This window comes from Microtus oregoni, unplaced genomic scaffold (assembly GCF_018167655.1).
Source record: "Microtus oregoni isolate MIOR12 unplaced genomic scaffold, Mior012 000086F_ref0000336, whole genome shotgun sequence".
Taxonomy (NCBI): Eukaryota; Metazoa; Chordata; class Mammalia; order Rodentia; family Cricetidae; genus Microtus; species Microtus oregoni.
Window position 1 is genome coordinate 1,506,171 of NW_024544552.1, and position 144,179 is coordinate 1,650,349.

The 144,179-nt window shown below is 39.1% G+C and overlaps 3 protein-coding genes and 1 pseudogene across 4 annotated transcripts; all 4 read left to right on the top strand.

Annotated features, from left to right (window-relative positions):
- The first annotated feature begins 1,624 nt into the window (after positions 1-1,624).
- LOC121442004 (gamma-interferon-inducible protein 16-like) lies at positions 1,625-42,207 on the top strand. The gene is given in 11 exon segments (XM_041643443.1): positions 1,625-1,989; positions 3,993-4,096; positions 4,733-4,900; positions 6,288-6,704; positions 8,627-8,815; positions 30,015-30,201; positions 32,890-33,095; positions 35,172-36,341; positions 37,375-37,791; positions 39,753-39,941; positions 41,097-42,207. Coding segments are annotated over 11 exon segments (3,399 nt in total). The 5' UTR covers positions 1,625-1,673; the 3' UTR covers positions 41,133-42,207.
- A 29,122-nt stretch (positions 42,208-71,329) lies between these two features.
- On the top strand, positions 71,330-86,952 carry LOC121441981 (interferon-activable protein 203-like). Of its 2 annotated transcripts, none has more exons than XM_041643407.1 (8): positions 71,330-71,390; positions 74,730-75,011; positions 76,616-76,719; positions 77,748-77,906; positions 80,624-81,775; positions 82,811-83,227; positions 85,346-85,534; positions 86,523-86,952. In XM_041643407.1, the coding sequence occupies exons 2-8, from the start codon at positions 74,750-74,752 to the stop codon at positions 86,556-86,558; spliced, it is 2,319 nt and encodes a 772-aa protein (XP_041499341.1). In that variant the 5' UTR covers positions 71,330-71,390; positions 74,730-74,749; the 3' UTR covers positions 86,559-86,952. The 2 variants fall into 2 exon arrangements, with proteins under 2 accessions (XP_041499341.1, XP_041499342.1); XM_041643408.1 differs by having other exon boundaries at positions 81,665-81,775.
- A 28,637-nt stretch (positions 86,953-115,589) lies between these two features.
- LOC121442093 (pyrin and HIN domain-containing protein 1-like) lies at positions 115,590-123,802 on the top strand. Its single transcript, XM_041643568.1, has 5 exons — positions 115,590-115,854; positions 117,173-117,309; positions 118,488-118,646; positions 122,108-122,524; positions 123,488-123,802. The coding sequence occupies exons 1-5, from the start codon at positions 115,590-115,592 to the stop codon at positions 123,719-123,721; spliced, it is 1,212 nt and encodes a 403-aa protein (XP_041499502.1). The 3' UTR covers positions 123,722-123,802.
- Positions 123,803-137,175: 13,373 nt separating this feature from the next.
- LOC121442005 lies at positions 137,176-142,338 on the top strand (annotated as a pseudogene).
- The last annotated feature ends 1,841 nt before the right edge of the window (positions 142,339-144,179 follow it).

Genomic DNA, 144,179 nt, shown 5'->3' on the forward strand with positions numbered 1-144,179 from the left:
ACAAGGAAGGAACTATGAGTAGTCTTGTCATAGGTTTTCCATCTCAGAAATGGTGCCGGGTATTGGTTTCAACTTATACATGATAGAGATCAAATCAAAAAAAGGATGCTTAATCCTACAATGTTCATGCCACAGTTACACCAGTGACCATGTGTTGACAGACTGTTTGTTACCTCCAATAATCTACAACCGGGTAAGGTTAATGACTATTTTGCTCATATGAAAGGTATTGTGTAGAATACCTTCCGGAATATTAAAATCTATCCAGTAAGGATGAGGCTTCCAGGTGAGTATCAACTTGATTTGTTTGTGTTCTGTTACACATGAATTTGGTGTCTTCAGTAATACATTCTGAAATACAATCAAGAGCGTTGTCGACAAGCTATATGTTGGGGGTATATGAGAACTGACTGGCCAATAACTTTAACAGAGAAAATTCATTCCTAGAACTGGGCATTTTGTTAACCTATGGTGTTTATTAGAATCTTGTTGCTCATTATACAGTAACTACATGTAAATTCTTGATATATATTATATAAAACAAATGATGGATGGCAGATAGATGAACAGATAAATAGAGTGTATATTATATCATTTCACATACCATTTTATATTATATTATATTTTAGGAAACTTTATATCAGTAGGCTTCTATGTTAGCTTTTGTAAACATAGTGTTAGTTATTTTCTCTCTCTATTTCCTCTACTATCCTACCCTCCCACTAACGAACCCATTTAACTTTTGTTTTCAAAGGTTTTCCAAACAATGAAAAAGAAATTAGACATACCACAAACCTTGACAATAGGAGTGCATTTTGTATATTTTGCAGCAAATGACCTCAAGAATAAAAATAAACATAAATGGGATGAATGCAGATTATTCTAGAACTTCCTTTATATTTTAGGAGAAAGAAATATTTTTGACACATTAAGAAAGTTTTAAAAGATCTGGGGAGGATTTAAGCATGGCTTTTACGTAAAAATTCTGTCTATGTACAAATAGAAACACTTAGTCAAGCCTGAAAGGATAAAAATCAAGAAACTACTGATATAACTCCATTCAATAAAATCTAGGGTGCTACTCTGAAAAGTATGTAGACATTTGGGATATTGACAGCAATATGAACAAAAAAGGACCCAAAGTGCACAATCAGAGCCCAGGAGGGATAGTATGCTCATGAGGGGTGTTTGAGGGAAAGCCTAGCGGACAAGGGTCAGTGGCTCAGCATGGCCATGATACTTGAGTCATGGTTCATCCAGGTATACTGTAATAGGATGGAGTCCATTTGCTTATAGGTCACTTTACAATGGAAACAGTCAGGAACCCACAAGCAGATATCCAGAGATGAACTATAGCACCAAATAAGAAAGGAAGAAGGACACAGAATTTTGACACACATAGCACAAATCTAAACAAACACTGCAACAATTACTGATCCAACACTTTACTTCACCACAACTGCCTCTGGTCTAAGTGACCTAACATGTCTAGAAGGGGGAAGCTTCGTAGACTTGTTTATTAATACAGAAGTTCTTTATCAGTTTAGCACAGTGACACAGATTATATTTAACTCTATTTTTCTCTCACATGCAATTATAGATATTACCTTTTGGGGTCATTCACTCACACAGAAATATCTGACTTGGAATTGCCTGTATATGTGCATAATCCTATGTCTGCTTACATCTATTTTCATCTTTTAGGATTGTCCATAATTTTAGAGATAATGAGTGAATATAAGAAAATAATTCTTCTAAAGGGATTGGAGCGTATGGAAGACTACCACTTTAGGGTAATCAAGCCCATACTAAGAAGCAAACTAAATCTATCTAAAAAGATGCAAGATGATTATGACAGAATTCAGATTGCTGACTGGATGGAGGATACGTTCCCAAAAGATGCAGGACTGGACACACTGATGGATGTGTGCCAAAGCATCAAAGAACTGGAAGGCCTTGCCAAAACCCTTGAAGCAGAGAAGGCAAAAGGTAACAGGGACCAACGGGACACTCATCCCTTCTCCACCCTCCCCAAGAGGTCTAGTTCCCTGCAGGGTTCAGAGCTGATCTGTAGCTTTCCCAGGGCGTGCCTTAGAAACAGCAAGGGTGGAAACATTTCAGAGCAAATCAAGTTGGTGATTTCAAAAAACTCTTTCTTACAAAAAAAAAAATCTCGATATATTTCTCGTAGACATCTTTTGTTTTGTAGGTAAATAAAATAAAAACAGTTGTTGAGGTAGAGTAGAATACCTATCGTGGTAGAAAAACAAGAAAATGATAAAGGAAAACTTGAAAAAAAATCACTTAGAACATTTAAATAAATTTAATACTTTATTAACAATCTTACCCATTAATGGATATCTATTCTGGTAAAAAAAAAATGTGATCTAATATTTAAGTAGAAGCACAAATATAAGAGATGTGAATGAGTTTCTTCATATAAAGACACCAGATTTTAAAAATATTGTGACCCGTCCAGCAGGCCACATAATTCGTGAGCCTCGAGTTTGGGATCACCTGGGTAGGAGTGGGGGGGAAGAGAAAGAGAACCAAGCGCATATAAAGAATGACAGAGTCAGTCTGAGATGCGTCTAGGTTCCGTTTATTGCAGGCAGGGGTTTATTCTTATAGAGAGGTTTTGGTAGGGAGGGGTAGGGTTAGAGGGGAAACGAAACTATTGCGCCCTAGGCCAGGGAGGAAGCAATATGTCTCTTGAGACATCTTGTGGTTAGGCCATGTTTTGGAACACCTTGAGGTTAGGCCGTTCTGAGAACTGTATCACAGCTGTTTGTGCAGCAAGCTGTTTTTGCAGCAAGCTGTTTTTGCAGAGAGGATGAGGAAGATTGGCCAGTACTTTAGGTCGGGGGGCTTCTTGGTCCCCATCAATATTGAATGTACTGGTACACAATTCTGACCTGTGAATTTAGCATAAGGAGCCTCAGTCAAGAAAACCTGCAGACTGAGAATACCCTGAGTTACATAGAAAGATATATGGCCAATAGAGAAGTCAAAATCCAATGTTGCTGGTTTGTTACATCAAATATCGAAACATAATTCTTTATCATTATTTATGATTTGGAATTATCTTCTTTAGAAGGTGACCTATTAGTATTATGATAAAAGTTTCATGTTTTTAAAATAAGACTGTTGGATAAGAGTGACAAGCTTATACAAATATGAATATATGTTCCCAACATAGAGAAGCTAATTCCACTACAGCTGGGTTGAGCAGAAAATCCCCTGAGGTAATTCCTGTATCTGACTTGTTACCACTGAAATCCTCCTATCCAGGCAAAGCCTCTGCAGCAGAAGAAAATAAACACACAGACACAAGTAGAGACGAAATAGTTCTTGAAATAGTTGCTGGATACTTGATCACATTTTCCACCAGGAGATTGCGTTATTATTTGGGGGAAAAGCTCCCCCCCAAAAAAACTGTTGGTAGAATTTGGCCTGCCTCAGCCCTAGCACACACCTTTACTCCAAGAGTTTTCAGCTTAAATATTTTAATAGGATCTTAAAAAGTCAACCATAGATGAAGGGGCGGAGCAAAAAACCAATTGAAAGGAAGTAAACATAAGACTATTAGTTTAAGAAAAAAACATCAAGAGTAACAGAAAGTCAGCATGATGGATAGAGAGAAGCACAGGAAGTAGAGCGAAGGACATTGAGCTTGAAGGATTTTGGTTTGACGTGGTACTGGAAACAGGAAATTATGGAACACCAGTGGAAAAGGAAAATCAGATGGTTACTATCTCTGTCTCTGTGAGCTAGCAGGCTTTCATCCCAACATCTGTCTCTTAAGTTTTTACTCGTAAAATTAAATGATAGCGGTTTTGTTAAAGTCGACATGAAATTATTGTCTTTCTCTAAAATCATTAAGGAAAAGAAAATAAAATATCCATTTATAAAACTGAAAGAAAATAAATAATTCTGAGTGAGCTTCAACCATCTTAATCCCTGGATTTACTGTGTTTCCTTTATTCCAATAGTTCAGAAGCAAAAGAAAGGAAAAAATAAAACTGCATTGGGAAGAAGAAAGCAAGATGAACCCAGTAGTTCCCAATCTCTTTCCACCGGTAATGAATCAAACAAGGTAAAGTGGCTAATCTCCAGACAAAATGCTTCTACCCAGGTTCTTCCCCTTCTTAACTCTTTAGGAAGATTTAGCACTCTATCTATCTAGTCCAAGGCTCTATGAAAATGAAGTTCTAAGTCAACAAATTCATCGTGGCCTATAACTCATTTTGTGGCAGATATACTGGTGCAGTATAATCCCTCAAGGATGTAAACAAAAAATCACTATGTGGCTTTTTAAAAAACCATTTACTAAATTATCAGGCACTTTAGGATATGACTCTTAAAACAATTCAACCTGAATATGAACTTTGTTATTCCACAGCTATTTTCTTATGACACCACAGGAATAAGTAGGATGAGATAAATGTAAATTTTTAACCCCTTTATATGACAATTCTTCATGTCTTAGTTAGGGTTTCTATTTCTTTGAAGCAATGTCATGACTACTGCAAGTCTTATGAAAACCATTTAATGGAAGCTTTCTTATATTCAAAGGGTTAGTCCATTATTATCAATGTAGGAAGCATGACAGCATGCAGGCAGACATTGTGCTAGAGAAACTGTATAGAAAAGCACATCTTAGCATGGACAAAGCTGGGGTTCTATTTCCAACACACAGGAAAATCAATAAAGAAAGACATTGTTCTTTCAGAAAAAAAGAAAGATGCCCACAAAAACCGAAGGTAGCAAGAAAAGGAAACTTACACAGGAGCAGACTCAGCTTCCAGAACCTTCAGTAAGAAACACACAGAAAGATGAAGGTTGTCTCCAGACCTCTCATAAGCCTCCACCGACACCATTGTGCAGTTCCTCCAACAAGGTATCACTTTCCTATTCCCAGTGCTTGCCCCTTCCTGAAGTTTAACTGGGCTCACCACAGCCTTAGAAAAATATCTCATTGATCCCCTACTTCAGAGATTTTCCTCCTATTATTAAATATCTCATTAAGTTATTTATTCATTTATTACAGCCACCATGGTAGTGAAAAGGTAAATATTCATGAAATGATTTCTAAGGCTGTGAATGAACTTTCTGCTTAGGGTTCAGAAGGAAGTATAAAGGAGACAGATAGAGATGAACACTGGAATATATCAATCCCCATTGCCTATTTTCTTCTCAGTCCTTTTCCCTTTGCTAGTAGCCCAACTTCAGGGGATGTTTTCAACATTCTGTGTTCCTCTAAGCAGGTATTTTGACACATGCTGTTTACCTGCTTTGAAGTCTTTAGCCTGTTCATTCACTAACTAAATACTGTGTAATTGTAAGGGTTCTTTTGCTGGGAGTCAGATTCAGACCCCTTCTAGGCATACACTAAACTCTCCCAGACATTTATCATTGAAGGGTTCCTGTTCTTATTTTGATGCCTTCTGAACATAATTACAACCATACTAACCATGAAAATAGTTCTCATACAATCTCCTAATCTTGTACATTTTCTAATCTTCAAATTAATGCCCTCATCTAATCTACTGTTCCATTTATATTAGAAATATACTTTCTGATATAAAACACATAGTTGAGGAATCATGGTTAAACACTGCTACCAATAGGGTGACGTCTACATGTTTCCGAGTTGAATTTCAGGGAGGGCTACCTCTTACAGCTGCCTTCATGAAATGTATCCATGTTGGCCATGACTGCCAGCATGCTTCTACTTTGAGTTCTACCGTGTTGCCCTCATTTCAACGTGTTCTCCTGATGCTCAAAAATGGAGTAGGAAACCGAGAAGGCTGGTGATCAAAGTAAAATGGTTCGAAAACTTTTCCTGGTCCCGGGATTCTCCTCCATGCCTGCTATTATGCAAAAAGAAGAACTGCTTGTCTGAATCCTTTCTGATTAACAACATTTAAGGGGCTCTTCCCGGGGCTGCCTGTCTAACCCTTTTGCCAGAAAGTTTGACAAGTTAGCCAAGATTTTATAACTAAAATCTTAAGAATGTTCATACATAAAAATAGACTAGAGCATTGGGGGCTTTGTGTTCATACCCCATGACTGTAATAAGTATAATCCTTTTATTTACAAGGTAAAAATAGCATTAACTGGAAACTCTAGGTAGGGATTTAAGTAAATGTCCATTTCTCCCTTTATCTAGGTTATAGATTGCGATCATTGTTCCGACGTTCTCCGTGGTACTCAGTGAGATTATGGAGTTGTGCCCTATGATCTGTCTGAATTATGCATGTTTATCCTCTGTGTGTTTTATGTAGACACCAAGGACGGGAAACATACCAAAGGAACCTGTTAAGGAAGAAGGTTACCATCGAGAACCCAAAGAAGTGATGGTTTTGAAAGTAACAGAACCATTTACTTATGATTTGATTGATGACAAAAGGATGTTCCATGCCACAGTGGCGACTGAGAATGAATTCTTCAGAGTGAAGATTTTTGACCCAGTGCTAAGGAATAAGTTCATTCCAAATAAGATTATTGCCATATCAAATTATTTTGGCTTAAATGGCTTTCTGGAAATACACCAAGCTTCCTGTGTGTCTGATGTAGACAAGAAGAGAACGATGGCTATCTCAAATACACTGAGGCAAAGAGCCAATACGACTCCTAAAATTAGGGATCTTTTCTCACAGGCACAGGGGACATATGTGAATGGAGAGTTTGTGGTCTATAAGGTAAGCCATTGTGATACTTGGGAAATTCCTTTTGCAGTCTGGGATTTTAAGTTTTAACTTGTCACTGGAATTTGCTCAACTTATTTAACACAGTAAATAACTGCTCTTCATATCAGAAAGAGATGAGTACAGTTTCCTCATTTGGGGATTGGGAGAGTCTCTTATCATTCTTCTCCACAAGGTAAAACGATGAAAAATCTTTGAAATCGATTCATCAATAACCTTTGACATTTTTCTACCAGGAACAATCCATTATATCCATCTTTTTCACAGACACTATTCAATTTATAGCACACTTCCGGATTCTTATTCTTTGATAGCTTCAATACCCATATTATTAGCAACTGAGTTGCAAAAAGAGCCAAACTCAAAGCCTACATGCAGTTTGAGATGATGAGAATAAAAAACAAGAGACTACTCTGCTCCAGATTGAAGGCATGACCAATAAGCCAAGATTATTTCTTTAATAATCTTGTTCTCATTGTAATATTCTTTACATTGTATAAAGCACTTTTGATAGGGTGACTAATGTTTTAAATAATAAAAGGAAGAGGAGTTTTACAGTCTAGTTTAATTTCACAGTTAATAACAAGGCACAACAAAAGTGATGAAATTCAACAAATCTGTGACTTTCTGGGGTTTCTTTAAGGCCAATGTACCAATTCATTAATATGCTTATTAAGTGTATGATTTCATAATTCATTGTTTATGAATCAGCCATGGCTTTTAAATTTATCTATGCTGTTTTTGACTGTGCTGGTGCATTTGGTTACACAATTAATAAGTAAACTAAGTGGGACTCGAACTTAAACGCCAGGACTAAAAGCTGTAGATTTTACATTTGAGTGATTAGGAAGGAGTAGAGTGAACAATGTGTGCACTGAGCAAATGTGATCCATTTAAAACGGAGGTGAGTGTGTTTGTGTGTGTCTGTGATGAGTGAATGTAACAGTCCTTCTGTCTGTCTGTTAATATCTATTTGTATGTCCATGCATTTGTATCACATAGTATCTCTTATTTCTGTTAGTGTGTTCCTTTTGTTTCATTCTTGTTGGTTTTCTTCTTTATTCACCTGTTTGTTTTCTTAAGAGAGAGAAAAAGAAGCTGTGGAGTTGGAAAGGTAGGGAAGTGAGGATAAACTAGGAGGAGTAGAGAAGGGAAAATTATGATCAGATTAGGTTACATGAAAATGAGTTTATTTTCAATAAAAATTGAAATAAATTAAATTAAAAAAACTTAGAGTAGTGTTTCTCAGACTGACAACGAGTCACAAGTAGCCTTTCTTCTCAGGCATCCTGGAGACACCTAAGAAACCTGCAATGGTAACTAAACGGTTATTGCATTTTATTCTTGTTTTCATTTTTTTGTCCCTAAAGAAATCTCAGATATTCCTATATGTTACCATAGTACTTAGAAATATACTCATTTTTTCCCTAAAAACACCCAGCAGAAGAAATCCTCAAGTAGGTAACACATAAGAGTGGCTTCCAAGGGCTGCAGTGCTGACCCAATCATTAAGGCTAGGCCCACAAGGCTTCAAGAGGGATTTCAAACAAAACATTTGTTCACTAAAACATCTTAAACTCTCTTGTGCCTGAAAACTTTTTTTAGTTATTTATTTTGTCTGTGAGGGATGGGAAGAAACACAAAAACTTTTAAAGTAGTGTGGAAGTCATGAGAGAACACCACAAATGAGTTTTCTCTTTCTACCATGAGAGCTGCTCATTGAGACCAGGTAATCAGGCTTGCCAGCAAGCACCCTTCCCCACTGAACCATTTCACTGGCTCCTGTACCTCTGATTCTAAACCTAAGAGCGATCTTGCCTTGGCAGGGACAGGTTTATGCCGACACTCTTTATTCCTCATAGAGGTGACAAGCTTTGACACATTTCCTAAAAGATGAATGTTAACTTGCTTTTCAGAAAACTGAGAGGAATCCCTTCATTTACTATGGAATTGAAGATGATACAGGGAAAATGGAAGTGGTGGTCCATGGAAGACTGACCAATATAAAGTGTGAGCCAGGCCAAAAACTTTGACTCATCTGTTTTGAATTGTCCTCAAGCAAAGATACATGGCAGCTGAAGTCTGTAAGACACAGTAACATGCAGGTGTGTGCTCTGAAATTTAATATTATTAAGAATCATTCATATATATGATTTCATAAATACATATATATAGTGTACTTTTCTGTTGATATTACATATACAATCCAATAGAAATAAAAATTAAACTTTTCATGTTTAATAACAAAGTTCCTTCCACTACCTTTTGAGTAAATATTTTTAAATTATACTAAAGAATAAATTCAAAAAAATCTCAAAAGTTGTTATATGTTTAGCTAATGACAAAAAGTATTTCATTTATCAAAGCAGAGAGATAATTTGACAGGACTCAGGTAATTAAGATGTTTGTTTTAAATTATGACTCTTTGATTTTTCAAACTGAGCAAAGACTAAAGCACAAAGAATCTTGGAGCCTTCATGTATAATATTCAAATACTGTCTGTTGCAGAGCATGATGTACATAAATCATAAGTTCCAAAGGATGCCCTGGGCAAATCAGACCACAATGTGCTAATATCCACAATCCTTGTTATACTTACACATTGTGTGGGATTTATTTTACACTTTTAAAATGGCCACTATAACCACGTGAACTGAAAAATAGAAGGCATCACATGTTCATTCACAAAGAAACGCTCTTACAGCACCTTGGTTCTCAGACCACCAGCCAAAGGTTTAAAACTTCCCCCATGGCGGCTGCAACAACAAAGTCCTTTCTCCCTCCTCCCAGCCTGCCTGTTTAATGAGTCTCTAAACTCAGTCTCTCCATCAAGGATGGAAGCTCTTTTTCCTCCCCTCTGGAGCTCTGTGTCATACACAGCCCTTCCAACTGTGCTCAAGTCTGTAGGTATTACTACTTTCATAGTCCCAAGTAGGGAAGAAAGCTGACTCCAAAGCCAGAGAGGTATTAAAAAGATAGACCAGTGAAAAATGGGACGTGACCTATAGGGTCCCATCAGTATCAATGTAGAGTGTTTGGTGCCATTGAATTTCACTTGATCTGACATCATCATCTTCTTCTTTAAGGTTGTCAATGTCAGAAAGAAAGTCCCTCAAGCCTGATTCAGATCTGAAAACCTGGATGCCAAGGATACTGTTTATGGAGATAAGATCCAAGTCCAGAAAATAAATGTATATATGAACTGTTGCAATACTATATCAATGAAAGCCAGCTCCTTTTTATGGTTTTCCAAGATAGGATTTCTCTGTTTAGCCATTGTTGTCCTGAAAATCACTTTGTAGACCAGGCTGGCCTTGAACTCAGAGATCTACCTGCCTCAGCCTTCTGAGTGCTGGGATTAAAGGTCTGTGCCACCACCATCAGACCTGTTCTTAATTCTAGGAAATGGTACTTTCTTATATTCTTTATAAACTTTTGTATGATCTAAGTTCCATATTTTTATCAATAACTTTTATACTTGTTAATCTGTAAGTTTTACAAATAAAACTTAAATATAAACCACATTTACAATAAAGCAGTGCTTCCTTCGGGATATCTGTCAGCCATTTGAGAATTGCTGTCAAATCAAAAGTATAGAATACATGCTTCACGTGTGAAGTTAAGGACAAAGCATGTTAAAGAACAAGTAGACCACATATGCTCCAGAAAAACTAAGGCATTAATAGACACAGAAGATTGAATTCAGCCTTGAGTGCCATTTCTAAAGCTAGTCTGGTGAGGACAGGAGAAGTCTTCAGGTTCTTTTTGTTCAACAAATTTGAGTGTTTCATAGAGTTTAATTATTTGAGCAAAGAATCCACAAAAGTGAGATGTTTTATGAGTGGGGATTATTTTCAAGAGTATGGATTCTCAACTCCAATTCTATAATGAAATAATGTCACTGGAAACTTTGAGATAAAAATGAGTAGGCCCTGTGGTAAAGGAAGTAAGAAATTAGTCAGTCCCCATCTCCCATTACCCACAAGATTCGCTGAAAACGCATGGGATAAAACTGGACTCTCTGAACATGGCGAACAATGAGGGCTGATGAGACGCAAAGGACAATGGCACGGGGTTTTGATCCTGCTTAATGTGCTGTCTTGGTGGGAGCCTAGCCAGTTTGGATGTTCACCTTCCTAGATATGGACTGAGGGGGGAGGACCTAGGACTTACCACAGGGCAGAAAACCCTGACTGCTCTTTGGACTGGAGAGGGAGGGGGAAAGGAGTGTGGGAAGAGGGAGAAGGGTGGGAGGAGGGGGAGAAGGGTGGGAGCAGAGGGAAGGAAATGGCAGGCTGGGAGGAGGTGGAAACTTGTTTTTTTTTCTCCTTTTCTCAATAAAAAAATAAAAAATAAAAAAAACAAAGTAATTGAATACTGTATTTTTGGTTTTTTAACATGATCATCTTATTGACATTGACATTGATGTATATAATAATATGTAGCATAAACACAATGTGGTTTTAATAAAAAATTCATTTATAACAAGCCAACTTGCTGTTACATGACCATTGAGGACACACACTGTGGACTAGTAAGAGATCTTTTTATTTATACACAGATACCATGTACATCAGAGGCTGACATTAAATAAACAAACGTTTCAGATGAAAAAAAAAAAAGAAATTAGTCAGGATTCCCAAAGAGGCCTTTCTGGAGTATTGTTTATTTCTCTTACTGCTATAAAAATGGACTGACTGCTGCTGGAGCTCCTTCCACTCTTTTAAGATACCAGCCCACTTGGGAGTGGTCTTTTTTGTTTTAAAAAGCAGCAGTAGCCCTGCTCTTCCTCTCTTGCCTCTGACTCCTAGACTCAGTTCCTGATCGTGCAGAGGGCTGTTGTCTAGGACAGTGATCTATAATTTTTCACCTTAAATAAATAACCCTTTTATTAATCAGAATTCCAAACTGGTGTGTGATTGTTTTGTGACTTACTTCTATATTTGATGCTCACATGAATTTGGAAATCCATGTCTTATTTCCCAAACTAATATCATGGAAATTTGGGATGGGGACGGGGGGTTAGTTCATGGTCACTTCCCATCAATATATCAATGCAACTTGAAAATCATATGTGAAAGGAAATTCTATTGTTGGTTTTGCTATTTTCATCTTTCTTTTATTTTTTCCTTTATTTTCGGTTTATTCTCCTAGCACATGAGGATGAGATAGGCTAGCATGGCAAACAGCTTAGCCACTTGAGACCTCACTTTTCTTGTTTGATAACCACAGTTACACTTTCCAGCCTGAGACCATTATCTGCATCCCCTGTATACACACATTCTGCTGTCCATATTTCTAAAACCTATTTACCGCATGGACAACCACCATACATCAGGTCACAAATAAATATATAAATGTTGGAAATAATGAAAATGATTACTGTCCTTAGAAATACTTAAATATATTACTTATATTCAAGTATTTCACAAAATCTTTTTGATACCAAAAAAATACCGATGTAATACAGACTAGACTAGTTCAGGTATATGTACAACAAGACAAACTGTGTCCTCACAAGGAACATTTATGACTAATATCATGCTTCCACCTTCCTCCTATGTATAATTGTGTGTATATAGTCAAATGAAATACTGTGTTGAAAGGACATGCACAGGAAGTAAATGCCTACCTAATCTAAGCCTGTCAGTTGAAATGAAGATCCACCCATGTCACACCCCCACAGCACCCCAACACCTTCTCCTGAACTCCATGAAAGTGGCTCCAAACAAAAGCTGTGGCCCTTGAACACCTTTTTTCATGTGACCCCTTTTCTCTTCACACATATTCCTGTCTGCTCTTTACTGTCACTGTGCTTTGAGAAAAGTTTCAAGGCTTCTTTATAATCTGGATGAGCCTTTAAGTAAGTTTTTGAATTAACAGGTAAGATTTTAGAAACCTTTGGCTTGGATTCTGACCACCACCATATACTGCAACAAAGATACAAGAAGAAACCACACCAAATGCTGGAAGTTATTTCTTGAATTCCCAAACTTGCAGATCTGTATTTCATTTATCTTCCTTATATAACACTTTAGCAGTAGTTTCCTGACACACCAAAGAACAGAGAGAAGAAAATGATGATTTTCCATAAAAGAAAGAGACAGGGAATTGTATCTTATACAGACCGAATGTTTCAATTTGTGTAGTGCACAAATGCATTGCAACAAAGATAAGGGTAACAGTGAAAAATCCACTTACACAAAGTAGACTGCAACCATTCTTTGACTGTTTTGTATGAAAATTTTCCTCAGGAGGTGTAAACAAGTATCTACTCACCCCAGACCAAGATCAGATCCAAATTTTTATTGTGTTTCTTATAGGAATATTGAAAAAATATTACTTATAGAAGCAGAAATGACTCAAAGAGAGCTATGTCACCAGTTCATCCCACAATGAGCATCAGCTCACAATAGAAAGAAATCTGGAGCACCCTTGACAGACTGTAGACAATACAATGCTTTGGAGAGTGTATGCTTCAGGTAGTTCAGGTGGTCAGAGCCCATTCTGCACAAACTGATTGGTGTCTACTTTTTCCAGGCATATTAGCTTGTCTGAGAGTGCCTAGCATCATCCTGGATATTCTCGAGGAAGGAGGACAGAATTATATCTGGTTTCTGGGACTTCTAAATCGTCAAAGTTGTTTAATTCTTGACCTTGATTTTACTTGCAGGATGCGAGTGTCCACCCATTATTGAAATATCCTGCTATTCTGCATCCTTTTGTCAACTCCCTGTATTTTTATCAATCTTTCCTCTACAGTGAAAGATTTTGATTTCTTTTTACCGGGAGATGCTATTAATTCCTGAGGTACAGATGTAGAAACTGCAGGGGCCACAGTGACTCCATTTCTCTCTAGACGCATAGACAGAAAGTTAATGTTTTTCAAGGCCAAATAACAGGTTGTTTGATTAAGGTTGTGCTTACTAGATGTGTTGAGTATTAAGGAGGTTATTATGATTGTTTGTTCCTTGTATCATTGATTTTTTGCATTCTCCTTTTGCTTAGGGTATTAAGAACTATGATTTATAAACTTGGGCTTTTTCAGTATTCACTGAAAAGCCTTCCAATTCTATCTTCTGTCTTTTGTCTCTTTCTCAATCCTCAATCTACTTTCATGCATAATAGAACAAGTCAGCTCAACTAGACAAGGAACAAGCTTGGTGACTGCGCAATTGGTAACTTCTTACCAAGTTTTGGGCTCTCCTATACAAATGTGACTTCCTTGGGCAAAAAAAAAAAAGTGTCAGTCACACATCCAGCCAGATGACCCTGAGATCAACTCTGACTGTATAGAACAATGTACAGATACTCTTAGTAAACTGCAATTTTAGCCCCTGTCTTTCCTCTCAAAGATACAGTTTCAGTGATGCTATTTCAAATGCTTTCTATCCGTCTTTACTTTTTGTGCAATAAAACTTGAGGAATCCACATGATCTGGGAATCTTTTCTATCTAGGCTAGAACCAGAGCACTTCCTCAACACTTAAGAGAAATACTAATATAATTAGAGCAAATATGATATTTCCCTTGTGTGTGATGCACTTCTATCTCGTCTACAGAAATCCTTCTCTGCTATCAGCAAACAGCTCAACATACTGTGTGAAAATTGAAAAACAGTCCTCTCAAGATTAGTCCTAATATAGGACGCCTGTGCCGTTATTATTATTATTTTGGCAGTGAAGGACAAGCTGGTAGCATGAAAAAATGATCACCCATTCAGTCATTTCCCTGGTCTTGCTTCATCCCTTTGTGATTCTCTAAAATGCAAGGTATCCACCTCTCTCCTTACAAGGGACTCAGAGCCATCATACTTGACAGGAACCCATGTTGCCCACCTGCTTACCTGTACCCTTCTTTGTCTCCTCCATTCTGCTCTCTTCAGAGTACTCTTAGAGCATTTGCTGCCTTCTTACTTCAGCCCCTGCACATAGGCTATCTCCATTCATATAAGACTCACTGATTTCCATGGCCATAGCCAAGGTAACTCTGGTTATTTCTCTACTCTTCTTCCTAGAGCTGGAATCTAAGACCTGTTTATCAGAACTATGGAGCCAGCCCTTCCCTTTACACCTCCAAGTGTTTTTGAACCTGTGGGTTACATTCCTTTCATAGGGTCATGTAAGATCATCTGCATTATGTCATAACTGTCATTGCAGTTATGGAGTAGCAATGAAAATCATTATGTGGGCAGGGTCACCACAACATGAGAAACTGTACTAAAAGGCCAGCTTGACTGGGACTGAACGAGCATGTGATCAAACTGGACTCACTGAATGTGGCTGACAATGAGGGCTGACTGAGAAGCCAATGATAATGACACCGGGTTTTGATTCTACTGCATATAGTGGCTTTTGGGAGCCTAGTCTGTTCGAATGCATACCTTCCTAGACCTGGATGGAGGGGGGAGGGCCTTGGCCTTCCCACAGGGCAGGGCACCCTGAATTCTCTTATGACTGAAGAGGGAGGGGGAGAAGAATGGGGGCAGTGGTAGGTAAATAGGTGGATGGGAGGAGGTGGAAATTTTTAATAAATAAAAAAATTGATACAGTGTTAGCAAGGTTGAGAACCACTGTGCTAACCTGACATCAAAAATCTGTACCAGTAAGAATGACCAAGATCAAAATTACTGATGACAACTTATGCTGGAAAGATTGTGGGGAAAAGGGAACACTCCTGCATTGCTGGTGGAAATGCAAGATGGTACAGCCCCTTTGAATGTCAGTGTGATGATTTCTCAGAAAATTAGGAAACAACATTCCTCAAGACCCAGTAGTACCACTTTTGGGTCTATATCCAAAGGATGCTCAATCATGCCACAAGGACATGTGCTCAACTATGTTCACAGCAGCTTTGTTTGTCTTACCCAGAACTTGGAAACAACCTAAAATGCCATTCAACCAAAAATGAATAAGGAAGATTTGGTACATTGACACAATGGAGTACTACACAGCAAAAAAACAAAATAAAACAAAACAAAAAAACCGACATCTGGAATTTTGCAAGAAAATGGATAAAGCTAGAAAATATCATTTGAGTGATGTAACCGAGACCCAGAAAGACAATTATCACATATACTCACTCTTAGGTGGTTTTGAAACATAAAGCAAAGAAAACCAGAACACAAATCACAATCTCAGAGAACATAGACAACAATGAGGACCCTAAGAGAAACATATAGATCTAATCTACATGGGTAGTAGAAAAAGACAAGATCTCCTGAGTAAATTGGAAGCATGGAGACCTTGGAACAGGTTTGAAGGGGACGGGATATGTAGGGAGGCAAGTAGAGAAAAATGTAGAGCTCAACAAAAATCAGTAAAAAAAAAAAAACTGCACCAATCTGGGACTATTTGGAATCTGAACCCAGAATTTCAACTAGAATTTAAAAGCTGGGACTAACTGCAGTCTAAAAATTAATGCCACAGTGAACCCAAGTCTGAAATCTAGGCATTATTTTTCTCATCTAATTGTCAGATGGGGATAATAGTGACCAAAAAACCTGAACATCCACCCAGAATGATTTTTGCAGATATCCACACCAAAAATAACCTTGCATTTTCATTACCAGATAATCTTAATTGCTAATACCAAAACCAAAACAAGTAATTAAGACAATATACCTCATCTCTAAATAATCCAGGAACCCAGGATGGGAGGCCTGCATAGTGAATGCTCCCTTCCAGATCCTGGATTAAGATAAAAATCACACCGAAATGCACGTTTACACAGAAAGATCCTTTATTAAGTAGGGAAGACACATCAATTAGGTGAGCCAAAGTGGTCTTCTGATTGGTGGACTTTGGTAGTCAGCCTCAAAATAAAAAAGTGTCCAAGCAAGAATAGACCTTGGAGGCTAGCTTTATAATTTAATATTGTTTTTAACAAGTCAGAGGAAATGGAAAAGAATGACAAGGCTTGCCATAGATACATGCTCTAATGGGCTAGTTTCCCTTTAAATGCTATTGTAATAAGCCCTGAGAAAAGCAGTTTAGTAGCAATACATGACAAATACTTCAAAATAGCAACAATGAACATGCTTAAGGGCAATAAAGATTATATTAATAAGTTCCTCATTAAAAACCATGTATACACAAATAGTTGGTGTTGTGGTGCATTAGTTGAATATGTTTTACATTTAATTATGCTGTGGAACATTTCTTTGACAATGCAATGGTGTGTTGCATTCTTTATGTTGTATTTGTTTACTCTGAGTAGTGATCTCATTTTGTCAATCAAAATCACCGGATAAATCTAATAAAGAGCTGAATGTCCAATAACTATCACGAGAAAGGTTAGGTGGGACTTGCAGGCAGAGAGAATAAACAGAAGGAGAATTCTGGGGGTGTATGAGGATCAAGAAAGTGACCAAGAAAAGAAGGAAAGAGGACACCATGGGCCAGCCACCCAGCTACACAGCAAGCCACAGAGTAAGAAATAAAGAAAGGAATATAGAATAAGGAAAGATAAAAGACCAAAAGGTAGATGGGATAATGAAAAACTGGCTAGGAACAGGCCAAGTTAAGGATGGGAATTCATAACGAAGAATAACTCTCCATGAGATTTAAATGGGAACTGAGTGGTGCGCCCTGAAAAAGCAAAGAGTAAAACCAACCAAATGTAAGTTGAGTTACATAAGGAAGACAATTGAAGACGTGAAAGAAGAATTTACCAAAGAAATAAAATCATTTAAAAAATCAAGCTGAAGTAAAACTCTAAATGAAATGTTTGGGAAGCCAGAGTCAAAGAGAAAGTCTTACCAACAGATTAAAAACTATGGAAGAAGGAATTTTGGTCTTGAAGGTAGAAGCAATGGATATCTCTGTCAAAGTAAATGTTAAATCTCAAGGCATGCAGGCACCAAACATCTAGGAAAACTTGGATATTATGACCAGAAAAAAAAAAGGTACATGAATAATAGATATAGAGGAAGGAGAAGAAACTGGTTTAAAGGCGTAGAAAATAATGTAGCACAATCATAGATAAATTGCTGGTGTAAAATAAGAGATGCCTATCAAGGTGCAAGAAGCATAGAGAACATCAAATTGATATGATCAGAAAAGGAAATCTCTGTGAGATACAGTAATTCAAGCATGAGAAGTAAAGAATATAGAAAGGTTATTAAAAGACGGGAGATAAAAAGACCACATCACTTATAAAGGTAGACTTACTAGAATAACACTGACTTTCCAATGATTACTCTGAAAATAAGGATTTGGTCAAATGTTCTCTGCATTCTGAAGACCACAGATGTCATTCTAGACTACTACAAGCAACAAAAGTATCTATCACAGTCTACAGAGAAAGCAAATATCTCATGATGGAAAAACACACATTTTAACAATTTTTCTGTACTAATCCGGCTCTACAAAAGACACTAGAATAAAAAATGCAATATGAAGGTCAATATACAGAAACAGGAAAAATTACAATATGAAGGGTCAAAAAATGATACAAGAAATTAATAATACTAAAACAGTTAATCAAAAGAAGGGGAAAATCCACAATAATAAAATAAGAGGAATTGATGAATAATTAATGGTCTCTATTTTTCTAATAAAATGAAGCAACGTAACAGACTAGATTAGAAATCAGGATCTATCTTTCTGCTTTGTTCAATAAACATTCTAAAACTATCAAAGACAAACATCAATTTAGGGTAGAAAACGGAGAAATGTATTTTAAGTAAATAGAAGTAAGAAGTAAGCAAGGAAGAGTAGGTATTTTAATATTTGATAAAACAGAGTTTGTGCCAAAACTAACCACAAGTAAAAAGGAAGGACACTGAATAATCATTAAAGGAAAACAATACAGCAAGAAAATATTACAAGTTTTAACATTTATGCACCGGGCATGATGGTATTCAATTTCACAAAAGAAACACTAGTTCAGCTAAAATCATATATTAAGTTTAGCACAGTGAAAGTAGGTGACTTCAGTATGCCACTCTCACTAATGGACAGGTCATCAAGAAAACAAAACAGCAGAGAAAATTTGGAGTAAAATAACCTTCTAAAGCTAATGAACCTGACAGACATCCTTAAAACATTGCACCCAAACACAAAAGAATATAATACTTGTTCAGAAGTCCATGGAACTTTCTCCTAAGTTTACCACATACTGGATACATAGAAAGTCTTATCAGAAATAGGAAAACTGAAGTAATACCCTGCATCCAATCTGACTACTGTTAATTAAAACCAAAAGCAATCTATAGATTCAATGCAATCTCCATCAAAATCCCAACGCAATTCATGACAGACCTTGAAAGAACAATACTTAGCCTCATTGGAAAAACAAAAAACCCAGGATATCCAAAAGAATCCTGTACAAAAAAAAGGAACTTCCAGAAGCATCACCATCCCTGACATGAAGCTTTATTATAAAGCTACATTAATGAAAACAGCTTGGTATTGGCATAAAAGCAGACAAGTTGACCAAGTGAATCAAATCAAAGACATGGATACTAATCCACACCCCTACAAATACCTGATTTTTAGCAAAGAAGCTAAAACTACAAAATGGAATAAAGAAAGTATCTTCAACAAATGGTGTGGGCATAATTGGATGTCAACATGTAGAAGAACACCTATTGATCCATATTAATCCCCATACATGAAATTGAAGTCCAAATGAATTAAAGATCTCAATATAAATATGACCACACTGAACCTGATAGAAGAAAATGTGAGAAGTAGCCTACAATGCATGGGCACAGGAGATCACTTTCTAAATATAACCCCAGTAACACAGACATTGAGAGCAACAATAAATAAATAGGACCTCCTGAAACTGAGAAACTACTGTAAAGCAAAGGACACAGTCAATAAGACAAAAAGGAAACCTCCTGAATGGGAAAAGATCCTCACCAACCGCATATCAGACAGAGGATAGATATCCAAAACACACAAAGAACTCAAGAAATTAGACATCAAAACTGCAAATGATCCAATTAAAAAATGCAGAAATAAGCTGCTGTGGGACAATGCCTTGTACACTGTCACTTGTATTGTTTTAACAAAACACCTATTGGCCAATAGCCAGGCAGGAAGTATAGGTGGGACAACGAGGCAGGAAGTAGAGGTTGAACAACAAGAATAAGAGAATTCTGGGAAGAGGAAACACTCAATCTGTAGTTCATCCAGACACAAAGGAAGCAAGGTGGGAATGCTTTGCTAATAAAAGGTACCAAGCCATGTGATTAACACAGACAACATTATGGGCTAATTTAAGATGTAAGAATTAGTTAACAAGAAAGCCTGAGCTACTAGGCCAACCACTTAATAATTAATGTAGGGCTCTGTGTGTTTCTTTGGGACTGAATGGCTGTGGGACCTGGCTGGAAGGAAACCTTCAACAACACTAAACAGAGAATTCTCATTAGAAGAATCTCAAATTGCCGAAAGATGCTTAAGAAAATGTTCAGCATTCTTAATCATCAGGGAAATGCAAATCGAAATTACTTTGAGATACCATATCACAGCAGTCAGAATGGCTGAGATCAAATACACCAATGATAGATTATGCTGGAAAGAATGTGGAATAAGGGAAACATTCCTCCATCTAGTAGGAATGCAAACTTGTACAACCACTCTGGAAATCAGTATAGCAGTTTCTCAGAAAATGGGGAATCAATCTATCTCAGGATCCATCAATACCACTCTTGGGCATATACCCAAAGGATGTTCAATCATACTACAAGGGCATTTCTTTAACTATGTTCATAGCAGCATTATTTATAATAGCCAGAACCTGGTAACAACCTAGATGTCCCTTAACCAAAGAATGAATGAGGAAATATAGTAAATTTACACAATGGAGAACTACTCAGAGGTAAAAAACAATGACATCTTAAAATTTGCACACAAACAGATGGAACTAGGAAGAAAAAAACATCATGAGTGAGGTAATTCAGACCCAGAAAGATATACATGCTATGTACTCACTCATAAGTGGGTACTAGCTGTTAAGAAAAGCAAACGATAACAAGCCAATAGTCTATGATTCTAGAGAAGCTCAGTAACAACGTTAATCCTAAGAAAAACATACACAGATCCACGTGGAAAGAAGAAATAGGTAAGATTGCCTGACAAAATTGGGAGTACAGGGGATGGAGAGAGAAGGGAGGGCAGAAGGAAAAGAGGAGGGAGAAGGGGAGCAGCGAGGAGAACTTGAGAGAATGGGATAGACGAGATGGAGGAAGGACAGAAAAGAGAGCAAGGAAAAAATTTTGTTATTGAGTGAGCCATCATGGGGTTAGCAAGAAAACCGGATGCTTGAGAAATGCCTATGAATCCACAAGGTTGATCTCCACTAAGGCCCTAAGCAAAAGAGGAGAGGGTGCCTGAACTGGACTTGTCCTGTAGTGAGATTGATGAATATCTTATATGGGAGCAGGGAAGTATATATCTTAATTAAGGGAGCCATTTTAGGGTTGGTAAGAGCCTTGACTCTAGACAGGTTCCAAGGGATCCAGAGAGATGTACCCAACTAGATCCTTGGGCAGCTGAGGAGAGAGAGCCTGAAATGGCCCGATCCTATAACCATACTAATGAATATCTTGCATAGCACCATAGAACCTTCATCTGGCGATGGATGGAGATAGAGACAGAGACCCACATTGCAGCAAGGGACTGAGCTCCCATGGTCCAAATGAGGAACAGAAGGAGGGAGAACATGAGCAAGGACGTCAAGACCACGAAGGGGGCACCCGCCCACTGAGACGGTGGGGCTGATCTATTGCGAGCTCACCAAGGCCAGCTAGACTGGGACTGAATAAGCATGGGATAAAACCGGACTCTCTGAATATGGTGGACAATGAGGGCTGCTGAAAAGCCAAGGACAATGACACTGCGTTTTCACCCTACTGCATGTACTGGCTTTGTGGGAGCCTAGCCGGTTTGGATGCTCACCTTCCTAGACCTGGATCGGGGGGGGGGGGGGGACCTTGGACTGCCCACAGGGCAGGGAAACCTGACTGCTCTTTGGACTGGAGAGGGAGGGGGAAGGGAGTAGGGCGTGGGAAGTAGGGAGAGGGGGAGGGAAAATGGAGGCAGGGAGGAGGCAGCAATTTTTAATAAAAAAAAATTTTGTTGTTTATTTTTTTGTTGTTGTTGAAAAAAATTTCTGCCTCCTCCCTGTTTCCCATTTCCTTCCTCCTACTCCCACTCATTGCCCCCTCCTCCCACTGCCCTTCCCGTATCCCCACTTCTCTCCCCCTCCCCCCAATCCATTCCCCCTCCCTCTTCAGACTGAAGAGCAGTCCAGATTCCCTGCCCTGCAGGAAGTCCAAGGTCCTCCCACTTCTATCCAGGTCCAGGAAGGTCAGCAAACAAACAGGCTAGGCTCCCAAAAGCCAGTTCATGCATTAGGATCGAAACCTACTGCCATTGTCCTTGGCTTGTTATCAGCCTTCATTGTCCGCCATGTTCAGAGAGTCTGGTTTCATTGCATGCTTCTTCAGTCCCAGTCCAGGTGGCCTTGGTGAACTCCCAATAGATCAGTTCCACTGTCACAGGGGGTTAGATCAGTTCCACTGTCACAGTGGATGGGTGCACCCATCACGGTCCTGACTTCCTTGCTCATGTTCTCCCTCTTTCTGCTCCTCATTTGGACCTTGGGAGCTCAGTCCAGTACTCCAATTTGGGTCTCTGTCTCTATCTCGATCCATCGGCAGATGAAGGTTCTAAGGTGATATGCAAGATATTCATCAGTATGGCTATAGGATAGGGTCATTTCAGGTTCCCTCTCCTCAGTTGCCCAAGGTACTAGCTGGGGACATCTCCCTGGACACCTGCGAGCCCCTCTAGATTCAAGTCTCTTGCCAACCCTAAGATGGCTCCCTTAATTAGGATATATATTTCTCTGTTCCCGTATCCACTCTTCCTTTATCCCAACCATCCTATTCCCCCAAGATGTCCCCATCCTCCCCTTCTCATGTTTCTCACCCCATTTCCCCTGAGCCCCATGCCACCTCACCACCAAGTTCCTAGTTTTTGCTTGGCAATCTTGTCTACTTTCCATATCCAGGCGGATGACTTTGGGTTCACCTTCTTATTTAGCTTCTCTAGGATCACAAATTATATGGTCAATGTCCTTTATTTATGGCTAGAAACCAATTATGAGTGAGTACATCCCATGTTCATCTTTTTGGGTTTGAGATACTTCACTCAGGATAGTGTTTTCTATTTCCATCAATTTGCATGCTAAATTCATGATGTCATTGTTTTTTACCGCTGAGTAGTACTCTAATATGTATATAATCCACACTTTCTTCATCCATTCTTCCATTAAAGGGAGGAGCTGGCAATTTTTAATAAAAAAAATCACCATAGAACATTCATCCATCTACTGATGGAAACAGAGGCAGAGACCCACAGTGAAGCACTGTGCTGAGTTCCCATAGTCCAGTTGAAGATTGGGGGAGTAAGAATATGAACAAATAGGTCAAGATCATGATGGGGACAACAACTGAAGCAGTTTACCTGAGCTAATAGGAGCTCACCAACTCCAGTTGTACAGGGAAGCAACTAGCATAGGACCAAACTAGACCCTCTGAATGTGGGTGACAATTGTATAGCTGGAACAGTCTGCAAGACCTCTGGCTGCAGCACCAAGGTTTATCCCTATTGCTTGTACTGGCTTTTTGGAAACCCATATTCTTTGGATGGATACCTTGTTAAGTCTAGATATAGTAAGGAGGGAGGGCCTTTGTCCTTCCTCAAAGCAATTTGGCCTTACCCTCTCTGAGGAGTGGATGGGGGTATAGGTAAAGGGAATAGGATGAGGGGAGGGATAGGAAACTGGGATTGGTATGTAAAATGTAAAAAGGTAGTCTGCTTTCTTTTTAAAAAAATATTTTCATAATAATTAAAAAAGAGAATTGAGTCATTTACAAAACTTATACAAGACCCAAAGGAAGCCTTCACAGATTTCTCACAATAACTGACATCAGCAGTTAACAGAATGATGCAAAGTTTAGAAACCAAAAAATAATAATTGAATCTCTGGCTTTGAAAATTCTGTCTCAATGCAAAAGGATATTTAGGCCTTTAAAAGCAAGGACAGGACCCTTGGAAGAATGGATCTGAGATACAGTTAACACTGAATCTCAAGATCATGATGATGCTTAGATAGGAAGTGATATCCAAAGCTTTGAAGAAAATTCAAAATGGCATTGGCTTCTGAGAAGCCAAGGACAATGGCACGGGGTTTTGAACCTACTTAATGTGCTGGCTTTGTGGGAGCTTAGCCAGTTTGGATGTTCACCTTCCTAGGAATGGACGGAGAGGTGAGGACCTAGGACTTACCACAGGACAGGGAACCCAGACTGCTCTTTGGACTGGAGAGGGAGGGGAAGAGGAGTGGGGGAGGGGGAGAAGGGTAGGAGGAGGGGGAGAAGGGTGGGAGGACGGGGAGAAGGATGGTAGGAGGGGGACAAGGGTGGGAGGAGGGGGACAAGGGTGGGAGGAGGGGGAGAAGGGTCGGAGGAGGGGGAGGGAAATGGGAGTCTGGGAGGAGGTAGAAACTTGTTTTTTTTTCTCCTTTTCTCAATAAAAAAAAATGGAAAAACAAGGTCAAGAATTATAATTGTGGCAAACATGGTCACCTAAAAAGGGATTGTAAACAGGGTGTTCCTAGAAACAATGTGTTTTTCTAATCATAATCCAAACATAATGCCCCTCATTTCTGTATATGCAGAGGGTGTGGCAGAGGCAATTACAGTGACCATAGAAGAAAGTCCTTCCCAGGGCAAATTAGAAAAAAACTTAATGCCTATGGTAAGAAACAATACTATCTGGATAATAAAAGAGCTATAAAAGAGAGAACAAAAATCCGGGAGAAACCATACAGTGGGTGTTTTGGCAAGCCTGTATAAATGAACAAAGATCAAAATTAAAAAGTAGAAAAAATTATGTTGTCGTTGAAGGTCTGGTGCAGATGTAAAAATAATTTATGAATTGGGACTTTATCTCAAGGAAAACTGAACATGAGATAGGTTGAATGTATAGGGCCAGAAGGACAGAAGAGAAAATGAAAGACATATGTTGCTAACATAGCAATGAATTTGCAGTGATGTGATTGTTATAGCAATGGAATACTCAGATTAACATTTCCCCAATCTTAGAAACAAACCACAAATTAACATATGTTTTTGGGAAAAAACTTAAAATATAATATAAATAACACTCACCAATCATTCAGGTAGGAGAGCACTTCAGAATATCATGCTTCACAGAAAAGTCTGACAGACATGAGACTGGTAGGCTGAAGGTGGGTGCTCCAGAATTCCAGAGGAACCTTGATGACTGTCCAGGCATCCAGTTGCTTCTTTCATTTCTCACAGTTTTTGGAAGTTGTTTCATTGCACTTCCTGCTTACTCAGGTAATATGATCTCCTTCTCAGGTCTCTGATGGAGTTGAAAACTTTATAGTTACACTTTTGCTTGATACCAGATTCAGGGCCTTTGTCCTGGTTAAAAGGGATGTGTCAGATTTGTTGACTCTCCATGGGAAGTCTTACTCTCTCTGAGAAATGGATGGGGTGTGGAATGCAGGTAAGTTGGCGGAGTAGAAAGAGGGGAGGAATGGGACCAGGGATAGGTATGTAAAATGAGAAAACATTATTAAAAAAATAGATTTTAAAAAGAGTACAATTTTTTAAAGAGGATAAGTTTTAGAGACATTAAAATGTAGTGTTGGTAATGCGAGTTAGAATAGTGAACTCTGTACAACATTTGTCCTCACCAAAATAGAGATGTCGAGTATTTTCTCTGAATGTGTCAGTTGTTCATTGACTACACATTAGTGATGTATTATTGACTGGATATATTGTATAAAGTTATTATACTTACAATATATATATTTTTTCTTATATTACTTACATCATTCTTTTTACTTTAGACAAAAAACCCAGGAAATGTAGTGATATTATATTGTGCTTTAACAAGTACAACTTGCCTGGAGATCAGAGTGTGGAGCTAGCCACTAGCTAATCATAGAGGTCAGGCAGTAGTGGCACACACCTTTAATCTCAGCTCTAGGGAGGAGGAAATAGGAAGTGATGTGGCTGGACAGAAAGAGGAATGGAAAGCTAGTGGAGACAGGAGCTAACCCATTTCAGGCTGAAGAGTTGGAGAGTTAAGCAGTGGCTGTGGCTAGCTCCTTTGTCTCTACTCTTTCAGCAATTACGCCTATGTGTGATACGGCTTTTTTATTATTATTAAGATCATTTAGAATTCACCCTACACTACACTGCCTACCTTCTTCTGTACAGGAAACACATTCAGTTCTTGGTGGCAGTAGACATCTGCTGAATTCACCTCTTGCCACTTCCTGCCTGATGGAGAAGAGGGAGAAGTGTCTGAGTGACTCACCCTTTCCTTTTCAGATGTTAAATTTATTCAGAAGAATGTGTTTCTTAGTGACCCATGGGTAAGGCTGTTGGACATGAAATGCTAAGTTTAGAACATCCATTTATGAAGAAAATCAACTGAGCACAGGAGACCTTTGCTTGTTTTGGTAAGTAAAGTGTATCCTTTAGAAGACAATCTAGTCTTACTAGACAGGGAAATCGAAACCTAAGAACATTGGGTGGCCTCACTTCTGTAATCCTCCTCTTCCGGGAATAGCAGAGCTCAAGACATTCAATTTGCTATTCTTGAAGTGAAGTGAAATGACTCAGACCATTGTCATACTTCGCATCTTTAAAAATACTTCATGTTCTTGGCACTTGGGGAATGCAACATCCCAACCCAATCTCTGAGAGTTTTGTCTTCTTAATCAAGTAAAACTAGCCTTCATCTTGCCTGGGAGACAAGCTAGGATCTGGACACTGCTGAAGAAATTTCTGAGAAGGTGAGTCCTGCACTTGTTATGTAAAGCTCTATAGAACCCACAAGGGCAGGGTGGAAATCAGTGCTGCTTTCTTCAGAGGAGAATGGAGGGAGCAGGGCTGTTGAGAGCTGCCTTCAAGGCCATGAACCCACAGCAGCTAGGATCTGATGCTTCACTAGGAAAGATGGTAAGCATCTTTTTTATTCCACCCATACTGGGGCCTGAGCCAGCACAAAGGCATTTTGATTAGGGCAGATAATAAAATAACTTTCTAAGTATAAGTATGAGAAAATGGAAAATAAGAGAAAGACTTTAGATATCTTGCTGGAGAGTAAGAGTAACTTGATGGCTGTGGTGACTGACTAGAGAAACAATAAGCTAGCGACACCAAAGAATTGCTATGAAATAATGCTTAATGAAAATATATCAGGAAATGGAGCTGCACTCTAGTATTCTGTTAATGCATGACATGGAAGACTACAAAGGTGTATATTATTAAGTTCTACAGATTCATTGTTATTCAAGTACTCTGATTTTTATTGAGCTCTACATTTTTCTCTACTACCCTCCCTGCCTCTCCGGTCCCCCTCAACCCTGTTTTTAATAATCCACCAAAATACTTGTTATTTTTTACATCAGCAGTGTCTCAATCAGTGCGTTAGTTTCTGTCATCTTGAACATTATTTGTTATCTTCAGTTTTAAATAATTTGAATTTGCTGTTTAATTGTCTGGTAGAAAATAAAGATGATTGAGAGAAATTTATCTAGAAATACATCTCTATTGCCTATTTTTAGATCTTTTAAATGCTTTCCATTTACCCTTTGGAGTACTTAACATGTACCTGAACAGGGCATTTTAGAAATTGATTTCAGACATGTGTATATGTAAAGTTATCTCTCTTGGTGAGTCACTTATATTTCTCAAGAATTCTAAATAATTTTTCAAATGTTTATACCTTATTAATTAGCAATTGAGAAATATATTGCTGTATCTATCAAAGTAATTTTGTTTTTTCAAACTCACAGATTAGTAGGCTCTTTCACATGCACACGAAGAGGATATGTGTGCATCTTGTCATTTGGATAAAAGATATTCAGTGTGGCTACTTATTGTGGTCCTATCAAGAGACATAAAGTGCTTAGAAATACTGGACATTATTGTTGGTATATAAATCAAAAATTTAAGGTATTATCTCTTTCTAAGGGCATGTTTCGGTTGATTTCTGTCAACCTGACACAAGACAAAATTATCTGGAAAAAGATACCTGAGTTCAGAAAGTTCTTCCTTTAAAATTGTTTGTAAGAAGGTATGGAAGTCATATTCTTGATTAGTGATTGATGTGAGTGTTTAACCCTTTGGAAGCATTGCCCCTTCTCTGCAGGCTGTCCTGAGTGCTCAGTAAACCATGAGGATCAAGCAAGGAATCAGTGTTCCTCAGGGCTTCTGCTTTGGTTCTTACTTCTGGGTTCTAGCCTTGAATTAATGCTCTGACTTCTTTCAATAAATGACTGTGATGTATAAATATAAAATAACATAAACCCTTTTTTAACCCAAGTTGACTTTGATCATGGTGTTTTATCGAAGCAATAGAACAAGTAACTAAGAGAGAAACTGGTACTGGTCATGTGGAATACTATTGTGACACACCTGACTGTGTTTTAGGAAGGATTATGAATGAACTTAGTAACTCTGGGATATAAAACTATTGAGTGTTTAGAAATTAATGGACAACAGTGGGAACTTATAAGGTAATGCAGAGGGCAGTGCAGATGCTGGAGGCCTGGCTTGGGAACATCAGAAGGAAGGATAAGTGTCCTACAAAGAAACTACTAAGGCGACTCAATATTTTTGAATTACGAATCTGTGATTCTTGTCAGCTGATACTGAAGAATTGGCTGTGATTAAAAAGAGATCAGCATTATTGAGGAATAATGTGGGAAGTGTCTTCTCACTCTCAGTACACAGAACTGAAGTTGTGGTCTGGAGCAGGAAAAGGTTGTCCCTTTTGCTGACAAACTTTGTAGTGTGAAAAACTCACCCAGGTGGTACTGGTTTTGGAGGCTTGCTGGAGTCATAGGGAATAGCTGAGGCTTGCTTCTGTGAAAGGCCATGAAGAGCCCTTTATGAAGATATAACCCAGGTACAATGGGGACCCCAGTATTTTGAGCTGACAGTACTGTTCGATGACCAACAGGAATAGCAACAGGTGTGGAGAGATATGACCTAAGTGTAGGAGAATCACTGTGTGTGTTTGGATGAAAGAGCAAAAGAAATGGAGCTGCCAAGGCCATTTGGAGATCAGAACATCTTTTTATACTGTAGAATTTTAATTTTTTTTGATTTTAATGTAATTATGACATGGTTTTCCCCTCTTGGAATGACAAGGTAGGTAACTAATTATTTATTTATTTTTTTTTGTAAGAGCGTACATTTGAGATCCTTTGATATTTCATTGAGACATTGGGTATTTTAGAGAGGCTTTGATATTTGGAAGAGATTTTAGGTGTTTGACAGAGACTGAACATTTCAAGTATTTAGCCTTTTAGCAGTGAGGCTGAACACATTGATACAGGATCTAGTGAGCATAGATTCACAGTGACACAGATATATGGTATTGTGTAATATTGAAATTCTTTTGATGTTTGGATTAGTCCAAATTCAAAAGCAATAACACTTCAATATCAGAATGAATGTTGTCATGTAAGTGGGATCCATAAAAATTACACATAATCTTTGCCATCATTTATCTGGTTGTGTTGGAAACAGTTGTGTTTTCACAAGTACCAACCCCCCAAAAAGCCTTTCTAATGTAATTTTCTCTGGGGTCTGGAGATCAGTACTGTGTAAAAATTAGAATGCTGATGAAGGAAGCTTTACTGTTGAGATCAGTTTTCATCTTCTCCTTGAATATGTAGATGATCGATTTTTAATACCCTGCAGCAATTTTTATTAATCCACTACATTAGTGCTTACAGAGTATGTCTTTTCTTCATACTCATCATTTTTTCCTCTCATGTGTCCTTGTGTGGACACCAAAGAAGAATGGAAACAGAAAACAGGATTTTAACACTCATAGCGCAAACTCTAAACACTGCAGCAATTATTGTGTCCAACCCTTTTATTCCCCCACAACTGTCATTGGCCTAAGTCACCTAACATGGCTACTGGAGAAGGATTTTCTAAAGTTGTTTCTTAATACAGAAGTTCTATCTCCATTTTTGCACAGTGGTACAGCTTGTATTTAACTCTGTTTTTCTCGCACAAGAAATTATGGACATTATCAATTTTGGTCATTCGCTCACACAGGAATAATACTGTTTTGAAATTGTCTGGATATGTATGTAATTCTTTGTCCATTTTTATGTTTTTGTAGTGTCCATAATATTAGGAATAATGAGTGAATACAAAAAAATTGTTCTTCAAAACGGATTAGACTGTATGGGATACTACCACTTTAAAATATTTAAGTACTTACTAAGATGTGATCTACACCTGTCTGAAAGCATTCAGAATGATTATGACAGAATTCAGATTGCTGACCTGATGGAGGATACATTCCCAAAAGATGCTGGACTCGGCAAACTGATAGGATTTTGTCAAGAAAATAGAGATCTTCAATACCTTGTTGAAGCTCTCAAAGCAGAGAAAGCAAAAGGTAACAAGGGGAAGCTCCCTGGACACTCATCCTTCCGCCAACCTTCCCAAATGTCTAGCTCCCTGCAGTGATCAGAGTTGATATGTCCCTTTCCCATTGTGTGCCTTAGAAAATACAGGGGTAGAATCTGTTCTGAAGTCAGCAAGTTAATGATTTTGAAAAATGCTTTCATACCAAGAATTTTGATATATTTCTGGGTAGACATCTTTTGCTTTGGAGGAAACTGAACCAAAAAGCAGTTGTTGAGATAAATTAGTGTACCCAACATGATAGAAAAAAAAAGAAAATGACAGATAAATTGAAAAAAAACTCATTTAAAGCATTTAAATAGAGAAAATTTAATACTTGATAAACAATGCATACCCTCTAATTTATTCCTATTCTGTAAGAAATGTGATTTCATAATTAAGTATATGCCCACATTTTAAAGGTGTTAAATAGTTTTTCTTTATAAAGTCTATAGGTTTAAAAAAATATTGGAAATAATGATACATAACTCTGACCCAAGAATTTAGCATAAGGAATCTGAGTCAAAAGACCTGCAGATTGACTTACATAGAAAATGTACTCTGAGTTACATCGAAAGATATATCCCCAACATGGAAGTCAAAATCCAATATTACTACTTTGTTATATCAAATATTAAATCATAATTCTTTCTCTTTTTCTATGATTTGTAATTATATTCTTTAGAACATAACCTATTGGTATTATCATAAAAGTTTCATGCTTTTAAAATCAATCTGTGGGATAAGAGGGTTGGCAGACGGTTATAGTGATATCAACAGAAGTTCCCAAGATGGAAGAGCTGATTTCACTACACCTGGGATGCAGAAAAATCCAGTGAAGTGTGAATATATCTGACTTGGTACCACTGGTGGCCTTCTGTCGAGGTAGAGTCTCTGCAGCAGAAGAAAGAAAAAGTATAGACACAAATAGAGATGAAATAGTTCTTGTTATTATGAAATGATATTTGATCACACTTTCTACCTGGAAATTGTGTTATTTACTGTTTTTTTTTCTTTAAACAAAACAAAACTATTTCCAAGTTTGTTGTGGGCTCAGCCCTAGCAACACTTTTAATCCAAAGGCTTTCTACTTGAATATTGTAAACAGAATTAAATAAAGTCAACCAGAGGTCAAGAGTCAGAACAAGCAACCAGTTGACAGGAAGCATACATAGATTTTTTAAGAAAAAAAACAATTCAAGAGTAAGAGAGAGTTATCATGATGGTTAGAGAGAAGCACGGGCTTTAGAAGTGAGGGAAATTGAGGTTGAGAGGTTTTAGTTTGAGTTGATACAGGAAAAGGGGGACCATGGGATGCCAGTGGACTAGGAAGGCCAGCTGGTCCTTTCTCTGTTTCTAGGAGCTAGCAGGCTTTCTCCCCAACATCTGGCTCCTGACTCTTTATTGGTATAACTGAATGGTTGAGGTTTTGTTAAAAACAACATGAATTCGTTGTCTTTCTGTAAAACCATTAATAAAAGTAGAATAAACTATCCATTTCAGTTTTGAAAACTGAAAGGAAAATAAATAATTCTTAATGAGCTTCAGCCATTTTCACCCATTTCCATGGATTTACTGTGATTTCTTTATTCGTATAGTTGTAAAACAAATGAAAGGAAAGAACAAAACTGCAGTGGAAGGAAAGCAAGGGGAGCCCAGCAGTGCCCATGGTCTTTGCTCCAGTAATGCACCCTCTTCAGAGGTAAGGTGGCTGATTGCCCAAAAATGTTTCCACTCAGGAGCCACCCCTTTTGAAATCTTTGGGAATATGTAGGACTGTACCTATCTTGTCCAAGGCTCTGTGAGAACGAGATTTGAAGTCGACAAATTTATCACGACTTCTTACTCACTGTATGTCGTATTTACCACATGATCTAACTTGTGCAGTGTGACCCCCAACACATACCCAAGTATGCAAACAAAAAATCACTATCTGGCTTTTTAAAGACCATTTGCTGAAATAGCATTTGCTTTGGGATGTAGCTCTTGAAAAGATTCATCCTAAATATGGGCTTTGTATTTCTGCACCCAATCCTCTTCTGATACCACAAGGATAAATGGGGTGAGGTTAATGAAATTTTTCTACTCCTCTATGAGACACCATTATATGTCTTAGCTAGGGTTCCCATTACTCTGAAGAGATGTCATGACTATAGAAATTCTTATTTTTTTAAAAAACACATTTATTTGGGGCTTGCTTACATTCAGAACGTTAGTCCATTAATATCATAGTGGGAAGCATGGCAGTATGCAGGTAGATATTGTGCAGGAGAGTTAGCTGAGAGTTCTACATCTTCATAGGTAGCAGCAACAGAGAGTGACATTGGGCCTGGCTTTATCATCTGAAAGCTCAGTGACACACTTTCTCCAACAAAGTACACCTACCACAACAAGGCCATACTTCCTAGTACTGACACTCCCTGGTGATGAAGCATTCAAATCTGTGAGTCTATGGGGCCATTCTTACACAGTCCACCACAATATACATACAGTCCATCTTTTAAGAATAAGGTATGCACAATGACAAAATATATTTAGAACTCCATGACAAGCAAAAGATTTTTGTGGTTCTAAGAATATTATGTGTTAGCTTATACTAAAGCCATTACTACAGACTGGGGATAAAACTGTATAGAAAAGCACAATTTAGCATGTACAAAGCTTGGCGTTCAATTTTCAGTGCATGGGAAAATCAATGAAGAAAAAACATTTTTCTTTCTGAAAAAGGAAGAACAAACTGCGGGAACTGAAAGTGGCAAAAAAAGGAAGCTTAACCAAGAGCAGACTCAGCCTCTAAAACCTTCAGGAAGCAACAAACAGAAAGATGAAGATTGTCTCCAGACTCCTGAGAAGCCTGCAACACCATCCAGCAATTCCTCCAACAAGGTACCACTTTCCTCTTCCCAGTGCTTGCTCCTTCCCGAAGCTTATCACTGGACTCACCACAGCCTTGGAAAAATGTCTCACCTTACTACAAAGATTTCCCTCATGTTAGTAAATAGCTCATTATCTAATTATGTATCAGAGCCTCTGTGGTATTGAAAAGGTAAGTACTTATGAAATGATTTCTATGGCTGTCAACCAACTTTCTGCTTAGGATTCAGATGGCAGTATAGAGGAGACAGATAGAGATGAACACTGGAATATTTCAATCCCCAGTGCCTACTTTCTTCTCAGCCCTTTTCCCTTTGCTGGTGATCCAATTTCAGGGGTTATTCTTGTCATTCTGTGTTCCTCTTAGCATTTTTGTTGATGCATGTTGTTTCCCTGCCTTGAAGTCTTTATCCCTGTCCATCACTAACCAGTAGAACTGAAGCGGTCATTTTTGCTACTAGTCAGATTCAGACCCCTCCAGGCATACACTAAAGTCTCCCAGATATTCCTCATCAAAGGGAATGGAATCTTGTTCCCAGTAAGATGCCTTCTTAATATAATTGCAACAACCATAGCCTTGGAAGAAGAAACCTCTTAATCATATACTTTATTGTATATGTCACCTATTATTCATCATGCATGTATTTTGAGGTCATGACTGCAATTTACAGAAATGTCCTTATTTTCTTGCATGGTACAATTGTACTGAACCTCTGAGAAGACCAACATTTGATTTTTTTAAATGATAGAGTCCTGGTACTTAGCATGGGAACTTCTTAGGCACATCTAATTTACTGTGTTTGTAGATGATGACAGAAATACAATTGATATGTACACAAGTCTAGAAAATAGGCTACAGCTAGTAAACATTTTGGCTAGAATGGCATCAGCTTCACAGCAATTGTTGAATTTTAGAAGACTTTTATCTTGGATGATCAAAACTACAAAGAGAAACAAGTAAAAAGTGACCTGTACAGTTATACAAAAGTATTTGCATACGAACTTCCCTTCGCTTTTGAAGAAAAATTTATAGTCTTTAAATTTTTTGTACTGATATTTCATTGTATTTTAATAAATAAAGTTGCCTGAACTTCAGAGAGTAAAACAGCCACACTGATTAGTGTTAAAGACCAGGCAGTGATGACACATATTTTTAATCCCAGTAGCCACACTAGTGTGGGCAGTAGTGGTGCATGCCTTTTTTAATACCAGCACTGGAGAAGACTATAAAACACGAGGAGACAGCTCTCTGACAGTCTCATTCTGAGATTCCCGGAGGCAGGATCACCATTTCTGCTTAGGTAGTGGTAAGAGTCGGTGACTGGCCATTTTGTTTTTCTGGCCTTCATGTTGAACCCCAGTTTCTGTCTCTGGGTTTTTATTAATCATGCTGCAGTTTTATACCGCTAAGATTATGAAAGTGTAGTGAATGCTCTAACCAGATCTGTTGCCTGAACTACAAGTAGTTCTCACATATGTAGAAGTTGTATTTAACTGGAGTCATGCTCATTTTAAAGACCTACACAGAGGTTTCAATGAGTCCAGATGGTCTTCAGGCATCTTAGTTACTCTGTCAACTGAGCTTCATCATCATTCAATAAATCCATCTAAGTGGATCAATTTTTAGCATACTTGTCACACAATATCCATCACATCATCTCAAGGTATGTGGGGGTTGGCTCCCTGTGTGCACAATAAGGATCAAATATTTGATGGATTGGAAAGTCTACATGAAGAAAAATACAGAAACAACCAATTTTACTACATGCTTAGTTTCCCATGAAATGATTCTGAGAAATGAACCAAACCAAGAAATATTTGGCCAGTTTTGTAAGATACTTTGAGCTAGTATTCCATCCCAGACCAGAGAAAATTCAATACCGGACTTTTAAGAGAAGCTGTAATATCTAATAGTAAGAGTGAAGGCTAGGTGTTAGAAGTATGTTCTAAACAATTCCGTCAGCCCAGGAGCAAGCTGGCAGGGTAAAAGTTCTCGTTACAGAAGGGAAAGTGAATAAAAGCACTTGGTCTCATTTGCAAAAAACCAGTAAACAGTATTAAAAGTATCTCAATCCTATTTTTCTTTAGAAACAGAAAACCACAAACATTAAAAAACAGAGTACTCTAAAGACAGACGATTCCCAGAAAAAACACCAGCTTCTGACATTGTCAGCAACCAGCAATGCCTCAGCTGCAAGGGAAGGCCAGACTCTTCAGGGGCTCGCGGCAACAGATTCTAGCAGCCTCAACACTACACAGACATCTCCAGAAACATGTGACTCTTTAAAAACGGCTCAAGGCTCCCCAGAACCACCCTCACAAAGTTTTCTAATATCTCCAGTATCAGACTCTAGCATCCATCTGAACTCTCCCATGAATCTAACACTATCCAATCTTGTCCAAACTCCTTTCGTCCCTTCATCAACAGCATCCAGTAATGTCTGGGTCCCTAGTGTGTCTTCAGAAACGGTGTCCAATTCTCTCAGTGCTCCTCAGATGTCTCCAGTATCAGGGTCCATCCGAGCCCAGAACCTTTACCTACCTACAACAGCAGCATTCAGTAGCATACAGACTCTTCACAATCCTCAAACAGGATCTGGAAGTGCCCAAAGCCCTAGAGTACCTGCAACATTAAAAAGCAAAGCCCAAGTCATAATGACGCCTCCAGCAACAGGATCCAGCAGTTTTCAGGTGCCCCACACTCTTCCAGGAGCAGTGCCCGGAAATGTCAGCACCACTCAGGTGCCTCAAAGAACAACAGGAAATAGCATTCAGACTCTTAACCCTGCTAGGGTAAATGTACCCAGGATCGTTCAGGTCCCAAGTCCCTTAGCAACAGTACCTCCTTATTTCCTGACTTCTTTGCCATCTCCAGCAAGAGCATCTCGTTTTCTCCAGATATTTCCACTAAGAACATCCAACAGTCTTCCGGATCCTTGGGTGCCTAGACCAATAGCGACAAGTAGAGTCCACACCACTCAAATGCATCCAGCAGCAACATCCAGCTTCAACCAGGCTCCTCATGCTCCTCCACAAACAATGCCCAGAAGTGTGTGCCCCACTCAAGATCATCGAGGAGTAGCCTCTGGGACTGGTCAGGCTCTTCCCTGTCCTAAAGTAGAAGCACCTAGGTGTGCTCTGGCTCCCCAGATGCTTTCAGCAACAACATCTGAAAGTCTCCTAGCTCCACAAACAACATCCAAAAGTCTCCTGGCTCCAATGGTGTCTCCAGCAACTACCAGCAGCAGTTCATGTGAGGTAATGGCTTCCTACTCTCACAGTATAATGACAAAGATTAGCACACTCTTGCAAGAATTTTTCATTAATCTATATGGACACATAATCTTTTACTTAAATAATCACTATTTTATTGTGTATAGTAACTGATCCTTCCCTACATTCAATTTTAGAAAACTTTGTATGTTGTACTCCATTAAGAAAATGTCTGACTCAGCGATCACCTGATCACGCCTACTCTGTAAAGAGTATGCTGAGTCACGTGCGTATTTAATTTTGCACATTATACTTTTTATTCAAGGTGTTGTTTTCAGATTGTGAATCGCTGCAGCAATTATATTGGAAATGTACTTCCTGATGTTAGAATACATCAGTTGGTAATCACAGTTAAACTCCATCACCCACAGAGTGAAATCTGCATGTTTCCAAGTCAAGGGTCAGAGAGTACTTCAGTTATAGCTGCCTCCCTGCACTGGTACCCAGGTCGGCCGTGACTGTCCTCGTGCTTCCTCTTCCAGTTCAACTCTGTCACCTCCATTTCAAAGTGCTCCTCTGATGCTCAAAAATGCAGTAGGATACTGAGAAGACAGGTGGTCAAAGTAAAATGACCTCATGAACATTTTCTGGTTCCAGGATTTTCCCCCAAACTGTTATATAAGAAAAATAAGAGCTACTAGCCTGAACCCTTTCTGAGTAGAAATATTTCAGGGTATCTTCCTAGACTGCCTGCCTATCTCTATTACAAGAAAGCTCTAATATTTAGTCCAGGTTTTGTAATCAAACATTTCCAAATGTTCCTAGAATAATAAGTTAACTAGAGCTTGGAGCCTTTGGGTTCAGTCCCCACAAATATAAGTATAAACTCTTTACCTACCAAGTAACGTTTATATTAACTAGAATAACTAGATAATAATTCAGGTAAATATCCATTTTTCACTTTATCTAGATTATAGTATGGCAATCATTGTTTAGACGTTCTCCACTGTACTCAGTGGAATTGTGCCTTATGATCTGTCTGAATTATGCATGTTTATCCTCTGTGTGTTTTATGTAGACACCAAGGAGGGGAAACATACCAAAGGAACCTGCTAAGGAAGAAGGTTATCATCGAGAACCCAAGGAAGTGATGGTTTTGAAAGTAACAAAACCATTTACTTATGATTTGATTCTTGACAAAAGGATGTTCCATGCCACAGTGGCGACTGAGAATGAATTCTACAGAGTGAAGATTTTTGACCCAGTTTTAAAGAACAAGTTCATTCCAAATAAGATTATTGCCATATCAAATTATTTTGGCTCAAATGGATTTCTGGAAATACACGAAAGTTCCTGTGTGTCTGATGTAGACAAGAACAGAACCATGGATATCTCAAAAACACTGAGGCAAAGAGCCAATGCGACTCCTAAAATTAGGGATCTTTTCTCACAGGCACAGGGGACATATGTCAGTGGAAAGTTTATGGTATATAAGGTAAGCCATTGTGATACTTGGGAAATTCCTTTTGCAGTCTGGCATTTTAAGTTTTAACTTGTCACTGGAATTTGCTCAACTTATTTAACACAGGAAGTAATTGCTCTTTATGTCAGAAAGAGATGAGTATGGTTTCCTCTTTTGGGGATTGGGAGTCTCTTATTCTACTCCACAAGGTAAAACCAAGAAAAATCTTTAGAAATCGATTCATCAATAACTTTGGCATTTTCCTGGCTATGACAATCAATTATGTCCATCTTATTCCTAGACAACGTTCAGTTTATAGCAAACTTTCCTTTTAGATTCTATTTCTTTGATAGGTTCCATACCCATATTATTGGCAACTCAGTTGCCAGAACAGCCAAACTCAAAGCCTACATACAGTTTGAGATGATGAGAATAAAAAACAAGAGACTACTCTGCTCCAGATTGAAGCCATGACCAACTAGCCAAGATTATTTCTTTAATGTGTCCTCATTATAATATTCTTTACATTGTATCAAGCTTTTTTGATAGGGTGACTAATGTTTTAAATAGTGAAAGGAAGAGGAGTTTAACAGTCTAGTTTAATTTCACAGTTAATAACTGGGCACAATGGAAGTGAGGAAACTCTAGGAAATCTAAGACTTTCTGGTGTTTCTTTGAGTGGCGATGCACCAATTCATTAGTATTCTTGTTAAGAGTATGATTTCATAATTCATTGTTTATGAATCTGCCATGGCTTTTTAATTTATCTATACTGTTATTGACTGTGCTGGTGCATTCAGTTACACAATTAAAAAGTAAACTAAGTGGGAACCAAACTTAAATGCCAGAACTAAAAGCTGTAGATTCAACCTATGAGGGGTTAGGAAGGGGTAGAGTGAACAATGTGTGCACTGAGCAAATGTGATCAATTTACAAAGGAGATATGTGTGTGTGTTTGTGTGTGTGTGTGTGTTTGTGTGTGTGTGTGTTTGTGTGTGTGTTTGTGTGTTTTAACTGAGTATATCAGTCTTTCTCTCTCTCTGAATGTTAGTCCCTATTGGTATGTCTGTGTATTTGTTTCTCATACTATTTCTTATGTCTTGTGTGTGTCTTTTTGTTTCATTCTTGTTGATTTTCTTCTTTATTCACATGTTTGTTTCCTTAAGAGAGAGAGAAAGAAGCTGTGGAGTTGGAAAGGTAGGGAAGTGAGGATAATCCAGGAGGAGTAGGAAAGGAAAAATTATGATCAGATTATGTTTCATGTAAATAAATTTATTCTCCATAAAAATTAAAATACATTAAATAAAAAAGACTTGTAGTAGTGTTTCTCAGACTGACAATGAGTCACAAGTAGCCTTTTTTCTCAAGCCTCCTGGAGATACCTAAGAAACCTGCAATGGTAACTAAACGGTTATTGCTGTATAATTCTTGTTTTCATTTATTGTCCCTTAAGAAATCTCAGATACTCTTATATGTAACCATAGTACTTAGAAATATACTCATTTTTTCCTAAAAACACCACGCAGAAAAAAAATCAAGTAGATAAACATAAGAGTGGCTTCCAAGGGCTGCAGTGGTGACCCAATCATTAAGGCTAGGCCCACAAGGCTTCAAGATTTCAAACAAAAGATTTGTTCACTAAAACATCTTAAACTCTCTTGTGCCTGAAAACCATCTTTTAGTTATTTATTTTGTCTGTGAGGGATGGGAAGAAACACAAAAACTTTTAAAGTAGTGTGGAATTCAGGAGAGAAGCTCCACAAATGAGTTCTCTCTTTCTACCATGAGTCCTGCTCATTGAGCCCAGGTAATCAGGCTTGTCAGCAAGCACCCTTCCCCACTGAACCATCTCACTGGCCCTTGTGCCTGTGATTCTAAACCCAAGAGCCATCTTGCCTTGGCAGGGACAGGTTTATGCCGACACTCTTTATTCCTCATAGAGGTGACAAGCTTTGACACATTTCCTAAAAGATGAATGTTAACTTGCTTTTCAGAAAACTGAGAGGAATTCCTGCATTTACTATGTAATTGAAGATGATACAGGGAAAATGGAAGTGGTGGTCCATGGAAGACTGACCAATATAAAGTGTGAGCCAGGCCAAAAACTTCGACTCGTCTGTTTTGAATTGTCCTCAAGCAAAGATACATGGCAGCTGAAGTCTGTAAGACACAGTAACATGCAGGTGTGTGCTCTGAAATTTAATATTCTTAAGAATCATTCATATATGTGATTTCATAAATACATATATATCGTGTACTTTTCTGTTGGTATTACATATACAATCCAATAGAAATAAAAATTAAACTTTTCACGTTTAATAATAAAGTTCCTTCCACTAACTTTTAAGTAAATATTTTTAAATTATACTAAAGAAAAAATTCAAAAATCTCAAAAGTTGTTATATGTTTAGCTAATGACAAAAAGTATCTCCTTTATCAAAGCAGAGAGATAATTTGACAGGACTCAGGTAATTAAGATGTTTGTTTTAAATTATGACTTTTCAATTTTTCAAAATGAGCAAAGACTAAAGCACAAAGAATCTTGGAGCCTTCATGTATAATATTCAAATACTGTCTGTTGCAGAGCATGACGTACATAAATCATAAGTTCCAAAGGATGCCCTGGGCAAATCAGACCACAATGTGCTAAAATCCGCAATCCTTGTTATACTTACACATTGTGTGGGATTTATTTTACACTTTTAAAAAGGTCACTAAACCATGTGAACAGAAGAAATAGAAGGGATCACATGTTCGTTCACAAAGAAACGCTCTTACAGCACCTTGGTTCTCAGACCACCAGCCAAAGGTTTAAAACTTCCCCCATGGCAGCTGCAACAGCAAAGTCCTTTCTCCCTCCTCCCAGCCTGCCTGTTCAATGAGTCTCTAAACTCAGTCGCCCCATCAAGGATGGCAGCTCTTTCCTCCCCTCTGGAGCTCTGTGTCATACACAGCCCTTCCAACTGTGCTCAAGTCTGTAGGTGTGACTACTTTCATAGTCCCAAGTAGGGAAGAAAGCTGACTCCAAAGCCGGAGAGGCATTAAAAAGATAGTCCAGTGAAAAATGGGCAGCGGTGGCACACACCTAGAATCCCAGCACTCGGGAGGCAGAGGCAGGCAGATTTCTGGGAGTTCGAGGCCAGCCTGGTCTACAAGAGCTAGTTCCAGGACAGGAACCAAAAGCTACGGAGAAACCCTGTCTCGAAAAATAAAAAAAAAATAAAAAAAAAAGAAAAAGAAAAATGGGACGTGACCTATAGGGTCGCATCAGTATCAATGTAGAGTGTTTGGTGTCATTGAATTTCACTTGATCTGACATCATCATCTTCTTCTTTAAGGTTGTCAATGTCAGAAAGAAAGTCCCTCAAGCCTGATTCAGATCTGAAAACCCGGATGCCAAGGATACTGTTTATGGAGATAAGAACCAAGTCCAGAAAATAAATGTATATATGAACTGTTGCAATACTATATCTATGAAAGCCAGCTCTTTTTTGTGGTTTTCCAAGATAGGATTTCTCTGTTTAGTCATTGTTGTCCTGAAAATCACTTTGTAGACCAGGCTGGCCTTGAACTCAAGATCTACCTGCCTCAGCCTTCTGAGTGCTGGGATTAAAGGTCTGTGCCACCACCATCAGACCTGTTCTAAATTCTAGGAAATGGTACTTTCTTATATTCTTTATAAACTTTTGATGATCTAAGTTCCATATTTTTATCAATAACTTTTATACTTGTTAATCTATAAGTTTTACAAATAAAACTTAAATATAAACCACATTTTCAATAAAGCAGTGCTTTCTTGGGAATATCTCTCAGCCATTTGAGAATTGCTGTCAAATCAAAAGTATAGAATACATGCTTCACGTGTGAAGTTAAGGACAAAGCATGTTAAAGAACAAGTAGACCACATATGCTCCAGAAAAACCAAGGCATTAATAGACACAGAAGATTGAATTCAGCCTTGAGTGCCATTTCCAAAGCTAGTCTGCTGAGGACAGGAGAAGTCTTCAGGTCCTTTTTGTTCAATGAATTTGAGTGTTTCATAGAGTTTAATTATTTGAGCAAAGAATCCACAAAAGTGAGATGTTTTATGTGTGGGGATTATTTGCAACAGGACGGAATCTCAACTCAAATTCTAGAATGAAATAATGTCACTGGAAACCTTGAGATAAAAATGATGACGCTCTGTGATAAAGGAATTAAGAAATTAGTCAGGAGTCCCAAAGAGGCCTTTCTGGAGTATTGTTTACTTCTCTTACTGCTGTAAAAATGGACTGACTGCTGCAGGAGCTCCTTCCACTCTTTTAAGATACCAGCCCACTTGGGAGTGGTCTTTTTTGTTTTAAAAAGCAGCAGTAGCCCTGCTCTTCCTCTCTTGCCTCTGACTCCTAGACTCAGTTCCTGATCGTGCAGAGGGCTGTTGTCTAGGAGAGTGATCTCTAAGTTTTCACCTTAAATAAATAACCCTTTTATTAATCAGAATTCCAAACTGGTGTATGATTGTTTTGTGACTTACTTCTACATCTGATGCCCACGTGAATTTGGAAATCCATGTCTTATTTCCCAATCTAATATCATGGAAATTTGGGTTTAATGGGGACGGGGGGGTTAGTTCATGGTCACTCCCCATCAATAGATCAATGCAACTTGAAAATCATATGTGGAAGGAAATTCTATTGTTAGTTTTGTTATTTTCATCTTTCTTTTATTTTTTCCTTTATTTTCGGTTTATTCTGCCAGCACATGAGGATGAGACAGGCTAGCATGGCAAACAGCTTAGCCACTTGAGACCTCACTTTTCTTGTTTGATAACCACAGTTGCACTTTCCAGCCTGAGACCATTATCTGCATCCCCTGTATACACACATTCTGCTGTCAATATTTCTAAAACCTATTTACCCCATGGACAACCACCATACATCAGGTCACAAATAAATATATAAATGTTGGAAATAATGAAAATGATTACTGTCCTTAGAAATAGTTAAATATATTACTTATATTCAAGTATTTCACAAAATCTTTTTGATACCAAAAAGAGAACGATGTAATCCAGACTAGACTAGTTCAGGTACATGTACAACAAGAGAAACTGTGTCCTCAGAAGGAACTTTTATGATGAATATCATGCTTACCACCTTCCTCCTATGTATAATTGTGTGTATATAATCAAATGAAATACTGTGTTGAAAGGACATGCACAGGAAGTAGATGCCTACCTAATCTAAGCCTGTCAGTTGAAATGAAGATCCACCCATGTCACACCCCCACAGCACCCCAACACCTTCTCCTGAACTCCATGGAAGTGGCTCCAAACAAAAGCTGTGGCCCTTGAACACCTTTTTTCATGTGACCCCTTTTGCTCTTCACACATATTCCTGTCTGCTCTTTACTGTCACTGTGCTTTGAGAAAAGATTCAAGGCTTCTTTATAATCTGGATGAGCCTTTAACTAAGTTTTTGTATTAAAAGGTAAGATTTTAGAAACATTTGGCTTGAATTCTGACCATCACCATATACTGCAACAGAGGTACAAGAAGAAACCACACCAAATGCTGGAAATTATTTCTTGAATTCCCAAACTTGCGGATCTGTATTTCATTTATCTTCCTTATATAACACTTTAGCAGTAGTTTCCTGGCACACCAAAGAACAGAGAGAAGAAAATGATGACTTTCCATAAAAGAAAGAGACAGGGAATTGTATGTTATACAGACCGAAAGTTTCAATTTGTGTAATCCACAAATGCATTGCAACAAAGATAAGGGTAACAGTAAAAAAAAAAATCCACCTACACAAAGTAGACTGCAACCATTCTTTGACTATTTTGTATGAAAATTTTCCTCAGGAGGTGTAAACAAGTACCTACTCACCCCAGACTGAAGATCAGATCCAAATTTTTATTGTGTTTCTTATAGGAATATTGGTAAAGTATTACTTACAGAAGCAGATATCACTCAAAGATAGCTATGTCACCAGTTCATCCCACAATGAGCATCATCTCACAATAGGAAGAAATCTGGAGCACCCTTGACAGACTGTAGACAATACAATGCTTTGGAGAGGGTACGCTTCAGGTAGTTCAGGTGGTCAGAGCCCATTCTACACAAACTGGTTTGTCTCTACTTTTTCCAGGCATAGTAGCTTGCCTGAGAGTGCCTAGAATCATCCTGGATATTCTTGAGGAAGGAGGACAGAATTATATCTGGTTTCTGGGACTTCTAAATCGTCTAAATTGTTTATTTCTTGATCTTGATTTTACTTGCAGATGCGAGTGGCCAACCATTATTGAAATATCCTTCTATTCTGCATCCTTTTGTCAATTCCCTGTATTTTTATCAATCTTTCCTCTACAGTGAAAGATTTTGATTTCTTTTTACCAGGAGATGCTATTAATTCCTGAGGTACAGATGTAAAATCTGCAGGGGCCACAGTGACTCCATTTCTCTCTAGACTCATGGACAGAAAGTTAATGTTTGGGCAGTTGGACAGACGGCGCAGTTGGATGTTGCAGGTGGACGGATGATGGCCTCTGCAGCTGGCGGAGACCAGCGGCGACCAGCGCAGCAGCAGAGGATGCAGGCTGCAGGCGATGGGGACCGTCATGGCAGCAGACGCAGGCTGCAGGGACCAGCGCGCAGCACCATGAGCAGATCGACCCACTACAATTAAATAAAAGAGGTAGGCCTTTGGTTGGTGAGGTCCCTGGCAAAGCAGGAGGTGGGTCCTATTCCTGAACACCCTTCTGAGGGGTGAGAGAGATCTTGGTCCCCGGCAGAAGCCAGGAAAAAGAGCGAGGGCACTTTGTAAGAGGAGCTCCTGGCTAGCAGGGAAATCTGATCCGGTTTTATAAGATCCATTAGATAGCATTGATAGGAGGAGATGGGCAGGCGCCAAGGCAAGAATTCACCCAATAATCTGAAAAACAACATGAAAACACGAGAACCCAATGATCTTACCACAGAAGGACTTTAACACCCTAACACAGAAGAAGTGGAAAAAATTGACTCTATGAAAGCAATAGAGTCCCTTAAACAACATGTGAAAAATGCCCTTATGGAAATGGATGAGAAGTATAATCAAAAGTTTTAAGAAATGAGTAAATACGTACATGATACCCTGGGAAACCAATAAAGAACGATCAAACAGGTAATGGAAACAGTTCAAGAACTGAAAACTGAAATGGAAGCAAGGAAGAAAACACAAACTGAGGACCAGCTGGATATGGAAAATCTAGGTCAACGAGCAGAGCCTACAGAAACAAGCATAATCAATAGAATACAAGAAACAGAAGAAATAATCTCAGATTCTGAGGACACCATAGAGAAAATAAATTCACTGATCAAAGAAAACTGCAAAGCCAACAAATTCTCATCACGAAACATTCAGGAAATATGGGACACAATAAAAAGACCAAACCTAAGAATAATAGGAATAGAAGAAGGAGAAGAGTCACAGCTCAAAGGCCCAGAAAATATTTTGAACAAAATGATGGAAGAAAACTTTCCCAACATAAAGAAAGATATTCCTTTGAATATTCAAGAAGCATACAGAACACCAAACAGACTGGATCAAAGAAAAACATCCCCTCGCCATATAATAATCAAAACACAAAATATACAGGTTAAAGAAAGAATATTAAGAGCTGCAAAGGAAAAAGGCCAAGTAACTTATAAAGGTAAACCGATCAGACTTACACCTGACTTCTCTATGGAAACCATGAAAGCCAGAAGGTCCTGGATAGAAGTACTGCAGAAGCTCAGAGACCATGGATGCAAACCCATACTACTATACGCAGCCAAGCTATTGTTCACTATCAATGGAGAAAACAAGACATTCCAGGAAAAGAACAAATTTAAACAATATGTAGCCACAAATCCAGCCCTACAGAAAGTAATAGAAGGAAACCCGGAACTCAAGGAATCCAACATTGCCAACACTGCTTACAATAACTCAGGCATCTAGTGAACCTTCACCAGCACAACTCAAAGAAGGGAGAAACACAAACTCTATAACAAAAAAAAACAATAAGAATAACCAGAGTAAACAACCACTGGTCATTAATATCGCTTAATATTAATGGTCTCAATTCACCTATAAAAAGGCACAGGCTAAGAGATTGGATACCAAAACAGGATCCAACATTCTGTTGTTTGCAAGAAACACATCTCAACCACTAAGGCAGGCATCTACTCAGAGTAAAGGGTTGGGAAGAGGTCTTTCAAGCAAATGGTCCTAAGAAAAAAGCAGGTGTGGCCATATTAATTTCTAACAAAACTGACTTCAAACTAAAATCAATCAGAAGAGATCGAGATGGACACTTTATACTCATAACAGGAGCAATTCATCAGGATGACGTCTCAATCCTGAATATCTACACCCCTAATATAAAAGGACCCACTTATGTAAAAGAAATATTACTAAAACTCAAGGCAGACATCAAACCACACACACTAGTAGTAGGAGACTTCAACACACCTCTCTCAGCAATGGACAGGTCAATCAGTCAGAAACCTAATAGAGAATTAAGAGAACTATTGGAGGTAATGAAGCAAATGGACTTAACATACATCTATAGAACATTCCACCCAAATAGGAAAGAATATACCTTCTTCTCTGCAGCTCATGGAACCTTCTCGAAAATTGACCACATACTCGGAAACAAAGGAAACCTCCACAGATAGAAAAAGTATCAGTGCCCACCTGTGTTTTATTAGATCACCACGGATTAAAGTTAGAAGGCAACAACAATGCTACCCCCAGAAAACCGACAAACTCATGGAAACTGAACAGTCAACTACTGAACCACACGTGGGTCAAGGAAGAAATCAAGAATGAAATTAAAGTCTTCCTTGAATTTAATGAAAATAAAGAGACAACATACTCAAACCTATGGGACACTATGAAAGCAGTGCTAAGAAGAAAGCACTAAGTGCCCACTTAAAGAAAGCATACATCAGGGACTTAACAGCACACCTGAAAGCGTTAGAAAAAAAAGAAGCAGACGCGCCAAGGAGAAGTAGAAGACTGGAAATAATCAAACTGAGGGCGGAAATTAACAAAATAGAAACACAGAAAACAGTCCAAAGAATCAATGAAACAAAAAGTTGGTTCTTGGAGAAAATCAACAAGATCAACAAACCCCTATCCAAACTAATTAAATGACAGAGAGAGAACACGCAAATAAATAAGATCAGAAATGAAAAGAGGGACATAACCACAGACACAGAAGAAATTCAGATACTCATTAGATCTTCCTACAAAAGCCTGTATGCCACAAAACTAGAAAATGCAAAAGAAATGGACATTTTTTTAGATAAGTACCATATACCAAAGCTAAACCAAGAACAGGTGAACGGTCTAAATAGACCTGTTAGTCGCGAAGAATTAGAAACTGTTATCAAAAATCTCCCTTCCAAAAAAAGCCCAGTACCAGATGGTTTCAATGCAGAATTCTACCAGAACTTTCAAGAAGAGCTAATACCTATACTCCATAATGTATTTCACAGTATAGAAACAGAAGAGTCATTGCCAAATTCCTTTTATGAAGCTACAGTTACCCTGATACCAAAACCACACAAAGACCCAACCAAGAAAGAGAATTACAGGCCTATCTCACTTATGAATATTGACGCAAAAATTCTCAATAAAATACTGGCAAACCGAATCCAAGAACACATTAGAAAAATTGTCCATCATCATCAAGTAGGCTTCATCCCAGAGATGCAGGGCTGGTTCAACATACGCAAATCTATCAATGTAATCCACCATATAAATAAACTGAAAGAAAAAAAACATATGATCATTTCATTAGATGCTGAAAAAGCATTTGACAAAATTCAACACCCCTTTATGATAAAAGTCTTGGAGAGATTAGTGATACAAGGGTCATACCTAAATATAATAAAAGCGATTTACAGCAAGCCAACAGCTAACATTAAATTAAATGGAGAAAAACTCGAAGCCATCCCACAAAAATCAGGAACATGACAAGGATGTCCACTCTTTCCATAACTCTTCAATATAGTGCTTAAAGTTCTAGCAATAGCAATAAAACAACATAAAGGGATCAAGGGGATTCGTATCGGAAAAGAAGAAGTTAAGGTCTCGTTATTTGCAGATGATATGATAGTATACATAAGCAACCCCAAAAACTCTACCAAAGAACTACAGCTGATAAACACCTTTAATAATGTGGCAAGATACAAGATCAACTCCAAAAAATCAGTGGCCTTCCTATACACTAAGTATAAGAAAACAGAGAGGGAAATTAGAGAAGCATCACCTTTCACGATAGCCACAAACAGCATAAAATATCTTAGGGTAACTCTGATAAAGGAAGTAAAAGATCTATTTGACAAGAACTTTAAGTCTTTGAAGAAAGAAATTGAAGAGGACACCAGAAAATGGAAGGACCTCCCTTGCTCCTGGATTGGGAGGATCAACATAGTAATAATGGCAATTCTACCAAAAGCATTCTATAGACTCAATGCAATCCCCATCAAAATCCCATCAAAATTCTTCACAGATCTGGAGAAGACAATAATCAACTTTATATGGAAAAACAAAAAACCCAGGATAGCCAAAACAATCTTATACAATAAAGGATCGTCTGGAGGCATTACCATCCCTGACTTCAAACTCTTCTACAGAGCTACAGTATTGAAAACAGCTTGGTATAGGCATAAAAACAAAGAAGTCGGCCAATGGAATCGAATAGAAGACCCTGACATTAACCCACAAACCTATGAACACCTGATTTTCGATAAAGGAGCTAAAAGTATACAATGGAAAAAAGAGAGCATCTTCAACAAATTGTGCTGGCAAAACTGGATGTCAACCTGTAGAAGAATGAAAGTAGATCCATATCTATCACCATGCACAAAACTCAAGTCCAAATGGATTAAAGACCTTAATATCACTCCAAACACACTGAACCTGATAGAAGAGAAAGTGGGAAGTACTCTACAACACATGGGCACAGGAGATTACTTCCTACGTATAACCCCAGCAACACAGACATTAAGGACCTCATTGAATAAATGGGACCTCCTGAGACTGAGAAGCTTCTGTAAAGCAAAGGACACTGTTGCTAAGACAAAAAGGCAACCCACTGACTGGGAGAAGATCTTCACCAAACCCGCAACTGACAAAGGTCTGATCTCCAAAATATATAAAGAACTCAAAAAACTAGACTGTAAAAGGCTAATCAACCCAATTATAAAATGGAGCACTGAGCTGAACAGAGAATTCTCAACAGAAGTTCAAATGGCCAAAAGACACTTAAGGTCATGCTCAACTTCCTTAGCGATCAGGGAAATGCTAATCAAGACAACTTTAAGATACCATCTTACACCTGTCAGAATGGCTAAAATAAAAAACACCAATGATAGCCTTTGCTGGAGAGGTTGTGGAGAAAGGGGTACACTCATCCATTGCTGGTGGGAATGCAAACTTGTGCAACCACTTTGGAAAGCAGTGTGGCTGTTTCTCAGGAAATTCAGGATCAACTTACCCATGGACCCAGCAATACCACTCCTGGGAATATACCCAAGAGATGCCTTATCATACAACAAAAGTATATGCTCTACTATGTTCATAGCAGCATTGTTTGTAATAGCCAGAACCTGGAAACAACCTAGATGCCCTTCAATGGAAGAATGGATGAAGAAAGTATGGAATATATACATATTAGAGTACTACTCAGCAGTAAAAAACAAGGACATCTTGAATTTTGCATGCAAACGGATGGAAATAGAAAACACTATCCTGAATGAGGTAAGCCAGACCCAAAAAGAGGAGTATGGGATGTACTCACTCATATTTGGTTTCTAGCCATAAACAAAGGACATTGAGCCTATAATTAGTGATCCTAGAGAAACTAAATAAGGAGAACCCAAAGAAAAACATATAGGCATCCTCCTGAATATTAACCTTCACCAGGCGATGAAAGGAGACAGAGACAGAGACCCACATTGGAGCACAGGACAGAAATATCAAGGTCCAAATCAGGAGCAGATGGAGAGAGCAGGAGCAAGGACTCAGGACCGCGAGGGGTGCACCCACACACTGAGACAATGGGGATGTTCTATTGGGAACTTACCAAGGCCAGCTGGCCTGGGTCTGAAAAAGCCTGGAATAAAACCGGACTCGCTGAACATAGCTGACAATGAGGACTACTGAGAACTCAAGAGCAATGGCAATGGGTTTTTGATCCTATTGCACGTACTGGCTTTGTGGGAGCCTAGGCAGTTTGGATGCTCATCTTACTAGACCTGGATGGAGGTGGGTGGTCATTGGACTTCCCACAGGGCAGGGAACCCTGATTGCTCTTTGGGCTGGTGAGGGAGGGGGACTTGATTGGGAGAAGGGGAGGGAAATGGGAGGCGGTGGCGGGGAAGAGACAGAAATCTTTAATAAATAAATTTATATAAAAAAAGTTAATGTTTGTCAAGGCCAAATAACAGGTTGGTTGATTAAGGTTGAGCTTACTAGATGTGTTGAATATTAAGGAGGTTATTATGATTGTTTGTTCCTTGTATCATTGATAAAAAAGTCTTTTGCATTCTCCTTTTTTTTTATTAAGAAAAGAAGAAAAAAAAACATAAACAAAAAACAAGTTTCCACCTCCTCCCAGCCTCCCATTTCCCTCCCCCTCCTCCCACCCTTCTCCCCCTCCCCCCACTCCTCTCCCCCTCCCTCTCCAGTCCACAGAGCAGTCCAGGTTCCCTGCCCTGTGGTAAGTCCTAGGTCCTCCCCCCTCCATCCATATCTAGGAAGGTGAACATCCAAACTGGCTAGGCTTCCACAAAGCCAGCACATTAAGTAGGATCAAAACCCCGTGCCATTGTCCTTGGCGTCTCATCAGCCCTCATTGTTCGCCATGTTCAGAGAGTCCGGTTTTATCCCATGCTTTTTCGGTCACAGTCCAGCTGGCCTTGGTGAGCTCCCAGTAGATCAGCTCCACTGTCTCAGTGGGTGGGTGCACGCCTCGTGGTCCCGACTTCTTTGCTCATGTTCCACTCTCGCCATACCTCTTCAATATAGTGCTTGAAGTTCTAGCAATAGCAATAAGACAACATAATGGAATCAAGGGGATTCGAATTGGAAAGGAAGAAGTTAAACTTTCGTTATTTGCAGATGATATGATAGTGTACATAAGCGACCCCAAAAACTCCACCAAAGAACTTTTACAGCTGATAAACAGCTTTAGTAATGTGGCAGGATACAAGATCAACTCCAAAAAAATCAGTCGCCCTCTTATACACAAAGGATATGGAAGCAGAGAGGGAAATCAGAGAAGCTTCACCATTCACGATAGCCAAAAACAGCATAAAATATCTTGGGGTACATCTAACCAAGGAAGTGAAAGATCTATTTGACAAGAACTTTAAGGCATTGAAGAAAGAAATTGAAGAGGATACCAAAAAATGGATGGACCTCCCTTGCTCTTGGATTGGGAGGATCAACATATTAAAAATGGCAATTCTACCAAAGGCAATTTATAGATTCAATGCAATCCCCATCAAGATCCCATCAAAATTCTTCACAGATCTTGAGAGGACAATAATCAACTTTATATGGAAAAACAAAAAACCCAGGATAGCCAAAACAATCCTATACAATAAAGGATCTTCTGGAGGCATTACCATCCCTGACTTCAAACTCTATTACAGAGCTACAGTAATGAAAACAGTGTGGTACTGGCATAAAAAATGAGAAGTCGACCAATGCAATCGTATAGAAGACCCGGATTTTATCCCACAAACCTATGAACACCTCATTTTTGATAAAGGAGCTAAAAGTATACAATGGAAGAAAGAAAACATCTTCAACAAATGGTGCTGGCACAACTGGATGTCATCCTGTAGAAGAATGAAAATAGACCCTTATCTTTCACCGTGCACAAAACTCAAGTCCAAATGGATTAAAGACCTCAATATCAGCCCGAACACACTGAACCTGATAGAAGAGAAATTGGGAAGTACCCTACAGGAGATGGGCACAGGAGATCGCTTCCTATGTATAACCTATGTATAACCCCAGAAGCACAGACATTAAGGGCAACATTGGGACATACTTAAACTGAGAAGCTTCTGTAAAGCAAAGGACATAGTCACTAAGACACAAAGGCAACCTACTGACTGGGAGGAGATCTTCACCAACCCCACAACAGACAAAGGTCTGATCTCCAAAATATATAAAGAACTCAAGAAACTAGACTTTAAAATGCTAATTAACCCATTTAAAAAATGGGGCACTGAACTGAACAGAGAATTCTCAGCAGAGGAAGTTCAAATGGCCAAAAGACACTTAAAGTCGTGCTCAACTTCCTTAGCAATCAGGGAAATGCAAATCAAAACAACTTTGAGATATCATCTTACACCTGTCAGAATGGCTAAAGTCAAAACCACCAAGGATAACCTTTGCTGGAGAGGCTGTGGAGGAACGGGTACCCTCATCCATTGCTGGTGGGAATGCAATCTTGTGCAACCACTGTGGAAGTCAGTGTTTCGGTTTCTCAGGAAATTCGGGATCAACTTACCCCTGGACCCAGCAATACCACTCCTGGGAATATACCCAAGAGATGCTATTTCATATGACAAAAGCATTTGTTCAACTATGTTCATAGCAGTATTATTTGTAATAGCCAGAACCTGGAAACAACCTAGATGCCCTTCAATGGAAGAATGGATGAAGAAAGTATGGAATATATACACGCTAGAGTACTATGCTGCGGTAAAAAACAATGACTTCTCGAATTTTGCATGCAAATGGATGGAAATAGAAAACACTATCCTGAGTGAGGTGTCCCAGACCCAAAAAGATGAACATGGGATGTACTCGCTCATAATTGGTTTCTCGCCATAAATAAGTGCCACGAAGTCTACAATAGGTGAACCTAAAGAAGCTAAGTAAGAAGTTGCATTCTCCTTTTGCTTGGGGTATTAAGAACTATGATTAATAAACTTGGGGTTTTTCAGTATTCACTGAGAAGCCTTCCAATTCTATCTTCTGTCTTTTGTCTCTTTCTCAATTCTCAATTTACTTTCAGGCATATTTGAACAAGTCAGCTCAACTAGACAAGGAACAAGCTTGGTGACTGCGCAATTGGTAACTTCTTACCAAGTTTTGGGCTCTCCTATACAAATGTGACTTCCTCTGACAAAAAGAAAGTGTCAGTCACACATGCAGCCAGATGACCCTTAGATCAACTCTGACTGTTTAGAACAATGTACAGATACCGTGAGTAAACTAGAATTTTAGCCCATGGCTTTCCTATCAAAGATGCAGTTTCAGTGATGGTTTTTCAAATGCTTTCTATCAGGCTTTACTTTTTGTGCAATAAAACTTGAGGAATCCACATGATCTGGGAATCTTTTCTATCTAGGCTAGAGCCAGAGCACTTCCTCAACACTTAAGAGAAATACTAATATAATTGGTGCAAATAAGAAACTTCCCTTGTGTGTGATGCACTCTATCTCGTCTACAGAAATGCTTCTCTGCTATCAGCAAACAGCTCAACATCCACTGTGTGAAACTGGAAAAACTGTCCTCTCAAGATTAGTCCTAATGTAGGACTCCTATGCCATTTTTTTATTATTATTATTTTGGCAGTGAAGGTCAAGCTGGTAACATGAAAAAATGATCACCCATTCAGTCATTTCCCTGGTCTTGCTTCATCCCTTTGTGATTCTCAAAACGCAAGGTACCCACCTCTCTCTCTACAAGGGACGTCAGAGCCATCATACTTGACAGGAACCCATGTTGCCCACCTGCTTACCTGTACCCTCCTTTGTCTCCTCCATTCTGCTCTCTCCAGAGTACTCTTAGAGCATCTGCTGCCTCTTACTTCAGTCCCTGCACCTAAGCTATCTCCATCCATATAAGACTCACTGATTTCCATGGCCATAGCCAAGGTAACTCTGGTTATTTCTCTACTCTTCTTCCTAGAGCTGGAATCTAAGACCTGTTTATCAGAACTATGGAGCCAGCCCTTCCCTTTTTACCTCCAAATGTTTTTGAACCTGTGGGTTACATTCCTTTCATAGGGTCATGTAAGATCATCTGCATTATGACATAACTGTAGAAAAATTATAGTTATGAAGTAGTAATGAAAATAATTTTATTAATGGGGTCAACACATGAGGATATATTAAAGGGATGCAGCATTAGAAAGGTTGAAAATGAGTATGCTACCCTAACACCAAGATCACTACTGCATCAATCTGGGACTACTTAGTATCTGAATCCAGAACTCAAACTTGAGTTTGAGATCTGAGAGTAGTTGGAGTCTGAACAGTAACATCTATACTGACACCAGGACTGAAATCTAAGCATTATTTTCCTGGTCTAACCTATTAGATGGGGACAACACACCAAAAACTGAACATCCACCCAGGAAAGCTGTTACAGATATATACTAGTTTCAGATACAGATATTTACTATTTCATGGTTCCCGAGAAAACATCAAAAACAAGAAACAATCAAGACAATATATCTGTGTCATAAGTAAGCTCCCAACCCTTAAGGGGATTCATGCACAGAGGGAGATCCCTTCCAGATTCTGGATTAGGCACAATCCATATCGAATGCCTGTTTTCATAGGGAGATCCCTTATTAAGCAGGAAAGAGAAATTTAAGTGGCTGCCTGTGGTCAGAGGCTTTCTGTTCAGCCTGGTCCCACAGTAATTAAGTCCCAAAGAAATCACACAGAGGTCTACATTAGTTATAAACTGATTGGATTGGCACATTAGCTCAGACTTCTTATTAACTCTTACAAGTTATGTTAGACCATTTTTCTTGTCTTTGTTAGCCATGTGTCATAGCACCTTTTTCGGAGAGGCAGACATCTTGCTTCTTCTGTGGCTGGGTCATGACTGGGGACCAAGCTTTCCTCTTCCAATTATTCTCTATGGAGCCAGCTCTTCCCTTTATACCTCCCAGCAGTTCTGAACCGCTGGGTTGTAACTCCTTTAGGGCTTGAATGACACTTTCATAGCAGTCACATAAGGCCATTTACATAAGGATTCATAGTGGTCGTAAAATCGCAGTTATGGAGTAGCAATGAAAATCATTATGTGGGCAGGGTCACCACAACATGAGAAACTGTACTAAAAGGCCAGCTGGACTGGGACTGAACGAGCATGTGATCAAACTGGACTCTCTGTGAAGGCGTAAGTCATAAACAATGCCACACCAGTTTGGAATTATGATTAATAGGGTGGTATTTATTTAAAGGGGAAAAAACTTACAGATCACTGTCAGCCCTCTGTGCAACCAGGAAGTGAGTCTAGTCGCCAGCGGAGCAGGAAGTGAAGAGAGAGAGGAGAGGGAAGTGGCAGCTTTTTTAAAGGGAGAGAGACCAGCGCCAATGGGCTGGTATCTCAGCGGCGATAGGCTGGAGGAGTGGGAGGACCTCCCGTAACACCTCCCCCTTTTGTTTAAATAAGAGAGTTCTAAACCTACTATGAAATTATATACAATAAGTACAAATATCCTATTCTAACTAGCTTAGGTCTTGTATAATAAATAACTTGGCCAAGTCATGAGAGAAAGTAACTGCATTTATATAGTCTTCAAACCTATCGAAGATCTGAGAAGGGAAATAATGTTACCTGGGTAATTAGGAAGTTCAGTAAAACAACTTCCAAAACATGCAACAAATCACAGAGACAACTAGCTACCTAGGCAATCACCCAAAGTCACATTAGCAGCATTGAAGCAACCAACATTGGCTAAGGCCTAACATAACTGACATACCATTTTTCAAAGGCAAGCAACTTTTCAAAACTATCTTACCCTGTCTTGGCAGGATATGACAGCCCTGTTTTATCCATTGATGTATGCTCTGTATCTTTGTCAGTGGTTGAGGTATGGGCATTTCTTTGTCCCAAGGCCAGTTCTGCCAAAAAGAAGGCTCCAGGTGGAGTGTCTTTGGTGCTCAACATTCTCTCGGGAATAGAGTGGTGTTGCCAGGAGCAATTGTGTCTCACTAGCACAAAACTCTGAGTTAGATTAAAGGCCATTTTCTACAGCTCTTTGAAGAAGTTGAAGATTATCTATCTATACTGAGTATAATCTCTATATACCTAAAGAACCTGATTAGTCTAATTATAAATGACAAACTTAGATGACTATTAGTCTATATAATTCTCAATATCTATCTAACTTAAAGACTAAGACAATAAACAACTGTGAAACAAATGAGGACAATGGCCTCCAAATATAAACAATGTACAAATATACATTGCAGTAGGTAAATATATATCAATACACAAACATTATATAACTATCTTAATCAGAGGTAGAAATGTACACTGCAATATGGTAAATATATACAATATATATATCAATACAATATATGTCAATACATAAAAAATGTTTTAAGCAGAGGTAGAAACATGCATGCTTACAATAGTCAATATAATTTAACTTTGTGTCAATATACAAGAATCTATACCAATATATTTGTCTAAAAACAGTAACTCACAATTACAAATCTATTATCCCATCATCCCTCTTTTTTTTTCTTTTTTTTTCCAAAATGATCCCTGAGCTTATAAAATTCCTCCCCCAACCCTTAATCGTATACTAATTATAATCAACCCCTAAATGATGTCTCTAAACCCAAGGGCAAACTTTACTGGGAGAGGGGACGTCGTCCTCTAGAATTACTTCCAGCTGTCATGGGGGCGACGTTCTTTCTGGGGGATCCTGTGAAAGTAAAATGATGGTTAAATCAAGATCAATGTCTTTTAAAATTGCCAATAGTCTCTGAGTATTTTGTGCAGGTCTGGCCAAAATGTTGTATAGGATGTGCACCATTTCAGCTAACCAAGTTGGAACTGTCTTGTGCAGCTGGTATCCAAAGCAGGACTTGTAGTAGCACAATCAGTATCATGACGTCATATCAACCAGGTGGAGTTGTTGTTATGGGGCCCCATCTTCTTCCTGGAAACTTCAAATGTCACTTCAGGAAAAACTCATTGTTCATTATGAAAAACTTAAACATTAATCATATAGACATATATATATATATATTCAATGAAAGACATGATAGATATATTCAATGAAAAGTATGATAGATATGAAGAAAAGCAAAGATGTTTTCTAAACTCATATTTCTTTCTGTCCCACACCATGGCTCTTGACATGAGACAGAAACTCCAGAAACTCTGGGTTTTTCTCTTACTAACAGGCTTGGAATTGGAGAGGGACTGAGCCAGAGTCCAACTTCAAAACCAGCTTTATAAATTTAGAAATATGGTTTAATTTTACTTACACAACCCATTCAGTTTTCTTGATATTTCCTATTGGGCAGGTATTTTTCCATCTGTCAGTATCCAAATATCCAGGGTCCCTTGAATTTTTCAAAGATGAGTGTTTTCCTGTGGAGATAAGAACAGAACCCTGCCCCCATTCTATATGTTTTTCTTACCACCTGTATGAATATCATCATTGTGGATAAGTTGTCATTTCTCCTTTCCAAGAGGTTTCTCCTCTTCAAATCGAAACTTTATTAATTTTGATGGTATCCACAATTTTTCTTCTCCTGTGGAAACAAGAGCAAAACCCCTTCCCCAACGTAGCACATCTCCTGGCTTCCATTGAGAGGTCAGCACATCTTTGAAATAAATCGGTTGATTTAGTTCAGCAGACTTTTCCATTATCCAATGTCTCTCTGCTGCTGTCGTTCCTTTCTCATTAGCGTTAAGAAAATTCAAGGTTAATAAAGCATTATGTAATCTGTTCCTGGGGGTATTTTCGGTCCCTTTCTGTTTGTTCAGCATATCCTTTATAGTACGATTTGATCTTTCTATAACTGCCTGACCTGTAGGATTATTTGGTATACCTGTAATGTGTTTTATATTATAATAATCAAAAAAACGTTTCATTTTCTTAGATACATATGCTGGACCATTATCTGTCTTTATTTGCGCAGGTATACCCATGATGGCCATAACTTCCAATAAATGTGTGATTACTGAATCAGCCTTTTCTGAGCTCAGGGTAGTAGCCCATTGAAAACCTGAATACGTGTCTATGGTGTGGTGTACATATTTTAATTTACCAAATTCCATAAAGTGGAACACATCCATCTGCCAGATTTCATTTCTCTTAGTACCCTTTGGGTTACTCCCTGCAGGCAACGGTGTTTGATTATAGAAAGAACAAGTAGGACATCTCTTTATAATGTCCTTAGCTTGTTGCCAAGTAATGGAAAATTCTTTCTTTAGGCCTTTACTATTGACATGATGCTTCTTATGAAATTCTGAGGCCTGCAACACACTTCCAATCAATAATTGATCAATCTCAGCATTGCCTTGGGCTAGAGGACCAGGCAGACCTGTATGGGACCGGATGTGTGTTATGTACATCGGACAAAGCCTGTTCCTGATTATGTCTTGTACCTGGATAAACAATGAAGTCAACTCTGTGTCATCTGGTATAAATTCAGTGGTTTCAATATGCAAGATAACTCTTTCTGCATATTGTGAATCTGTAACTATATTAAGAGGTTCTTTAAAATCCCTTAGCACCATAAGAATGGCATATAATTCTGCCTTCTGGACAGAATTATAAGGGCTTTGTTCCACCTTACTCAATTCATCTGACTTGTAACCTGCTTTCCCTGATTTATTTGCATCAGTATAGAACGTACGGGCTCCAGTTATTGGAGCATCACGTACAATTCTAGGAAGAATCCAAGAAGTTCTTTTTATGAGGTTAAGTCTACCACTTTTGGGATAGTTGATATTAATTTCTCCCAAAAAATTAGCACAAGCTCTTTGCCACGGTTCATTGTCTTCCCATAACTTTTTTATTTCTTCAGTAGTAAAAGGCACTATAATTTCTGCTGGGTCTATACCTGCTAGTTGATGAAGTCTCAGCTTACCTTTTATAATTAATTCAGAGACTTTTTCCACGTAAGTTTTTAATTTTTTACTTGGTTTATTAGGTATAAATATCCACTCTAAAATGATATCTTCCCTCTGCATTAGAATCCCTGTAGGAGAAATTCTGGAAGGCAATATGACTAGGATGCAGCTAAGATTTGGGTTCACCCTATCCACATGTGCCTCCTGTAATTTTTCCTCAATCATTGTCAGTTCCTTTTCTGCTTCAGCTGTCAGTTTTCTTGGACTATTCAAATCTTTATCACCATCTAAGGTTTTGTTAAAATGAACTATTAGATCAGGTGTTATCCCAACAGCTGGTCGTAGACTGGAAATGTCTCCTAACAATCTTTGGAAGTCATTAAGAGTCTTTAAGCGGTCTCTCCTAATTTGTGCCTTTTGTGTTTTAATTTTCTCTAACCCTATTCTGTAACCTAGGTAATTAACAGAATTTCCTCTTTGAATCTTTTCAGGGGCAATTTGTAATCCCCACCTAGGCAAGACTTTCTTTACTTTTTCAAACATCATTTCTAAAGTATCTTTATTTGAATCAGATAACAAGATGTCATCCATGTAATAATAAATGATGGACTTGGGGAATTGTTTACGAATTATTTCCAATGGCTTACTTACAAAATATTGGCACAGTGTAGGACTATTGAGCATACCCTGTGGGAGGATAGTCCATTGATATCTCCTATTAGGCTGAGAATTATTATAAGTAGGCACTGTGAAGGCAAATTTTTCTCTATCCTTTTCTTGTAACGGTATAGTGAAAAAACAATCTTTCAAATCAATAACTATAAGAGGCCATCCTTTTGGTAACAGAGAAGGCAAAGGAATTCCAGATTGTAGTGGGCCCATAGGTTGAATTACTTTGTTGACAGCTCTTAGATCTGTCACCATTCTCCATTTACCAGATTTCTTTTTTACAACAAACACAGGAGAATTCCAAGGGCTGGTTGATTCTTCAATATGGTGAGCATCTAATTGCTCTTGCACCAGCTGTTCCAATGCCTGTAGTTTATCTCCAGCTAGAGGCCACTGTTTGATCCATATTGGCTTCTCAGTTAGCCATTTTAAAGGTAGGGCTGTTGGTACCTCTAAAGGTTTGGTATTTGCTGTATGTTCTTGTACAGCCTGAATGGCTGGTGACCTTTTCCCATAATACCTCATCATATCCTTCCCAGAATTATGAGTTCCTGGAACTACAGGAATGTTAACCTGGGTATTCCATTGCTGTAGCAGGTCACAGCCCCATAAATTTATGGCAATGTTGGCTATATATGGCCTTAATCTTCCTATTTGCCCGTCGGGCCCTATGCATTCAACCCATCTTGTGCTTTGTTTTACACGAGATAGGGTTCCAATTCCCAGGAACTGAACATCTACCTCTTGAAGAGGCCAATTTGGATGCCAAGATTCTGGGGTAATGATACTTACATCCGCACCTGTGTCTAATAAGCCTTCAATAAAAGTGCCATTTATACAGACTCTTAGCTTTGGTCTTTGATCATTAATAGAAGTCTGCCAAAATACACGTTTACTCTGTCCTACTGGGTTTTTTGACTCATCCTCCACACGTATTTCATCATTTAGACCAGTATTACTTTTTACAGCAGAAATTGGAGCTTTTAATTTTCTTGTTGAGGAACGTTCTCCACTGTGACTGGTAATGACTGGGCCACTGTTGGCTTGGGGGCCTGCGAGAGGCCCCTCAAGGAGTTTCCCGACGGTATCGGGTTGCCTTGTTTGTCTGTTGTTGACCTGCATTCATTGGACCAATGTCGGCCTTTACCGCATCTCCTACATATACCTGAAGGCCTAGGTCTCCTATTTTTGTCATTCCCAGAGGAAATATTATTCCTAGAAATTCTGTGCCTGCAATCCCTTTTCAGATGTCCTAATTTACCACAATTAAAACACCTGGCAGTTTGATGTCTCCTCATTGCTGTGGAAATCGCTTCTCCTACCCAAGGTTCATCGTTATAACTAAACGTCTCAACATTCATCATATGCTGAATCCATTCATCCATAGGTGCTGATCTAGACTTTAAAGGCCCAATTATCTTTTTGCATTCTATGTTTGCATTCTCAAAAGCTAGAGATTCAAGAAGTATTCGTCTAGCTTCTGGGTCTGTTACCCCTATGTCCAGAGCCTTAATTAATCTTTGCAAAAAGTCAATAAAGGGTTCTCTCGGTCCCTGCCTAATTCTAGTATATGATTCAACCCTTTTTGCTGGATCTTGTATCCTATTCCAAGCATTTAAAGCTGCTTGGTGACATAGACACAGTACTTCATCATCATAAAGAGCTTGGACCTGTGGATCAGCATATTCTCCTACACCAAGAATTTGATCTTGGGAAACCTCGACACCTTTTGCTCTTCCTTGCTGTTCCATATGTTTGGATTCTTCTCTGAAATAAATTCCAAACATCAAGGAAGGTCCATTATCTAAAACTGCAGACACTAACTGATGGAAATCATGGGGGGTAGCTCTAACATTAGAAGCCCAAGTCCTTATCATTTCCTTTACATATGCAGAGTGCAAGCCAAAATTAACAATAGCTTGCTTAATTTCTTTTAGATCATTCATTGCTATTGGTGTCCATCTAGCTTCTCTGACTCCCTTTGAGCCTTTAGAAGTTGACGCTTTGTCAGAATTAAGTATAGGGTATGCCGCTAAAACCTTTGGTAAGCCAGTTCTAATGGCTGGTGTTGGCATTGTATCCTGTCCTTGTGCCTTATTACTCCGTTCACCAGCTCCAATCACTTCTTCAACCATTTCAAGTCTTTTTATTGTTGTCTTTATTATTGTCTCTTTTGAATCCTGAATCTCCTGACCTGCATGAGTTTCTAGTAAAGATTGTATGGTTCTTAGGAGTGCCATGATCTTCCTAAATGATAGAATATTCAAAAGAATACTGAAGCCTAGTAACCAGTAAATTAAGTTATCCCCATAGTCATATAAACCTTGCATGATATAACCCATTGTATTGGCAACCAGAACAGTAAAATTCGCGTTGGAAACGAAAACTGCCATATTACCTATTATCCAGCAGGTGGCGCTGTTGTCAAGTCGCGACGAAAACAGAGTCCTGTTTCAGAGTCCGCCTAGTATTTGTTAAAAACTGGAAAATGTAAGTTGCTCAACAAAGTAAATGTAATTAAATCAATTCCAGAGACGGAACCAGAAACCCAGAATCCATGCGTAGAGAGAAGAGCAACCTGGAAGCCGCTTATGCCTCCACGTGACAGAATCACCCTGAGGGGTTGCAGCTTTCAGCAACCGCGTGCTCTGGTTCGTGCCACTTAAGAGCTGTGCTTGCAAGGGAGATTTAAAAACGACTCAGAAAAGAGCAAACCACGTGGCAGAGACTACGCGGGCCTGTGGAGTTTAAATCCACGTGAGGAGGCCAAGGCCGCCGGCAGCGGCTGAGGAAGGGAGGGCTTCCGCCAAGCCGAACTCGCGGCCAGCAGCTGAGCGGGGGAAAGGAGAGGTTCTAAAACCAAACGTTGGGTGCCAACTGAAGGCGTAAGTCATAAACAATGCCACACCAGTTTGGAATTATGATTAATAGGGTGGTATTTATTTAAAGGGGAAAAAACTTACAGATCACTGTCAGCCCTCTGCGCAACCAGGAAGTGAGTCTAGTCGCCGGCGGAGCAGGAAGTGAAGAGAGAGAGGAGAGGGAAGTGGCTGTTTTTATAAAGGGAGAGAGACCACACCCAATGGGCTGGTATCTCAGCGGCGATAGGCTGGAGGAGTGGGAGGACCTCCCGTAACACTCAGATACTCCAGTTGAAGCATGCAGGTAGACTTCACAAATGCCTTCTGCTCCAGAGTAGCAGGCAAGCTCTAGCCTACCCTCCAGCAGGTTCTTACTGTCCATAGTGTGTCCATTTTCATCCTTGTTCCTTTGACAATTTTGCAGTTTTTAATAAATATTTTACACTTTTATTGGTACTGAATGATGGTTGTAAGAACTACAGCCCTGCTGTAAGCTACTTCAACCTACAAAGCCATAGTGATCCAGGTTGTCACCATTAGAAGAACAAATGTTATCTTAGAACAGCATTACCAAAGCCTTTGCTTTTCTTAAGGATCCATAAATCACAAACATATTGTAATTTGAGCATGAATGTGAAGTGGTGACCTTAAAACATAAGAAAACTCATTGCAGTTTTCAAATTTCAAATCCAGGAAAAAAATGTTCCAAGACAAAAGAGAAAAGGTGAGGTAAAGAATTGACTACAGTAAAATATCTTCAATTGTCTCAACACAAAATGAAGGGCGTGCTCCTCCGCTAACCTCAATCTTTTTCCTTAGATTGTAAATTCACCTTAAAGACAATAATGATTGTCAGGGATGGCTGCACATACCTGTAATCTCCAAATCTGAGAGACAAAGAGATTCAGTTTCAAGGACCTATCTGGACCATTTAGGAAGATCCACGTTGGAAACAAACAAACAGCAAAATTCCACTTTGGTAATAATTTGGTTAGAAGATATTCAACATCTTGGGACCGATTCCAGGAAAGGTGCCATAAGATATCCCAAAGAATCAGACAGGAAATCCTAATGACTTGATCTTGATGAGTCCAGGTGACTTGGAGGGTGGCAGTAGAACACTTCCTTAGGGAAGGAACGAGTCAGCTTCGTTGGTGTGCTTACTAATTCCAGGGTCTTCTATCCAGGGTCTTCTATAGATGACTCTTCCCTGAGCACTTGTGTGATAATGAGCTTTTATGGTAAACAGTGCTCCAGTTTGGGTGAGGGTCCTTTAAAGGCTCACATGGTAAACACTTAGTTGAAGTGTTTATCTAACTATTTTTTATCAATAAAAACTCCAGAGTCAGATATGGGGGGTCAGAACCTGAATGATCAGAAGTGGCAGAGAAGTGACCAGGGACCATCCTGCCTCTCTCTTTCCTTGATCCAAAAGAGACAAGTATCTTTCTAAACCCTTCCTTACTACTTCCTGTGTCTATATGTCCTTGGTCCTCCAAAATCTCTACGGCTAATTTTGGTCAGTTAGTAGCTAGCTCCATCCTTCCAAGTTAACTTTATTGGAAATATCAGGAGTGTCCGTGTGTGATCAAAATGTCTCACAATACTTGGTTGACAATCTATGACACTGTCAGGAGGCGGTGACACTTTTAAGAGGTGAGTCAGATTAAGAAAGTGAAAGTCATTTTAGTGGGGAGTGTCCTTGAGGGAGTCCCGGGACCATTACTCTGTGCCTGTTATTGTGTTTCCTTCCTAGCCTGGCATGAGCTGAACAGCTTACCTGACCACACTCCGCCCACCACTAACCCCAGAGCAAAGGCCCAACCAGCCTTCCATTTGCCATCACTTGCACAGCTTAGGTAGGGATTGACCTAGCTGGGGGAGCAGAGGGGAAAGAAAGCAGATACACAGACAGGAAAGCGGGGATCCGATGGGTCATGTACGCTGCTGGAGACACACCAAGTGCCCAACGGGAAAGTAAGTGCACTTACTATACCTGGCTGTTAGCTAATCCTAGCAGGATGTCTTTGTAGGTCACAGTCTCAGGTTGTAGTTATGCTGGAGGAGGAAGCTGTGGCTGATAGTTTTTGCATACATTGTAAACGTCCTTACTCTGAATAGAGGAAGGCCTTGCTAGTCTCATAGATCTGATGCACTGGGGTTTATGACATGGCTGTTCTCATGTCAACAATCCACATTTACTCAGGACTTTGTCTAGTCAGTACATGCATGGAGTCTTCCAAAGCTGTGGGCCAAAATGATCCTTTCTTCTTTTAAAATCAATTATTTCAGTCTTTTTTTTTTTTGAGTAGCAGAAAGCTGATTAATACAGAGTATAAATAAAATCTCTGCCAAGATTTGATTTCTAGTTCTCAGTGGGCCTTCAGATATCTATAAACACACACAAACATGCACACACACACTCACAAACACAACTGGCATGTCTTTGTTCTTAAGAATCTGTGTCCTTGTTTATACATCACAGTAGGGTTGGATTTGATTTGATGAGCTGTACAAAACCCTATTTTTCTTTCCATGAGTGCAGAGATGAATTTATTGTCCCCATTACACTTCCATTCCTGTTCTACCTACTTAATCAATGAAAATAGCCTTGCTTATTTTCATGAGGAAAAGCTGTGGTTTAAAGTGACTGGAGCAGGCTCTTCGCTTGAAGTCAACACAAGTTTGTGATGCTGTTGTCTTGCCAAACAATAAACTGCACTGCTGGCTCCTAACCTTCCGAGAGTCTGTCAGGAGCAGAGGGAAACACTGGAGATGGAAGAAAATCTCCGCCTGAGCAAGGACTGTTTGTGGACGTCAGCCTTTCTTCTTGTTGCCGACCATCTAATGTTAAAAGCTGTGCAGGAGTAATTTCTCCTTAGAGGATTCATTACCAGTGGTCACAGAGTATCAAATACATAATTTTTATTGGTTTCATTAATGATTTGGAGATAATGAGTTTTTAGGAAACTTGAAGAAAAAAAAATGGGAGAAACTCATTTCAATTGCAAGGAAAACAAACACCTGGCCGTTCCTTCCTGTGAGAATGGGCTAGTGAAATTACCTTCCAGCAAGGAGACAACAAATGCATAATTTTAAAATCTGGTATGTTGTCTTTTGCGCTAAGCATCTTGTTTACAGTGTGCCTTGTGGTAATTTTTGTCTAACCATTCGTCAGCGGCAGTACTTACAGAGAAAATGTGGGTGATTGCTTTCTTAGGGTGCATTAACAGTCCGTTGCTCACTTAGCAAATGAAGAAAGCTGGCTCAATTAAATTAAATGGTTTTATCAAAATGGTTGTCTGGTGACAGGTAGTTCCCACAAAGGAGGTAACTGACTCTGGGGTCCCCCCCCATCACTCGGTGGTGACACCAGCTTCGAGATGGCTGTGTGAGTCTCTGACTCTTCTATTAGCAGTATGGTGTTTCCTTATTTGATGTTGGCATGTTGAAATTAGTCTTCCACATAGATGGCTCAAGTTAGTAACACCTGCGTTATCCAGAAGAACATTCTCATAAGATGACTTGAAAATAAACTTCACTTCCATGGCTCAGTATTGAAAAAATGCACAAAGCAGTCCACTGTGAAAAGTATTCCATGACACCTTGTCACCCATTCAGCTACCATGTTCGTCACCTCCACGGCTAATATCTTATTAGACTCACGTGTGGCTTTGAAAGTTCTTTTTTGAAGGCACAAGACAAGGAAGTACAAATATTTATCTCCTTTTCAGTTTGTTTATTTGGTGCTGAGATTGAATTTCATGTTTAGCTCACATTTTAGCTTTCAGTGACAGTACCCGTTCTTGTTCCCTTTTGTTGGTAGCCTATCTACTGTGACCATAAATAGCTCTAAAATACTGATGCCTTATGCCAAGGAACTTCTGTTCCTGGATCTGTAGGTTGACTATGGCCCTGCTGGGCTCAAGGGGGTCAGTTAGACTTCGGGAGGTTCACATCGGATGTGCTTTGCAAATCTCTCTCTCGGATCTGAGCAGAGGGACCATCAGCTCCCTGGCATGATCCATCCTGAGACCATGGTCAGGAGCTACAGAGGACCCAGCAAAACACAGGGTATTTTAAATCTTTTCTTTGTAACTGGTGTGTGTACAGTTCCACAACATGTTGTACATTAATAGAAATCACATGGCCCAATTAAGTGTTGGTAGGAGCCTGGCATGGTTTGCGTGCTTGTGATTCCAGCACTTGGAAGAGTTAGGCAGGAGGACTGAGACTTTAAGGTTAGTCAAAGCAGACTATGAATTTGGGGCTGCTTTGCGATACCCCGCCTATCTAAAACAAAGACAGTAGAGTGGAGGAACACACCTCTTCCACAAACGAGCTAAGTGGAGGAAATGCATGACTGATGCGGATTATCAGCTGAGTGTGTTTAGTGTAGTGATACATTAAGGTGGCCAGAGTTATGGTGGGATGTATCTGTTTCTCCATTTCATTCCTTAAAAATTCAAATGTCAACACACTTAGGTGTATTTACAATTATCTAACCTCCATGACATAATGAAAGGACCCTTCTCTAACCCCCACCTGTCAGTGTCTGATCCCCTCTCCTTAGGCTTTGGCACCCACTAGTAGATGTGTCTACAGACTTGCCCATCACAGACATTTCATATGGATGGCATCATGCAGTCTGCACTTTGTGACTGGGTTTTATCTTGCTTTGCACACTGTATTTAAGTTTCATCCACTGAGCCTTGTGACATGTATCAATACATTATCCCTTTTCCTACTGACTAACCTTCTGGTGTATAGAATTACCATGTGTGATGATCAGCTGTAGTGGTCACCTAGACACAATCTAGAATCATCTGGGAAAAGAAGGCCAACAACTAATTGTGTGGATTGGGTTGGCTCGTGAGCATGTGCTTTCCCAGTGAGTTTACATTGTTAGCCTTTTTCTACTTTTGGAAGGACAGAGTCTCACTGTGTAGCCCGAATTGGCCTAATTTGTGATCCCTCTGCTTCAGCCTCCCAAGTAGCCAGGGTTACCAGTGTAAGCCACCATGCCTGCCATATAATAATTTCTGTCATTTTAGATGTTCTATTTCCATGTTTTTTATGAAGGATACTGGTAGAATGTTTGCCTCTTTTTGTTTGGAAAACTCTCCTTGAACTTTCTGTGGTATTATTTCTCTCTTCTCTTATTTAGTATAAATTTACAATTATCTGTGCTTCATATATTGCAATTGCTAGTTATAATTTAAAGATACTAATTTTCTAAAAAAAATATCAATACAGTTATTTTTTCTGTTGCTCAGGCTGGCCCTGAGCTCCTATGTTCAGTTGGTCTTTCTACCCCAGCCTTCCTAGTGCTGGGAGAACACGAGCCTGTCAATCATACTGGGCTGTTGATATTAAATTCATCCCTATCACATCCCTTAGAAGAAAACAGTTTAAGTAGAGATTTGGGCAGTGGTCCCCAGAAAGTCAAATGTCTCAAGGAAACACACAGCAGTGGAAGGATCTGGAACACTATTCAGAACACTGATCCAGGGGCAGTGGTCAGTGGTTTGGCCCTTGTCTCTGCTATGCTGGGAATGAGATGATAAGCACAGGCCTTTGAGGGCTTTTCTTTCCGGGGTAAAGACCTTGGTCCTTTCATCCAGAGTGCTGCAAGGTGCGTTCTCATTCACTCCCAACCACCTCTCAATGCCAATGGACATTAATCACCTCAAGATCACCCCAATGGGCTGGTATCTCAGCGGCGATAGGCTGGAGGAGTGGGAGGACCTCCTGTAACATCTCTGAATGTAGCTGACAATGAGGGCTGACTGAGAAGCCAATGATAATGACACCGGGTTTTGATTCTACTGCATATACTGGCTTTTGGGATCCTAGTCTGTTCGAATGCATACCTTCCTAGACCAGGATGGAGGGGGAGGGCCTTGCACTTCCCACAGGGCAGGGCACCCTGACTTCTCTTAGGACTAAAGAGGGAGGGGGAGGGGGAAGGAGGGCAGTGGTAGGGGAATGGGGGAATGGGAGGAGGTGGAAATTTTTAATAAATAAAAAAAATTAATACAGTATTAGCAAGGTTGAGAACCACTGTGCTAACCTGACATCAAAAATCTGTACCAGTAAGAATGACCAAGATCAAAATTACTGATGACACTTATGCTGGAGAGATTGTGGGGAAAAGGGAACACTCCTGCATTGCTGGTGGGAATGCAAGATGGTACAGCCCCTTTGAATGTCAGTGTGGTGATTTCTCGGAAAATTAGGAAACAACCTTCCTCAAGACCCAGTAGTACCACACTTTTGGGTATATATCCAAAGGATGCTCAATCATGCAACAAAGACATGTGTTCAACTATGTTCATAGCAGCTTTGTGTGTTATAGCCAGAACCTGGAAATAACCTAAATGCCCTTCAACCAAAGAATGAATAAGGAAGATATGGTACATTTACACAATTGAGTACTACACAGCAAAAAAATATAATAACGAGATATTGAATTTTGGAAGAAAATGGATAAAGCTATAAAATATCATTTGAGTGATGTAACCCAGACCCAGAAAGACAATTATCACATGTAGTCACTCTTAGGTGGTTTTGAAACATAAATCAATGAAAACCAGAACAAAAATCACAATCTCAGAGAACCTAGACAACAATGAGGACCCTAGAGGGACATATATAGATGTAATCTACATGGGTAGTAGAAAAAGACAAGATCTACTGAGAAAATTGGAAGCATGGAGAACTTGGGAGAGGGATGAAGGGGAGGGGAGTTGTAAGTAGGCAAGTAGAGAAAAATGTAGAGCTCAACAAAAATCAATAAAAAAAAAAAACTGCACCAATCTGGGACTATGTCAAATCTGAACCCAGAATTCCAACTAGAATTCAAAAGCTGGGACTAACTGCAGTCGAAAAATTAATGCCACGGTGACCCCAAATCTGAAATCTAAGCATAATTTTTGTCTTCTTATTGTCAGATGGGGATAATAGTGACCAAAAACTGAACATCCACCCAGAATGGTTTTACAGATATCCACACCAAAAATAACCTTGCATTTTCATTACTAGATAATCTTAATTGCTAATACCAATACCAAAACAAGTAATTAAGACAATATACCTCATCTCTAAACAATCCAGTAACCCAGGATGGGAGGCCTCCATAGTGAATGCTCCCTTCTAGATCCTGGATTAAGATAAAAATCACACCCAAATGCCCGTTTACACAGAAAGATCCTTTATTAAGTAGGGAAGACACATCAATTAGGTGAGCCAAAGTGGTCTTCTGATTGTTGGACTTTGGTAGTCAGCCTCAAAATGAAAAAGTGTCCGAGCAAGAATAGGCCTTGGAGGCTAGCTTTATAATCTAATAACACTGATTGGCCAGTAGCCAGGCAGGAAGTATAGGTGGGACAATGAGGCAGGAAGTAGAAGTGCAACAACAAGTATATGAGAATTCTGGGAAGAGAAAACACTCAATCTGCAGTTCATCCAGACACAAAGAAGCAAGGTGGGAATGCTTTGCTAAGAAAAGGTACCAAGCCATGTGATTAACACAGACAACATTATGGGCTAATTTAAGATGTAAGAATTAGTTAACAAGAAAGCCTGAACTACTAGGCCAACCAGTTAATAATTAATGTAGGCCTCTGTGTGTTTCTTTGGGACTGAATGGCTGTGGGACCTGGCTGGACAGAAACCTTCAACAACACTAAACAGAGAATTCTCATTAGAAGAATCTCAAATTGCCGAAAAATGCTTAAGAAAATGTTCAGCATTCTTAACCATCAGGGAAATGCAAATCAAAATTACTTTGAGATACCATATCACACTAGTCAGAATGGCTGAGATCAAAAACACCAAGGATAGCTTATGCTGGAGAGAATGTGGAATAAGGGAAACATTCCTCCATCTAGTAGGAATGCAAACTTGTACAACCACTCTGGAAATCAGTATAGCAGTTTCTCAGAAAATGGAGAATCAATCTATCTCAGGATCCACCAATACCACTCTTGGGCATATACCCAAAGGATGCTCAATCATACTACAAGGGCATTTCTTTAACTATGTTCATAGCAGCATTATTTATAATAGCCAGTTAGAATAGTGAACTCTGTACATTTGTCCTCACCAAAAAAGAGAAGATGTCGAGTATTTTCTCTGAATGTGTAAGTTGTTCATTGACTACACATTAGTGATGTATTATTGACTGGATATATTGTATAAAGTTATTGTACTTACAATATATAGTTTTTCTTATATTAGTTACATCATTCTTTTTCTTTAGACAAAAAAAAACAGGAAATGTAGTGATATTATATTGTGCTTTAACAAGTACAACTTGCCTGGAGATCAGAGTGTGGAGCTAGCCACTAGCTAATCATAGAGGTCAGGCAGTGGTGGCACACACCTTTAATCTCAGGTCTAGGGAGGAGTAAACAGGAAGTGATGTGACTGGACAGAAAGACGAATGGAAAGCTAGTGGAGACAGGAGCTAACCTATTTTGGGCTGAAGAGTTGGATAGTTAAGCAGTGGCTGTGGCTAGCTCCTTTGTCTCTACTCTTTCAGTAGATTTGCGCAGATGTCTGATCCGGCTTTTTTATTATTATTAAGATCATTTAGAATTCACCCCAACTACACTGCCTATCTTCTTCTGTACAGGAAACACATTCAGTTCTTGGTGGCAGTAGACATCTGCTGAATTCACCTCTTTGCCACTTTCTGCCTGAATGGAGAGGAGGGAGAAGTGTCTGAGTGACTCACCCTTTCCTTTTCAGATGTTAACTTTATTCAGAGGCATGTGTTTCTTAAGGACCCATGGGTAAGGCTGTTGGACATGAAATGCTAAGTTTAGAACATCCATTTATGAAGAAAATCAACTGAGCACACGAGACCTTTGCTTGTTTTGGTAAGTAAAGTGTATCCTTTAGAAGACAATGCAGTCTTACTAGCCAGGGACATCGAAACCTAAGAACGTTGGGTGGCCTCACTTTTGCAATCCTCCTCTTCCGGGAATAGCAGAGCTCAAGACATTCAATTTGCTATTCTTGAAGTGAAGTGAAATGACTCAGACCATTGTCATACTTCACATCTTTAAAAATACTTCATGTTCTTGGCACTTGGGGGATTGCAACATCCCAACCCTATCTCTGAGAGTTTTGTCTTCTTAATCAAGTAAAACTAGCCTTCAGTCTTGCCTGGGAGACAAGCTAGGATCTGGACACTGCTGAAGAAATCTCTGAGAAGGTGAGTCCTGCACTCGTTATGTAAAGCTCTATAGAACCCACAAGGGCAGGGTGGAAATCAGTGCTGCTTTCTTCAGAGGAGAATGGAGGGAGCAGGGCTGTTGAGAGCTGCTTTCAAGACCATGAACCCATAGCAGCTAGGTTCTGATGCTTCACTAGGAAAGATTGTAAGCATCTTTATTCCACCCTTACCGGGGCCTGAGCCAGCACAAAGGCATTTTGATTAGGGCAGATAATAAAATAACTTTCTAAGTATAAGTATGAGAAAATGGAAAATAAGAAAAAGACTTTAGATATCTTGCTGGAGAGTAAGAGTAACTTGAGGGCTGTGGTGATTGACTAGAGAAACAATAAGCAAGTGACACCAAAGAATTGCTGTGAAATAATGCTTAATGAAAATATATCAGGAAATGGAGCTGCACTCTAGTATTCTGTTAATGCATGACATGGGAGACTACGGAAGTGTATAGTATTAAGTTCTACAGATTCACTGTTATTCAAGTACTCTGATTTTTATTAAGCTCTACATTTTTCTCTACTGCCCTCTCTCCCTCTCCCGTCCCCCTCAACCCTGTTTTTGATAATCCACCAAAACACGTATTATCTTTTACATCAGCAGTGTTACAATCAGTGAGTTAGTTTCTGTCATCTTGAACATTATTTTTTTATCTTCAGTTTTAGATAATTTGAATTTGCTGTTTAATTGTCTGGTAGAAAATATAGATGATTGAGAGAAGCTTAACTAGAAATACATCTCTATTGCCTATTTTTAGAATCTTTTCAATGCTTTCCATGTACCCTTTGGAGTACTTAACATGTACCTGAACAGGGTATTTTAGAAATTGATTTCAGACATGTGTATATGTAAAGTTATCTCTCTTGGTGAGTCACTTATGTTTCTCAAGCATTCTAAATAATTTTTCAAATGTTTATACCTTATTAATTTAGCAATTGAGAAATATATTGCTGTATCTATCAAAGTAATTTGTGTTTTTTTCAAACTCACAGATTAGTAGGCTCTTTCACATGCACATGATGAGGATATGTGTGCATCTTGTCATTTGGATAAAAGATATTCAGTGTGGCTGCTTATTGTGGTCCTATCAAGAGACATAAAGTGCTTAGAAATACTATACATTATTGTTGGTATATAAATAAAAAATTAAGTTATTATCTCTTTCTAAGGGCATGTTTCAGTTGATTTCTGTCAACCTGACACAAGACAAAATTATCTGGAAAGAGATACCTGAGTTCAGAAAGTTCTTCCTTTAAAATTGTTTGTAAGAAGGTATGGAAGTCATATTCTTGATTAGTGATTGATGTGAGTGTTTAACCCTTTGGAAGCATTGCCCCTTCTCTGCAGGCTGTCCTGAGTGCTCAGCAAACCATGAGGATCAAGCAAGGAATCAGTGTTCCTCATGGCTTCTGCTTCGGTTCTTACCTCTGGGTTCTAGCCTTGAATTAATGTTCTGACTTCTTTCAATAAAGAACTGTGATGTATAAATATAAAATAACATAAACTCTTTTTATCCCAAGTTGACTTTGATCATGGTTTTTTATCGAAGCAATAGAACAGGTAACTAGGAGAGAAACTGGTACTGGTCATGTGGAATACTATTGTGACACACCTGACTGTGTTTTAGGAAGGATTATGAATGAACTTAGAAACTCTGGGATATAAAACTATTGAGTGTTTAGAAATTAATGGACAACTGTGGGAACTTATAAGGTAATGCAGAGGGCAGTGCAGATGCTGGAGGCCTGGCTTGGGAACATCAGAAGGAAGGATAAGTGTCCTACAAAGAAACTACTAAGGCGACTCAATATTTTGAATTATAAATCTGTGATTCTTGTCAGCTGATACTGAAGAATTGGCTGTGATTAAAAAGAGATCAGCATTATTGAGGAATAATGTGGGAACTGTCTTCTCACTCTCAGTACACAGAACTGAAGTTGTGGTCTGGAGAAGGAAAAGGTTGTACCTTTTGCTGACAAACTTTGTAGTGTGAAAGACTCACCCAGGTGGTACTGGTTTTGGAGGCTTGCTGGAGTCATAGGGAATAGCTGAGGCTTGCTTCTGTGAAAGGCCATGAAGAGCCCTTTATGAAGATATAACCCAGGTGCAATGGGGACCCCAGTATTTTGAGCTGACAGTACTGTGCAATGACCAACAGGAATAGCAACAGGTGTGGAGAGAGGTGTCCTAAGCGTAGGAGAATCACTGTGTGTGTTTGGATGAAAGAGCAAAAGAAATGGAGCTGCCAAGGCCAATTGGAGATCAGGAAATCTTTTTATACTGTAGAATTTTAATTTTCTTTAGATTTTAATGGAATTATGAGATGGTTTTCCCCTCTTGGAATGATAAGGTAGGTAATATTTTTTTTGTAAGAGCGTACATTTGAGATCATTTGATATTTCATAGAGACAGTCGGTATTTTAGAGAGGCTTTGATTTTTGCAAGAGATTTTAGGTGTTTGAAAGAGACTGAACATTTCAAGTGTTTAGCTTTTTAGCAGTGAGGCTGAACACATTGATACAGGATCTAGTGAGCATAGATTCACAGTGACACAGATATATGGTATTGTGTAATATGGAAATTCTTTTGAGGTTGGAATTAGTCCAAATTCAAAAGCAATAACACTTCAATATCAGAATGAATGTTGTCATGTAAGTGGGATCCATAAAATTTACACATAATCTTTGACATCATTTATCTGGTTGTGTTTGAAACAATTGTGTTTTCACAAGTACCAACCTCCCAAAAAACCTTCCTATTGTAATTTTCTCTGGGGTCTGGAGATCAGTACTGTGTAAAAATTAGAATGCTGATGAACGAAGCTTTACTGTTGATATCAGTTTTTCATCTTCTCCTTGAATATGTAGATGATCGATTTTTAATACCCTGCAGCAATTTTATTAATCCACTACATTAGTGCTTACAGAGTATGTCTTTTCTTCATACTCATCATTTTTTCCTCTCATGTGTCCTTGTGTGGACACCAAAGAAGAATGGAAACAGAAAACAGGATTTTAACACTCATAGCGCAAACCCTAAACACTGTAGCGATGATTGTATCCAACACTTTTATTCCCCCACAACTGTCATTGGCCTAAGGCACCTAACATTGCTACTGGAGAAGGATTTCCTAAAGTTATTTATTAATACAGAAGTTCTATATCCATTTTTGCACAGTGTCACAGCTTGTATTTAACTCTGTTTTTCTCGCACAAGCAATTATGGAAATTATCAATTTTGGTCATTCACTCACACAGGAATTACACTGTTTTGAAATTGTCTGGATATGTATGTAATTCTTTGTCCATTTTTATGTTTTTGTAGTGTCCATAATATTAGGAATAATGAGTGAATACAAAAAAATTGTTCTTCTAAAAGGATTAGAGTGTATGGACAACTACCACTTTAGAATACTTAAGTCCTTACTAAGAAGAGAACTACACCTGTCTGAAAGTAAGCAAAATGATTATGACAAAATTCAGATTGCTGACCTGATGGAGGATACATTCCCAAAAGATGCTGGACTCGGCAAACTGATAGGATTTTGTCAAGAAATTAAAGATCTTCAATACCTTGTTAAAGATCTTAAAGAAGAGAAAGTAAAAGGTAACATGGAGAAGGTCCCTGGACACTCATCCCTCCCCCATCCTTCCAAAATGTCTAGCTCCCTGCAGTGATCAGAGTTGATATGTCCCTTTCCCATTGTGTGCCTTAGAAACTATGGGAGTAGAATCTGTTCTGAAGTCTCTAAGTTAACGATTTTGAAAAATCCTTTCTTACCAAGAAACTTTATATATTTCTGGGTAGACATCTTTTGCTTTGGAGGAAACTGAACCAAAAAGGAGTTGTTGAGATAGATTAGTGTACTCAACATGATAGAAAAAGAAGAAAATGATAGAGTAAAAATTGGAAAAAAAAACTCATTTAAAGCATTTAAATAGAGAAAATTTAATACTTGATTAACAATGCATACCCTCTAATTTATTCCTTTTCTGAAAGAAATGTGATTTCATAATTAAGTAGATGCCCACATTTTAAAGGTATGAAATAGTTTCTCTTTATAAAGTCACTAGGTTTAAAAAAATATTGGAAATTATGGTACATAACTCTGACCCAAGAATTTAGCATAAGGAATCTGAGTCAAAAAGACCTGCAGATTGACTTACATAGAAAAAGTACTCTGAGTTACATAGAAAGATACATCCCCAGCATGGAAGTCAAAATCCAATATTACTACTTTGTTATATCAAATATTAAATCATTATTCTTTCTCTTTTGCTATGATTTGTAATTATATTCTTTAGAACATAACCTATTGGTATTATCATAAAAGTTTCATGCTTTTAAAATCAATCTGTGGGATAAGAGGGTTGGCAGACGATTATACTGATATCAACAGAAGTTCCCAAGATGGAAGAGTGATTTCACTACACCTGGGATGCACAAAAATCCCCTGAGGTGTGAATATATCTGCCTTGGTACCACTGGTGGCCTTCTGTCCAGGTAGAGTCTCTGCGGCAGAAGAAAGAAAAAACACAGACACAAATACAGATGAAATAGTTCTTGTTATTGTTAAATAATATTTGATCACACTTTACACCTGGAAATTGTGTTATTTACTGTTTTTTTCTTAAAACAAAAACAAAACTATTTCCAGGTTTTTTGTGGCTCATCCCTAGCACACATTTTTAATCCAAGAGCTTTCTGCTTTAATACTGTAAACAGGATTAAATAAAGTCAACCAGAGGTCAAGAGTCAGAGCAAGCAACCAGTTGACAGGAAGCATACATAGATTTTTTTTTAAGAAAAAAAATAGAGAGTAAGAGAGTGTTAGCATGATGGTTAGAGAGAAGCACAGGCTGTAGAAGTGAGGGAAATTGAGGTTGAGAGGTTTTAGTTTGAGTTGATACAGGAAAAACGGGACCATGGGATGCCAGTGGACTAAGAAGGTAGCTGGATCCTTTCTCTGTTTCTGCGAGCTAGCAGCCTTTCTCCCCAACATCTGGCTCCTGAGTCTTTATTGTTATAACTGAATGGTTGAGGTTTTGAAAAAAACAACATGAATTCGTTGTCTTTCTGTAAAACCATTAATAAAAGTAGAATAAACTATCCATTTCAGTTTTACAAACTGAAAAGAAAATAATTCTTAATGAGCTTCAACCATTTTCACCTATTTCCATGGATTTACTGTGATTTCTTTATCCGTATAGTTGAAAAACAAAAGAAAGGAAAGAAGAAAACTGCAGTGGAAGGAAAGCAAGGGGAACCCAGCAGTGCCCATGGTCATTGTTCCAGTAATGCACCCTCTTCAGAGGTAAGGTGGCTGATTGCCCAACAATGTTTCCACTCAGGAGCTACCCCTTTTTAAATCTTTGGGAATATGTAAGACTGTACCTATCTCACCGAAGGCTCTGTGAGAACGAGATTTGAATTCGACAAATTTATCACGACTTCTCACTCACTGTGTGTCATATTTACCACATGATCTAACTGGTGAAGCATTACCCCCAACACACACCCAAGGATGCAAACAAAAAATCACTATCGGCTTTCTAAGACCACTTACTGAAATAGCATTTGCTTTGTGATGTAGCTCTTAAAATGTTTCATCCTAAATATGGGCTATGTATTTCTGCACCCAATACTCTTCTGACACCACAAGGATAAATAGGGTGAGATTAATGAAATTTTTCTACTCCTCTATGAGACACCATTATATGTCTTAGCTAGGGTTCCCATTACTCTGAATAGATGTCATGACTATAGAAATTCTTATTATTTTTTTTAAAAACACATTTATTTGGGGCTTGCTTACATTCAGAACGTTAGTCCATTAATATCATGGTGGGAAGCATGGCAGTATGCAGGTAGATATTGTGCTGGAGAGCTAGCTCAGAGTTCTACATCTTCATAGGTAGCAGCAACAGAGAGTGACATTGGGCCTGGGTTGATCATCTGAAAGCTCAGTGACACACTTTCTCGAATAAAGTACACCTACCCCAACAAGGCCATACTTCCTAGTACTGACACTCCCTGGTGATGAAGCATTCAAATCTGTGAGTCTATGGGGCCATTCTTACTCAACCCACCACATCATACATACAGTCCATCTTTTCCAAATGAGGTATGCACAATGACAAAAAAATATAATTAAAACTCCATAAGAAGCAAAAGATTCTTGTGGTTCTGAGAATATTATGTGTGACCTTATACTAAAGCCATTACTACAGACTGGGGATAAAACTGTATAGAAAAGCACAATTTAGCATGTACAAAGCTTGGCGTTCAATTTTCAGTGCATGGGAAATCCATAAAGAAAAAACATTTTTCTTTCTGAAAAAGAAAGAAGAAACTGCGGGAACTGAAAGTGGCAAAAAAAGGAAGCTTAACCAAGAACAGACTCAGCCTCTGGAACCTTCAGGAAGCAGCACACAGAAAGATGAAGATTGTCTCCAGACCTCTCAGAAGCCTGCAACACCATCCAGCAATTCCTCCAACAAGGTACCACTTTCCTCTTTCCAGTGCTTGCCCCTTCCCGAAGCTAATTACTGGACTCACCACAGCCTTGGAAAAATGTCTCACCTTACTACAAAGATTTCCCTCATGTTAGTAAAGAGCTCATTATCTAATTATGTATCAGAGCCTCTGTAGTATTGAAAAGGTAAGTACTTATGAAATGATTTCTATGACTGTCAACCAACTTTCTGCTTAGGATTCAGATGGCAGTATAGAGGAGACAGATAGAGATGGACACTGGAATATTTCAATCCCCAGTGCCTACTTTCTTCTCAGCCCTTTTCCCTTTGCTGGTGATCCAATTTCAGGGGATATTCTTGTCATTCTGTGTTCCTCTTAGCATGTTTTTTTTTGATACATGTTGTTTCCCTGCCTTGAAGTCTTTATCCCTGTCCATCACTAACCAGTAGAACTGAAACGGTCATTTTTGCTATGAGTCAGATTCAGACCCCTCCCAGGCTTACACTAAACTCTTCCAGATATTCCTCATCAACGGGAACGAAATCTTGTTCCCAGTTTGATGCCTTCTTAATATAATTGCAACAACCATAGCCTTGAAAGAACTAACCTCTTAATCATGTGCTTTATTGTATATGCCGCCTATTCATCATGCATGTATTTTGAGATCATGACTGCAATTTACAGAAATGTCCTTATTTTCTTGCATGGTACAATTGTACTGAACTCTTGATATGACCAACATTTGATCTTTTTAAATGATAGAGTCCTGTTACTTAGTATGGGAACATTTTAGGCACATCTAATTAACTGTGTTAGTAGATGATGACAGAAATACAATTGATATGTACACAAGTCTAGAAAATAGGCTACAGCTAGTAAACATTTTGGCTAGAATGGCATCAGCTTCTCAAAAATTGTTGAATTTTAGAAGACTTTTATCTTGGATGATCAAAACCACAAAGAGAAACCAGTAAAAAGTGACCTGTACAGTTATACAAAGGTATTTGCAAACGAACTTCGCTTTGCTTTTAAAGCAAAATTTATAGTCTTTAAAAATTTTTGTAGTGATGTTCCATTGTATTTTTTTAATCTTTTTTTATTGAGAAAATGAGAAATAGAAACAAGTTTCCACCTCCTCCCAGCCTCCCATTTCCCTCCCCCTCCTCCCACCCTTCTCTCTCTCCTCCCACCCTTTTTCCCCTCCCCCCATTCCTTTCCCCCTCCCTCTCCAGTCCAAAGAGCAGTCAGGGTTCCCTGCCCTGTGGTAAGTCCTAGGTCCTCCCCGCTCCGTCCACATCTAGGAAGGTGAACATCCAAACTGGCTAGGCTTCCACAAAGCCAGCACATTATGTAGGATCAAAACCCCTTGCCATTGTCCTTGGCGTCTCATCAGCTCTCATTGTTCGCCATGTTCAGAGAGTCCAGTTTTATCCCATGCTTTTTCAGTCACAGTCCAGCTGGCCTTGGTGAGCTCCCAATAGATCAGCTCCACTGTCTCAGTGGGTGGGTGCACCCCTCGTGGTCCCGACTTCTTTGGATTGGGAGGATCAACATAGTAAATATGGCAATTCTACCAAAGGCAATTTATAGATTCAATGCAATCCCCATCAAGGTCCCATCAAAATTCTTCACAGACCTTGAGAGGACAATAATCAACTTTATATGGAAAAACAAAAAACCCAGGATAGCCAAAACAATCCTATACAATAAAGTTTCATTGTATTTTAATAAATAAAGTTGCCTGAAGTTCAGAGAATAAAACAGCCACACTGATTAGTCTTAAAGTCCAGGCGGTGGTGACACATACCTTTGATCCCAGGAGCCACACAAGTGTGGGCAGTAGTGGTGCATGCCGTTAATCCCAGCACTGATGAAGACTATAAAATAGGAGGAGGCAGCTCTCTGACAGTCTCATTCTGAGATTCCTGGAGTCAGGATCACCATTTCTGCTTAGGTAGTGGTAAGAGTCGGTGACTGGCCGTTTTGTTTTTCTGGCCTTCATGTTGAACCCCAGTTTCTGTCTCTGGGTTTTTATTCATCATGCTGCAGTTTTATACCGCTAAGATTATGAAAGTGTAGTGAATGCTCTAACCAGATCTGTTGCCTGAACTACAAGTAGTTCTCACATATGTAGAAGTTGTAGTTAGCTGGAGTCATGGTCATTTTAAAGACCTACACAGAGGTTTCAATGAGTCCAGATGGTCTTCAGGCATCTTACTTACTCTGTCAACTGAGCTTCATCATCATTCAATAAATCCATCTAAGTGGATCAATTTTTAGCATCCCTGTCACACAATATCCATCACATCATCTGAAGGTAAGTGAGGGTTGGCTCCCTGTGTGCACAATAAGGATCAAATATTTGATGGATTGGAAAGTCTACATGAAGAAAAATACAGAAACACATAATTGTACTATGTGCTTAGTTTCCCATGAAATGATACTGAGAATTGAACCAGACCAAGAAATATTTGGCCAGTTTTGTAAGATACTTTGAGCTAGTATTCCATCCCAGACCAGAGAAAATTCAATACCGGACTTTTAAGAGAAGCTGTAATTTCTAATGGTAAGAGTGAAGGCTAGGTGTTAGAAGTATGTTCTAAACAATTCCGTCAGCCCAGGAGCAAGCTGGCAGGGTAAAAGTTCTCATTACAGAAGGGAAAGTGAATAGAAGCACTTGGTCTCATTTTCAAAAAACCAGTAAACAGTATTAAAAGTATCTCAATCCTATTTTTCTTCAGAAACAGAAAACCACAAACACCAAACAACAGAGTACTCTAAAGATAGACAAATCCCAGAAAAAACACCAGCTTCTAGGATTGTCAGCAACCAGCAACTCCTCAGCTGCATGGGAAGGCCAGACTCTTCAGGGGCTCGCAGCAACAGCTTCTCACAGCCTCAACACTCCCCAGACATTTCCACAAACATGTGACTCTTTAAAAACGTCTCAAGGCTCTCCAGAACCACACTGCCAAAGTTTTCTAATATCTCCAGTATCAGACTCTAGAATCCATCTGAACTCTCTCATGAGTGTCCAAACTCCTTATGTACCTTCATCAACAGCATCCAGTAATGTCTTGGTCCCTTGTGTGTCTTCAGAAACGGTGTCCAATTCTCTCAGTGCTCCTCAGATGTCTCCAGTATCAGGGTCCATCCATGCCCAGAACCTTCACGTACCTAAAACAGCAGCATTCAGTAGCATACAGACTCTTCACAATCCTCAAACAGGATCTGGAAGTGCCCAAAGCCCTAGATTACCTGCAACATTGAAAAGCAAATCCCAGGTCATAAAGACGCCTCCAGCAAGAGGATCCAGCAGTGTTCAGGTGCCCCACACTCTTCCAGGAGCAGTGCCCAGAAATGTCAGCACCACTCAAGTGCCTCAAAGAGCAACAGGCAGTAGCATTCAGACTCTTAACCTTGCTAGGGTAAATGTATCCAGGAATGTTCAGGTCCCAGGTCCCTTAGCAACAGTACCTGTTTATGTCATGACCTCTTTGTCATCTTCAGCAACAGCATCTAGTAGTCTCCAGGTACTTCCACTAACAACATCCAACAGTCTTCCGGATGGGGTGCCTAGACCAATAGCGACAAGTAGAGTCCACACCACTCAAATGCTTCCAGCAGCAACATCTAGCTTCAACCAGGCTCCTCATGCTCCTCCACAAACAATGCCCAGAAGTGTGTGCCCCACTCAAGATCATCGAGGAGTAGCCTCCGGTACTGGTCAGGCTCTTCCCTGTCCTAAAGTAGAAGCATCTAGGTGTGCTCTGGCTCCCCAGATGCCTTCAGCAACAACATCTGAAAGTCTCCTAGCTCAACCAACAACATCCAAAAGTCTCCTGGCTCCAATGGTGTCTTCAGCAACTACTAGCAGCATCAGTTCATGCGAGGTAATGGCTTCCTGCTCTCACAGTATAATGATGAAGATTAGCATATGCTTGCAAGAATTCTTTATTAATCTATATGGACACATAATCGTTTACTCAAATAATCACTATTTTTATTGTGTATAGTAACTGATCCTTCCCTACATTGAATTTGAGAAAACTTTGTATATTCAACACCATTAAGAAAATGTCTGAGTCAGTGATCACCTGATCATGCCTACTCTGTAAAGAGTATGCTGAGTCACGTGCGTATTCAATTTTGCACATTATACTTTTTATTCTAGGTGTTGTTTTCAGATTGTGAATCACTGCTGCAATTATATTGGAAATGTACTTCCTGATGTTAGAACACATCAGTTGGTAATCACAGTTAAGCCCCCTCACCCACAGAGTGAAGTTTGCATGTTTCCAAGTCAAGGGTCAGAGAGTGCTTCAGTTATAGCTGCCTCCCTGCGCTGGTACCCAGGTCGGCCTTGACTGTCCTCGTGCTTCCTCTTCCAGTTCTACTCTGTGACCTCCATTTCAAAGTGCTCCTCTGATGCTCAGAAATGCAGTAGGATACTGAGAAGGCAGGTGGTCAAAGTAAAATGACCTCATGAACATTTTCTGGTTCCAGGATTTTCCTCCATACCTGTTATATTAGAAAAAGAAGAGCTACTAGCCTGAACCCTTTCTGAGTAGAAATATTTCAGGGTATCTTCCTAGACTGCCTACCTATCCCTATTACAAGAAAGCTCTAATATTTAGTCCAGGTTTTGTAATCAAACATTTCCAAATGTTCCTAGAATAATAAGTTAACTAGAGCTTGGAGCCTTTGGGTTCAGTCCCCACAAATATAAGTATAAACTCTTTACCTACCAAGTAACGTTTATATTGACTAGAATAACTAGATAATAATTCAGGTAAATATCCATTTTTCACTTTATCTAGATTATAGTATGGCAATCATTGTTTAGACGTTCTCCACTGTACTCAGTGGAATTGTGCCTTATGATCTGTCTGAATTATGCATGCTTATCCTCTGTGTGTTTTATGTAGACACCAAGGAGGGGAAACATACCAAAGGAACCTGCTAAGGAAGAAGGTTGTCATCGAGAACCCAAGGAAGTGATGGTTTTGAAAGTAACAGAACCATTTACTTATGATTTGATTCTTGACAAAAGGATGTTCCATGCCACAGTGGCGACTGAGAATAAATTTTATAGAGTGAAGATTTTTGACCCAGTTTTAAAGAACAAGTTCATTCCAAATAAGATCATTGCCATATCAAATTATTTTGGCTCAAATGGATTTCTGGAAATACACGAAAGTTCCTGTGTGTCCGATGTAGACAAGAACAGAACCATGGATATCTCAACAACACTGAGGAAAAGAGCCAATGCGACTCCTAAAATTAGGGATCTTTTCTCACAGGCACAGGGGACATATGTGAGTGGAGAGTTTGTGGTATATCAGGTAAGCCATTGCGGTACTTGTGGAATTTCTTTTGCAGTCTGGGATTTTAAGTTTTAACTTGTCACTGGTATTTGCTCAACTTATTTAACACAGGAAGTAATTGCTCTTCTTGTCAGAAAGAGATGAGTATGGTTTCCTCTTTTGGGGATTGGGAGTCTCTTATTATTCTTCTCCACAAGGTAAAACCATGAAAAATCTTTAGAAATCGATTCATCAATAACTTTGGCATTTTCCTGGCTATGACAATCAATTATGTCCATCTTATTCCTAGACAACGTTCAGTATATAGAACATTTTCCTTTTAGATTCTACTTCTTTGATAGCTTTTATACCCATATTATTGGCAACTCAGTTGCCAGAACAGACAAACTCAAAGCCTACATACAATTTGAGATGATAAGAATAAAAAACAAGAGACTATTCTGCTCCAGATTGAAGCCATGACCAACAAGCCAAGATTATTTCTTTAATGTGTCCTCATTATAATATTCTTTTTTAAAATATTTATTTATTATATATACAATATTCTGTCTGTTTGTATGCCTGCAGGCCAGAAGACGGCACCAGACCCCATTACAGATGGTTGTGAGTCACCATGTGGTTGCTGAGAATTGAACTCAGGACCTTTGGAAGAGCAGGCAATGCTCTTAACCACTGAGCCATCTCTCCAGCCCCTCATTATAATATTCTTTACATTGTATCAAGCTCTTTTGATAGGGTGACTAATGTTTTAAATAATGAAAGGAAGAGGAGTTTAACAGTCTAATTTCACAGTTTATAACTGGGCACACTGAAAGTGAGGAAACTCTAAGAAATCAAAGACTTTCTGGTGTTTCTTTGAGTGGCGATGCACCAATTCATTAGTATTCTTGTTAAGTGTATGATTTCATAACTCATTGTTCATGAATCAGTCATCGCTTTTACTTTTATCTACACTGTCTTTGTGCTGGTGAATTTGGTTACACAATTAATAAGTAAACTAAGTGGAACACAAACTTAATTGCCAGAACTAAAAGCTGTAGATTCAACCTATGAGGGGTTAGGAAGGAGAAGAGTGAACTATGTGTGCACTGAGAAAATGTGATCCATTTAAAAGGAGGGTGTGTGTGTGTGTGTGTGTGTGTGGTGAGTGAGTGTATCAGTCTTTCTCTCTGTCTTCCGGTTAGTCCCTATTTGTATGTCTGTGTATTTCTTTCTCATACTATTTCTTATTTCTGTTAGTGTGTTCTATTTGTTTCATTCTTGTTGGTTTTCTTCTTTATTTACCTTTTTGTTTTCTTAAAAGAGAGAGAAAGAAGCTATGGCGTTGGAAAGGTAGGGAAGTGAAGATAATCCAGGAGGAGTAGAGAAGGAAAAATTATGATCAGATTATGTTTCATTAAAATAAATTTATCTTCCAAAGAAATTAAAATGCATTAAATGAAAAAGACTTAGTGTAGTGTTTCTCAGACTGACAATGAGCCACAAGTAGCCTTTCTTCTCAGGCCTCCTGGAGATACCTAAGAAACCTGCAATGGTAACTAAACGGTTATTGCTGTATTATTCTTGTTTTCATTTATTGTCCCTTAAGAAATCTCAGAAACTCTTATATGTTACCATAGGACTTAGAAATATACTCATTTTTTCTAAAAACACCCAGCAGAAGAAATCATCAATTAGTTGACACATAAGAGTGGCTTCCAAGGGCTGTTGTGATGACTCAATCATTAAGGCTAGGCCCACAAGGCTTCAAGAGGGAGTTCAAAGAAAAGATTTGTTCACGTAAACACCTTAAACTTTCTTGTTCCTGATAACATTTTCTTTCATTATTTATTTTGTCTGTGAAGAATGGACAGAAACATAAATGCTTTTAAAGTATTGTGTAAGTCAGGAGAGAAGCTCCACAAATTAGTTCTCTCTTTCTACCATGAGACCTGCTCATTGAGCCCAGGTAATCAGGCTTGCCAGCAAGCCCCCTTCTCCAAAGAGCCATCTCACTGGCCCTTGTGCCTGTGATTCTAAACCTTAGATCCATCCTTGCCTTGGCAGGGACAAGTTTATGCCGACACTCTTTATTCCTCACAGAGGTGACTAGCTTTGACACATTTTCTAAAAGATAAGTGTTAACTTGCTTTTCAGAAAACTGAGAGGAGTCCCTTCATATACTATGGAATTGAAGATGATACAGGGAAAATGGAAGTGGTGGTCCATGGAAGACTGACCAATATAAAGTGTGAGCCAGGCCAAAAACTTCGACTCATCTGTTTTGAATTGTCCTCAAGCACAGATACATGGCAGCTGAAGTCTGTAAGACACAGTAACATGCAGGTGTGTGCGCTGGGTTTTAATATTCTTAAGAATCATTCATATATATGATTTCATAAATACATATATATTGTGTACTTGACTGTTAGCATTACATACACAATCCAGCATAAGAATAAAATTAAACTTTTCACATTTAATAATAAAATTCCTTCTAGTATCCTTTAAGTAAATATTTCTAAATCATTATAAAGAAAATAAATTCAAAAGTTGTTTTAAGTTTAGCTAAATGACAAAACAAGTATCCCTTTTATCAAAGCAGAGAGATAATTTGACAGGACTCAGGTTAATTAAGATGTTTGTTTCATATTCTGACTCTGTGATTTTTCAAATTTAGCAAAGACTAAAACACGAAGAGCCTTGGAGTCTTCGTCTATAATATTCAAATACTGTCTGTTGCAGAGCATGATGAACAGAAATCATAAGTTCCCAAGGATGCCCTGGGCAAATCAGACCACAATGTGCTAAAATCCACAATCCTTGTCATACTTACACACTGTGTGGGATTCATTTTACACTTTAAAAAAGGCCACAATAACCACGTGAACAGAAGAAATAGAAGGGATCACATGTTCGTTCACATAGAAACACTCTTACAGCACCATGGTTCCCAGACCACCAGCCAAAGTTTCAAACCTTCCCCCATGGCAGTTGCAACAGCAAAGACATTTCTCCCTCCTCCCAACCTGCCTGTTCAATGAGACTCTGCAACTCAATCTATACCTAAGGAATGACAGCTCTTTCCTCTCTTCTGGAGCTCTGTGTCATAACAGGGCCTTCCAGCTGTGTGCTCAAGTCTGTCTGTCAGAGTGACTAGCTACTCTCATAGTCCCAATAAGGGAAGAAAGCTGACTTCAAGAATAGAGTGACATTTAAGGAGATACACCAGTGAGAAATGGGATGTGACCCATAGGGACTCGTCAGTATGAATGTAGAGAATATTTGGTGCCATTTGAATTTCACTTGATCTGACCTCATCTTCTTCTTTAAGGTCGTCAATGTCAGAAAGAAAGTCACTCTAGCCTGATTCATATCTGAAAACCTGGATGCCAAGGATACTGTTTATGGAGATAAGATCCAAGTCCAGAAAATACATGTATACAAGAACTGTTGAAATACCATACCTTTGAAATCCAGCTCCTTTTGTTTTGATTTTTCAAGACAGGATTTCTCTGTTTCGTCATTGTTGTCCTGGAAATCACTTTGTAGACCATTCTGGCCATGAACTCAGAGATCTACCTGCCTTAGCCTCCTGAGTTCCAGGATTAAAGGCCTGGACCACCACCACCAGACCTGCCCTTAATTCTAGGAAATAGTGATTTTTTTTATTGTTTATACACATTTAATGATTTAAGTTCTATGTTTTCTATCAATATCTTTATACTTATTAATCTATAAGTTTTACATATAAAACTTAAAAATAAAACCACATTTTGATAAAGAAATGATTCCTTGAGAATATCTTTTAGCCATTTGAGTGTTGCTATGAAATCAAAAGTATAGAATACAAACTTCACATGTGATGTTAAAGACCAAGCATGCCAAAGAACAAGTAATCTGTGTCCACCCCAGAAAACTCAAGGCATTAATAAAAGACACAGGAGATGGTTGAATTCAGCCTTGAATTCAGACTCTACTTTACTTGTTTGATAACCACAGTTACACTTTCCAGCCAGAGATCATTATCTGCATCTCCTGTGTACACACATTCTTCTACCAATATATCTGAAGCCTTTTGACCACATGGGTAGCCACATACATCAGATGCGTGTGTGTGTGTGTGTGTGTGTGTGTGTGTGTGTGTGTGTGTGTGTGTTGGAAACAATGAAAATGATTGCTGCCCTTAGAAATACCTTCATGAATTATTGAATTATTTATATTCAAATATTTCACAAAATCTTTTTGATACCAGGAAAGAGGATCTGATCCAGACTAGTTCAGGTGCATGTACAACAAGAAAAACTGTATTCTCAAAGGGAACTTTTATGATGAATATCATGTTGACCATCTTCCTCCTATGTATAATTGTGTGTATATAATCACATAAAATACTGTGTTGAAAGGACCTGCACAGGAAGTAAATGCCTACCTAATCTAAGACTGTCAGTTGAAAGGAAGATCCACCTGTGTCACTCCCCCACAGCACCCCAACTCCTTCTCCTGAACTCCATGAAAGTGGCTCCAAACAAAAGCTGTGGCCTTTGAGCACCATTTCTCATGAGACCACTCTTGCTATTCACACATATTCCTGTCTGCTCTGTACGGCCACTGTGCTTTGAGAAAAGTTTCAAGGCTTCTTTAAAACCTATGTGAGTCTTTACCCCAAATCTTTGAATGAAAGGGCAAGGTATTGGAAACACTTGGCTTAGACTCTGACCACCCCTGTATACTATAACAAAGATACAGGAATAACCACACTAAATGCTGAAAGTTAGGTTTGGGTTCCCGAGCTTGCAGATTTGTGAGTATTACATTTATCTTCCTTATACAACACTTTCTCTGGAGTGTCCTGACACACCAAAGAACAGACTCAGAGAGAAGAAAATGATGACTTTACATAATAGTAAGGAACAGTGAATTGTATCTCATACAGACCTAAAATTTCAATTTGTATAATCTACAAATGCTGTGCAAAAATGATAAGACTAACAGTAACAAATCTACTTACATAGAGTAGGCTGGAACCATTCTCTGACTGTTTTGTATGAGAATATTCCTCAGGAGGTATAAACAAGTATCTACTCACTCCAGGTCAAAGTTCAGATACAAATAAGTTCAATTTGTTGAACCATAGGATTTATTTTTATTGTGTTAATGATAGGAATATTGATAAGGCTTTACTTACAGAAGCAGAAATAACTCAAAGATAGCTATGCCACCAGTTCATCCCAAAATGAGCATCAGCTCACAATAGCCAGAAATCTGGTGCACCTTTGACAGACTGTAGACAGTACAACGCTTTGGAGAGTGTCCTTTTCAGGAAGTTCAGGTTGTCTGAGGCCCTTCTTCTCAACTTGGTTGGTCCCTACCTTTTCCAGGCACATTACCTTGTCTAAGCGTGCCTAGTAACATTCTGGATATTCTTGAGGAAGGAGGAGAGAATTATATCTGGTTTCCGGGACTTCTAAAACCTCTATGTTGTTTACTTCTTGGCCTTAATGATATTGTTTGCAGGATGTGAGTGTCCACCCATTATTAAAATATCCTGCTATCCTGCATCCTTTTGTTAACTCCCTGTGTTTTACCACTCTTTCCTCTATGGTGAAAGATTTTGATCTTGGAGGAAACTAAAGACTTCCCAATGTTTATATAAGGAAACAGTTTCTCTGTTACTTGAACTTAATGCCACTTCAAGAATACAGAAAGAACCAAGGCACTGTTATTGGTTACTTTCACTAGTTTTGTACAAAAGAGAAAGAATACCTGGTACAATGTGGCATCGGTGTCACAGTAGTAACTGGCAGCTTTCTGATTGATTGTATTTGAGGCCTGGTACACAAGAGAAAACTGAACCTTATCATTATACATCTCATCAAAACCTCTCACCTGGAGGCCTGCAGACCCTAGGGAGAAACCTTATAAGTTATTGTCAATTTTCCTTAAAATATCCTTGTTTATATCCATAGGTCAGTGCTACTCATAGGCTTGGTCAGAGAAGCATCATTTTGCAGGAAGATTCTATTAATTCCCGAGATGCAGATCTAGGAAGTGCAGGGGCCCACAGTGACTCCGTTTTTCTCTCAACTCATGGACATAGAGTTATAGCTTGTCAAGGCCAAATAACAAAATATTTGACTAAGGTTTGCTTATTAGATGTGGTGAGTATTATTATGACTGTTTGTCCCTTGTATCATTGGTAAGGAAGTCTTTTGCATTCATCTTTTACTTGGGGTATATAAGGACTGTGATTAATAAACTCGGAACTTTTTTCTGTATTCACTGTGAAGCCTCCCAAATTCATCTTTTGTCTTTTGTGTCTTTCTTTCTCAATCTTCACCCTACTCAGGCACATTTGAACAGGTAGGCTGGACCAGACAAGAAACAAGCACGGGGGCTGTTAAAAAGAAATCTGGTAAATGAAGAATGGTCTAAGATCTAAGAGCCGTCAATAAAGCAATTCAACCTATGGGCCCTCTACAATCTAGAATTACTCTGCCTTCTCTATTACCAAAAGGATGGTCTCTTATAGTTATTGATTTGCAAGATTGTTTCTTCACTATACCATTAGAAGAAAAAGAAAGAAAAAAATTGCATCCACAGTGCCCACTTATAATAATTCTCAACCTACTAGGAGATGCTAGTGGACTATCCTTCCACAGGAAATGTTCAATAGCCCCACACTATTCAAATAATTTGTAAATCAACCATTGGAAATAACACATTAAAAATTTCCTAAATCTATAATTTACTATTAAATGGGTGACATTTTGCTATCTAATTTAAAGGTATATGCTTTAGAAAGAATTTTGAAGAAGTAAAGAAAGTTTTGTCAAAATGGGGATTATAAACTGCTCCTGAAAAAATTCTGAGTTTTGAACAAAAGAAAAAGTAGGACACCTGGTACAAAGATGGCACCATTATTAGGGTTGTAATCAACTGATTGTTTGGTTGTATTTGAGGCCTGATACATAAGAGAAAAATTATACCTCACATTATATGCTTCATTAAAACCTCTGTCGCAAGGTATTTGATTATATTATGTAAAAATATATAACTTGGATTTGCATGACAAAAAACTGAACAACCAGTAGATAGACAGGATTTTCAGAGCACAGAGGATGTTGGGAAGAAGAATGGAAGAATTGTTTGAAGACATGGAGAACACATGACATGTATGAGATGAAGTAATAAGCCATGAGCCATGTCATGTAAGTACTTAAGAGAAGTGGGTTAATTTCAATTATAAGAACTAGCTAAAAACAAGCCTGTAGCCAGAGTTTTTGTCCTACCTGGTCCTGCAGCTGTTCATTCCCAAAACACACAGACATTTAAATTAATTATTGTTTGAACTATTAGCCCAGGCTTATTACTGACTAGCTCTTACAACTTAAATTAACCCATAATTCTTGTCTATGTTTATCCACATGGCTTGGTACCTTTTCTCATCTTGTTTTCTCTGCATCTGCATCTGACTGCAGACTGAGACTTTTTTCTTCCCAGAACTCTCCTAATGTTGTAGCCCCACCTATACTTCTTGCCCGGCTACTGGCCAATCAGTGTTTTATCAAACTAATAAGAGTGACAAATCTTTACAGGGTACAGGAGCTTTATCCCACAGCACAAGCCTAAGCTATAGCCAAGTTTTTATAATTAATAATAATTCTCCATGTAGTGATTTGGGAGCTGACTGGCAGGACAGAGAAAGACTAGCTACAAACCTCACAAATTATTGTCTGTTTTCTTTTAAAATGTTTATGTATATAACCACAGGTTAGTGCTACTCATTGCCTTCGTCACAGAGACAGAGACCCACATGGGAGCACCGGACAGAAATCTCAAGGTCCAAATCAGGAGCAGAAGGAGACGGAGCACGAGCAAGGAACTCAGGACCACGAGGGGTGCACCCACACACTAAGACAATGGGGATGTTCTATTGGGATCTCACCAAGGCCAGCTGGCCTAGGTCTGAAAAAGCATGGGATAAATCCGGACTAGCTGAACATAGCAGACAATGAGGAATACTGAGAATTCAAGAACAATTGCAGTGGGTTTTTGATCCTACTGCACGTACTGGCTTTGTGGGAGCCTAGGCAGTTTGGATGCTCACCTTACGAGACCTGGATAGAGGTGGGCAGTCCTTGGGCTTCCCACAGGTCAGGGAACCCTGATTGCTCTTCGAGCAGATGAGGGAGGGGGACTTGATCGGGGGAGGGGGAGGGAAATGGGAAGCGGTTGTGGGGACGAGGCAGAAATCCTTAATAAATAAATAAATTTAAAAAAAAAAGTAAAAAGGGCGGTGGGGCTGCGTCCCCAGTACCCCAGCTGCTTGGCTAGCTTATGCCCCAAATAACAACACACAAACTGTATTCATTTAATCACTGCTTGGCCCATTTCTATCTAGCCTCTTCTCAGCTAACTCTCACACCTGGACTAGCCCATTTCTAATATTCTATGTAGCACAGCTAGGTGCACTTACCTGGAATATTCTAGCCTAAGTCCATCCTGGGTCGGAGCTTCATCACGTGCATCTTCCCTGGAGCGGGGAGCATGGCATCTCTCTGAGGCGTCTGCTCCCGAGAGGAGAGCTGTGGAGTCTGAGCTCACTTCCTCTTCCTCCCAGCGTTCTGTTCTGTTTACTCCTCCCACCTATCTTCTAACCAATGAGGGCCAAGCAGTTTCTTTTTATTTAACCAATGACCTTCCTCCATCATTTCCCCTTTTTCGATTTAAACAAAAAAGAAAGAAAAAAAAAGGCTTTAACTTTAACATAGCAAAATTACATATAACAAAACAGTTATCAAGTAAAAGTTACAATAATCTTTATCATAACTAAGGAAAACTATAACTATAACTAACTATTCTTAACTCCATCAAAGACTCCAGAAAGATACAATACTACCTAAGCAAACAAGAAAAAAGCAACTTTTAAAACTCTAGAAATGACAGAGACATCTCACTGCCTGAACAGTCACCCAAAGTTCCTCTGTACCGTTGGGGCATCCATCTTCAGCCTTCAGGGCCATGGTATCCAGCAGACATTTCCATAAAGCAGGAAAATACAAAGTCAGTTCAGTCACTATCTCTTGTGTCCTGCAGAATGTCTCGCAGACTCTTTCATGAATCAGGAACCCCGAAAGATCATCTCACCTTAGGCAAGTTCAGTAGTCCTCTCTCTGCGGGTTCTCTGTGTCCAGTTTATGCAATAGCCCAGGCAAGAGCAGTTTCTTGCCCAAATGGCTATCAAACTCCATAACGAGCCTCTTCGATGCCCATCTTCCTCTTGAAGTAGATTGGTGCTGCCAGGAGCAGAGTGTCTCATTGTCATGAAAAGTCCTAAGTTATTAAAACATTTAAAATGCCATATTCTATAATCTTTGAAAAATATGAAGAATGCCTATCTAAAATATATCTACGCACATCTAGAAAATATTAACTAACATGACTACAAACTTGACTATTATTTATGATTATCCATCAACAACCTATATTTCCTAATTATACATTACATTTTAATAATGAACTACACAATCACAACACCTTAATCAATATCAGAAATATATATACATATAACAAAATTGACCATAAATCTCTATCAATAAAGCAAAATCTATACTAATGTAGATTATTCATACCTATATCATATCCCCCTTCAAATGTAAAAGAACATTTATAAACATTTTTTGCGAATATGGGCGCAGTTATTTCTCTCCAAACTGCTTCCTGCTGAATGGGGGAATTGTTAATTAGGTCTTTCATGGTATAACCTGTGTGCTAGTTTCATCTCAGTTGGCAGTTGAGTGAAGCAATTTTCTGAAGGTGTTTACACCAACCCTTCAGGAGGGCGTGGTCCATCATACCAAATCAGAATAGAAGAAATGAACAGGGTCTCATCCTCTGTGAAAACAAAATAAGAAACTCCTTTCCAAAGCATCATGTCCTTAGATCCAAATTTCAAAGTCACGGCATCAAAATATCTATGTTGGATTAGTTCAGCAGCATTTATAAATAAATATCTTTTAGCATCTGTTGCTCCTTCCTCAGCATTTAAATAATTCAAAGAGAGCATAATAGCATACAGTATCAAAATTCTCTGTCTATTTTCCATCTTTGTACAGCTTTGTTTTAACCTCTATTTTGTTTATTTTTACTTTTAACTTTTTTGCTTTTTGAGACAGGTTCTCTGTATCTTTGACCTAGAATAACTCTATAGACCAGGCTGTCCTTGAACTCTCAGAGATCCGCCTGTCTCTGCCTCCCAGGCATTGGGATTAAAGGTGTATGCTACTATACCTTGAACTCACAGAGATCTGTTTGTCCCTGCCTTCCCTATCTTCTAACCAATGAGGGCCAAGCAGTTTCTTTTTATTTAACCAATGACCTTCCTCCATCAGCTTCTTTTTGTTGTATGTAATTTTACTATGTTAAATTTTAAAATACTTCCTTTTTATTATACAAAATGGAGTATGTGGAATATTTCTTTACACTGTATGAATATATGCAATTCTGATTTATTTAATAAAGAAACTGACCAGCCAGTAGCTGGACAGGAAAAGATTAGACAGGAGATCCAAACTAAGGACACTGAAAAGAATAAGGACAAAGTCAGGAGTCAGGAGCCAGTTATAGAAAAGGCAACATGGGAATTTCATTGAGGTGGTAAACAGGTCTTAGGGCAAATGGATTAATTTAACTTGTAAGGGCTAGTTAGTAATAAGCCTTAGCTATTGACTAAACATTTCTAATCAATACTAAGTCCCCTGTGTGGTTTTTTGAGAGCAGCTACAAGGACAGTAAATCTTCTCCTACAGAAGTTGCTATTAATTCCCGAACAACTGTACTAACCTAACATCAACACCATCCACTGCACCAATCTGGGACTATTTGGAATTTGAATCCAGAACTCCAACTAGAACTTGAGATCTGGGACTAGTGGAGTCAGAACATTAATACCTGGAGTGACCCCCAAGACTAAAATCTAAGCATTTATTTTCCTGGCCTAATCTGTCAGATTTGAAAAACAGCAACCAGAAAACTAAACATCCATCCAGCAATGCTGGGACAGTAACCACTAGAGATGCTAAGTTCCCAGTGCAAGAACAAAATCATAAACAATCAAGACATTATATCTCCTTCATAAGTAAGCTACCAAACCTGAAGGAGATTCTCACACAGAGGGACTCCCTTCCAGGTCCTAGATTAGGCACAAAATATACCCAAACATCTGTTTTTATATAAAGATCCTTTATTAAACTGGGAAGAAAAGTTAAAGTGGCTGGTTTATGACTCAGGCAGAAAAACAGCAGCACATGACTTTGCAGGTATAATTTTAAGAGTATAAAAAGGGAGGACTGTGGTAGAATGGGCTAGGAGGCAGTGGTAAAGAAGATAGGGAATAAGAGAGAAGGGGAAGGGAACAAGGGAAAGAGGGAATGGGTATTTGTCCTAGAGGGACAAAGGAGTGCCTCTGGATAGAAGATAGAGATGTGTCACATAGGTAAATAGCAGCTTATTAGGGTAAAAGGAAAAACCCCCTGTTGGGATGAGGTGTTCAGTTTCAACTGGCATGTCAATTAGGTGAGCCAAAGGGGGTTTTTGATTGCTGGACTTTGGTAGTCAGACTCAGGAGGAAGTGGCCAAAGAAGGGAACATACCCTGGTGGCTAGCTTTAGGAATGTAATCTAATGGTGCTTAGCAAGGCAGAGGGAATAAGGGAGAAAAGCAAGGGTTACCAGAGCCATGTGCTCTAGTAAGCTAGTGTTTCTTCAAACCCTATTTTAACAAGCCTGAGAAAAGCAGTTTAGTAGCAAAACAAGACAAGGACTTCAAAATAGCAACAACGATATGCTTAATGACCTTAAAGAGGATATGAATAGGGACCTCATTGAAAACCGTGTACACACAAACAGTTGGATTAAATAAGAAAGATAATTCAATACATGAAAGAAGAACTTAAAAAAGAAATGGGATCACCAAAGTAAAACCAAGTTGAAGTAAAACTCAAAATGCAGCCTCCACCAACAATTTGTAGCTGCTCCTGCCTGCCTGCTACATTCTCTCTGTCAAAATCAGAGGGCACAAGAGCTGTCAAGGGCAAGCTTTTGAAAACCTTCTTGCATGGCTATGTGTGCATCCTGGTAAAGCATGCAACCCTAACATGCTGAATGATAACACCCCAAGAACACAATCCCACTTGCACATCAGCTGGGGTGATCTCTCCACCATCCACTGCCTGTCACCATTTGTTCTGTGTCTCAAATTGCAGGAGACACCAGAGATTCCCCACTCTACTTGACAGAAAAAAAGACTAGGATAACAGTTTTTTCAGGTCCCTGATGTCACTAACACCTGAGAGCTTTGTCACAGTTGTCAAGGCTTCCATGCTGTTATTACATAGGTCCACTATACCTGCTGGGTTTATCCGTAAATACCACAAATAGTACAGAAGTGCTAAGGAATCACTCACTTACCCACTGAAGGAAAGAGTGTAGCTCTTGTTCAGAGGGCAGCTAATTCCTTCCTACTTATCCATCATTAGATTTGCAAGTATGTGATGAAATCCTTCTCAGGTTATTTTTGTGGGTGGGAGAACTTTTAATGAATGAAAGAATTTTTTAGTAAGTGCTTAAACCAAAAGTAACTATGCTTCATAACCCAACAGGGAAGTCTAGCCCCCAGAACTACTCATAGGTTATAAATAGAATTTTTCAGAGTGAGGGGATCATAGAAAATTTTCTTATCTATAAAAGACACACATATATGATCTGAGGGTCACACTCTTTATTCTTCTTAAACTCTAATTCTCTTTATTCACTTTATTCTCATCTTCCCTGATTCTCCACAGCTTATATGCACATTTAACAGCAATTTTTTGTAATAAAAAAAGTTACATAGGCTCCATCTGAGGGGACTGAGTAACCATGGCAACACCCAGCCTCAAGGTCCCTAGTATACAAGCTGTGACCTGAGGCCAGTGAGTACAGTGCTTGATGAAAAAGGCTGCTGATGGATATTTGCAAGGTATAGGTTTTATCAGCCAGACTTTGAGTAAGGGAAGTATTAGCATAGTATTTTAAGTTGTTTTGTGTTAATAACCTTGGTTATACATCTGTGACACTGTCCTTGTGCATATCTGTAAAGGTTTTAACTTATGGTCCATTTATAGAGACATTCAGTCTAGTTTGAATTTGCTCTATGGTTATAAATGAGCTAACTATGTGTAGCTTGACTTAGACTAGGGAGAAATTGATATTTTCTTATGTTAGTCTAAGTTAAAGAAGTAAAACGGGGTTCTAAGTGTCTTAAAATCCTTGTGGAACAAGAGATCTAATTATGAAGCATATTTAAGCATATTTTCATAGATACCAAAATTATAGAACTTAATGAGAAGTTGTCTTCCAGACCATCCATAGACATATGTGCCCATAACACTGAGATATAATCATTAGATTACATATATACACCACATGAGATTACATATTACAGTTTAGGTATTGGCAAGATACCATAGCCGTTTCTGAACATGGAAACAACTCAGTCTTGCTATCTGAGGAAATCTAAAGCTAAGAACATTGGGAGGAGGCCTCATTTTTGCAACCCTCCTCTCCCAGGAATAACGGAATGCAAGACATTCAAAGTTGCTCAACTTGAAGTGAAGTGAAAACTTGGACCAGTGTCATTCTTCCCATCTTTAAAAATACTTCATGTTCTTGGCAGTTGAAGGATTGCAACACTCCTGTCCAATATGAGAGATTTATCTTCTTACTCAAGTGAAACCAGCCCTGCTTCTTGCCTTGCAGATGAACTAGGATCTGGACACTGCTGAAGAACTTTCTGAGAAGGTGAGTCCTGCCCCTGCTATGTGGAGTTGAGAGCTCTGTGGAACCCACAATGGCATGGGGAATATCAGTGCTGCTTCCCTCAGAGGAGAGTAGAAAGAGCAGGGCTTGTGCCCGCTGCTTTCAGTGCAATGAATCCACAGCAGCTAGATTTTAATGCTTCACTAAAGAAGATGGCAGACATATTATTTCACCCTTAGCAAGGCTGGAGTCAACAAAAATACATCTTGATCACTGCAGACAGTAAAACAACTTTTTAAGATTTATTTTTATATGTGCCTGCTCTATCTACTTGACAGAAGAGGGCATCAGATCCTGGTGTGGGAAGATTGTTGGGAGAAACCATGTATTGCTGAGAATTGAACTCAGGTACTCTGGAAGAGCAGTCCATGCTTTTAATCACTGAGCCATCTCTCCAACCCATAAAATAAATGTAAGTATTAGCAAATGAAAAATGAGAAGTCCTTAGTTACCTTGGATGGAGAGTTAGAAGGAACTTGTTTGTTGTGGTGATCAACAGGGTAAATGATTGGAATAGTGACATGAAAGAATTACAAGAAAAATTATTTAGTGAAAAATATATCTAGATCTGAAGATGAACTCTCTAGTGTTCCAATATTATACAGAATGAGAAGTGATGGGTGTGTTTGTGCAATAGAAAATGTCTCAGGTCAGCAAATGCAGCTACTCAGATGGTGCTTTAATGATTTTATAAGCACTTTTAATAACCTGCTTTGCTCCCTGATAGGTACTCAAGGTATAAAAAGCAGCATTTCAATCACTACAAGAGAGAATTTCCATCAACTAGAGAGTTCATTGTTTTGATAAAATAGTGTTTTTATTTTCTTAAAGAAAGATATAAGGAAGAGTTAGAGTTAATTTGAAATAAATTTCTATTACCTAGTTTTGGAATATGTTACAGGCTTCATGTGTAGTCTGGTATAGTATAGCCTTTCATGTGAACTTGAACACAACACTTTTGATGCTGCTTTGAGGGCTGTTACCATAGTAGATGAATCTTTCCAAGTTTATCAGTTATATTGATGAACTTTCTAAATCTTTGCAGCTCTTTTCACTTTGTCCATTTAGTAGTTGAGAGACACAAGGCTGAATCAACCACGACATGGTGTTTGCTTTTTCTTATGTTTCTTTCAAATTAGTTTGTGTGCTCTCTCTCACACACACAAATGGAATGTCCAGTATGCATATATGTGAGTGGGTGTGTCCACATGTGTGTACATATGGGACAAAATACATTCCAGAGCACTATTTTTGAGTGACGAATGAACATGAGCCATAAGAAACACAATGTGATGGTATATGGAATAAATCCATAGTCCAGTTTAACGTCTTTTCAATATAAAGTACAATTCTATAATTTTGTGATAGGTGCATATCTTTACAAGGTAACAAAAATTAAATTTAAAATTTTAGTGGCTGGCTAGTCCCTTCATGCATAGGCTGATAACATTGTAATTTTGTTGCTTTTGTTTTGGTTGCAATATTTTCCCTTTCACCTTATGGTATTTTCTCCTTACATTTTGAGATAAATAAATTAGTAAACTCTATGTCCTCTTTCCTCTGTCTGTTAACCATATTGGTATTCTTCCTGTTCCTCTTGTCTTTGACCAGGGCTTCACTTTTGAAGCAGAGGCACACCTAACCAACCTTGGTTTTCACTCTGCTCAACCTTTGGTTTGAAGTATTTCTCAGCTTTCCTCACTGATTTCTTCTTATACTTGCAGTGACTGTTTCTACATGGGTCTGGCCATTCAAAAACTACTGGGGATCTAGGTGCTGGGGAATATTTGTGAGGATTTCCTATTCAGAGCCATTTTTTCCCTAAGCTAAATAAACTCAATTTGAATGATGTTTAGCACTGACACCTCTTTATACCAGTGGAACTGAATACATTCTAGTATCCAAAATTTGACAGCTTTATTTCTGTATATTTTGAATGCAATTCTTAGGTCAAAACCTAAAGCAATAGTATTTCTACAACAAAACATGGATGCTCACATGTAGGTCAGATTCATAAAATGTATCAACAGCCTCTTGCCATCTAACATCCAGTTAAATTTTGGGTATATTTGTCTTGTAACAAGTCATAAAATATGTCAAATCCTTCAAATTTTAAACCTATTGTATTTACAATTGATACAGACTTTAGCAGGGTTTAAGCATGACTTGTAGATAGAAAGCTGTCTCTGTGAGTTAAGTAAATCAATCCTAAAACGAGAAAAAACAAAGAACTGTTGACATAATTCCACCTAGTAAATGTGTCCTGACACTAGGAAATACACTGATGTTCATCAAAGTGACAGTTATAGGGGCACAGAAGACACAGAGAGCACAATGCACACATCAGGGTATATAAGATTATAGCGAGAAATGTTGAAGAAATGGGAAGTGAGCAAGGGCCATGGGGCTACAGGCAACCGTCATTCCTGTAAATGATGAGAGGATGCAGCCCCTTTGCACACAAAGTCACTTCAGCCCAGAGTAGAGCAAGAACCAAGCATCCATGCAGGGTTAGGGTCCCGTACCAATAAGGAATCAAAGAAAGACCCAGGATTTTAACACTCACAACCCTAAGGGTGCAGGGACTGCTGATTTCTATGCTTTCTTCCACCACAAACCATGGCAGACTTAAGTCAGAAATCAACAAGGAAGAATTTCTAGACTTGTTTATTAACAGATTAGTTCCACACTTATTTTTCAAAGTGCCACATCTTGTATTTAACTCTATTTCATTCACACACACACACACACACACACACACACACTTATGGATAACACTATGGAATGTGTCATTCACTCACAGAGAAATACTCTATTTTTGGAATTGTCTGTGTATGTGTATAATACTGTATCCATTTTTATCTTTTAGGATCATCCATAATTTGAGAGATAATAAATGAACACAAGACAATTGTTCTACAAGGATTAGAGTGCATGAATGACTCTCAGTTTAGGACAATCAAGGGCTTATTAAAGAGTTAAGGCTATCTAAAACAATGTAAGATAACTATGACAGAATTCAGACAGCTGACCTGATGGAAGACACATTCCCAAAAGATGTTGGACTGGACAAACTGATAGTTGTGTGTCAAAGTATTAAAGAACTTGAAGATCTTGCTAAAAAGCTTAAGACAGAGAAGGCAAAAGGTAACAGGGAACATCCTGGGCTCCCACCCTTTCTCAACCCTCCCCAGCTAATTCATCCTCAAGAACTTCTTTCTTACAGTAATTCTAAAGTATTTGATATTGACATCCTCAAGAGGGTTGAAATTTTTTTTTGAAATTTTAAAAAAATGTTTAATAAGCCCAATAAAGTGAAAATATGCAGACATTTTATTTTTAATTTTCTCAGAGATCTATAAAGTTATTAAGAGAGCTGGCTTTTAACATCTATTATAATTTCAGAGAATAAATACATAGGAGGAATTCTGATTTCTAAACTATTTGATTATATTCCTGTAATGTATAAGAAAGTCTTTGACATTTATAGAAAAGTCAAGTCTTACATTAGAAAACAACCTATCCAGTCAAAATATTTTTGATATTTAGAAGATCTGGAAGGAGGTGGGAGGTCCTTGGACTTCCCACAGGGCAGGGGACCCTCACTGCTCTTTGGGCTGATGAGGGAGGGGGACTTGGTTGGGGGAGGGGGAGAGAAATGGGAGGTGGTGGCGGGGAGGAGGCCGAAATCTTTAATAAATAAATAAAAAAAGAAAGAAAAGAGTTTAGCATAGGGAAATATTTGGTCTTATTTTTGCTATAAAAATGTTGAAGGACTCGGGAGGCAGAGGCAAGCGGATCTCTGTGAATTCGAGGCCAGCCTGGTCTACAAGAGCTAGTTCCAGGACAGGCACCAAAAACTTCAGAGAAACACTGTCTAGAAAATAAAAAAATAAATAAATAAAAATGTTGAAGGAAATAATGTGACGATAAAGGCCGTGGGATTGTAAAAGCAGTTTATATTATTTGAAGAATAGTTATAATAGAATCACCTTCATAAAAGTCAGTCAAATAAATTAAATGAATTTTTTTTTAAATCAGAATCTGTTGAATGAGATCAGAGATTCCAATGCAATAGACACATAAGAAAATGATAAAGTAAAACTAAAAACTTAACTGAACCAGAATGAATTACATACATATGGGAAGTTATCAAATAAAAAATTAGTGCTATGGACTGAAGAGTTGGTTCAGTTCTAAGAGCATTTGTTGTTCCTTCAAAGGACTCAGGTTTGATTTCCAGCACCCACATCGAGTTTCACCTCCTCCTTAGGAACCAGGCATGCATGTGGTGAACAGACATGCACGCAGGCAAAGCATTCACACACAAAATACAAAAAATAAAACCTAAAAATAAAATTCAAAGGCAGAAAATGATAGGAAAAGCAAAATAAAATAAGTTAATGCTATGTGAAATATTTTAAAATAAAATTAATTTAGAGAAAACTTCACTGAAAATTGTTTAAATAAGTTAACACTTGTGCTTAATTAATATGGTCACTCCATTTTCAATATTCATATTGGCAACAAATGTGTGACAATATTTATTAATAATAAGTAAATCTGTATCTCAGAGATATGACCAAACTCCCTTTATAAAGTCAGTGGATACAAAAGCCATGATAATATTCAGCCCGGTGGTACACACCTGTAATGCCTGTGCTCAGGAGGGTAGAGCCAGGAAGGTCCCATTTGAAACCAGCCTGGTCTACAAAGACCCTGGACCAAAAAGCAAAGTGACAAGAACAAAAAAGATAAGAAGTTAAAGTTGAATATCATCACTTGGGCACAGTGCAAATTAAATCATAATTTCATTCTCTGTTGTTATAATTTGGAATGGTCTTCTGCAGAAAATAGCATACATACCATTATCATCATATAAACTTTAGAATCATAAATGCAGAACGTACAAAAGAGGTTCGGAGAAAGGCTTGATGAGTGTCCATAGAAATCCCCAGGATAGGAAGACTGTACACAGCGGCTAGGAAAGGCAGAGAAACCCCTGAGCGCAGTGCTTGTCCCTGGCTTGGTAACTTTAGCCACCTTGTGGTTGTTATGTTGGACTTCTGCAGCAGAGGTAGGCAAGTACCCTGAGACAGGAGCAGGAGCTGAGACGGGGCAGTAGGACCAATGTCTGCTCTTGTAATAACAGCTTCCTGGTTCACTGTGCTTTCTTTACTGTTTTAGTTCAAAGAACAAAGAAAGAAAAACAAAAAACTACATCGGCCAAAAAAAAAAAAAAGCCAGCTGAAGCCAGTACTTCCCAACCTATGTCCACCATGAATGAAGGGCTGGAACCAGGATTAACCACAGAGACCCGGTCATCACAGATAAAGTGGTCAAGCTCTCAAGGGAAAAGTTTCTACTCTGGTTCTTCCTTTCCCTTTTGTCCTTTTTGAGAAGAATTACTGCCTTTCCTAGTCTAAGAAACTAGTGAAAAGGGGGTTTAGTGTCAGCAGATTGGTAGTTTCTGGTTATCTCTTCTGTTTTAAAACTGCCTCAGTCTAACGTAATTCCCAGTGATGGAAATGCAAAATGATTGCATGTTTTAAAAGTACTTACTAAGGTGATAATCAGATAAATAACATGGCTTTCCAAAGCTGGTTAGAAGATTTCAGTCTAAACTGGGCCTGGTCTACATAGTGAGTTCCAAGCTACCCAAGGCTACACAGTGAGACCCTGTCTTTAAATAAACAAATAAACATAAAACGCTCTAAACTGGGGACTTTCTAAAGTAGGCCTATTGCTCTTCTATCACCACAGAGATAAACAGACTGACCTAAATGAATGGTTCTGCTCCTGCCTATGGTGACCCTGTGCTCACCTCTGGCCATCTATTAAGAGGGTTGAATCCCAAGGACAAAAGTATAATTAGAATACAATAAGAAAATGTGAGCTTTCTTGCTATTAAAAATACTGTGCAATCTAATATTTAAAAACAATACTTATGGTTGGAGATGAAGCACGAAAGTGCAGGGCCCTGAGTTCATCTACAACAAACAGAAACGAAAAACTCAACATTACCAAGAGAAAACGACAAACATCAATCTTTCAGAAAAAGGGGCACAGGCTCAGGACACCTGGAGGCTCCAAGAAAATGAAGCTTGCCCAGGAGAAGCAGCTGACTGTGAGACTTTCAGCCACTAACACCCTGAAATAGGAGGACTGTCACCGGACTCCTTGCAAGACCCCACCATTCCCCAGAAGATCCTCAGAGAAGGTCCCACCATCCTCTCCCCAATGGTGGTGTTGCCCCAAAGCATATCACCAGAATAACCATAACCTTTGAAAAGCTCCTCACTGATCCCTTTTTCTACCCACTTCACTGTATAATTAAGTCAGTCATTAAGTTATCAAGTGCAGGTATCAAGATCTCAGTGTAGAGTAGAATATTTGCTATTAAGAAAGGATGCATTTAGGTTGGTTTCTGATCTCACCAGTATTCTTTCTTGTCTCAGCCCCGAGTGGGGAAGCTGGGATAGACAGGCAGAGATGGACACAAGAGCATGTCCATCCCTACTCTCTAGTTTCTTCTAATCCCTTTTTCTGTTGCTTGTAAGTTTAGCTCCACTGTTCTATACACATTCCAGGAGCTGCTTTGACACATGTTTATCCCCTGTTTTCAAATTCATCACTCCTATCTCTTCAGTAACCAATCAACCAATCAACACTGAGGTACCAGGCTAGCTGATCCTCACACTGTTCCTCACTGAAACACCCTTCTGAGAAGAGCAGACAAGATTCTACTCTTTTATCATAGCATTTACCTTATTGTATTTAATTCAGGGTTAGCTTTATTCCTGTTAAACAGTAAGAGCAAATGAAAAGTGGCCTGCCCCAGGTGAGAAGACACAGGTAGATGAGCCACGTCACACCTACAGCGACCAACTCCTGTCATAACCCCACCTTTTTATTCCTTTGTATTTCACCTTTTACTGTGTTCTGATATGATACGTGTGGTTATCTGTAACCTGCAGCTTTGAAGCCATTCACTGGGGTGGTGAGCAAGAAAGCTTGTACAACTCCGCAGAAGGGGGCGTCAGAGTAAAAACTAAACCACTGTTATCTAATGTGACTTCTAACTCAAAACCTGAGACGCACTCTTACCCAGCCTGTCCTCACCATCAGTAGTATAACAGGGGATGCACTCTGAGGACAGAGGGCCTACAGAAAATGACATTTCAATTTAATTTTCCCATGGATGTGATTGGTGATGTTAGTTGAAGATTCTACATTCTTTCTAACAATCTCTAATAAAAGGTCAAAGAAAAATTTCTGCTGTTGCTGTAGATTTATGGTACAAGAGAACATACATCTAGAAACAATTTGTCTATTAGTTTGATTAGAATGAGAAAGTTTTAGTAAACTATAACCATAATATCCTAGAAATATTCTTTATAAGAACAAAACAAACAGATAAAAACTAGAAGTTGTACATGATAGAGCTTTCTGAAGTCAGTGCGTAACACACACAGACCTCATTCTTTAGCCCTAGACATGAAAGTGTCCTCTGAACTTTAATTGATAACAGGACAGTGTGTGTGTGTGTGTGTGTGTGTGTGTGTGTGTGCGCGTGCGCGCGTGTGCGTGTGTGTTTAGTTCATGAAACTAGAAAGCGGAACATGAGAGAGGAGGAAGAGATCTCAAGGAAGGGGAGACCTAGAGATGTACACATGTTAAGAAAGCGGAAGTGAGAAGTTTGAGGGATAAAGGGAGTCAGCCAGAGAAATTCAGGAAGAGGGAGAAGGTAGTCGGGAAAGGACCAGGTGAAAGAGAGCAGTGTAATGACATAAACATGTGAAAATGCCAAATGATGCCCATGGCTGTGAAATGACATGAGAACACAATTCTAATAAATAAGTGCAGACTGAGGTTTGTATTCCTAGGGTAGCTGGAGCATAGATGGTATGAGCATCTGAGGATGTGCTGCCATCCAGAGAAAAATGGAGAATAAAGATTCTCTACAAAAAGATAGAAAGGAAAAAGATATATTGTTCTCTGTGGCTAGACTATCCAGAAATAAGGTATTTAAGTACTTTTTCATTCATAAAAGGAAGAATTAAAGTAAAAATTCAAGTGATACTGTAAAAAAGAAGTAATTTGAGTTAATGACCGAGTTTTTAACCTTATCAGAAACCAGCACGACCACTCTGAGGCTCCAGCAAACACTTCCAGCTATTCCCTCATCAAAAGTAACACCTTCCTGTTCCCACTCAGATGCCTTCTTAATATAATTACAATAATCATAATCTTGAACAAAAGTCTTATCATCCATTGGCTAATTAATATGATGATTAATCAGATATATATATTTTAATACCCAGGTCACAATTTGCAAAGTATGGTTATCTTAATGTATGATAACCATATATCAGGACTCTCTAGGTGACCAATGTGCAATTATTTTTAACAATTACAGTAACATTATTTGAAATAAGCAGCACTCGACATATCTAAGTACTTGTGCTCCTAATATAATTATAAACATGCATAATCCTTGATGAAATTTTAGTTTGGATGACAGCAGTGTGATGAAGCTATTTCCTAAGTTTTGTATTTTATCAGACTTGAACCACAAGGGACCATCAATATATAAAAATAAACCAGAAATGACAGACATCACAATTATTTGCAAGTGCTTTTGAGTTTTTGAGTAACTTACCTATTCCTTTTGCTTTCCTTTATCTTTTTTGTTTTTTTTTATTTTGTTTTGCTTTGCTTTGCTTTTTGTTTTTTGAGACAGCGTGTCTCTGTGCAGCCTTGGAGCCTGTCCTGACCCTCACTGTGTAGACCAGGCTGGCCTCAAACTCACAGAGATCCACCTGCCTCTGCCTCCCAAATGCTGGGATTAAGGCATGTGCCACCACCACCTAACTCACCTGTTACTGCTGGAGCAGAATTAAGAATCTCAAATTTTTAACCTCTTAGAAGTTTAGAAAAGCATATTTAAAATTCCTAAATAGATTTATCACCTTATATACAAATGTTTCCTGTGTATGCGGTAGTCTTATTTAACCATAATTAACAACATGACATGACAATTTAAAAGAGTTGAGTCTAGTCAGATGTGTGAGTGAGTCTTGACTGGGTTTTGTGAATGCTACTCAGGAACTCTACCAATTGATCTACATCCCTATTCCATGGCATTCTGACTGTACAGTCCATTCTTTCAGGGCACCTTTAACTTACCCTTCTGCCATTCCCAGGCTCTTCCAGTGCCTCTAGAATCTTCCCGTTGTCTCCAGGGTCCTCAAGTGCTTCCAGTAACACCATACAGAGTGATGATTTACTGGATGATATATATTCTTTTATTTACGTACATCACCAATTTTTATTAAATATATATTTTGAGATCATGCCCTAAGTTCATTTTAATACTCATGTACTAAAATCTACGATTCATTGAGCACCTAGCCAACTCTGTTTTATCTAGAATACAATTAGTCATTCATTTATCTTTGTTTTATTTTGGCTGTCATTTCTATTTTTTCCTACATGCATAAAGAAAGTGTTATGTTAGGGTAAAAGGAATGTAAAAACACATGGCATGGTGGAATCAACCACCAGTTATTATTATTTATTTTGAATTGAGCTAATAACACCATTTTTTATAATGTGGAAAAATAGCCACATACAAAAAAAAATCTAAAAACAAGCTGTAACTATCTGAAATCATTCTCAAATGTCACACTGCAGTATCTATTCCTTTTTAATTTTGCCTTTTGTTGCACATAATGCGGAACAGCATTTTCCTTTAAGATTTAATCACATGACACGTATCTTTCTTTTCCAGATGCTTTAAAAGTTACATAACGTACCTTGAAGTGTCATTCAATCAACTAATAATCCATTTAAAATTTTTAAATCTTATACGTTCAAGGCCAGCTCTTATTTTTTAATTTATTTTTATTGTATTGGTGTTTTGCCTATATGCATGTCAGTGTGAGGGTGTTGGATCCTGGAGTTACAGTTGTGAGCTTCCATGTGGGTACTGGGAATTGAACCCAGGACCCTGGAAGAACAGTCAGTGCTCTTAACTTCTGAGCCATCTCTCCATCTCCTAAATTATTTTATTATCTTCAAAACTTTATGATTACTTCATTTATTTTGAAGATAATATAATGTGATCTGTCTTTAGTTTTTTTTTGGTCTGTACTATACCAGCAGTGAATAGAAAGAATATTTGCTCCTAACAGCATCCTTCATTTCTCAAATAAATTGCATCTCCCTAGTTCTCTGAACCATCATTCAAACATTCCCCACACAGGCATGCTTTCTGTACTTTTCTCCCACCCTCCAGCCCAATGAGAACCTCCCACTTAACCCTTGTCTTAAGTACTGAAGCCCTTTCCTCTGTCCTGTGGCTCAGTGACAACATACCCTGCCCTGCCAGCTGTCTTCAAGTTGTGTAGGAGTGAATAGTTACTTCCATAGTTCAAAGCAAAGGAAGAAAGCTGATTCCCTGGGTAAAATCCAAGGTGAGGCAAGAATGAGAAAAAAGACATGAATGAGTCATGCTAACAGTCAATACAGATAAAGACAGATGTTTGTGGACAATTATTTCACAACTTACACAACTTCATTATTTTTTTCTTCAGGGTCATCTGGGCTCATACAAGACACCTCAATTCTGATTCAGTTATGGGAGCTTCGCAAAAGTCCTTCTTCCAAAAATCTGGACACGACAGAAAGGATGTTCATAAAGATTAAGTACAGAAAAAGTCATATAAATACTTAGAAAAACAAGGCACATAAGTCAGCTCTTAATGTTAAGAAACGCCATCCTTTCCTTATTCTTTTATATTGTTTTGTGGATTCTATATGACTACCGTGTTTACATCACTTCCACCTAACACTTTCCTGCCTCCAACTCTTCAGGTATCACAACCTCCCCCGTCAACTTTCTGTTGACTTCATGACATCTTTTTCTTTATTATTCTTTAAAATACTCTAAAGTTACCTGACGTTACTTTTAATTGCAAATACTTTATATTACCTTTAAGTAATCCCCAAACAAAAATTTGGTCACTTGAGCATCATCCCAAATACAGCCTATCATTCCTCCTGACAACATGTTGCTTTCCATCTATGCTGTTGCTTGGCTTTGACTAAGGTTTTCTTGCTATTTGTAATTTACGTGGGCTTATGTTTCAATTAATTAAGATGCCAACAACTTGAGAAATGCCTTACCCAGCCCCCAAACATTATTGACATGTATACAGCTAGAAAGCATCATCAAATTGTTTCTCAACCTCCAAGACTACAAGAATCAATATCTTTTATTTTAAACCATTATGTCTATAAATTTAGAGTATGAAAACACAAAGTAGACAAAGATACTATGTCTTGTCCATGATAGATATGTTCAGAGACCAGTAAGTACACTAAATATGGATTTTCATCTACTCACATATTCCCTGCATAGTATGCCATGAAGATGGAATAACAGTGCCAAATCTACCTGTATGTAGTAGTAAAGACCTAGTTTGTATCACCCTAATGTCTACGTGAAGATACAATCTCCTCTCCAACTCCAACCTATGCTTTATCATTATTCTGCTCAAAGTAGTAGGAAAGGCCAGCAGAATTACTGTACTTTTTTATTGTTCACACACTTGAATAACCAGTATAATAGTGGCACAAATGTTATAGGGATGATCAATGGCTTTCTGGAAGTATCTGAGTTCTGGAACACAGGAAAGTATCCATGTCTGCTACAGTACACCTGTTCAAAGCCCTGTCTATGGCTGGAGAGGTGATAGGCCCTGGAAGGGCAGGGCCTACTGCTGTTAATTTTGCTGTTGTTGTTGTAGACAGCCTGTTGTCAAACCGCCTTCTTAATATTTGTGTTTTTATTCCTCAATGTATATTGCTGCTACCATGGAAATCAGGGTTCTCTTTAGAGTTTTTGTTTGTTTGTTTGTTTTGTTTTTGTTTTTGTTTTTCGAGACAGGGTTTCTCTGTGGCTTTGGAGCCTATCCTGGAACTAGCTCTGTAGATCAGTCTGGTCTCGATCTCACAGAGATCCGCCTGCCTCTGCCTCCCGAGTGCTGGGATTAAAGGCGTGCGCCACCATCGCCCGGCCTCCTCTTTAGAGTTCTTAATCATGTTAATGAAAGATTTTTGAAATGAACACTGAAGGTAGTTCAAGGACAAGTCTCTTATAATTTTAAAGAAAAATAATGAGGCATACAAGGTGTAATCTCAGTAAATGCCTACAGTGGCAAGATTAAGAGGGAGAGCAGGCCTTTCTGTGTTGAGGTCCATGTAAGCATGGTTGGTAGTGGAGGCCAGCGAGCAGCAACATGGCAGTAGGGGAGGCCGGCTTCAGAGAAAACGAGGACTCCCATATTTTCAAGTAAACCTGGTTAGGTATTGGGACAGTATCGGAAAGAAAAAGACAGAAAGCAAAAAAAGGGAAATGTGTGATTTTTAATGTTGAACTTGGAGCAGTGAGTCAGCTCAGTAGTGTTATGTGGGACAAGCTCTGTAAGTGGGTTCGTGAGTGGAGGGACGTCTAGGAAGTGCAAGTTTGTTATTTCATATTAGGAGATAATTGTTCCTGCCATCTCTTTAGCTTCTCTTCAACTCGGCCTGAAGACCATTCTCCCAGCTGAAGATTGTAGACCCAGATGAATTTTAAGAATGGCAGCAATAGTATGTAGTGCTCTAAACTTCGGAACTAATTAGACTATTAGTCTCCACCAAGGACCAGAGGTGGAAATCAGATTCTTTTGACCAGAAGGAAGTCGTTTTCCCATAGTGATTACCTTTATCGCTGGAAAGGGCCGACTTCATTACAGGCAAGAGGAAAGCTGATGCCACAGTGCTTTTTCTTGTTTGGAGGTTCAGGTGGTATATTCATAGCAACATTATAGTCTGGGACGTTCAAGGCTTGGGAATTAACAAAGGAGAGACTGTTGCATGGTGCACTAAAGCCAAAAGTGATTGTACCTCAGGTTTTCTTTCAAACACATTCAAGTGCAGCTGACAAACTGACACGGGCAAGTTCTTCTCCTGTGCAGCCTCATCCTGAGCAGGAAAGAAAGAAGTGGCCTGGTGAGTCAGCTTTTCCTTTTGGACCTATAAGATTTGTAAGGAAAAAAAAACAACAACAAAAACAACAGTGAAGAGTAATGGTCTCTGGTTTTTCATGGTAACTAAAGGGGATACAGGAAGAAACTGCTGAGTTTCAGAATCTGAGGAAATCGAAAGCTATGAACGCTGCTGGGTGGAGGTTCGTGGTTTCTTCTTTTCTACCTACAAAACAACACGCTTGACTCACTCAGGAAGGCTCAGACCATGAAATAGTCTAACCTTGAATTTCTGTAGATTGCATTCTACAGTGCTCAAGAGATGTATTAGCTTAGCTTTTCAAATGCACATGCACTCACACACACACACACACACACACACACACACACACACACACCAACTGCTCCTCCAACACACTCTACAGAGAGGGAGAGAAAGAATAGGTGAGGAGAAACCTTGCATCCTACCCTGTAGAAGAGCTCAGAATCCTGACACCTCTGAAGAAACTTCCGGGAACGTGAGTTCTACCTGCTTTCTGGAGACATTCATTACTTCTGTGAAAATCACAAGAACAGAGGGGAAAATCTTGCTGGTTCTTCTGGGGGAGGGGAGGTAGCTCCAGTCAGCAATGAACCTAGGGTAGCTGGGTTTGGAGGGTTTGCTCAGGAAGATGGCAGATGTATTTATTCCTCCACTACAGAGGAATGAGCCAAGAAAAATTCATTTTGCATATTTCAGATCATTTAATAAACTTCCTAAGTGTAAGCCTGAGCAAGTGGCAAGAGGGAGGTGTTAGTTACCTTGGATCAGGAGTCCATGGTTAGCTGCTGACAGTGGTGACTGACTGGGGCAAAGTCAAGATAGTGACAAGAAAAATTACCATGAGTGAAAAACACATCGGGACATGGAATGGAATTTTCTAGTATCTCAGCCCTATATGGCGTGACAACCAACAGGCATGTGCAGTGGAAAGATGGTCAGATTCATGATATGTAAACACAGACTGTTTTAACAATCTCATAAGCACATTCTAGATTCTCTTCTGTACGATAAAGATGGTATTTCAGTCGCTGTTAGTTTGTGTCAACTTGAGATACTTGGTTTGGCTGTTTTGTTTTTCTTTTCACTTTCTGATGGTAGGATGTAAGGGGGTGACTTACAGAATATTTTTGAAGAATCTATATACCATGGCAGAGTACTTCATGTGTACTTGAATAGAAGCTCTTAAATGTTGATTTCAAAATTATAAGAATATTGGGCGTCCTGCTAAGTTTGTCAATTATGTTGCTAAGCTTTCTAAATCACTGCACAAAGCTTTCCTTTTTTTTTTTTTTTACATTTCGCAGTTGAGAAATATATTGCTAAATGCACCATGAAATTCTGGTCTATTGTATTAATATTAGATAAATCACTTATTTCTACTCCACCTATCTAAGCCGCTGTCCTATCAAAAGGCCAAGGCAGTCTCTTTATTTAGCCAATGGCTTTCGTCTCTGAGATGGACGTGGTTAGACTCATCCCTGTAAGCCACAGTCACGTGGTGATATACAGATTATTAGAAATGGGTTAATTAAGATGTGAGAATTAGCCAAGAAGAGGCTAAATATAATGGGCCAGGCAGTGTTTAAATGAATACAGTTTCCATGTAATTATTTTGGGGATTAGCCAGGCAGCTGGGAAGTGGGCAGGATGCGGCTCACTTTGCAGCATAAATGGCCCCCTAATTTTAGGTGTCTCTCCCCATGTTCCTTTGCACAATTCCTTCTCCCCTCCCCTTTCTCCACTCCATCCATCCATCCACCCATAATTATCTAATCTATTGCCCTTTCCTAAGGAGAGCTATCTCTTCACTGTAGTCCAGTTTCTCAACCTGTGGGTTAGGACCCCTGTAGGGGTTTAAAAGACCCTTTCACAGATATCCTGCATACCAGATATTTACATTATAATTCATAACGGTAGCAAGTTTACAGTTATGAGGCAGCACAACTTTAAGGTTGTGGGTCACCACATGAGGAACTGTATTAAAGGGTCACAGCATTAGGAAGATTGAGAACCACAGCTCTAGTCCTTTATAACTATCCTTTGTCATTCTACAGATTGTAGCTTAATTGTCATTGACTTAACAATAGCTACATATCTTAAATAAAAGTTAACAAAAGCTTTTACTTAACTGACTATGGCATTTATATTCAGGATGATAGTCAATACCTTCTTTGTTTTTCTTTTCCTTGCTCTTGCTATAGTTATTTAATTTCTGACATGTCTGTATTCTCTGCCTTACCTTTTCTTTAGAAGTTATGCTTTACAGATTAAGATAAAACCATTAGTGAACCATTACATCCTTTGCCTCAGCCCCCCACCCCGCCACCAGCCATATATCCTTCCTGTTTCTCCTCCCTTTGATCAGAGTTTCGCTTGTGAGGCAGAGGCAAGACCAGCAAATCCTGTGATTCTGTTCAGTTTTTACCCTGAGGTACTCTCAACTTCACATATTGCTTTCTCGCAATTAATTCTATTATCTTTTTCTATGTTTCTGGCTTTTGAAACTACTAAGGTTTATAGTATCAGACAATATACTTTGAGAATGTCTTATTTTTCATTTTTTCTAGGTTAAGATACTAGCATCAGTTTTTTTCTTTCTTGTTTTTAATTCATGGCAAGTTGAAAGCATCAACTTATGCCAGTAGAACTGTATTTTCTGTATTTTTTGGATGTATTTTCCCATTCAGTGTATGATATCTACAGACGGATATTAATGCCTGCTTCCTAAATACTATATTACTGGAAACTTCATTGAGATTGGGATCAGTACCACCAAATCAAGGCAGTAGTTCAACAACAAAGCATTATGGTTCACATGTAAGTGGATTGCACACAAAGTATACAAAGTACTCATTCCTCGTGTATCACATATCATTATCTTTTGGAGACTATGTGTTTTTTCACAAATCATTAAACAAATTAAAACTTCATACTTCTTTGGTTTTTTGGTGTTGTTGTTTTGTTTGTTTTTTGAGATGGTGTTTCTCTGTGTAGCTTTGACTGTCCTGGAACTTACTCTGTAGAGGTGACTGGCCTTGAACTCACAGAGATCCACCTGCCTCAGCCTCCCGAGTGCTGGAATTAAAGGCGTGTGCCATCACCACCCAGCTTAAAACTTAACACTTCTAAAACCTTTTTGTTTATGACCTAATGGAACAGTGTATATAAAGTCCATACACTATTGCTTAAGGCAAATTGCTGTTGATAGTGAATTCTAATCTCGTCCTTGAATCTTTACAGGTGATCTAGCTGTGATGGCTAGTTTCAAGTCAGCTTGACAGAAATTAAAGTCGTTTTTGTAAAACAGGACCTTAACTGAGAAAATGTCCCTACCGGACTGGCCCTTGGGTATGACTGTAGAGTATTTTCTTAATTGGTGATTGATGTGGAGGGACCAATTCACTCTCAACAGTGCCATCTTTGGGGTGGTAGTCCTGGGTGCTATAACAAAGCAGGCTGAACAAGCTATGAAGAATAAGCCAGTAAGCAGCACTCTTCTATGAGCTAAGGAGGAAAGAGCTTACTTTAGCTTAACTTCCACACCACCCTCTATCATTAAGTGAAATTAAGGCAGGATTTTAAGGTAAGAATCTGGAGGCTATAACCCCTTCCTCACGGGATTGTTTTTGGTCATTGTTAGATCACAGCAATAGAATCCCTAAAACAGTAGTCTTCAGGTCTGAGGGTTTACAGAGTGCTCACTTTCTCTGATATCTTTAATCATCTTAACTGTCATGTCACTAGATGGATTTTCCTTCACTGTATTGGCCTTTTCAACTAGATGGTGCTTAACTCTTCTCAAAAGGAATGCAGTGAATAGACCTGGAAATGTAACATTCCCATTATACAAAAGATATACAAAACATAATTCTTAACACAAATGACCCATAATTAAACCCATAATTAAACATATTTCCTAACCCAAATAATTCCTAACCAAATGATTTAAGCTAACTTGGATCCATTCATATACTGAGTCACCAAGGAAATATACAAATGGCTAATCAGGTCCAAACTCAGGAGACTGTTTTTTTCAGGCATTTTGGAAGTTACCAGAAGAGAAGTCTCTCTTTTCTTTTTTCTTCTTAAAAGTTACCGGGGGGAGGCAGACAGGAAGAGATGTGAGAATGACAATGAACTCTAATTATCTACATCCCAAAGCAGGAAAAGTGACAGAAGATCATAACCCTACAGCATCCCATACTAGGTATAAAGAAACGAATACAAAGACAATCATTCAAGGCCTCCCAAGGTATTTTAAGGAACTTTTTTGTTGTTGTTATTTAATAATTTGAAAATTTTAATAATTTGGAAGATTTAAACTGAACATAATCATGGCTTATAAGCAGAAAACAGACTCAATGAACAAATAAATCTGACACTTGATATCAAAACATAAGAGAAGAGAAACAAACAACCATTGACATAATCTTATCCAATAAATTCTGTGACCTGACTCTAGAAAGTATGTATATGTTCAGCACAGTAACAGTCATATGGGCACAGAGGACCTTGAGACCAGCATTCAACACCATGGGAAGCAGAATGTCTGTGAGAGATGTTTAGAGCCAGGTGGGCAAGTGTCAGTGCCCCCAGCAAGGGCCATTGTGTTGTAGCCGATCAATATTCATGCATACAGTAAGAAGATGCAGCCCCTTTGTACATAAGGCACTTCAGCCAAGAGTGTGAGAAGAGTCAGGAACCCCCTGGCAGATAGCCAGAGATAGGCTACAACATCAGTAAATATTAGAAAGAAGATTTAGAATTTCAGCACTTGTGGTGGTGTAAATGAGAATAGTTCCCATAGGCTCATAGATTTAGAAGTCTGGTCACCAGGATTAGAAGGTGTGGCCTTGTTGGAAGAGATGTGGGGCCTTGTTGTGAAAAGTATGTCACTGGGGGAAGGCTTTGAGGTTTCAAAAGACCAAACAAGCCAGGTACAGTGGCTGTGTTTTCCTGATGTCTGTGGATCAAGATGTAGAACTTTCAGCTGTTTCTCTAGCACTATGCCTCCCTGAATGCTACCATGCTCCTCACCATGATGATGGATGAACCTCTGAAACTTTAAGCAAGCCCCAATTAAATGGATTCCTTTATAAGAGTTGCCATGATCATAGTGTCTCTTCACAACAACAGAAACCCTAAGACAACACTCATAACCCATACTCTAAATGCTGTGGCAATTTTTTATTTCCACTTTCATCCATCAAAAAACATGGCAGACCTGGGTCAGAAACTGTTGTTAACAGGGAAGAATTTTCTAGACTTATTTTTATCAGATTAGGTCTACACTCATTTTGCAAAGTGGCACATCCGGACATTAACTATATTTCTCATCAATGCAACAATGGCCACTGGCACTGGTCATTCCCTCATACAGGAGTATCTTGGTTTTGAAACTGTCTGTGAATGTATGTAATTCTATATACTCTTCTTCTCATTTAGGTTCACCCGCAGTTTGAGAAATGGTGAATGACTACAAGAAAATTGTTCTTTTGTCAGGACTAAAGGGTATCAGTGACCATAATTTTAAAATAGTTAAGTCCTTGTTGAGCAAAGAACTAAAACTAAATAGAAAAGCACAATATGGTTATGACAGAATTAAGATCGCTGACTTGATGGAGGACAAGTTTCCAAAAGATGCTGGAATAGACACACTGATAGAACTGTATAAAGAGATTCCAGAACTTGAAGACCTTGCTGATGAACTCAAAAGAGAGAAGGCAAAAGGTAATATGGGAGCACCCTGGATGCCCATCTTTTCTTCAACTTCTCCAACAGCATGCTAGCTCTGTGTAGTGATCATAACTGACATGGCCTTTCACAGTGTGTGACTCGGGGTCTATAGAATGACAACATTTCACATGACAAGCATATTAATAACTTATAAAACTTCCTTCTGAAAAAGAATTCTGTTTGGGGGTGGAATATCTTTGAGGTCATTAGGGCAAATAAAAATGCAGAAATTGTTGAAAGAGACAAGACCTTCTTCTACTGTGTAAAGATGAGAAAACTATAAAATAAAGATAGGAATATTTTTAAAAAATATTTAAATCAATTAGTACTGATGCTCCACTAAGATACTCAACATTATCTATTCAAAAAAGAAAATAAACAAAACAAACAAATAAAAACATACTCAATAATTAAGTGAATGTCTACCTCCCAGAGATAGGAAGTAATTCTATTTTATAAAGTCATCAGGCTTAAAAGAAAAAAAGAAAGAAAAAGAAATGACTAATTTTTGCATAGAGACTCCCATTTATGATCCTAGTGTTCAGGAGACTGAAACAGGAAGATAGTGAGTTTAAGACCAGTCTGGTCTGTGTAGCTAGACTCTGTATCAAAACAACACACAAACAAACAATTAACAAATTAATAGATAAAACCAAACAGAAACAAAATTTAGGAAGTCAAAGCAAATATAAACATTTTGTCATGCCGCAAATCAGATCATTTATTTCAATGGTTCTCTAAACCAGAGTGATCGCCTACAGAAGATGGTTTGTCAGTGATTATCATTACACAAGCATTTAGAGGCCAGAGGTCAACACTGTGTCTTGAACTATCGCTCTCTCTCCTGTTATTAAGGAAGGGTCTCTTACTGAACATGAGGCTCTCATTTTCAGCTAAATGGCAAACTAGAATATGTCTACATCAGTCTGCCCAGCCTGGGATTCTAAGTTGCTACCAGACAGCTGAATTCGGGTCTCCATGCTTGCAGGGCAAGGGCTTTCCCAATGAACCATCTCCCCTGACCTAAACTTTAAATTAGTAAAAACTGGACTGTAGGATAAGAGGGTGGGGGTAGGACGTGACTGAAGGATTTAGGAGTCCCCAGGATGGAAAGACTGTGTCCATCACACCTAGAAAGAACCGTACCTGAGATAGTCCTGTGGGGGCCACCTTGGGGCCCCTTCAAGCTTCCAAAGCAGAGGTAGACAAGCATAGTGAGCTAAGCAGGAGCTGAGAGCAAACAGTACTGCATGAACGCCAGCTGTCTCAGACCAGCATCTCTGAGTTTACTGCGTTTTCTCTCCTGCTTCAGCTAAAAGGAAACAGTCAGAGAAAAGCATAACTGAGGCAAAAAGACACAGGCGAGATGAACCTAGTACTTCTCAACCTATGCCCACCATACATAAAGATTCAAAACCAGGATCAGGCAGGAGTACACGGAACTCACAGGTATGTTGGCTACGTTTCCAAAGGAAAATCTGCCAAGGTTTCTCCCCTTTTTACCATTGTGTGGATATTTTATTTGTCTATTTCATCATAGGATCTAGTAAAAATGGAGGTTTTGAGTAACCAGTTTGAGGCTTACTGGTCAGGACTACTGCATTCTTTAACTCATATCATGCAATTCTCTGTGATGGGAATAAAAAGTCATTTTTCAGGCAAGCGAGATGGCCCAGCAGGTAAAGGTGCTTACTGTCTTACTGATGACTTGTGTTAAATTCCCAGACCCCACATGTTAGAGCAAGAGAACTAACCCCAATGAAACGTTTTCTGACCTCCGCATGGCCTCAGTGGTACATCCACCCAAGCAGGCACAGTAAAGAAATATAAAGCAGGTTAAATCATTGTTCTTCTTTCAACCATTACCAAAATAGTAGTCAGTCAAAGGACATAGCATTTCAAAGCCACTGAAATAATGTCAAACCTCAACTCAGGCTTTCTAAGTGTAGTCCTGCTCTTCTGACACCAAAGAGATGCACAGAAAAGTGATGTAAATGAAATGTTTGTTTCTGTATTGAGGCAATTCAACCTGATTCGCTGTCCAGAAGATGTTGTTCTCAAGGATGATATGTTGATTCTTTTGGTGTTAAAGTTACTGTGCTTCATTTAACATTGAAATCCATGACTGTGGATTCAGAATAAAGATCAATAGGAAAGGAGAGAACAGCTTAGCATGCACAAGACTCAGGGTGTGGTTTCCAACAGAAAAAGGGAAAGAGAAAATAAATGGTTATCAAGAGAAAAAGAAGTTGATCACTGAGAGAAGGGGAAACAAACCCACAAAATATGAAGGCGACAGATCCGTCATATGATTAAACACTCACCATATTATCAAATGCTTATGTCTAAGCCTCAGTTAAAATAAATCGTTTTTCTTGAGAGGGTATACCATTTGAAATGATTTTGATCTCAACAGAATAAATCAGTAGTTTAATATAACTAGAGTTGCTAGAGGTCAGTTAAAAGACTTAATATGGATTCTTCCACAAATACTGAACAGTTGCAAATGCCTCAGGGGCCTCCCAAACCATCTCACATGTCTGACAGACTCCTTAGGTGTCTGCAGCAATAGCCTCTAGCAGCCTCCTGAGCCCTCTGGTGACATCCATTCCTCCCATATTGTCCAGGCTCCCCGGCTAGCTCCAGCAACTGCTTCGAAGAGGGACCAAGCCACTCAAGTGTCTCCAGAAACATCATCTTGCAGTGTCCAAACTTTCCAAGTGCCTCTAACCTCAGCATCCAGCAGTACCCAGGCCCCTGGAGTGTCTCTAGCAATACCAGCCAAGGTAATTTTCTGTTTTCACAATGTAACGATGGAGCTTGCTACAACTTTCAACTAGATCATTCATCCCTATTCTAACCCTCTTTCTGTTGCTGTGGTGAAACATTCCGAACAAAAGGAACTTGAGAAGGAAAGGGAGTATTTTGGCTTAAGCTTCCACCATTAAGGGAAGCCAAGTCAGGAATTCAAGGTAGGAAACTGAAGGAAGGAATTAAGAAGAGACCATGAAAGAACACTGCTTACTAACTTGTTCTTCCTGACTTACTAGGCTTGTTTTCTCATATAATATAGGAACATCTGCCTGAAGTGGCACCACTCACAAGGCACCTTCCCCAATCAATCATTAATAATTCCAACAACAACAAAAAATTTGTCCTACAGACAGGCTCTAGAGCCAATCTAATGTAGAAAATTTCTCATTTCCCTCTTTCTGGTAATTCCACTTTGTGTCAAGTCAACAAAAACTAACAAGTAAAATCAGCAGTGAACAGGGAAAAAAACCTGTCTCATACAGGTGTAAAGCAAAGACTGCCACCATAGGATGTCCTCCACTCTCCTCGGCTCACACACATGCAAACATTCTTACATTCATACACATGGGAAGAAAACAGTTTTTAAAATATTTAAAATAATATTTAATATATGTTGAACTGACAATCAAGCACCAAATATCGATGTAAATGATTTTAATATCTGAAACAATCCATGAATAGTTTATAAAGATAATCCCTTGTGGGTATGATTTTTAGACTGTTTCTAGTCTTTTCTGGACCTGCAGATAATACTGAAGACACCTGTAACTAAACTTCCTTCATTTCTAAAGGAAGTGTATGATAGTTGCTCCTTAAGTCCTGTGCACTTTTCCTCAGCTGTTGTGGGAGCTCCTTCTGTTCCTTCAGCCAATAGCTGCTGAGATACCAGCCCATTGGGGCACTTCATCCAGCTGCCAAAGCCAAGACTATAGTCCTACTGATATTTTTTGGTAAATTAAAGACTTATGTGGTCACAAAAGAGACATATACAGTAAAAGAAAGATTCAAAGTTGAAGAAAACATCTAAATGTTTTACAGTGTGCTAAAAATATATGCAGGCTAAAGGTTAAAAATCTTAAAAGTAAAAAAGAAAAAAAGGGAGTTGTTGAATGTGGTGGTATACACCTTCAATCCCAACACTTGGGAGGCAGAGGTAGATTGACCTCTGTGACTTCAAGGTGTGGAAGGATACACCTTTAATCCCAATGCCTGGGAGGCAGAGACAGACAGATCTCTGTGAGTTCAAGGTGTGGTAGCATACACCTTTAATCCTAGCATTGAGGAGGCAGAGAAGGTCGGATCTCTGTGAGTTCAAAGACAGCCTGGTCTACAGAGTCATTCCAGGACAAAGATATACAAAGAACCTATCTCAAAAAGTAAAAATAAATGAAATAGAGATTAAAATAAAGCCACACAAAGATGGAAAATGCACAGAGAATCTTGATACTGTATGCTATTATGCTCTCTTTGAATTGTTTAAATGCTGAGAAAGGAGCAACAGCTGCTAAAAGATGTTTGTTTATAAATGCTGCTGAACTAATCCAAGATAGATATTTTGAAAATACCCTGACTTCAAAATTTGGATCTAAGGACATGATGCTTTGGAAAAGTCCTTCTTTTGTTTTCACAGAGAATGAGACCCTGTGAATTGCTTCTATCCCAATATGGTATGATAGACCACACCCTCCTGAAAGGTTGCTGTGAACACCCTCAAAAATTACTTCACTCAACTACTGACTGAGATGAACCTGGCACACAGGTTACACCATAAAAGACCTGATTAACAGTGCCCCCATACCACAGGAAGCAGTATGGAGAGAAAAAACTGTGCCCATATTCCCAAATATTGTTTATCAATGTTATTTTACATTCAAAGAGGGATATGATATAGATATCAATAATTTGCATTGGTATAAAGTTAAGGTCAATTTTGTTATATGTATATGTATTTCTGATCTTTATAAAGATATTGTGATTGTGTAGTTCATTTAAGAATGTAATGTGTATAGTTTGTTAATGGATAATCATCTATAATAGTCAAGCTTGTAGTCATGTTAGTTCGATTTTCTAGATGTGCATAGATATATTTCAGATAGGCATTCTTCATATCTTTCAAAGACTACAGAATATGGAATTTAAAGTTTTAATAACTTAGGGCTTTTCATGACAATCTACTTCAAGAGGAACACGGGCATCGAAGAGGCTCCTTCTGGAGTTTGATAGCCATTTGGGCAAGAAACTGCTTTTGCCTGGACTATTGCATAAACTGGACACAGAGAACCCACAGATAGAGGACTGCTGAATTTGCCTAAAGGTGAAATGATCTTTCGGGGCTCCTGATTCATGCAAGAGTCTGGGAGACATTCTGCAGGACACAGCAGATAGTGACTGAAGTGCCTTTGAAATTTCCTGCTTCATGGAAATGTCTGCTGGAAACTATGAGCGTGTAGGCTGAAGATGGATGCCCCAATGGTACAGAGGAACTTTGACTGACTGTCCAGGTAGCGAGATATCTCTGTGATTTCTAGAGTTTTATAAGTTGCTTACTTCTCATTTACTTAGGTAATATTATATCCTTCTGGAGTCTTTGATGGAGCTGAAGAATAGATAGATAGTTATAGTTGTTTTCCTTTGTTATGATAAAAGATAAAATAGATATAAATATTGTAACTGTAATTCTTACTTTGATAACTGTTTTGTTATATGTAATTTTGCTATGTTAATGTTAAAGCCTTCCTTTTTTTGTTTAAACAGAAAAAGGGGAAATGATGTGGGAGGGTCTTCTGTTTGTGTTGATTTCATTGGTTAATAAAGAAACTGCCTTGGCCCATTTGATAGGCCAGCCCATAGGTGGGTGGAGTAGACAGAATAGAATGCTGGGAAGAAGGGAAGTGAGCCAGACGCTATGCCTCTCCTCTCCAGGTCAGACACGATGGAGCCAGCCGCCAGGTCAGACATGCTGAATCTTTTCCGGTAAGCCACCACCTCGGGGTGCTATACAAATTTTTAGAAATGGGGTAAGCAAGATGTGAGAATTAGCCAATAAGAGGCTGAAACTAATGGGCCAGGCATTAGTTACAATTAGGCAAAAGAATACAGTTTCCGTGTAATTATTTCAGAGCATAAGCTAGCCAGGCAGCCAGGAGCTGGGCGGCAGGAACACAACCTGCTGTTCCTTCTACACTCAGCTGCTGCTATCATATTGTATAAGTTACTACTAAGGGTACCTTAGCATCATTTGCCAAGACTAGAGAGATGCGCATAAAATCCCCTTCTCTACTACATTTGATTAGTACAAGCTGCTATTATTACCTCTATCTCCATGAACTAAGTTATACCATGCCAGCTGTTGTTTAGATTTTTCTTTCATTCTACCCAATTAGCTGACTTAATTGTGCCTTTTTTTTTTTTTTGCTGTATACATTCTATACAGAAACCAAGACGGAAGACTGTACCTGAGCAACCTTCTGAGGAAAATGGTCACCACCGAGGTCCCAAAAAAGTGATGGTGTTAAAAGCAACAGAACCATTCACATATGACCTGAGAGGAGAGAAAAGGATGTTCCATGCCACAGTGGCTACTGAGACTGAATTCTTCAGAGTGAAGGTCTTTGATATTGTCCTGAGAAAGAAGTTCATCCCCAACAAGGTCATTACCATCTCAAATTACATTGGTCGCAATGGGTTCATAAATATATACAGTGCCACCAGTGTGTCAGAAGTAAATGATAACCAATCAATGAATATCCCAACTACCCTGAGACAAAGAGCCAACGCAACACCTAAAATCAATTATCTTTGCTCAAAAAGAAGAGGAATATTTGTGAATGGAGTGTTTATGGTAAATAAGGTAAGCCACCACATTATTCTGTAAAATGTCTCATGCAATCTCAGATTTTCAGTCTTACCTTGCAAGATGATAATGGTTAACTTACTGCATGCCAAAACTAAAGGCCTCCTTGATCAGTGTTGGGGATTAGGGTTTCCTGTCTTTAAGTGTGAAAAGCAGTCTCAATATACTTCTCACGGTACCATGAAGAAAACTGTTTTAGAAAGAGATTCACTAAGAGACTCTGACATTTTTCAAGTAATACCATCTATTTTTACTATGCATGGGCATTTACATTAACACTTGTATCATTAAGATTTTGTTTCATTGAGTTCCTCACCCCCAATTTATTGAGAATTTGATGGTGAAGGAGAATTGACCACCGAAGATAGAGTGTAGTGTATAACAACCAGAATACAAACCAAAGTATACTCTTCTGCCCAGAATGCACCAGTTTGAAAAAGCTGGGTTCTTTCTTTCTACCTGTTAGGAATAGTAACAGCAAAGGAATGTCTCAGCAGCAGAATTGTTGAAGTTGCCCGTGAGAGTGGTGTTAAGCAGGTCAAAGGCTAAAGCTTCTTTCTTCTGGGTCCTTTTCTTTATGCTTCCATCAGGGGTGGCCCAGATTTAAAACTGGGTCTTCTGACCTCAAGTGATCTGAATTTAGGATCAGCCTTGCCACCTCAAATGATCCAATCAAGAATAATCTCCTACTTATGTATCCAACTGTTTGAGTTTTTGTTGACTCCAGATATAGTCATGTTGAGAGCCAAGATAAGCCACCACAGTCAATATTAAACCTTAAAAAAGGTTTACATATCAGGATTGGCAATGCAAAATATCTGAAGCTGTTTTGCCCCCCAGGTCTAAACTGACAGCTCCATTTTTCCTGCCCGAGCCAAGATTCTGCTGACCCCCTTTACTTCTCATGACATGACAGTGTCTGGCCATTTCTCAGAAGATGAGTATTACTTTCTTTTGCAGAAAAATGAGACAAAGGACTACATTTGCTATGAAATCCAAGATAACACAGGGATGATGGAAGTGATGGTCTATGGACGACTGACCAGTGTTAACTGTAATCCAGGAAATAAACTTAGACTCATGTGCTTTGAATTAACAGATGAGGGTAAAGTGCACCTGAGATCTATGAGGCACAGTAACATGAAGGTATGTGCTCTAGGGGAACATCCTCCTTCCCAGGAATCATGTTTTTAATATTATAGTAAAACCACTGCAGGTATTGCATAGAAAATTTAACAAGTAAAAGAAAGAAAGTTTTCAGTTAATATATGCAAATGTCCCTTTCTGTCCTTTAAATTATGATCATTTTAATCATAGAAAATGATGGAAATTCAGAAAGATTCTCAAAATCCATTATGTTATTGGTAGGGCATGGGGAATCTCACTTTTAATTCCACCACTCAGGGGACTGAGGTAGATGGATGGATCTCTGTGAGTTGGAGGCTAGCCTGGTCCCCACAATGAGTTTTAAGCCAGCCCAGTTCCAAAACGACTAGCTATGTTAGCTAGCTAAGTTAATTAATAAAAATATTGAATTTATTAAAGCAGAGAGATTATCCAATAAGTATGTGACTTTTATTAAGAGATGTGTATCACATTCTGGCTCTGTGGTTTTTCAAATTGACTAATGACATGAAGAAACTAATGATCCTAATCTACACCATAGAAATCGTGTCCATTGCTGAGGTTCATCAGCAGAACTCACAGCACATGTATTCTTACAAGGACACCTGGAGCAAATTAGAGCACAAAGAAACCAGAATCCATGCTCTTGTCCCTCTGATGCACACATCCCAGCAGGATTCCTTGTATAGTAAAGCCAGTCTAAGATTGTAGTAGAAACAAATGAACTATAGGAGCTGACGTCCTGAGTCATACAGTCATGTTATTAGAGTCCCCAGTTCTCAGGACCATTGTCACCATCCTCAACCCTCCTCACAGCTGCGGCACCAGGCATGCATTTTGCACAGTCTTCCTGCCCTCCTTCCCAGTGAGATCACCCCATGCAACCCTTGTCATTAGGTGTTGCTCCTCCTTCTCTTCCGATGCCCCATGACACCACATGCTTTTCCACCTTCACTCATACTGGGTAGGAGGAAAGAGCTCACGTTGCAGTCTCAAGCAAAGATCAAAATCTGACTGCAGGGGCAGAAAAATTATTTAAAGAAGCTGGCAATGTGAGAAATAAGGGATAGCTCATAGAGACAAGATGGTGTGAGTAAAGGGGGAGAGTGTGGCCAGCTCCATCAAAACCAATCTGACATCATCACTTTCTTCTTCAAGGTCATCAAGGCTGAGAAATGAGAAGCAACCACTCTATCCTGCTTCAATTATGAAACTTCATGAATTTTTCACTGTGGAGACTTGAGGACCTCTGATGTTTATAGAGATAAGATCTAGTTCCAACTACAGATAAAGATCATATGTGTAACAGATAAAAGTCAGTTCTTTGCTCCAGGAAATAATGATTTTAATTTTATCCTTTCTACATTTTTTATATTTTAATTAGATAATTTGATTTTATAATGCTTATATGTTGAAAAGAAGGAAAGCCTTTTACTCTGAATCAAGTATTTCTGCAATTTCTTCCATTTGTTATTGCTTTAAAAACTTGATCATTCCTGTTCGTTCCTCTCCCCACTCCCCATCCACAATAGGATGTCTATTCTATTTACCATCCACAGTGAAATTCGTGTTTTCTGCCCTTGAGCTTTCCTTGATACTAGGTTTCTCTGGGTCTGTAGATTATAGAATGGCTATCCTTTGCTTTATGATTAATATCTACTTAAAAGTGACTACATACCATGTTTGTCTTTCTGTGTCGAGGTTACCTTACTCAGAATGATCTTTTCTAGTTCCATCCATTTGCCAAAAATGTCATGATGTCATTGTTTTTAACAGCTGGGTAACACTCTCTTATGTAACTGTACCATTCTTTGGTTGAGGGACATCTTGGTTATTTCAGTATCTGGCTATTATAAATAAAGCTGTTGTGCAAATGTGCTTGTGGTATAGGGCAGCATCCATTGGGCATTTGTCCAGGTCGGGGGAGGATAGAAGGGACAACTGGAGTTGGGAGACATCTCTGGTGGTTTTAAAGAAAATGACTCCCAAAAGTAGTGACACTATTAGGAAGTATAGCTTTGTTAGAGTGCGAGTGGCCTTGTACTAGGAAGCAAGTCGTTTTGGGAATGACCTTGAGGTCTCCTTTGCTCAAGTTATACTCAATGTAACACACAATTCACTTCCTGTTGCCTTTTGATCAAGATGTCTAAACCTCAGCTCCCTCCCTAGCACCCTGCTGCCATGTTGAGTCATGAGGATAATGGACTAAACCTCTGAAACTGTAAGCCACCCCAATTAAATATTTTTCTTTAAAAGGGTTTCCATGGCCATGGTGTCTCTTCACGACAATAGACACCCTAACAAAGACACCTAGTGCAGTGGAAACTCACAATAATCTATAAGGGAAGCTGGGCGGTGGTGGCGCATGCCTTTAATCCCAGCACTCGGGAGGCAGAGGCAGGAGGATCTCTGTGAGTTCGAGGCCAGCCTGGTCTAGTTCCAGCTAGTTCCAGGACAGGAACCAAAAGCTACGGAGAAACTGTGTCTCGAAAAATCAAAAAAAAAAAAAACTATAAGGGTGACCCTAGCTAAGACATTTAGCAATGGAGGATAGGAAGCCTGAACTGGCTTTCTCCTGTAACCAGGCAAGACTTCCAGTAGAAGGATTGAGATACCAACCCAGGCAAAAACCTTCAACCTACAATTTTTCCTGCCTATAAGATACGTTGGGGTAAAGGCGAAGCAGAAATTGTGGGAGTGGTCAACCAATAACTGGTCCAGCTTGAGACCCATTCCTTAAGAAGGAGTTCACCCTTGGCACTGATTGCAGGGCCAGAACACAAAGGTGAGAAAGCCCAGAGACCTAGGAAAGAACTAAACAAGATTGGGGGAAAAACATCAACGAAGGGATTCCTAATGATATTCTGCTGTACTAATAGATTTGTGCCTAGTCCAATGGTCATATGAGAGACTTTACCCAGCAACTGATGGAAATATCTGATGCAGAGACCCACATCCAAACATTAGACAAAACCCAGGGAATCCTGTGGAGGAAGAGGAAGGGTTGTAAGAGCCAAAGGGGTCAAGGACACCTCGAGAAAACCCACAAAATTAGCTAACCCAGGCTCATAGACTGAACCAATGACCAGGGAGTCTTCATGGGACTAACTTAGACCCTCTGCATCTATGCTGAAGTTATGTAGCTTAGTCTTCTCTTGGGACTCCTAACAGTGAAAGCAGGGGCTGTCTCTGACTCTGTTGCCTGCTTTCCAGACCCTTTCCTTCTACCAGGTTGCCTCACTCAGCCTTAATAACACAAGAGGTGCCTTGTCTCACTGTGACTTTATATGCCCTGGCTGATATCCATGGGAGGCCTGTCCTTATCTGAAGAGAAATGGGGGAGGAGTGTATGAGAGTGGGGAAAGGGTTGGGAGAAAAGGAGGGAAGGGAAACTTTGCTCAGGATGTCAAAAAATAGCTGGGTCTGGAGATCAGGGTGGATTAAATACATTTCATGAAATATTTATGCTTTGGGTGTAATATTTAAGGACAAAGCCTTGCTCATAAAAGGTGTGTCAACCTCAGAGAAATCAAACTCTCAATAAAAAGCAGGCTGAGTTTGAAATCCAGCTCAGAATGCAATTGCCAAGACCAGTGTCCTCATGAAGGGTGCAGTCCTTTCTTTGCTTTTTTTCTGAGTAAATGTGAGCGTATTACAGAGTTTAATCATTGGAAATAAGAATTTCCAGAAGTGGATGATAAGAGTACATTCTGTTAATTGGCAGAAGTAAGAAAAAGTCACTTCCAGTTCTAGGGTGAAATAAGCTCAGGGAAGTTTTTGAGAACAGAAGGAACATGCCCTAGAACAAAGCAAAGACAAAGAATTAAGAGAGTAGTTATGAGCCGCAGGGAAGGATCCCTGTGGTGTTGGTTACCTTTCTGATTGCTATGACAACATACCTAGCACAAACAACTGAGAAAAAGGAAGGTATGGGTTTGCTCACAGTTTAACTGCAGAGGAGGGTGAGCTGGCTGATCACAGCCTAGCTGCAGCAGGAAGTGGGGAACGATATGTGCTGTAAGAGAGCTCCTTTTCTCTTCTCATATTCCGTCCACAGCCTTTGCCGGTGGAGATCTGCCACATTTCAACTGATTTACAAAATAAAAAGCTCCCTCCAAACGTGCCTAAAGTATTACCTCCTAAACGATTATTGATCCTGTTAGATTTATAACCAATATCAATAATCTGGGCAGTGACCTAACAAAAAGGAAAGGAGCAAAGAAGGGTGGAAATCTCAGCTATAAAGAAATAAGAGCTGAAGATAAATGGTGCTGTCCCCTTGGATGTTTGTGTAATAAATGACTCCAGTCCAGTGATGTTGGAAAGTGGAGATTAGTGGGTAATGTTTAGGTCATGAAGACTTTATCAGTTCTCATAAGTGAATTGATACTAGTACAAAAATGGTCTTTGGGTATGATTTCCTGTTTTTGTTGTTGTTGTTGTGTTTTGTTTTGTTTTGTTTTACTACTACGACAGGAGAATGTGCAGTATCAGGCATAGGGACTCCACTTGGCTTGGATTTTACACCCACCCCTCTTCTAAGAATACACTGGCAGCTTAGCCTCACCTGCACATGCTATGAAAACAATCCCCTCTATCAACAATGCACCTTTAAACCAATTGGCAACTTAGAACCCTCAAGTGTATCAGGCTTCAGACATATGTATTTCAAACAATGAAAATAAGTCGCTCTCCTAGCAATTCTTTAGTGATACATATCCCAGAACATGTCCTGATATTAAAAGGGAAGGTCTAATCCAGCCTAGACTGGTTTTGGTGCATGTATAATGAGACAAACTATGTCCTATTTACCATCTTATAGCCTATATATAATTGAGCATGCATGCAATTTATATTAGATGTATCATGAAAAGATCCCTTTGCATTGAACAAAATCCTACTGAACCCAAGCCTATCAATTAAAATAAAGAATCACCTGTGCTGTGTTTCTTGGACAACCAATCTTCTACCTCTCTTCAAGTCCATAGCAGTAATTCCCAGACAAAACTGTTATTCTTGAGTATCTTCATTTATATGCCCTGTTGTTCCTCTTGACTTCATATTCCTTCATAACCTGTGATACCCCTTAGCTTTAAATAGAGTTTGCTACATAATTTGAAATCTGGTAGGCCTTAATTTCAATTCCTTGAATAGGATGTCAAGAATCTGAACACACTAAGCTCTGGTGTCTTAGAGTTTCCATTGCTGGGATGAAACACCATTGTAGTTGAGAACTACTTGTTCATTTCTGGCTGCCCAGCCCCAAAATAATTACACAAAAACTATATTATTTGCAATACTGTTTGGCCAATAGCTTAAGTGTATTTCTAGCTAGCACTTATATCCTAAATTAACCCACCTCCATTAATCTTTGCATAACCACAAGGTCGTGGCCTACTGGCAAAGTTCCGGTGGGCTCTGATGGGGGCGTCTGTCTTCTACAGCAGCTATATGGCTTCTTTTTGACTCTGCTTACTCTCTCCTCCTCTATCTGGTTGGAATTCCTGCCTTGCCCTATTCTGCACTGCAATAGCCCCCAAACAGCTTCTTTATTAACCAATAGTATTCATAACATACAGAGGGGAATCCCACATCAAACCATAACCAAAAGCAAATTGTGGAAGAAAATTTTTATTTGGTTTACACTTCCATATCACTGTTAATGGATGCAGAAAGTCAGAACAGGAACTCATAACGGCAGGAACCTGAAAGTAGGAGCTGATGCAGAAGCTATGGAAGAGTGCTGTTTACTGGCTTGTTCGTCATGTCTTGCTCAGCCTGTTTTTTGTTTTGTTTTGTTTTGTTTTTGTAAAACCCAAGACCAACAGCCCAAAGATTGCAGCACCTGCAATAGACTGGGACCTCCCCCATCAATCACGAATTACAAAAATGCCTTACAGCTGGATCCTAAGGGAAGATTTTTCTCAATTAAGGTTCCCTTATTTCAGATAACTGTAGCTTGTGTCAAGTTGGCATAAAACTCTCTAGCACATCTGGTAACAAGAATTCAACAAGAAATCTGACTAAATTCCAAAGTCTTTATTTTTTGGTTTCCCAACATCCAGAACTGTGAGGAATAAATATTTGTTTCTTATAAATTACCCCATCTGTGGCCTTGTCGTATAAAAATACAGAGCAAAAAGTGTAGGAAAGAATGCATTTTCCACAAAAGGTGTGGACAGATTATAACTTGGACAAATCTGAAATTTTGCTCACTCGTGTGTTCCTCAATGCTATTCCACGGAGATGAGAACAATGGTGCCAAATGCACAGTGGGAAGAAACTGGCTTGTGTGCCATAAAGTTCACATAAGGACTTAAACCCTCACTCCCTAAGCCAATGTCCTGTTATTCCACTAGAAGCAGAGAGAAAACCCACTAGAACTGTTGTGATTTCTTTTGAAGTTTCAGGCAAAAGGAAAAGTAGAACAACTGCTGCAGTCGTCGCCCTACAGTTAAAGTGGTAGCCGGCTGCTTTTGCATGGATTTGAGTTCCACTGCGTAAGAGGGAATCCATGGCTGGACCTCTGCACATGGCCAGAACCTCATGGAGCAGGAATAGGCTCCAGAAAGGAATACCCTACTTTTGTTTTACTCAAAGACCTATTATCAAACTGCCGTAAGAATACTTGTGTACTCTAGAAAATAAAAGCTCCTTTTGGAGTTCTTTGTAGTGTTAAAAGAATTTAGAAATAGACATTGAAGGAAGCTTGTGGACAATTTCATGAACATTTAGGAGAAAAACAATCAAGAATGTACTCGGTAAACCTAGATAACTGGTAGAAGGAGGAAGATGGACAAAAGGAAAAGATAACAGCATACCTTTCTGATTTTTGGTCCAAGAAAGCACTCACGTACAGCCATGAGCATCAGCAGTTTGTTTCACAGCCAAAAAGGAAGCAGGTCTAAGGGGAACAACAAAACACAGATAGTGTCATAGAAAGTGTTTAGACTCTGGGCCACTATTCAAAGTAAGGAGATAGAAAGGAAAAAGAAAATATTATGTTCTATAAAGTTAAAACCTAGAAAAACAGGAAGATGCAGGCTTCACAGTGTTACTTGGTAGATTTGATATAAGTGGCTGCATCAAGGGAGAAACTTCAATAAGTACAAGTCTTTCATCACATTAAGGAAATAATTAATCCTGCCATCTTCTTTGCACATCTTTGAATAAATCAGATTTCCCCGAGGAGTAGTTTCCTGGTCAGGTGACTGATAGCCTTGATGTGTGGGGAGCTTGAAGTTCCTTCTGTCCATAGATATCCAGAAAAACAGGATAGGTAAGCCCACAGGATTATCTTCTCAAATGAATGCATTTAAAACTTTATTTTTTTCATTAAGAAATCTGGGGACTGTAGGTAATTAACACCCTGGTGATCTGTGTTACCTATTTGTCCAGGCTATATCAAGCTCCTATAATCAGGACCAGACATGGCTAGTAATCTACGTGACCATTAAATACTCCAGTTCACCAAGTTTCCACAAGGACAAGAGATAGCTAATAGCCCAGATGGTCTCTATGTTATCTGTATGACGGAGTCTAGGCCAGATACTTCCCTGGAACCTTAAGCTAATGCAGGTAGCTTATCCCCAGAACATATTGTCTTCTTGGAAGAAATGGCATATTCCTTCTGTTGAGGTTCAGTGTAATTATGCTTCCTTGTGCACAAGGGATTATATTGGTACCAGGAAACTTTGCTCCCAAACTATACTGTGCTTTAATTTGTTGGAAATAAACTGCCTGTCAGCAGACCCCTAGAGGTTTGATTGAGGCTGACAAAGTCAATCTGAATGAGTTTTCACTCTCACCTCTTCACGGATTGTTGCCTGTTTTGACACCTGCAGAGAACCCCACATCAGTGGTTGGATTAATTCATAATGGAAGAAACAATGCTATATAATTTTCTGATCTTTGAAGCAAATCAAAACATCACCTCTTCACTCAGGCAGAAGTATAACTTAACCATACTTTTAACCAGGAAAAAAAAAATGGCTTTCCTTTAGTGGACCTCGACAAAACCTTGATTGTTCTATCTTTTCATATGTTTTTTTTATATCCTAAGGACAAATATTTGTTATGTTAACCTTTATAGGGCTACCAGAGAAATTGGACATGGGATCCAAAGCTTTCCATGAGGGAGGGGTCACTGCTACTCCCCATAGCACTGATGTTTATCCTTTGCGTTCTAGTTTCTTCTCTATTGCTGTTATAAAGTTCTCTGAACAAAAGCTACTTGGGAAAGAAAGGGTCTATTGGTTTACACTTTCAGGTAATAATCCAGCATTGAGGAAAGTTGGGCCAAGAACTTAAGGCAAGTACTACAAGAAGAAACAACAACAAACTGCTCATCTCTGGCTTTCTCTCTTGCTTGCTCCCTTGCTCGTGTTTAGCTTAACAATTTTTATATAACCTAGGACTATGTAATAGCTTCAGAATGGTGTAACCTACTGGGTTGTGTCCTAGCACATCAGTTAATAATCAAGGCGATCTCTCACAGACATGCCAACAGAACAACCTACTGTAGGCATTTCCTCCACCGAGGCTTCTCCTCTAAAATGATTGATTCTAGGCTGTGTTGACAATTAAAATGAAGCAGGGCACATGGTCAGAGAATCCTCTTTGTGAAGAAGAATGACCTTTAGTGCAAAGACTCATAAATGGTCCAACAGCTGAGATAAATCACTGTGGGGTGCTTAGCCCTATGTGTCACATTTCTATCACCTCCTCCAATGCTCAGAAAATATTGCTGATCGAAGGGTGGTAAAGAATACCCAGCTGGGAGCTGGGGAGAGTGCTGCAAACTGCTATGTCCTAAACATGATCTGGTTGCTGCATTCATGAAATCATAGGTTACCTCCATAAGAAGAACATGAGATTTGTCCTACTCAACATTCCAACATAATAACGGAGAGGCTTGGGAATTCCTAACACACTCTGGAGTGTCATTGCTAGCGGCTGCTGGAACAGCAGCTTCAAGGCCTTAGTCACTGGTTAGTTGTCTATGACTCAGTCAGTAATGCTCACCCATTGTTATCAAGCAGCCCTGAGTAATCTCAGAGAGTGACAGAAGTCATACGGGAAAGCAGGAAGAAAAATTATTGAAAGAAGCAGTTCAGTAGATATGAGAGGGTGATAAGAAGGGTTGTGGAAGTGTATGTGATCAAAATACAATCTATAAAAGTAAGACATTTTTAATTTCAAATTAATATTTTTTAGATAGGAAAACAAAACTATAGCCTGCCACAAAACTGCAGAAAATGAATAATTGAGAAAAGAATTCAAGCAGAAAAGAAGGATTGCCATGGTTGGGAAAAATGAGTCCAGATACAGATATACCATCAGCAGCTGTTGGCATCCAGCTGAGCAGACATAACGAGCCTATTTCAGCTTCTGCTTCTGAACGTTCCTTCTCTCTTACGAATGCCAACTACACAAGGATGGTATTAAACAGATCCTTAAAAACATCAAGCATCTTAAAATCCCTTCCATGACTTTCATTGGCCTTTTTTCCATTTTCTTCTCATGTGTAAAGACTAGGCAAGCATAGATTGCTAGCACAGCAATCTGTGTCCTCTGCTCACTGCCAAGGGCAGTCAGGATATAAGTTTTCCTTAATTAAATCTTAGCCTAGCTACCAAGGTGATTTTCTCTTTGGTCTGATCTTTCTGTATGATGGGATGACTCTCAAAACGTTTTGCTAGTACCTAAAAGTCAAGACAAATGCATTTTTAGTATGTTTTTTCTTCATATATTAAAATTTCAGCAGTATGGTGTGAGCTACAGCATTGCTCTGAGCTATTTTCTTTAGTGACAATGATTTGTTTACAGCACACTAAGGACACATTTCACAAGAAATGACTAGAGAGAGGGAAAACATGAGGAATCATGGGACTTCCTGCCATGTGTGCTTGGCCATATAACCCCCAAGTGAGGACATTTTCTAACCTCTTTCTTAACTCTCTAATATCCTGCTGTAGTCCAGCTCAACGTAACCAAATACATAAAAACACTAACTCAATGCCTGTAAAGAAACTTGAACTGTCACCATTGTTTGTGGCTCTCAGTCTACATCCTTTTGGATTTCCCCTTGACTTCTGCTTCAGTAGAGGCTTCAGATGGCTCCAACTGCATACTGCAAGCATCTCATCTGAGGTTCTGCCTTGGATTAAAACAGTCAGCTTTCTTCTTCCCCATAGAAGCTCTCAGGTTGATTGTCCATATTACCTGCCTTTGGACATTCCTTTCCAGATAGAAAAAAAAAAGTGAGAATCCATTTCTTCCTGAGCATTGAGAAGGTGTTTTATGTTGCAGAAGCCCTCATAAAAATTACCACAACAATTAATGATAAATTAACCAAGTTCTTATTGCAAGCAGTTCTTCTTGAGTGCCTTTTTCTGCAAATGGACAAATATGCTGGGAGATTGGCAACTGTGGCTCCTTAATTAACAGCTACTAGGCTATCCCTTGCTGTCCTGGCCCATTTGCCCAAAAAGATTACCACCCAAAATACATATACAGGCTAACCTTATAAACAACACTGATTGAATAATCTAAAGTTGTTATAAGAAAATAGCACAATTGCAGCTCATGGCTTTAACTTCTGAAAGCCCAACCTCAGCAAAACTTTCACAAACACTGGGTATTAAGAGTTTACTGTACAAACATTGGGAAACACTAAGTGCCAATGCAACCATTTTCATACGGGCCAAAGGGATGGGACTTCCCCATGATGCCTAGCAAAGGAACACCTGTGATTGATGTAAGCTGATGTGGTGTGCTCTGTATGCTGTGGTTGCCATTAATGAATAAAGAAACTGCTTAGGACTTATATCAGGGCAGAACTTAGCTAGGCGGGAAAATCTAAACTGAATGTCTGGAGTAAGAAGGATGAAGTCAGAGAGAAGCCATGTAGCCCCTCCAGAGTTGGATGGAACTTTACCCTGTAATACAGATTAATATAGATGGGTTAAATTAATATGTAAGAGTTAGCCAATAAGAAGCTACCCCTGGACCCAGCAATACCACTCCTGGGAATATACCCAAGAGATGCCCTATCACATGACAAGAGCATTTGTTCAACTATGTTCATAGCAGTATTATTTGTAATAGCCAGAACCTGGAAACAACCTAGATGCCCTTCAATGGAAGAATGGATGAAGAAAGTGTGGAATATCTACACATTAGAGTGTACTATGCTGCGTTAAAAAACAATGACTTCTCAAATTTTGCATGCAAATGGATGGAAATAGAAAACACTATCCTGAGTGAGGTATCCCAGACCCAAAAAGATGAACATGGGATGTACTCACTCATAATTGGTTTCTAGCCATAAACAAGGGTCACGGAGTCTACACTTGGTGATCCCAAAGAAGCTAAGTAAGAAGAACCTTCATCTGGTGATGGATGGAGACAGAGACAGAGACCCACACTGGAGCACTGGACTGAGCTCCCAAGGTCCCAATGAGGAGCAGAAGGAGGGAGAACATGAGCAAAGAAGTCGGGACCACGAGGGGAGCACCCACCCACTGAGACAGTGGAGCTGATCTACTGGGAGCTCACCAAGGCCAGCTGAACTGTGACTGAAAAAGCATGGGATAAAACTGGACTCTCTGAGCATGGCGAACAATGAGGGCTGATGAGAACCCAAGGACAATGGCACGGGGTTTTGAACCTACGTAATGTGCTGGCTTTGTGGGAGCCTAGCCAGTTTGGATGTTCACCTTCCTAGAAATGCACGGAGGGGGGAGGACCTAGGACTTACCACAGGGCAGGGAAATCTGACTGCTCTTTGGGCTGGAGAGGGAGGGGGAGAGGAGTGGGGGGAGGGGGAGAAGGGTGGGAGGAGGGGGAGGGAAATGGGAGGCTGGGAGGAGGAGGAAATTTGTTTTTTTTTTCTTTTCTCAATAAAAAAAAAGTTAAAAAAAAAAAAAGAAGAAGTTAGAGCTAATGACCAAGCAGTTATTTAAATAATATGGTTTCTGTGTGATTATTTCAGGAGTCTGGGCAGCTGAGAAACAAACAAGCAGCCTCCTCCAACAGTAAGCAGAAACCTTCACTTTTATATATATTGCAACTGGTCCAGACACACTTCTCTGTATAATCAGGCTGTTCAGGTTGGAGTAAGCAGGAAGAAACTCTCCTCTGGTGGGTCTTACAGAAGCACAATGGTCCTATGAAAGGTTTCTCGGTGGCTTCTTTTCCTGGCTATTTTTAGTAGCGGGGGCAAATTTGGTTGTATGAAAACAATTAGCAGCAGAATGGCAGTCATGGTATGGGCAGTGATGCAGCAGTGACAAAGGCTGTCACCAGGCCAAACTGCAAAGGTGGCCAGGCTACCGGACAACTGCAGATATAGCTAGGCACTTTGAGAGAGCTGTCCGGACAGAAAGAAAGGGCACAGTAGAAGTAAAGGGGACAACGAGTAAAGGACTAGCCTGAAAAGAGCCAGAAAAAAGAAACCACCAGCCTTTGTCATTAGGGAAGTTGCTGATAAAGGTTAAGCCTTTGGAGCAGTAGTTCTCAATCTTCCTAGTGCTGTGACCGCTTCATCCCATTCCTCATGCTGCAGTGACCACCAACTATAAAGTTATTTTGTTGCTACTTCATAACTTTAATTTTGCTACTGCTATGTATCTTTATGTGAATGTCTGATATGCATGGAATCTGATAAGTAACCCCTGTGAAAGGGTGATTCAACTCTCCAAGGGGTTGTGACTCACAGGTTTAAGAACAATTGCTTTAGAGCCAAAGGTGCCAGACACCTCAGACCTGGGAATTCAACACTAAACCCTGTCAAGGACTGATGAATCCCAGCACCTATGGTTGCCCTGAGGTAATGATGCTAGGCTGTCTTCCCATCTCTTCAAGAGTTTAAGTCTTAAAGAGCTAAGGGTGTTAAGACCCTAGGTCTACATAAGAACTTAAACTTATACAGCTAAGTGCCTGATATCCAAGACCACCAGAAAAAAACTCTTGCCACTGCTCCTCTGGTCTGCAACATACTTATAATTATCAAAGGTAGAAAGAGCTAGAAGCTGCCCAAGGCTAGCACTTGAAAAGCAACTTGATGCCCATAATTTCTATCCAGGTGAATCTGCTAACCCCGGAGAGTATTAATCACCCAGCCATGACATCATCCTATTTACAGACCAGCTGGCAGGCTCCCACTAGCATTCACTATTCGATGGCATTTGTTCTAACACCTCAGAAATTCACCAGTTCTAAACCCTTAAATTCTCCATAGAAAAGCACAGCAGAACAAGTATTATTTCAGCCCATGATCTTGCTCAAAACTCAAAGCTTTTCTACCATTTCCAAGGCCCCAATTCATCCTGTGCCTACCCCATAAATAACATAGAAACAACGAGGAAGCATTAACTTTGTCATTGAAGGAGAGCAGCTTAATTTTGTAATCAAGAGGGCAGCTAATGCCAGATTGCTTTCTATGTATTCGAGGTGGGAGCTTGGAGTCGTCTGTATGTAACAACATTATGCTCTGCAAGCCCAGGCCTTGGGAACCACTAATGAACGAGTGGACGCTGCAGACTGACTTAAACCAAGAGCTATCTCGTCTCAGGTTTTCTTTGAAACCGGTTCAAGTGCAGCTGGCAACCGACAGAGCCAAGTTCTCCTGCTACTGTCTGCATCAGAAACAGGAAAGAAAGTGGCTGGGTGACTTGTTTTTTTTTTATCTGTTTTTATTTTATTATTAAAAATTTCTGCCTCCTCCCCACCTCCCTTTTCCCTCATTCAGAGGAATGTAGATTCCTAGGGACTCACCTGTAAGTTTGTGTACATGAAGATTGCAAATCTGAATTTTGTACCTATGAAGACTTATAAGGAGAATCCTGAGTGTAACTAACTCTCTTTGACTTGTTTTGGTAATTTAATGTTCACAGGAAGACAACTCTTAAGTTTCACTTTCTGAGGAAATTGAAAGCTATGAACATTGGTTGGAGACAATCTCACTGTTTTATCATGCCTTCCGCCACAATACAGCACAGGATAAGACACTCAGTGCTATTCAGACAATGCAGTGACTCTAACCAGGGTCAGTTTTCTATTCTTTCTGTAAAAAGTTTATTTCCTTGGAATTTCAGGAGATTTCAAAATCCTCTGGTTCACTTTCCAACAGATTTACTACTTTTTACTATTTTAACTTCTTCTGACACCCATCCCCCCCCCTCTCTCTCTCACACACACACATACACACACCACACACACACACAGAGAGAGAGAGAGAGAGAGAGAGAGAGAGAGAGAGAGAGAGAGAGAGAGAAACACACACACACAAACACACAAGAATTGCTTTCTACCCTACAAAATCTGGAGAGCACTGAACAACTTTCTAAAGAGGTGAGTCCTGCCCTGCTTTCTGTGGAGACTGGATACTCTGTGAAATACACAAGACTACAGGTAAAATCTTTGTGGAACTTTTGGTTGAGAGAGGAGGAGGCAGAGCTGGTGCCAGCTGCAGTCAGTCAGCAACGAACCCATGGTAGCTGGATTCGGATGATTCTTTCAGGAAGATGGCAGACATCTTTATTCCTCCAGCACAGAGGACTGAGCTCAGGAAAACACATAGCACATATTTCAGATTATAAAACAAACTTTTTAGAGGTAAGTCTGAATAACTGAATAAGGAAAAGAAGGTTTTAGTTATCTTGGCTAGGGAGTGCTTAGAACCTGGTGGCTTTGATGAGCGACTGAGTAAAAGACAAGTTGGTAACCAGAAAAAATCCCCATGAAATAACATTCAGTGAAAAACTCATCTGGACATCAAGCTGCATCATCTAGGATTCCCACAGCAAACAACACAAGGGTCAATGAGCATGTGTGGCAGAAAACGTCTCCGATTCATAGTTGCTGCAACACAGTGTTTCAGTGATTTCATAAGCACATTTAGTACTCTTCATTCACTTCTACATCAGGTGGAAAGGTGGCATTTTAGACATTGTCATCCTGTGCTATCCTGGAAGTTAATTTGCTTTGTTTGTTTCTTTTTTTTTCTTAGTTTTCTTTGTTTTTATTTTCTAGTGGTAAGACACAGGAAAGAGATGGAGAGTTAAATATAAATAGATACATACTTTCAGAAAGTTCTGAAGACTCCCTGTGTACTGGGGTATGTCCATCATGTGTACTTGTACAGAAATTTTTAAATGTTGGTGTCAGAATCATACACATATTAAATTAATACTGCTAAGTTTATCATTATGTTGCACAGACTTTCTAAGCTTTTACATTACTTCATTTAGTAACTGAGGTATGCATTCTTAAATCGACCATGAAAATTTGGTTTTTATAGCTGTTATTTGACAACTCTATTATTAAAGCTGCTATTTCTAGGAGGTAAACTATAATAATTTGTTGAGTTTTAGAAGAATTTTTATCTTTAGTTCTAATTAATACAATGCTAATATAGAAAAATTGGGTTTTATTTGTTAATAAGCACAGGATTTATTTTAAAAACCACCTTTAGTGAATGTCCTATTAGCAACAACATTTAACTACATATGTTAAAAAATTTGACAAAGGATGTTAATTAACTGATTATATTAGATCCTTCTGAGTGGGTAAGTAACACATTGTTCTGACTTCTATTAAGTCCATTTCTTTCATGGTATGTCTCTACTTCATGCCTTTTCTTTATATCTTGTGACTGACAGTTGAAGACAAAAACACTAAATGAGCTTAAATTCTTGCCTCCCTCAGTGACCCTGTTGATATCCTTGTCAATTGAGGGCATCTCTTTGCGCCACTGGGGCTGAATATATTTTGATATCCAGAACTTGCTGGCAGAAGATGTGTTTTAACACAAATAGCCCGGATACTACATTATTGGACACTTTGTTGAATTTGTGATCAGTATTCCAAAATCAAAAGAAATATCTTCTCGGAAGAACGTTCTAGTAGCTTGAGGTAAATGCTATCATCAGACAGTACAGTGTGCACAGAGACCTGGAGAGCAAGGTCTAACACCAAGCCAAACTATATGCCAACTGAAGCTGGTTAATGAAGAGCCAAGTGGACTAGGACCAATGCCCCAGCAAGGATCACCCTCTTGCAGTCAACACACATTCCTGTACATGTAGAAATGATGCAGCCTGTTTACCAAAAGGCCACTTAAGCATGTGCAAGTCAGGAATTTGCCAGGGGACAGCCAGGAACAGGTTCCAGCCCAATAAAGAGTAGAAAAAGGAACCAAAGTCTAACATCAATTTTACATAATAGAAAAAAAGCCCAGGATTTCAACCTCAGAGCCCATACTCTGAACACTGAAACAACCACTGATTTCCATGCTTTTTGCTGTCACAACCGTCACTGACCTGAGCCAGATACCATCATCAACAGGGAGGAAATTCTTAGACTTATTTATTAACTGAGCAGTTCTCTGGTCATTTTTCACAGGGGCACAGTTGGTCATCAGTTCTCTGTTTTTCACATACACAGCTATGGACGACACTACCACATGGCTTGTTCACCCACCTAGGCACACCATTTCTATTATCTATTAATGTATGTAATTCTGTATACTGTTATTTTCTTGCAGGCTCGCCCATACTTTGAGAGATGGTGAATGAATACAAGAGAATTGTTCTTCTGACAGGATGGCAGTGTATCAGTGACTATAATTTTAGAATAGTTAAGTCTTTATTGATCCATGACCTACAACTGACAAAGAAAATGCAAGATGATTATGACAGAATTAAGATTGCCGACTTAACGGAAGAAAAGTTCCAAAAGGATGCTGGATTGAGTATACTCATAGAACTATATCAAGATATTCCAGAACTTGGAGATCTTGTTGATACACTTAGAAAAGAGATGGCAGAAGGTAATGGGGGAGCACCCTTGATGTGCACCCTTTTGCTAAGCTCCCCAGCCTTGCTAGATCCTTGCAGTATTTACAGCTGATATGCCTGCCCCTTCCCCAGTATGTGCATTGGGACCTACCGAACGGGAGCACTTCAGATGTTAACAAGTTGTTGAAAATGCAGGCAACTCTTTCCTAAAAAGAATTCTAATGCATCTGGATGTAGATGTCCTTGGGGGTGGGTGAAGAAAAGGAAAACAGCAAAACAGAGGTTGCTCAGAGAAACAAGAGCTTCTAATACAGTAGCATGAATAGACAATTATAAGGTAAGATTTCTCACGCTTAAAAATATCTAAGTCAATTAATACAACTCCAATTAAGATATGCCATCATTAATGTATTTTTTGGCAACAAGTGAGTCAATATATAAGTAGAATCCTGAATCTAAGGGCTGTGGAGAAGTTCCCCTTTATAAAGTTACTAGGTTCAAAATACATGAAAGGAGTGGGCATATTGGGACATTCTGGACATTCAGCATTCAGTTGATTGGAACAGAGAGCTCCCCAGTTTAAGACTAACCTGGGGTTCATGCCAAGATCTTATCTCCAGAAATTAAAAGGGACCCAAAAGGTAAGCTATCAAAACTCACTATTCATCTATTGCCACACTGAAGATCAGGTCACAATTTTTTCCTCTGTTTCTCTAATTTGGGGTGACCTGCAGGAGATAATCTATCATATATTCATGCAAATTTTAGATTTTTCAAAATGAGCTTATTTATTTATGTATGTGTTTATTTTACACCCTGGCCACAGTTTCTCCTCCCAATCCCCCCTCAGTTCCCACCCCCCAGTGGCAGGTCTCCCATGAGTATCAACAAAAATGACATATAAAGTTGCAGTAAGACTAAGAACCTCCCCGTGTATTAAGGCAGGGCAAGATGAGTCAGAATAAGGAGTAGGGCCCCAAGAGCCAGTAAAAGAGTCAAGACAACCCATGTTCTCACTATTAGGAGTTCCACAAGAAGACCAAGCTACACAACTGTAACATGTAGGTCAGTCCCATGCAGGATCCCTAGTTTTTGGTTCAGTCTTCTGTGAAAACCTGTGAGCCCAGGTTAGTTGATTCTGTGAATTTTTTTTTGTGTGTGTATGGTGTAAACTCTCTGAGCCCTGTAAGCCTTTGTTCGTCTCATGTACAGGATTCCCAGAGCTCAGCCTAATGTTTGGCTGTGGGTCCACATCTGTTTCCATCAGTTGCTGGATGACGCTTCTCTGACGACAACTGGGATAGGTACCAATCGGGTCATGGAAGAAGGCCAGTTCAGGCTACTTATCCCGCTGTTGCTAGGATTCTTAGTTGGGGTTATCCTTGTAGATTCCTGGGAGATTCCCTTGCTCCAGATTTTTACTTAGCCCCAAATGCCCCCTTTCCAGTAGTCTCTTCAGTACTCTCTCCTTCCTCTTCCCCCAATCTGATTGCTCATGTTCCATCCTCACTTGCCCTCAGTTCACTCACAAAATCTCTTCTACTTCCCCTTCGCAGGGAGATGTGGGTTTACTCCCATAAATCCTCCTTGTTACCTAGTTTCTCTGGGTCTGTGAATTATAGTGTATTTTCTTTTTTATAGTTAATATTTACTTATTAATGAGTACACACTGTGTTTATCTTTCTCTTCTTAAAAGCGAACTATAGGATAAAAGGGCTAGGATGGGTCTTGATTGCTGTGTATACAAGTCCACGCTCTTGTCACACAGTGGGATTCACTGAACACTAGCAAAGACTAACAACAATAATGCATAGATAAAATATAAGAACTGACCTATTCAGTCACATGGAACTGTTTTCATATCTCTTATTCCCAGGACCATAAGTCAAACATTCCTAACACCCTTTCAAACACCTGCATCAGGCATGCCCTCCGTACCTTCCTCCTAACAATCTCTGCACTGATGTCTTCCACTCAACTCCTGCCATTGACCCTTTGATTTCTCCTTCCCTACCATTGCTCCACCATATTGCCTGCTTTTCTATCTGTGCTCAGGCCTGGCAGGCTGCAACTAGCTCATTTAACACTCTCAAGAAGTGGGAGCCAAGTTGATTCAAAGGATAGAGATTCGGTAAAGGAGATAGGTAAGGAAAGATAAGTGACTCATGGGGGCAGTGTGACTAAAGAAGAGTGTGACCAGCTAGCTGCATCTCAGCTAACCTGATTTCATCCTTGTCTTCTTCAAGGTCATCCGGGCTAGGAGGAGAGACATAAAACCACCCAATCCCCATTCAGCTATGGAAATGTACGTAAATTCCGATATAAACACAACTGAACAACACTGACAATAATGTTTATGATGATATGATGCAAGTGCAGAAAAATGTGTATGTGGGGAGAAAGGGAGGGAGAGCAAAGAAAAATGTATAGCTCAATAAAAACAATTTAAAAAGCAAAAAATGTGTATCTAGCATATAGTGATATATATATATACATATATATATGGCTCTTAATTTTAGAAAACAGTGTTCTTTTACTTTGCTTTTTGTACATTTTAGATTCTCTGTATTTTCCATCTGTATGTTTCAACTTGGAAAAAAAATAATAAACTTCTTATCTAAAGTAGTTCTTCCCCAGAAGTCTCTTTCATCCATTTATAAGTTATTATAAAACAAATATTGTGCTCTGCATGTTTGAGATACATGTCAACTTGTACTTTGGGTAAGATTAGTCAAGGACAGAGACCTCTTTTCAAAGTAAAAAGCTATGTCCCATGCAGAAAAAAAAAAACAAGTTAATAAGAACGTAGGGTCTAGAGTGCAGTTTGTACTGTAGTTACTAAGGCTTATGCTTCAAGGAGGGGATTCATTGGCTGAGGGAAAAAAAGGCGGGGAGGTTGTAGGAAGTTAAGGCCTACCAGGCCTGAGGGGGTCAAGCTGGAGTCTGCCTGGCCCTGCCAGAGATCCTGACCATGCCTAGCCAATGAGGAGTGACCAAGCTGTGTTTCCAGAGTGCCTAGCAAAAGGCACTATCAGAGATGCTGATCCTGCCTAGCCAATGAGGGACGAACATGTGATGTCAACTGTCAAGGGATCAGAATGACTGGGTGCTAGGAGGGTTTATAAGTTTTTCCCCTGTTGTTAAATAAAAGAGTCTGCTGTATACCTGACTTCTACTTGACTCCCAATGTCTGAGATGTTGACACTATACCTTCTCACCCCCTCCCAGCCTGAGGAAGACACTAAACACCTATTTACCAAACTGTGGATTATCTAGTTTCATAAACAGCATGCTACTGAACTTCAGGACACAGACAGACTAACTGAACCTCAGTATAGGGATAAGTCCCGCCCCTTAGGGGGCGTGTTCGCCTCAGGCTAATGTTTGCCTATAAATTTGGCTAGCATGCTCCCAGCCCTCTCTTCTGCTTTCCTGGTCTCCGCAGGAACGATGGTTCTGTAAGTCTATTTCGACATTAAAGCTGTATATATATTTTACAATCTGTCTGCATTTGTTTACACCTTTACATTTTGGTGTCCAACGTGGGGCTATTTTGCCCCCAACTCAAGCGGGTAGCCCGCTAGCTAACACAGCACCCTCCTGGGTGCTGTTTTTTAGTTTGTCACTCCGGCCCCAGTGTCGAGTCCGAGACACACTCAGCCACACAGGCCCATTCTGCCTGCCTTGGCTAAGTTTGCAGAGGAACCCCACTGACTGAATTAGCA

Coding starts and splice junctions, on each gene's coding strand:
- LOC121441981 (XM_041643407.1), top strand. CDS start 74,750: ATGAGTGAATACAAAAAAATTGTTCTTCTAAAAGGATTAGAGTGTATG. Junction 81,776..82,810: donor GCAGCATCAGTTCATGCGAG/GTAATGGCTTCC, acceptor TGTTTTATGTAG/ACACCAAGGAGGGGAAACAT. Junction 83,228..85,345: donor GAGAGTTTGTGGTATATCAG/GTAAGCCATTGC, acceptor CTTGCTTTTCAG/AAAACTGAGAGGAGTCCCTT.
- LOC121442093 (XM_041643568.1), top strand. CDS start 115,590: ATGGTGAATGACTACAAGAAAATTGTTCTTTTGTCAGGACTAAAGGGT. Junction 115,855..117,172: donor CAAAAGAGAGAAGGCAAAAG/GTAATATGGGAG, acceptor CTCCTGCTTCAG/CTAAAAGGAAACAGTCAGAG. Junction 122,525..123,487: donor GAGTGTTTATGGTAAATAAG/GTAAGCCACCAC, acceptor TTTCTTTTGCAG/AAAAATGAGACAAAGGACTA.